The sequence below is a fragment of the Arachis ipaensis genome, chromosome B9 (genome assembly GCF_059453495.1).
Source record: "Arachis ipaensis isolate K30076 ecotype BB chromosome B9, ASM5945349v1, whole genome shotgun sequence".
NCBI lineage: Eukaryota > Viridiplantae > Streptophyta > Magnoliopsida > Fabales > Fabaceae > Arachis > Arachis ipaensis.
In genome coordinates, this window is record NC_142444.1 from 2,430,913 (window position 1) to 2,568,679 (window position 137,767).

General features: G+C 31.1%; 15 protein-coding genes and 1 pseudogene across 17 annotated transcripts; 8 read left to right on the plus strand and 8 right to left on the minus strand.

Annotated features, from left to right (window-relative positions):
* Window positions 1-6,718: 6,718 nt before the first annotated feature.
* On the minus strand, window positions 6,719-8,907 carry LOC107618860 (WD repeat protein). Its single transcript, XM_016321034.3, has 7 exons — window positions 8,606-8,907; window positions 8,399-8,473; window positions 8,070-8,311; window positions 7,882-7,964; window positions 7,611-7,722; window positions 7,210-7,284; window positions 6,719-7,131 (listed from the first exon to the last, which is right to left on the minus strand). Exons 1-7 carry the CDS (start codon window positions 8,640-8,642, stop codon window positions 6,913-6,915), a joined length of 843 nt encoding a protein of 280 aa, XP_016176520.1. The 5' UTR covers window positions 8,643-8,907; the 3' UTR covers window positions 6,719-6,912.
* A 1,301-nt stretch (window positions 8,908-10,208) lies between these two features.
* LOC107614658 (acyl-protein thioesterase 1) lies at window positions 10,209-15,631 on the minus strand. Its single transcript, XM_088499590.1, has 7 exons — window positions 15,517-15,631; window positions 14,231-14,351; window positions 13,649-13,685; window positions 13,192-13,261; window positions 12,837-12,959; window positions 11,557-11,902; window positions 10,209-10,527 (listed from the first exon to the last, which is right to left on the minus strand). The coding sequence occupies exons 1-7, from the start codon at window positions 15,551-15,553 to the stop codon at window positions 10,449-10,451; spliced, it is 813 nt and encodes a 270-aa protein (XP_088355716.1). The 5' UTR covers window positions 15,554-15,631; the 3' UTR covers window positions 10,209-10,448.
* Window positions 15,632-19,713: 4,082 nt separating this feature from the next.
* LOC148543526 (serine/threonine-protein phosphatase 7 long form homolog) lies at window positions 19,714-20,914 on the plus strand. The gene is made up of 3 exons (XM_088498142.1): window positions 19,714-20,258; window positions 20,344-20,431; window positions 20,516-20,914. The coding sequence occupies exons 1-3, from the start codon at window positions 19,714-19,716 to the stop codon at window positions 20,912-20,914; spliced, it is 1,032 nt and encodes a 343-aa protein (XP_088354268.1).
* An 8,382-nt stretch (window positions 20,915-29,296) lies between these two features.
* On the minus strand, window positions 29,297-33,675 carry LOC107618594 (putative cytochrome c oxidase subunit 5b-like). The gene is made up of 6 exons (XM_016320703.3): window positions 33,095-33,675; window positions 32,823-32,911; window positions 32,372-32,422; window positions 31,072-31,138; window positions 30,878-30,957; window positions 29,297-29,715 (listed from the first exon to the last, which is right to left on the minus strand). The coding sequence occupies exons 1-6, from the start codon at window positions 33,258-33,260 to the stop codon at window positions 29,653-29,655; spliced, it is 516 nt and encodes a 171-aa protein (XP_016176189.1). The 5' UTR covers window positions 33,261-33,675; the 3' UTR covers window positions 29,297-29,652.
* Window positions 33,676-33,788: 113 nt separating this feature from the next.
* On the minus strand, window positions 33,789-38,583 carry UVR3 (DNA photolyase family protein). Of its 2 annotated transcripts, none has more exons than XM_016321529.3 (14): window positions 38,176-38,583; window positions 37,583-37,654; window positions 37,417-37,497; window positions 37,098-37,268; window positions 36,959-37,030; window positions 36,688-36,774; window positions 36,466-36,564; window positions 36,286-36,369; window positions 35,894-35,980; window positions 35,427-35,498; window positions 35,231-35,344; window positions 34,763-34,850; window positions 34,585-34,680; window positions 33,789-34,281 (listed from the first exon to the last, which is right to left on the minus strand). In XM_016321529.3, the coding sequence occupies exons 1-14, from the start codon at window positions 38,479-38,481 to the stop codon at window positions 34,097-34,099; spliced, it is 1,614 nt and encodes a 537-aa protein (XP_016177015.1). In that variant the 5' UTR covers window positions 38,482-38,583; the 3' UTR covers window positions 33,789-34,096. The 2 variants fall into 2 exon arrangements, with proteins under 2 accessions (XP_016177015.1, XP_020968242.1); XM_021112583.2 differs by having other exon boundaries at window positions 37,583-37,657; window positions 38,176-38,571.
* Window positions 38,584-43,012: 4,429 nt separating this feature from the next.
* Window positions 43,013-45,058, minus strand: LOC107619235 (uncharacterized). Of its 2 annotated transcripts, XM_088499591.1 has the most exons (2): window positions 44,733-44,950; window positions 43,213-44,460 (listed from the first exon to the last, which is right to left on the minus strand). In XM_088499591.1, exons 1-2 carry the CDS (start codon window positions 44,843-44,845, stop codon window positions 43,323-43,325), a joined length of 1,251 nt encoding a protein of 416 aa, XP_088355717.1. In that variant the 5' UTR covers window positions 44,846-44,950; the 3' UTR covers window positions 43,213-43,322. The 2 variants fall into 2 exon arrangements, with proteins under 2 accessions (XP_016176974.1, XP_088355717.1); XM_016321488.3 differs by having other exon boundaries at window positions 43,013-45,058.
* Window positions 45,059-50,889: 5,831 nt separating this feature from the next.
* On the minus strand, window positions 50,890-54,396 carry LOC107619236 (BIIDXI-like protein At5g11420). Its single transcript, XM_021110925.2, has 3 exons — window positions 54,324-54,396; window positions 53,092-53,601; window positions 50,890-51,562 (listed from the first exon to the last, which is right to left on the minus strand). The coding sequence occupies exons 1-3, from the start codon at window positions 54,394-54,396 to the stop codon at window positions 51,021-51,023; spliced, it is 1,125 nt and encodes a 374-aa protein (XP_020966584.1). The 3' UTR covers window positions 50,890-51,020.
* A 12,841-nt stretch (window positions 54,397-67,237) lies between these two features.
* LOC107614656 (uncharacterized) lies at window positions 67,238-68,291 on the minus strand. The gene is made up of 3 exons (XM_016316798.1): window positions 68,135-68,291; window positions 67,902-67,984; window positions 67,238-67,801 (listed from the first exon to the last, which is right to left on the minus strand). Exons 1-3 carry the CDS (start codon window positions 68,289-68,291, stop codon window positions 67,238-67,240), a joined length of 804 nt encoding a protein of 267 aa, XP_016172284.1.
* Window positions 68,292-73,565: 5,274 nt separating this feature from the next.
* On the plus strand, window positions 73,566-74,276 carry LOC148543527 (uncharacterized; annotated as a pseudogene).
* A 7,524-nt stretch (window positions 74,277-81,800) lies between these two features.
* NTT1 (nucleotide transporter 1) lies at window positions 81,801-85,918 on the plus strand. The gene is made up of 5 exons (XM_016320243.3): window positions 81,801-82,860; window positions 83,796-84,050; window positions 84,331-84,474; window positions 84,575-84,922; window positions 85,182-85,918. Exons 1-5 carry the CDS (start codon window positions 82,087-82,089, stop codon window positions 85,560-85,562), a joined length of 1,902 nt encoding a protein of 633 aa, XP_016175729.1. The 5' UTR covers window positions 81,801-82,086; the 3' UTR covers window positions 85,563-85,918.
* A 1,204-nt stretch (window positions 85,919-87,122) lies between these two features.
* On the plus strand, window positions 87,123-90,180 carry ECB2 (Tetratricopeptide repeat (TPR)-like superfamily protein). The gene has a single exon (XM_016321815.3). It carries the CDS (start codon window positions 87,260-87,262, stop codon window positions 89,894-89,896), a length of 2,637 nt encoding a protein of 878 aa, XP_016177301.1. The 5' UTR covers window positions 87,123-87,259; the 3' UTR covers window positions 89,897-90,180.
* Window positions 90,181-92,279: 2,099 nt separating this feature from the next.
* Window positions 92,280-95,485, plus strand: LOC107619394 (Phototropic-responsive NPH3 family protein). The gene is made up of 3 exons (XM_016321677.3): window positions 92,280-93,413; window positions 94,281-94,601; window positions 94,974-95,485. The coding sequence occupies exons 1-3, from the start codon at window positions 92,592-92,594 to the stop codon at window positions 95,193-95,195; spliced, it is 1,365 nt and encodes a 454-aa protein (XP_016177163.1). The 5' UTR covers window positions 92,280-92,591; the 3' UTR covers window positions 95,196-95,485.
* Window positions 95,486-99,658: 4,173 nt separating this feature from the next.
* LOC107614655 (ABC transporter B family member 10-like) lies at window positions 99,659-110,923 on the plus strand. Its single transcript, XM_016316797.3, has 12 exons — window positions 99,659-99,949; window positions 100,158-100,212; window positions 100,590-100,765; window positions 101,328-101,528; window positions 102,934-103,193; window positions 104,095-104,635; window positions 105,450-105,838; window positions 107,036-107,442; window positions 108,826-109,067; window positions 109,188-109,435; window positions 109,587-109,999; window positions 110,225-110,923. Exons 1-12 carry the CDS (start codon window positions 99,659-99,661, stop codon window positions 110,779-110,781), a joined length of 3,780 nt encoding a protein of 1,259 aa, XP_016172283.2. The 3' UTR covers window positions 110,782-110,923.
* LOC107619420 (uncharacterized) lies at window positions 110,845-114,418 on the minus strand. Its single transcript, XM_016321705.3, has 7 exons — window positions 114,155-114,418; window positions 113,696-113,811; window positions 113,463-113,581; window positions 113,003-113,165; window positions 112,646-112,881; window positions 112,194-112,518; window positions 110,845-112,024 (listed from the first exon to the last, which is right to left on the minus strand). Exons 1-7 carry the CDS (start codon window positions 114,314-114,316, stop codon window positions 111,100-111,102), a joined length of 2,046 nt encoding a protein of 681 aa, XP_016177191.1. The 5' UTR covers window positions 114,317-114,418; the 3' UTR covers window positions 110,845-111,099.
* An 8,170-nt stretch (window positions 114,419-122,588) lies between these two features.
* MOT2 (sulfate transmembrane transporter) lies at window positions 122,589-124,416 on the plus strand. Its single transcript, XM_016320504.3, has one exon. It carries the CDS (start codon window positions 122,765-122,767, stop codon window positions 124,208-124,210), a length of 1,446 nt encoding a protein of 481 aa, XP_016175990.1. The 5' UTR covers window positions 122,589-122,764; the 3' UTR covers window positions 124,211-124,416.
* Window positions 124,417-130,499: 6,083 nt separating this feature from the next.
* On the plus strand, window positions 130,500-134,392 carry LOC107614653 (PII, uridylyltransferase (DUF2921)). Its single transcript, XM_021112708.2, has 2 exons — window positions 130,500-130,817; window positions 130,923-134,392. Exon 2 carries the CDS (start codon window positions 131,101-131,103, stop codon window positions 134,278-134,280), a length of 3,180 nt encoding a protein of 1,059 aa, XP_020968367.2. The 5' UTR covers window positions 130,500-130,817; window positions 130,923-131,100; the 3' UTR covers window positions 134,281-134,392.
* The last annotated feature ends 3,375 nt before the right edge of the window (window positions 134,393-137,767 follow it).

The following is a 137,767-nucleotide window of genomic DNA, read 5'->3' on the forward strand; positions in this document are numbered from 1 at the left end:
GCGCTTGGAGTCAAAACTATTAGAATGTTAGTGTGGAGATTTTATAGGATTAGAAATTTTATCAAATTTAATTGACACCTAGAGTTTAATATATGAAAGAAACAACTTCACGAAGTTAAGATTCTGTTACTTCTGAAGTTAGAAAAATTATGTCAATTAAAACAATGAAAGTGTGTGTCAAAAAACTCTTAATTGAAATATTAAAGGTCAAAACAAAGGTCAAATGATACACATTGAATGTGTCGAAATTAGAACAGATATCATTTGACACACTTAAAAATTTCATACAAAAGAATAGACCCCATTGACAGTTCAACTATTAATGTAAAAATTTTATAGACTTAGAAATTCTGTTTAGTCTATTACTAGTAGGCATTTAATCTGTCAAGCGGATGTGTCTAAAATGTTAATTGACTCTCAATATCAAAAATAAGAAAAATGTCAATAAACAACTAAGTTTTCTCACTTTCAATCATTGCATATCTTCAAGTGAGAAATCTTGGGGGCATTTTGTTAGGCAAAAAATTATTATCACCTAGAAAAAAAATAATTTGTTTTAAGTAAATAAATATAAGATAATATTATTATTAACTTATGAAGCCAGATTCAATATATTAGGGGAAGCTTCTAATTCACTAGCAAAGAAGCAGTTTTTATTAAAAATTTGAATTAAGCCTGAATTATAGGACGTGCTATATGCAGGAGCAGTTATCAACATGGAGCGTCAAAATAGGGTACAGGACAGTCGTCAAGGAAACAAGTGCGGGAACAGTTAAGAGTGCAATTCAAAATTTCCACAAGTGGTGTACAAAGAGTAACTGTCAGCTGACATTAGGCTAGTCTATAAATAGAGCTTTAGGAAAACATTGTAATCAATTCAGTTCTTCTTGGAAAACACTTAGAAACCCAAAAACGTTCTCAACCCCTTGGCATCACAGAGTAAAATTGGGAATCTTAAGTAATTCCTCTGAACTCAAACACTTGTACTTTGCTTTTTTCCTAGTTTTTATTAATAAAATTCCTCTACTTTTACGTCTTATTCTCTTTTACGTTTGTAACATAATACAGCTGCATACTTTGTATTGCCCAATAAAATTGAAATGCAGCAAAATAGCAATCTGTTAGAGTTTGTTTTGTATAGTTGGCAGGTTGGTTAGTTTGTTAGATTTAAATTCTACACCACTAGTTAGTTATTTAATTTTTCCTATTTGTACAGCTATATATACTGCATATAGCTTTGAATCTTCAATTCAATTGGATTATTCCAAAATTCCTTTCTTTCTCAATCACAATCTCGTTCTTCTCTCTTCTGTTTTCTCTACTCAAGGCTGCATCACAAGCCTTCTCCTCTTCAAGCTTGCTCTTGCAAGTTATTTAAATTACAAGCTCGATACCATTTTACATGGTATTAGAGCCTCCAAATTCAAAAATGGCAGATCAGTCATCAGATTCGAATGCGAGTCATTCATCGAATTTTGCTGCAGATTTTGAGAGATTCACTAGTTTCATGCGTCAATTCTCTCAGTTTCAAACACACATCGGCAGATCCAGCTCATCTTCTGCCATTTCTGATCTGATCAGTCCTTATTTTCTTCATCCAGGTGAAAGTCTTGGAACTTCTCTGATTCCGTCCAGCTAACGCCTCAAAATTATTACCAGTGGTCGCATGACATGTGGAGAGCACTGAGATCGAAGATTAAGGTGAAGTTCCTTGATGGATCGATTCCGAAACCGACCGAAGGCGATCCTACTTTCGAAGCATGGGATAGGTGCAATAATTTTCTTCTCTCTTGGATTAACCTCTCTCTCAGTCCTGAGATCGCTAAAAGCGTGATGTGGATTAGTTCAGCTCCAGATTTATGGAACGATTTGAAGCATCGTTATTCGCATGGAGATGTTTTTCGAGTAGGTGAGTTGAAAGAGGAATTCTATGCGCTCAAACAAGGTGATCTCTCTGTCACCTCTTATTTTACTAAGTTGAAGGCTATTTGGGAAGAATTAGAAAATTTACATGCCATCCCTAATTGTGTTGCTTGTGTGAGTGGTTGTTCTTCTGGATTAAAAATCGTTCGAGATCATGCATCTGAAGAATATGTTGTTAAATTTTTGAGAGGTTTGAATGAACAATATTCCACTGTTAAATCACAAATTATGCTTATGACGCCATTGCTTGAAATCAACACTGTCCTAGTTATGCTAACTCAACAGGAACGTCAGTTGAATTGTGAGTTGTCTGATAGCAAAATTGTGACTAATTCTTTGGAAGCGCAAGCCTCAGCTGGAGGTGGTTCATTCCCAGCAAGAGGCAGAGGCCGTGGGAGAAGTACAGGTAGAGGAGGCACTCAGAAATTCTATGGTCGAGGATACACTTCTAAGATTTGTAGCTACTGTAATCGAATTGGTCATTTAGCAGAAACTTGCTACAAGAAAAATGGTTTTCCTGCTCACTTAAAACAACGAGTAGCTAATCAAATCAGCACTGAAGGGACAGTTGAGAATTCTAGTGCTGAGATCACTGATTCTGGCTCAGATGAAAAGAGTAATGATACAGTACTTGTATTAACTCCAGATCAGAAAGAAACTTTACTGGCCCTCCTCCAACAACCATTCATGCCAGCTTCCCATAGTGTTAACCACATCACTTCTTCAGCCACCCTCACTCAGCCAAAAGGTAGGCATTTCTTGAGTATGTCATCAAATTTTAATAAAACCTCTTGGATACTTGACAGTGGAGCCACTGATCATGCATCTTACATTCAAGAGTCTTTTAAAACTTTCTTTTACATGAAGCCGGTCTTAGTAAATCTACCTGATGGCTCCACCACTACTACAAACATTTGTGGCACTGTACAACTTTCGAACCATTTGACCCTTACTAATGTCTTATTCATACCTCACTTTAAATACAATTTGATTTCAGTTTCTAAACTCACAAAGTCATTGCATTGTGAATTAAAATTCACTGATTCTTCTTGTGAGATATAGGTACTCCCATCATTGAAGATGATTGGGCAAGCTAAAGTCATTGGTGATCTCTATGTGATGAATGCTCAACCCTGGAAGCTAACTACACCAGCAGTTCATACACCCTTAATAAATTTGACAGTGCAACAGAATTTAGGAGCCTTATGGCATGCTAGACTAGGTCATCTACCATATAGCAGAATGTCCATAATGAAAAATACATTTCCATTCATCGAGTGCATCTCATCATCTCATGTTTGTGATTCTTGTCACTTTGCTAGACAAAAGAAATTGTCATTTTCTAATAGTAATACACACTCTGAAAATCCTTTTGACTTAATACACATAGATATTTGGGGGCCACTCTCAATTCTATCAACTTCTGGCCATAAATATTTTCTTACTATTGTAGAAAATAAAACAAGGTTCACTTGGATTTATTGCATGAAATTGAAATCAGAAACTGCGAGGTTGGTGCAAATTTTGTTCAACTGGTGCAAACCCAATTTCATAAAACTGTGAAACAAATTAGAACAGATAATGGAATGGAGTTTAAAATGAATTCTTTCTACAACTCAAAAGGAATATTGCATCAAACATCTTGTGTTGAGACTCCTCAACAAAATGGAATTGTTGAGAGGAAGCATCAACACATATTGAATGTTGCAAGAGCACTTTTGTTTCATTCTCATGTTCCAAAATGTTTTTGGCACTATGCAGTGCAACATTCGGTACATTTAATTAATAGACTGCCAAGCACTTACTTACAACATAAAACTCCTTATGAAGCTCTTTTCAACGCTAAACCAGATTTAACTTCTCTCAAGGTGTTTGGTTGTCTAGTTTTTGCCACTACTTTAAGTGCTGGTAGAAGAAAATTATATCCAAGAGCTCGAAAATATATTTTTCTCGGGTATCAATCAGGGACAAAAGGATCCATTCTGTTTGACTTGAAAACAAAAGAACTTTTCATATCAAGGAATACTGAATTTTATGAGCACCATTTTCCTTTTAAACAAGTGACAAGCGATCTCCCTTCCATGCATCAACATTCATTGGACTTGTCAAATTCTGACCCTTTTGTATTTTACTATGATAATTTCACATATAATACAGCTGCATCTCATCATGACACACCAGCACCTCCCACTATGAGCATTGCATCAGATTCATCTATAAGTTCTGCATCGCCAGTGGCATCTTCTCATGACATAATTACTTCTGCATCATCCTTAGCATTGGAACCAGCATCAGCACAAGCATCATTAGACCATACATCCACTAACATTGAACCTCCACTTGCTGTACCAATTTTTAGAAGGTCTGAACGAGAAAGAAAACAACCGTCTTATCTTAAAGATTTCCATTGTTTCCACATTTCATCACATAGAGATCCAATGAATACGCTCCAATTACCTTCAACTTGTAAGTATCCTCTTTCTCATCATTTGTCATATGCATTATTCTCTCCCAAGCACCAAGCCTTTACTTTCTCTCTCATAAATAACCCGGATCCCAAATACTATTCTGAGGCTGTCTTGCATGATTGTTGGCGGAAGGCTATTGAGGCAGAACTCACTGCTCTGGAGCAAAACAAGACCTGGATCATCACTCCTCTTCCTCCTGGGAAGAATGCAGTTGGTTGTAAATGGATCTTTCGTACCAAATTCAATCCGGATGGCACCATTGAGAGACACAAAGCGCGGCTTGTTGCCCAAGGCTTCACTCAAATTCCCGGAGTTGACTACATTGACACCTTTAGTCCCGTTGTGAAGATGAGCACTGTGAGGGTTCTCCTTGCAATTGCCACAGCGAAGAACTGGCACCTTCATCAGCTTGATGTGAATACGGCTTTTCTTCATGGCGACCTTCATGAAGATGTTTACATGAAGCTCCCAAAGGGACTGCAGTGTTCGAATCCCAAGTTAGTTTGCAAATTGACGAAGTCTTTGTACGGCTTGAAGCAGGCTAGTCGCCAGTGGAACATCAAACTCTCTACTACTCTTGCTGACTTGGGGTTCACTCAATCTGAAAATGATCATTCATTGTTTACTAAATCCACCGGTACAAGATTTACTGCCATCCTTGTTTATGTGGATGATCTAGTACTGGCAGGGAATGATCTGGATGAAATTCGGGCTGTTAAGATTTTCTTAGATGATAAATTCAAGATTAAGGATCTTGGCATCCTCAAGTTCTTTATTGGTATGGAGGTAGCGCGCAACAAAACCGGTATTGCTCTATATCAAAGGAAGTATGCATTAGACTTAATCACGGATTGTGGCTTACTTGGTGCCAAGCCAGCTTCTACGCCTATGGAGTACATTACCTTCCTGTCTAAGGATTCAGGTTCTCCTCTTCCTGATGCAACCATGTATCGCAGATTGGTGGGCAGACTTCTATATCTTACAAATACAAGACCTGACCTTAGCTATTTAGTTGGGTGCTTATCTCAGTTCATGGATTCACCCACTGATACTCACTTGACGGCAGCCTATCAAATCCTTCGATATCTTAAACAATCCCCTGCAACAGGCCTATTTTTCTCAAGCAACAATTCCTTTACACTGTCTGGTTACACAGATTCTGATTGGGGTGCTTGCAAAGACACTAGAAAATCTATTAGTGGCTATTGCTTCTTTCTTGGCAACACTCTCATTTCTTGGAAAAGTAAAAAGCAAGCCACAGTTTCAAGGTCCTCCTCAGAAGCTGAATATCGTGCCCTTGCTAATGGCACTTGTGAGCTTATTTGGTTACTCAAGCTTTTAAAGGAATTTGACATTCACCCTCCTCTTCCGGTTGATATTTTTTGTGACAATAATTCGGTTATCTACATTGCATCAAATCCTGTGTTCCATGAGAGAACCAAGCATGTTGAGGTAGATTGTCATGTGGTTCGAAACAAGTTTAAAGAAGGAATTTCTAATCTCAGGCACATTGTCTCTAGCGATCAATCTGCAGATCTTTTCACTAAACCCCTTGCTCCCAAACCATTTTCTCACTTGCTTTCCAAGTTGGGCTTACTTGATTTGCACAACCCAAGTAATACCAGCTTGCGGGGGGCTGTGACATAATACAGCTGCATACTTTGTATTGCCCAATAAAATTGAAATGCAGCAAAATAGCAATCTGTTAGAGTTTGTTTTGTATAGCTGTAGAATTTGTTTTGTATAGTTGACAGGTTGGTTAGTTTGTTAGATTTAAATTCTACACCACTAGTTAGTTATTTAATTTTTTCTATTTGTACAGCTATATATACTGCATATAGCTTTGACTCTTCAATTCAATTGGATTATTCCAAAATTCCTTTCTTTCTCAATCACAATCTCGTTCTTCTCTCTTCTGTTTTCTCTACTCAAGGCTGCATCACAAGCCTTCTCCTCTTCAAACTTGCTCTTGCAAGTTATTTAAATTACAAGCTCGATACCATTTTACAACGTTCATATTTCTTCCTTCATCTTCTTTTTAATTTCCTATTTGTTTCAATTTCTGCAGTTTACTTTGCCACCGGTACCTTACATTTATATGTTTATTTGTTACTTTTATTCCTTTTAATTTTATTTGACGTTACAATTGCGATATTGAGATACCCACATTTTTATTTTAAACATTAACAAAAATTTGAGTAAAACAACATGAAAATATGTAATTTTCCTGAGGCCTATTACAAACTACAGAGATCGAACTCCTTATTCCTCGTGAGTTGCCTCATGAAACGCGTGTTCCACAAAAGCGCAAAGGAAAACCAAAAATATGGTAAACAAAAACTCAAAATTGGTATTCATTCAATTAGTGAAAAGATCAAACATTTCAAATACTTGATTAACTGAGCCAATAAACAAGTCTCTTGAAATCTTCAAAATTGTGATGGTATGTTCCAAGATACAACAATGAAATACATCAATTTATGCTATATCTAAAATTATTATATGCACATCATGATCATGATCACTCTCCCATCATTGTATCATAAATATCTTCAAAGTCACTATCACCATCAAGTGCTTCTTCATCTGATTGGTCTCCTCCATGTTTGTTGTCTTGGTCAGTTTCCATTGCATCCCTTTCATCTGATTCTTCTTCTTCTTCTTCTTCTTCACTATCGTCATTGTCTTCAAAGATAACAGGCACTGCTGCTTCATCTTCTTCTTCCGCGGCATTGATAACCTGTTCAAAGCAAAAACCATGGATAAGGTCAATGCTGATCACCTGCTAATTACATGTCGAAAACAGAAAGCAGCTTACTCCCGAGTAAAGAATGTCCAAGCAACTCAAAAGCTGAATAGTCGATTTGAAAGTGGAGACTCTTGATTCAATCAGCTGCACAATCAACGTATCCAATCAAAAATAAAATATAATAATCACACAATGTTTTATTGACGAATTTATCGCTTAACCAAAGGGTAATTTTAGAAGCAGCTAACAAAAGGCGTTAAATTGCATGTTTTAAGAAGGTTTGGGTGTAAAATGCAAATGAAACAAAGTTCAAGAGGGTTGATTATATTTTTCACATTAAAACAAAATTCTTTTCTCAAGCACAGCAGGAAGACATGAAATACAAAAGAATAATTACTTAGAAGTCAAGGAAGCCGAAGTTCTTCACTAATATAATCATCAAATTGATTGTACATAAGTACAAAACAAACCTGATATAAAGAATTCAAAGCTCGTAATGAAGATTCTTGGGACATTATTCCACTGGCATGCTGCACAAGTAGACACTTTAGCCATGGAAGAGCACATACCAAAATTGCACCCCTAAAGAAAGAGGGAGAAACTTCATTATATAGTTAATCAGGAATTTGTGCAAAAAATATATCAGCTCTAAACTTATTTGAAGCTAAGTTGTATACTCAAAAGGAGCATTGCCATGCTTATCATAGACAATATAAACCATTTACTTTTAGGATGTGTTACCTAGTTTCAATAATGGAAATGAGAGAATGCAGAAGCTTTAGGACATTGGATGGGTTCAACTGTGCAATTGACTTTCTAATAACCTGCAAAAGGAGTTCAATCATCCATAAGAGATATATCATAGCATGAGCACAATTCAATGTTAAGATTAAAACTTAAAAGAGTAAGCAATAGAAGAAAATTTGAACCTTGTCATCTTGCGTATACAAGCAATCCAGCAGAAGGGTGCGATCGTCGGCATTTAATGCTTGCTTAAGCAAAACATGAACAGAGTCTGCACTTGGAGGTTTTGCAGGATCATAAGATTCTTGAACTTTATCTTCTTTGGATTTGTTCTCATCCACTAAGGTGAGAGTAGCAAGTTTCTCTCCCATTGTTGGCTCATTCAAGTCATCATCAACTAAGACTCCATCCGCTGCTTCGTTTTGATCTGTATTCGATTCGATTCAATATCAGTTAAGCAAAATATTTGCTTCAACAATTAAGCAAACCTTACAAAGGAATGAAGTAACCTTACCGCAATCGACCTTTCCTGTAGAAGACGGAAGATCTGGATCTGATTTTGCTCGTCTTTTCTTTCTCTTCTTGCTTTCTACTTGTAAATGACAAACAAATTAACACATAACAAATTGGAGCATTTTGCTTCGAAGTTGAAGTTCATAAGTGTGTTTAAGAAACTATATCTCTAACAGAAAGAAGTGAAAACAGAGAGATTATTACGAACCTTGTGTGTTAGAGCCATGAATCACGGTGGCACTCATCTGTTGAAATCTAGACGCAACAATCGACGAACAAATTCTCCAGAATGGATTATTGCGAGACTAAGAACGAACCTGCGAACTGCGAGATGGTGACGGCGACGGTGCGACGCCGAGAGGAAGGGTTAGAAGGGAGATTGAATTGTCGCCTGAGTGAGTAGCTTCTGCTCTCGTCACTTCTCGCTTCTGTCTCTCTCTTCTCTTTGGGGATTGGGAATTAGGGTTTTTGTTTTGGGAATCAGGGTTTTGTTATTTGTTTTGAGTTGGGCTGGGTTGGGCTGTGCTTTATGTTTATGTTTTTAAGGTTTTACACAAGACCAAACAAACTATAAATAAAAAAAAATAATCATGCTAGATGTATATAAAATTAGCACCAAAATCAGCTATTAAAATGAAGTTGATAGCTAAGTACAGTTAAATAATTTAACTAAATTTTATCAAACGGTTCTTACCTATCAATTTCACATAAAATTGACTACACCTGAGTTTTTACCAAATATAAAATATACATTAAAAATAAGTTAAACTACATATTTATTTATACACAAATACATGATAACTGATTTTAATATACAAATAATATTTTTAATTAAAAAAATAATATAAAACACTATACAAGTTCTTTTTCGCAAGTTTATGTACTAGTCATTCTATAAACATTTCATGATGAGTAAAAATCTTTAAAAGTAAAATTATAAAAAAATAAATTTATTTAGAATGAAAGTAATGTGATTAAGTGTAATTTACTTAGATGTGATTAAAAATATTTGAATAACTATGTACAGTAAAAAATTGATATTATTGAAAGATAAAATTAAAATTTATTTCTATGTATGTATCATTTTTGTACTTAATGTTTTCATCAAAATCGTCTCAATTTTGTCCCGCCGTCAATTCTGTTAACGGATCCTTAACGGCAGGATAACATTAAGCCAATTTTGAAACGTTAGGGCTTAAATAGGACGATTTAAATATTAGGAACAATTTTAGAACTTATCCCAAATATTGAAGACAAAACGATACTTTAATTTATTCTTATTTTTTGTGAATAAATGAGTTAGTTTGACGAATTCAATTCATTTTGAGGATCATAATGGGTTTGAAATTAAGTAAATTTTTTCTTACAGTGTATAAAATGACAAATAAACTGAGTTTATTTATGATTTATGACTTCAAAGTTTTACTATGTGACATCTTTGTTATATATTGGATATAATTATTTGTAAATTTAATTTGGTATTTACTTTAGATATTTCTCAAATTTAAAAGTGAAGAAGTGGATAAATGAAAAATAAGTAAGATTTACAGTTAATTTAAACGATTTTTTAGAGGTATATATATGGGAAAGTGTTTTGCTGCCAACGTTCAAACATAAGAAGAAAAAAAATTCAAAATTATTAAAATACAATAACATAAAAAATCAATTAAAAATATATAAAATTTAAACTCAACAAAAATTCATTTTTAGTGGATTTTATATATTATGCGCATGGTAAATCATGCAAATTGAAGTATACTTAAACATACAATTTTATAACCATAATTGTGCATAAAGATTTAAAAAAGAAAAGGGGAAAAAAAAGAAGAGGATTATATATATTACATATACATACTTGTTTGCAAATTAAAGCTAGTTTCCCTTGTAATGTTAAATAGTACAATACATAATAGAGTGCAACTATCACCAACCGTTAATTAATAATTAGTATTGTTAATAACATAGGCGAAAATCAGACAAGTGTCTAGTTCCCTCATTGTTTCAACGCAACAACCAACATCAGTATTTAATTTCTTGCAATTTTATTTAATTTATCCCTCAAGGCCAAGGTTTGATTTGAGCCAATTGGCGACATCATCCATCTCTGTAGGAATTGTGTAATGACCAATCCTGCATTGCATGCACGATAATTAATTAATTAATTAATAAGTAATGATATCATACAGGCAAAGTCTATAATAAAGTGAAAATTTACCTTCAGATGTTTTTGTGTAAAATTGATAATAAAAAAATATTAGATGTTAATTTAGTCAAAAATATTAAATTATCAACTTTATATGAATACAACTGTACATAAGTCTTTATTTTCTAATAATTATCATTATGTTGATTATAGTTATTATACAACTTCAATAATATTTAAAAAATATTATTAAAATTAGTATCATATTTTTTTATATTTATGTAATAATTTTTAATTTTATTAATATTTTTAAATAGAATAATTACCAGAAACAATCTTTAAAGTTTTTAATAGGAGTCTTCTCAAATTACAAAATACACAATAATTTTTAACGTTTTTTATATTAGACGATACAACTCCTCTTCAATTTAATTAATCTAAATAACTGTTTTAGAATTTTAAAAAATTTTCAGAGACTGTTTTGAGATTTTTTTTAACTCTTCGGATTAAATTAAAAAGGGACTGTATTATCTAACAGAGATAAACATTAAAAACTGTTTTGTATATTTTAAAATTTAAAAAACTAAAAATATTTAATTTTAAAATTTAAAAGACTAATTTAAATAATTAATATTCTTTTAAATATTGTTAAAGTTATATAACTATACACCATATATATGTTTGTGTGTAAATGCTACAATGACTATTATTAAAGTTAGAGTCCTGCTAGAGAGACAATAGACTATTATTAAAAGTTTAAACTGAGTTGATAGAAAAAGGTAACACTAATGGTTATATCTATAATACTCTCTAGACCTTCATTGTGCACATTGTACAGATATTCCATTAGCTTCTCATACTTTCCCTTATCCGTAACCTCTTAATTGAGTATGGAAAGATTATGCCATTTGAGCTATAACTCATTAATTTATAACTACTATAACAATTTTAATAATAAGCATCTTATTATTAGTATACAGAAAAAAGATGCATAGATAGTTAGATTAGATACATACCCATCATAAGATTTAAAAGTGATGCATCGAAAACCAGCAGAATATAAGGAGTGAGCAGATTGGTGTCCGTATTTATAGAGCACAACATCGTCAGCAATTCCATGTGCAAGGAAAATAGGTAATGAAGCAGCTCGAGTCTTAGCATGTATGGTGTTAACGTTGTTGTTGTTCCTTAAAAGGGTCCTACAAGTGGGTCCCCCAGGAAGCCATGAACTAAGAGCAAGAACAGAAGTGAGGTTGGAGAGAGGGTAAGGCATTCCATTTGAGAAGCTTCCCATTGCATAGCATGTTGCTGAATATGCTGCTACTGCTCCTCCCATGCTGAACCCTCCTATTCCAACTTTCACTGCCATACAATATATAACATCATTCAAAATAATGTTACAAAATTATTACTTTTTTTTAAAAATTTAAGTGGATAGACAGAGTATATATATATATATATTTTTTTTTGTTGCCAATGGTATCTCCTAATCCGATAGGTCAAAAATTAATCTGTTGCGGATCTGAACTCCATTTAAGAGTCTGCTATTGACCAATAAATTACTGCATGCACAAAATAGGATTCGAACCCCAACACTTACTTAAGCAGATGAGTGAGCTGACCACAATTGGTTAGAAACAAATTATCTAATATGTCTTGGTCTTTCACAAGAGCTTTGTTATAGATTTGACTAACAAATTCCGTCTCTTTTTGAGTTTACGTAAAATTTTGCATAAATATTTTTTTAATGTCAAAGTTTTTTGTTGTCAATAAGAATTAATCATCACATTCTATATCTTTTTATATTATAGAATTTCAGATACTATGTTATAAAATTTCACTATTTATCCTAGTAAAATTTAAATTGATAAAAAATATATATAAATAGTTATATTTTTAACAAATTAATTATACGTGCATAAGTCTATTTTGTATTATGTTAAACTTTTTTATTTATTTAGAAAATTGGTTTAATTAACAACATATCAGCATCGAACTCACTCTATATAAATTTTTGAGTTGTAAAATTTTGATATTATATTATACAATTATTTATTTTAACTATTAAATAAATAAAAAAATTTTGAGTAGTAGAGACAATAAATAACTAGCTTAAAACAGTTTAAAATGATCTTATTTTATACTTTTTAATCATCGCTTGAATAGTTTGATAATACTAAATATAATAAGTACTTAATTATAGATGTTAAATTAATAAAATAAGTTTAAATGATTATCTTTTTAAAATTATATCTAATTATTATATATGTATTAAAAAGAAGAAGTAGCAGCACACCATGAGTTGGCTCAGTAGACAACAAGTTGGCAATGTGAGAAGCTGAGGCATCTAAACCCTCCCAATCATCATTTCCACCATTTTCTGAAGAGGAGGAGGAGGATACTTCTCTCATGTCAAACCCTGCATCCCAATCACTCATTAATAATAATAATAATAATAATAATAATAATAATAATAATAATATTTTAATTATAATGAATTACTTTTTATATGTATATAAATATAATGAGAGATATAATAATGTCAATAAACTATAATTTAAATGGTATAATTTTTTTATTTTTATCTAAAAATTTTAAGTTCGAATATTAGTCATAATTTAAAAAAGAAAAATAGAGATATAATAACATACATGAAGTGCAAGTAAAACCGCCAAGTGTCTTTACTGGACGGATTGGAGCAGTTGGGCAAATCCATTTTATCTGCGAAACCAAGCACCATATTTTATTTAAGAGGAAGTATAAGGAGTCAATGGAATATTTGTACAATGTGTACAATGGAAGTTTAAGAATGTTCGATTTAGTATTAGAGATATAACCATTAGTGTTATCTTTTCCTATCAGCTTAAGTTTTTGGGATGAGTGGTTTCATGACATGGTATCAGAATTTTAGATGAGATGTTTATTATCCTCGGTACCTAAATGGTTATTCTGAATAATATGGGTGATGTTCATTTTATTCATATTGGAGTTAAAGATTTAGTCCATTGTACACATTGTACATTTAGACCATTGGCAACCTAGCAGTAATCTTTATTTAATAATTTATATACTTAACAAAGATTTATCAAAATGAGAAATTCTTCTTACATTTGGAAGACGGAGGGATTCCAGGAGCTGAGATGAGCTGCCACAAAAAAAAAAAAATTATGTTGTGTATGTTCTAATTAAGAATAATAACATAGAATAATGTTCAAGTTGTTATTAATTCATATGTAAATATCAAGCTGTTCATTTATTTTGGTAAAGAAATTAAAAAAATAAATAATTTAGTAGTAACATGGTCCCCCCCCCTTCCAAATGCAAGAATCTTGTATATACTCTTTTCAAATCAATCTTCCATCAATTAAAAATAAGAACCCTCAAAATTTTACCATCAAGTACATGAAAACACACTAATTTGTATATACCAAAGAAGCAAAAACAAATAAGAGTAACTTTATAAATTCTATAATTAAGAGAATACTAAATTTCTCAGAAAATTAATATTATTTAAACATCCAAAAGTTAATGTTAGTTTATAGAACAACTTTATCAAGATTAATAATAGAAAAAGACAGATATTATAATTAAAACTGAAATTTAAAAATAATAGAATAATAATTCTATATATCAACACCAAATAGGACATTTTAATGTTGAAAAAATGTATTTTCCCTAAGTTATTCATACCTCAACCCATTGTCACCAAGACCATGGAGCCAAACTATAGTAGCTTGGTGTTTCCCTTTTGGCCTCACTACATGTGTCTTTCCAAACTCAAAAGTTCTTCTGCTAGTAGGTGTTTTACTACCTGCCAAAAAAAAAAAAAAATCAAATACAAGTTCTACTATATATTATTAAACTACAAAGAAAAATTGCTAGAAACAATTTGTTTTGCCTTTAAAAGCAATAAAAAATCATTCCTAATATATTTATCGATAATTAAATATTAATCTTTTGTTTTTTTGTTGCTAAAAAATTTTAATCACAATTATAAAATTTGTCCATAATTTTTTTTAATGGCCACAAAAACCGTATAACCAATTGCTATAATAATAATGAGTTATACTACATGTACACTAAAATCAACCACCAAAATCAATCACCTGTATAAAATACATGTTAGAATACAAATACATATTGAAAATAAATTAAACCACTCATGTATTCTAAAAATAATTTTTGTTTTAGTAATACCTTGTAAATTTCAAATAAATCAGTAATAGCAACAATATTTCTAAATGGTCCAACAGCCAAGCTTTAAGGAGTAAATTGCATGAACTATATAATACTATAGTTCAAACCTAAGAGAAAGCAATTGTCAATTAAAAGGTTCTTTTAGTTGCTATTATATATAGAGACAGATATGCGCCACAAAAAGAAATGAAAAGAAGAATTACAATGTATGTATACTATCCTCTTTTTTTTTTAGTAAAGGACAAATAGGTCCTTAATCTTTTTTTCTTGTGAATATTTTCATCTTCAAGAAACAGAAAATACATTCATGTTCCTAACCCCTATAAAACGTGGACATATTAACCCTTCCATTGAATTCAGGCCGTTGGACCCGTCGGAAAACTCTGACCTGACAAACGTGGAACTAACCTGAGTTTGCGCTCCACGTTTGCCAAGTTAGAGTTTTTCGACGGGTCCAACAGCCTGAATTCAACGAAAGAATTAATATGTCCACGTTTTACAGGAGTCAAGGACATGAATGTATTTTCCGTTCTTTAAGGACGAAAATGTTCGCGAGAAAAAAGGTTAGGAACCTATTTATCCTTTACTTATTAAGTCGGCTCATTTTCTTTTATGAATATTGTGATATATGAGGAGGAGGAGAAAAGGTTATGGCAAAAGTGAAAACATTAATAATGAGTTTATCTAAACATACAACTAGGAAATCCAAAATTCAACCAAGAATAATAAATCAAACGCAATTAATTATTTAATTAAGGGTTGCAAATTAAAGAACTAACCAGACCCCAGAGGAGGAGAGTGTTGTGCATAGCTCATCTTTTTAGTGTTTTATTATTTCAAACTATTGAAGTGAGTGTATAGGGTTTAGGAAGAGTTTCTTGTGTTGCAATGAATGAAAAATTCATAAGGGGGTGGTGCCTAATTTATACAAGATGGAAAAAGTGTAGTATGGAATCAAATTTTGAAGTGAGTGATTTGAGTGAGTGAGCTTGCACCTATGTTATGTTACGTGTTGTGTGCACATTACACGACACGGTTATTAAGTGATGTGCCTAGAAGAGTCTATAAATGCTTTTTGTATATTATTATTATATAATTTTTTTGTATTATTACATTTGCACTTTTTATTTTTATTATTGAGATTGTGGTGGTGTTTTTAAATAATGTAGAGAGTTGGTTTTTTTTTTTTTTGTGGAAGGTCACAAATCTGAGGAACAGTTTTGTGGATTTTAATTTTTTTTTCTTTTGATACCACAAATCTGACCTTAAAATTTTTTTTAAAAAAAAATACAAATTTGAGGGTCAGATTTGAGTTTTTTTATTTTAATTTTTTTGAATACACAAATCTGATCCTCAGATTTGTAACACTATAAAATCTGACCCTCAGATTTTAATACTTCTCCAAATTTGAGGTCAGATTTGTTTACTTAAAATTAAAAAAAAAAATTAATTCATATTAAGAAAAAACACACCAATTATTCATAATGATGAATTACACAAAACCTTTTTCTATATCAAAAAAAAAATTAGCCTTAAATTTGATGTATTTCCATTTTAATTTCCTAATTATTAGTATTTATGTAAATATTTAAATTTGTAGATAGTATTCAAATATCACATAGAATCCATGAAAAGATGGGTAATGCATTGTGTGTAGAGAGACTATAAAAAGCAAGAGAGCTTTTATGGGCAGAAAGAATCAGAGGCACATACAGAGAGAGAATCTATGCTTTGTGGGCAATGGCCATAATAATAATAATAATATAGAACTATAGTGTGAGCAATATTTTAAATTAGTTCTAGTAATTTTTATTTGAAATTTGTTTCAATAGAAAATTTGATGTGTTAGTTTAAAATATTAGATAAATTAGTTCATAAGAAAATAAAAATATAAATTAATATATTTTAAAAAGCAACAAATTAATTCATAATTATTAAAAAATAAAAAAGTTAATAAATTACATTGTATGAATTAAAAAAATAATTTATTCTTATACTTTACTAAAAATAATATTTTTAATATCTAAAATATCATAAATCAATTTATTAAATTTTTTGTTAAAAGTTAATTTATTCAAAACAAAAATATAGTTATTATATAAATACCCAATTTCAAATATTGCACTAAGACTATATCTACTCACCAAAACCAAACCTACTCAAGAATATTATTGCTGAAAACAAGAAGAAAAAAAAATAACCATCTATCATGCATGTTTGTATGGTATCAAATCATGATTATTTTTGTCCTAATTGTTCCTTTCTTTTCCCCCTTATCATCAGTTCCTGCTTGATTGATGGATACCAATTATACTAATTTCTAAACTTTTATTTTCAATTCCTTGATATTAGAAAGAAATGAAAGAAGAAGTGTACTAATTAACTACTAAAATCAATGGAAGTAATATGCTATCATACTTTTTTATTGTTTGTTGTCGTCGTAGCTAGTTGATTTCGATTTGACATTAGAATTAACCCTATAAACTATTCTTACCGATTATGATACACTCTTTTAATAAATTAAATACTATATGTTTTATATTGTTGATCATTTTTTTCATATAATATTCTAGAGTAGGGGTATAAGTTACAGAACTGAACCGAAATTTATCGCAAAATCGAGCCAAAATTTACAACAACTGAATAGAAACTGAAAAATTGGTTTTTTGGTTTTTTTCGAATTAAACCGATCAGTTCGATTTGGTTTTCGGTTGGCTCAGCAGAAATCGAACCGAACCGAAGAAGTGGCTTACTAATGCATTAAAATAAAAATTTTAAACTTAACAAATGTATTTGTTTTATGTTTAGTTGTTGGAATGAGTTGAAATTGTGTTGAATTTGAATGTAATATAATATTATTTCAATTTATTGATTGTTTTGAACATCATTTTATTGAGATTAATTTTCTATTAATTAAGATTTAAAAACCAAAAAAACCGACTCAATCAAACTATTTTTGGTTCGTTTGTTGCACAGACAGCAAACCGATTGGTTGATACTCTGTGAAAACCGAACAGATCGATTCGGTTGATTTTTAGTCTAAAATCGAACCAAACCGAACCGATAACACCCAATTTCTAGAGTTTAAACTGTCGCTAAATATGATAAAAAAAACTGTCACAAACTAGTAAGCTAATAAATATAATAAAAAGAATCACCCCAAATCCCCAATAAATGTATAAATTAGCGACGATTTAATGCTTCAAAAATTATGACAAACTACGCTTTTTATCTACCGTTGTCCAAAATCGTTGCCAAGTCCACTAAATTGTCACCGACTAAATTGTTGCTAGGGTCTTAAATTTTAAAAGTTTTTAAAACGCCATGAAAAATTTTAATCTTTGCTTAAAAATATCATCTAGAGATGAAACTGCATTATAGCCGGTAGATAATTTTTAATATATTAATTAGAGTAACAAATTTTACATTAGACATTTTAGTTTTAACAAATTTTTATTATTCTAAAAATATCCGAAAAAGATTTCTGTAAAATATATTGATCTTTCCCTTATTTTTAATAAAGTTTTTAATAACGTACGTGTCACATAAATAGATTTCTAAAAAAAATTATTATAATATAGTTGGATTCTAAAAGCTATTATTATCAAATAAATTAGTTCTTATTTAAAATGATAGAAAGATCAATCCAATCCATTTAATAAAAATAATTCTCGAAAATTTTTAGATTGGTAAAAATTTGTTAAAAATCAAAGTGACTCATTTAAAATTTATTAAAATATAATTTGAGTTTTTTTCTCTATTAATAATTAGGGCAAATTACTTATTTAAATAAAATGGCAGAATCCCTTATCTAAATGTGCAAAACGGATTGTTGTTACCTGCATGTGCAAAAACCCTACTCTATGTGATCCGTGGCAACCCACCACGGTTTCCGAAACGTGCATAAACCGTGGCAGGTCCCAGCGGTTTAGGAGGAAACATTCTTGAGTGTAAACCGTGGTAGGTCACCACGGTTTACGAAGGAGACGTGGCAGGCATAAACCGTGGTAAGTCACCACGGTTTATGAGGAAGACGGATTACACATAAAACCCGGTAACCCACCGCGGTTTACGTGTGTGGTGCTATATAAGTAATCCGCTGAAGGCTGGGACGGATCATTTGCATCAGCACAAAAAAAAGGAAGGTCTTCTTGTGTTGAGAGAATTTGGGAACTCTTTGGAGGTGTGAAGGAGGAGTGGGTGGTGGAGCCAATGGAGGGTGAGGATCGCTTGTACCGACTAAATGGCGTTGCTCACGTGGCAGGATATATCGACGAAGAAGTTAGTTATTATTATTGTTATTATTATTGTTATTAAAATTCATACTAATATAACAAATGATATTATTAGGAATATTGTTAGTAAAAATATTTTCTGATGTTTATTTGTATTGTTATTCTGATTAATGTTATCTACATAAATATTGATATTATTATGGTTACTGTAAATCAAAATGTGAGGCGTTTATTAATATTGTCTACGTAAATGTTAATATTATTATCGGCATTGTTAGTAAAAATATTTTATTATGCTTATTTATTTTGTTAGTCTGGTTAATAGTATTTTTGTAAAATATTTTATTATAAATGTTAATATTTTATTGAAAAATAATTTTTTTTCTTTATTTATAATGTTATCATGAGTGCATAGTATTCGTAGCTTCATTGTTTATTACACAATAAGAGAATCAATGAATTTAATGTGACGATTCTAATAATTTTGACGAAAATTATGTTTGGTGTTGTTTGTAATGGTTGTATGTTAAGGGATTTTGTTACCCACGTTTTGCAGCCTAGTAGGGTTATTAGCGCCGTTAGGAGGCAGCAGAATATGCCTTACATGATCGGATTATACCGTATCTGGAGACTGCGGGCTTGTATCATCTGGCTAGGCTAAACAGTCGGTGGTTCTGGGTTGATGAGTCTCTCCTTAGCGCATTTATTGAGCGGTGGCGTCCGGAGACCCACACGTTCCACATGCCGTTTGGTGAGTGCACCATTACTTTGCAGGATGTCGCGTATCAGCTGGGTTTGCCGATTGATGGTGCGCCCGTTAGTGGGTGCCTGACTGAGTTTGAGAATCTGATGGAACACGGTAGACCAGCATGGGTGTGGTTCCGGGAGTTACCTCCACAGAGTAAAGTCAAGCAGATGACAGTGTGCTACACATGGTTCCACGAGAGGTTCCGGGTTCTCCCTGCAGATGCTACTGATGAGACCGTGCGTGTATACGCACGTGCTTATATCCTGATGCTGTTGTCTTCTCAGCTGTTTGCGGACAAGAACGCAAACCGGGTCCACCTTCGCTGGTTGCCTTATTTGGCATCATTGGACGACTTGGGCAGATATAGCTGGGGCTCGGCTGCACTGGCCTGGTTGTATAGGTGTCTTTGTCGTGGTACAAACAGGAACGTCGTTAACTTGGTTGGGCCGCTACAGCTACTACAGTCTTGGATTTTCTGGAGGTTTTCCACTCTGAGGCCCACTGGTTTTGACCGGTTCGGGTTTCCTCTTGCTTCCAGGTAAGGTTTAGTATTTTCCGTTGATAAATTGTAAAAACAGCATGTGTTATGGTTTGTTTTGACATCATTTCAATTAAAATTGTAGGTGGACTGAGTTTGTGCTGAGGAACGATGCAGGGGCACAGAGATTAGTTTCCGCACGCCTTGCACTGGATCGACTGCGTGTCTACAATGTGAGTCATTTATTTATTGCTGATACTTGAACTAGTTTTTCTTAAATGTCATTGTCTCATGAAACTCTTACTGTTTCGATACAGTTTGTGTGGGAGCCTTATTCTTCTGTTGATGTTGCTGCTGTTATTCATCCGGATATACTAGCTGACGAGCACCGACGGCTATGGACGGCCGTCACTAGCCTGATCTATTTTGCTGCGATCGAGTGGCACCAGGTCGATAGGGTTCTACCCCAGTTTGGCGGTGTTCAGCATCTCCCACAGCCAGCTCTGAACATAGATTGGCTACATGCGAAGGATGGTAGGGGTGGGGACCGGTGGTTTCCCACGTATTATCAGGAGTGGCACCAGCATTGGGAGAACAGGCTTCAGTCAGTCATATGGGTCGATCGAGTCCTCGACCCCGGTCCATCAATACTGACGAGGGGCTTGCAATGCCGGAATGCCTCGATACAGGGTGGAAATATCCAGAAAAGCCGGTGAAAGTACACCGTCGACTCATCAACCCCACCAACAATCCGAACAGGAGACGTCTTCAGCACCGTGATTGTTCCCGGCATTGTCGCCTGGATCCCTAGCATCCAACGTGGCAACTCCGCGTAAGACTCTTCCCAATCTCCATATATTTGTGCCACTGCCTTCTGCTTAGCCATCCAAACATTCCTGTAACTAGGCCTGAAACCGTAATCGGCTTCTGTCGCTTGTTGAAGTACCTTTACCGTTACCGCAGCATCTGCCCTAACCATAGGAAGAATCCTCGCACAGATAACGTGGTAATCCAGCTGACGGTGATCACTTGAAATAGAAGTTGCGAGGCATATGTGTGGCCCGTTGTACCTCCTAACCTCCCAAGTGCCCTTTCGTGCACGAAGCGCTACACGAATCAACCAACTACAACCCTTGCCGAATTCCTTGCATTTTCCATGATACTTCAAATGATCTGATTCGATGACTCTGTACTCAACACCTCGCCGGATGCTATAGTCCTTGACACTCAGCACAGCTTCATCTTTACTCTGGAATGATTGCCCAATCTGAAATTCTGTAGAAGATCCCCCCACTGTATTACCACCGTCTTCCTGTTGACCAAGAGCATCCAAGTTTAGTGTGGAGAAGTGTGGAGGGTACTGATGAGAACCAGAACTTGAAGGCCGATGCTGCGCATGTGGATCGTGACCTGTGTCATCGTCGCTGTCACTTACGATATCAACAGGCTCCTGGTCAGACTCATCATCACGCATAGCATTCTCTACTTGATCAGGTCCACCAAAGTCTTCGATATAAGGTACCAGGCCACCACCGGTGCCCACAATGTGGGGAGGCTCAATGACTGCTGCATTCTCCAAAGGTACAGAACCAACAACCTCCGTTCGGTCTAAATCAGCCGCAAACGACAGTGATTGAACCGGCGGAAGATATGGTCTGACCGCAGGCATCGAACTAGATGCACCACCCGCGGCAGTTGGGCTAGGAACTGGAGCGGATGCCCCAGAACTATCGACACCAACCTCCAACTTCGCGAACAACTCATGGATTCTGATCTCCGGAAAACTCCTTACGCAGTAGAACAAAACCCTAATATCTTCATCAGCCTTAACCGCAAAGGTTTCAAACTGAACACCGGTCGAGACAACCGCCATGGGAATCTTGTAGAATAGTTTCTTCACCCACTTGCTACCCAACACGCCAAGCTTCTCCAAGATGCTGTTCTTCAAATCTGACAAACTCATCGACGAACGGATAAAAATACTCAGTGGTTCTCTGTCGGTAAACTTCACACCATGGCTTTTGCTTTTTTTTTATTTTTCCAGAGCAATGCACTAAGGCAAGAAAACTCTCTTCCTCACTAGCCATTGTGAGAATGATCTCTCATGGATCTTGAATCACCCACATATATATAGAGTTCCCGTCATTGTAAACCGTGGGAACCTACAGAATTTTCTGGCCATTATTTACCCTACATAAACCGTTGTAACCCACAAAGGTTTATGACCAGTACATGTTCCTCATAAACCGTGGTGACTTACCACGGTTTATGCCTGCCACGCCTCCTTCGTAAACCGTGGTGACCTACCACGGTTTACACTCAAGAATGTTTTCCCCTAAACCGCTGGGACCTGCCACGGTTTATGCACGTTTCGGAAACCGTGGTGGGTTGCCACGGATTACATAGAGTAGGATTTTTGCACATGCAGGTAACAACAATCCGTTTTGCACATTTAGGTAAAGGATTCTGCCATTTTATTTAAATAGGTAAATTGCCCTAATAATTATAAGTTTATATATCCGCACGTCCAAAGTTTCCGATATATTGTTGAAAAAAAAATTATGAAAAAAAAAATGTAGCTTAACGTGGTTTTGCTAAACATGTTACAATGAATTAATTTAATAATTTACACTGAGCGCCAAAAGAAAAAAGGTGAAAACTTAGGTGCAGTTGACTTCACGTGAAGTTGATAGCTGAGAACTGTTAGATAGTTTAATTGATTTGATTAAATTTTTATCTAACGGTTCTTAACTATCAACTTTACGTGAAGTTGACTGCACCTGAGTTTCCACCAAGAAAAAATCTAGTTGTTGTTATTAGGATAGAAGCTATAATTAATAAAAAAAAAGGATACGATTTATCAAACACTATAGTCTGATTTAATTTTATTTCCACTCAACAAAATATTACCATTATCACTGTATGTTGGTGCTATAAGCAACAAAGTAAAGAGAAAAAGCCACACACACATTTTGTTAATAGTACTTATGATAAAGTATTGTAGACGCTAGAGATAGTTTAATTTGACTTTGACTTTATTGATTCTTTGCAATTTGCATTACCAGATGCTGGCTACTTAAGCAAACCTAGCTAGTACAAAAATCTAGTTCTAAATCACTAATAAATTGCTGAATCTCTTTACTATTGTCCGGTGGAAATTAATGGGTTAAGTTGCCTCCAACTTGGATGTGCATTCAGCTAACTTCAACTCTTTTATTTGTTTTTTTTATGGACAATTTATATATTTAAATTGTTTGGAGAATTATTTATCAGATTATAATTTTTAGAAAATATAGACGTAAATACAACTTTTATAATTTTATAGAAATTGCGACACCTTTCTGGAATTAAAATTGTACGTAAACTGTTATATTCTGTTGCAATTTACGTTAAACAGCGTACATGTCTGTAGTAATTTTTGAATAAATGACTACATGACTTGTTCCTATATATTATATTTAAAAATTGGTTAGGATTAACTAAAGTATTATATATAATTAAGGTTCTAATAAAATTTTGATTTGAGATGATCAGATAAAAATAAAATATTTTGAAAGGTGCAAAAAGAAAAGCAATTTGATATAAAAATATTTCGTAGATCCATAATGTCTAAAGCATGAAATGACTAATTATAAATTTAAGAAAAATTACAGGTTAATTAATCTATTTTAAAGTTTAATGTAATAATAAGTGATAGTTTTGTACATGTTAATAAATATATCAAAAATATTATTTATACACTAAAATTAGTTATTAATATATTTATGTATAAATATACGTGTAATTTAATTTATTTTTAATGTATATTTATATTTCAATATATATTTATACTAATAATTGACTTTAGTAATTAATTTTGGTATATACTTAGCATTACTCTTAATATATATTAGGTTTGGTTATTGCATATAAATAGGGGTACATAGGACAGGGTAGGGTAGGTTTAAGTTCTATTTTAACTTGTGCTGCGAGATCTATATATTCATATTGAAATTAAATGGTATCTTAACCAAAAGTTGAATAAAATAACTTGTCAATTCTAATTGGATGGCCAGGAATGGTTGAATACCTAATAATTAATAAGGTCATATACTAGTTAGTTTTAAAAAATAATTAAATCATGTTTTCCCTCATCTTAGGAGAGAACTCTGCTAAAGTAACATTTTCTGCCAACTAATGCAATACAATATACACTAAATTAATTAATAGCTTTAAATTAAAATAAGAGTTTAATTTTATTACATTAATAATGTAAAATATTTTATATAATCGTGCAATTACATCTGTTATTTTGTATGACCATTCATATGGTCAATATAAAAAATAATTATTTTTATTAATGTGACGTTATATAATTAAATATATATAAAATTATTTTACACTAACAGCATATGAAAATTAAATTCTTAAAATAATACACTAAAAAAATTAGTGCACATAGGAGTATTTATTTATAGCAGACAATATATGCTGTTGCCACTTAGCTTATATCGTTGAAGATTAAAAGAAATTATTATATGGTAGTATAGGTGTAATCTTGCAATATTAGGTGACTTAAGTAGACAAAAGTTGACTATAATCAAACTTAAAAATTCCAAAATATATAATAAGTGCATGCAACACTAATATATATGACTATTTTCATTTTATTTATTTATCTATTTCTTTGGGTTTTGATTTTATTTTTTTTATTTAGATATATTATTTTAGAGATGTGAGAGGCTCATTTTTTTAGATATGCAAATTTAGTGTGTGTTGTGTATGGGTATGGAGGTGGGTGGTGCTAGACATGAATGTGGGATAATTTTTTTTGAACCATAAAGTGGAGAAATCGGACTATCCGATTTCTTTGTTAAAAAAATTATGAACACAAATCGGATGGTCTAATTTGTGTGGGAAGAAAAATCAGAGGGTCCGATTTGTACTTTTAAAATTTTTTTATTTCGAAAACAAAAATCGGATGGTTTGATTTCATTATTAAATTTTTTTAATTGTTTAAAATACAAATCGGACAGTCCAATTTATGTAATACAAATTTTTTTTTTAATTTTTTAAACACAAATCGAAGGGTCCGATTTACTCTTGACGCCATAATTGCGTAAAACACCTATATACTCTAACTGTGTCTTATACCATTCTTCCTTCCATATCTAAATTAAAAAGTGTTTGCAATAAGCTAGCATGCACACCGGGAAAATATTCCATTTTTGAAGAAAATGACAGGAGAACAATCGGTGAACTATTATTAAGCTGAAAATTTCAATCTAACTACTTCAATAATAAAAAGGATTAGAGTAAAGTGACAATTATGCCTTTTAAGATTTTGATTTTAGATTAATTAATCTAAAAAAAAAGTATTAATTTAGTTTTTCGGAATAACAAACGGACATATTATGTTCTTTTATCAATTTATTAACTAAAACTTAACTGTAATATTTATATATATTGTATCTATCTATGAAAGATAGTTATGTAGATAACAATTTTTTTAGTGAAATTTCACTTATTTTAATAAAATTTGTGATAAATAAAGAGTAGATGATAAACGATATATAAAAAATTAAAAGATAAAAAATGAATAATTATAAAAAACTAAATCATTTTCCTACTCATGTGATAATAACGAGACATGCATGCACCAGTGTAAATAACAAAATACATAAATAATTTCGTTTCGCACTATTTATTGACAGAAGGACATACATATCCACTATTTACTATCTTAAAAGATTTAATTAGTACTTTTTTTTCCTTCAAAAACTAATTAATTCAAAATCAATTTCTTCAAAAATCTAATTATCATTTTACTCAAATAATTATTCTCTTCTAGCTAGATCAGAGGCAGAGAATTAAGCTAGTATTCATCTATTGACTAGACATTTGTGAACTACAACTAATAAGTCTCTTTATTTCTAATTTTACTTTTTAACACGAAATATCAATTATGATACGTGTATAAAAAATTAGTCATAAATTAAATTAGCTATTCTATTAAAATTTAAAATATATAGACGTTAAAAATAAGTTAAATAATACATACACAAATATATAATAATAAAGACTGATTTAATAACTGATTTTTAGTATGCACATAATATCTTAATTTGGATGAATTACTTAGATTAATCATAAAATAATAAGAATAAAATAAATTAACTTATATACTTATAATAAGACAAATTAAATGAAAAACATAATGTAAAATGCACTAGAAAAATGGGATAATTGTCTCTTTGAGGATCAGATACTTCCAATAAGTTTCTGAACTGTGTGCCTCGTTTGTGCGTTTATATAAAGGGGACTCATTGATGAAGAATTTTTCAGGATTTGATCGATGATTTATAGGGAAAAAAGCATTTTGATTTTCTTCAAGTTTTGTGCTATATAATAATATAATTGATTAGGTGAAGATTCATTTAAAAATTAGGGAGAGAGCTTCAATCCAAGAATATTTTGGGACTAATAAATATTATCTCTTTCTCCAAAAAGACTGTTCTTGAATGCAAGTTTATATATATCAAAGACATATATTTCTTCAAAATAATTTTCATGTAAGATTATATACATACATAAGAATAACTTTTTTTTTTTCCATGAAAATTCAACTCCTATTCTACATATACTAATTAACTTCTTTGAAAACAATTATATTTAAGCATTAGATCTTGCATATAGCTAAATTCCACAAATATATATAAATGCATAATAAAGAGTTACTATTTTATCATATTTATCATCAAATATGTAAATAATTAATAATATGTACATCATAAAGTATTAATTAATTTAAAAAAATAACTGAAAATATTAAAAACACTACAAAAAACACCATTAAAATCGACGACAAAATCAACGGCAAAATTGTGATAATATTAAAAATCGACGGCAAAATCGACGGTCATAATTGTCGCTTTTTAACGTGTCGATTTTTTAAAAAGCTAATAAAATCAAGGACTTACTGAACTGTCGATAATATTATCTAAAATCAATATTTATCCATCGATAATTTGATTTTTAAAATTGTCAAAGTTGCTGGCATAGTATTCTCCTTAATTTTTAGGTTTAATTACTCTATTGGTCTCTATAGTTTCATGAAATTTTTAATTAGGTCCCTATACTTTTTTCTTTTTAATTAGGTCCCTGCATTAATTTTTTTTCAATTAAGTCCCTCTTAGTAGTAATTGACTTAATTTTATAGGGACCCAACTAAAAAAAAAGAATTGGTATAGAGACCTAAATAAAAGGAAAAAAAAAGTGTAGGGACCCAATTAAAGAAAATATTTGGTGCAAGAACTCAATTAAAAGGAAAAAAAATATAGAGACCTAATTAAAAATTTTGCGAAACTATAAGGATCAACAGAGTAATTAAACCTATTTTTTATTGGGTCATATATATACTCATATTACATTATACAAGAATTGTCTAAGATTATATGTATATATACCCTTCAAATTTTAAAGAAATACAATGAATTCCAAAACATGCTTTAAATTGAATTGAATATCCTCATAATGTGACTTTGCTTCCATTAACTAAGCTGTAAAGTTTGGTTGATTCTGACAGGAATATTGGAAGCTGGCACCGTTAATAGTCGTCCAAGTTTTTGTGAAATATATGCTAGCTAAAGCATAACATCTTCAATGAGAAAATATGATTCATCTATAGGGAATAATAATATTAGATATAAAGCTATGTACGAAATATTTTTTCCCATAATTCAATGTACATTTGTCACTTCTTATAGTTTCAATTTCAAAGATAATGTAACTATTTCCTAACTACTCATGATTAATAAGATGCTAGAAACGAGCCTTAATTAGAATCTATTCTGTCCCAAATCCAATTACTTGATTGTGTTTCACTAATAATGTTACATACGTATAAAAAGTTAATTCAAAATAAGTTATTATATAAATATACGTAGTTAATATTTTATAAAATATTTTGTTATTTTACTGTAAAAAATTTGATTTTTTTTTTTATCAACGATAGGAGACTCGAACCCGCAACCTCTTAATTGAGTATGGAGAGACTATGTCATTTGAACTATAACTCATTGACTAAAAAGTTGATTATTCGACTATAATAAATTTGATTATTTAATTAAAAATATATAAATTAATATATATAAATATATAATAACTGATTTAACGGTTAATTTTTAGTGGGCACGTAATATGCTTCACTTATATTTCATTTCTAAGGGAGCTAAAAACGAGAATAGGAATTTTGGGATAAATCTTACTAAGAATTTAGAATATTTAGTTGTCATTTCGGTATTTCAGTACTTACTCTATCTTTCAATGGTTTTGTTTGATTTGGCAAAAGAGGGAGAAAATGGTAGCCTTTCACTCAAATTTCTCTTTTGATTTTTATTGAATGAAGAAAAGGAAATGTGTTGTGTGCAACAGTGCATATTCTGATTTCTATGCTTTGTATGAAGCAAATTCATTTTTGATATCCACCACTAAGCATCATTTTCTTTACTCCAATTTAAATGGTCACTAGTCTTACTTGGGATATGTTTAGTTGAAAACGAAATTTATCACATGTAAATTTTATATATGGTTTACGCATTAATTCCTTCATAAAAAAAACATGCAATTTATTTTTATCCATCAACCAAGTGAAATATCACAGGATGGGATAAAATTATACTCTTATCAAGTCTTAATGAAGTTTGTTAAAATTATAATTTCAATAACTTTTGTACATCATATTGTTAAACAAAATAATTTGTTGTAATAAATATTTTTATCAAAATAAAGTTAAAACATTCTATTATTAACACATGAATTATTTAGACAAATATCTTATGCCAATATTAAGATTAGATTCAACAAATTTTTTTATTCATCTAATATTAATTTCACATCCAAATAGTCTAAGACACTGAAAATCTTTTAGTTGAGTGTAAACAAAATAGACAATGATCACTGACATTGACATTGAAATTATATTCTAACTTAGAATGTGGTTTTCAATGCTAACAAACATTCATATTTTAAGTCTTACTATTTGAAATGTCACTTAAAAACCCATCATATTCTTGTAACATCACCAGTGAGAAAACAACTATAAAAAGCACACACAAGTCTTTAATATGGAAAAATTCCTTATAAAAATGATGCCTTAATTCATTTTCATGGTTTAGGACTTTGGATGCTTAAATCTCTTTCTATAAATCCAACCTGAGTTAAAGAATCATCAAAGTTGCCATCAATTATTTCACAAAGGCACCACAAGATCTAAAGGGAATTGACAGCTCAAGCATCTGAATAATCACCGAAACTTTCTATCTCAGCAGGAAAGTTGCAACAACACAACAAAGGTATAGACAAATCAAAACCAAACATAGGCTCCAGGATTTTGGAAAGCCCTCTCAGTGTATGCTAAACAATGTCTCTCCATCTTTCTCGAATTTATTCCAGAAGGAAATTTGAAGGATGCAAATTAATGGTGGTGTTCGTCGTCCCCGTGTCCGTAAGGATCTCCGCCAGGTCCCACCACTTCAAGCTGTAATGGCAAAAGAGCATACAATAATTAGTGTCATTCTCCACTGATAATTACAACTACTAATGTTCTTAATTGGTTTCTGGCTGTCAACAGTTCATTCATGCAAAAGATGCACACATGACAACAGTTTAGATAAAACCTATGCAATGCGATACTTCAGGTCTGATTGTCCATAAGAACAAAAAGTGGCATGCCGATAACAACGATTTATGTGCCGCTATACGTGTTTATGGACAAACCATCAGTTTTCAGATACATCAAAGCGTTTATGAAACTAGTGGATGAGAACAAAAATCAGATTCCTGCAGCTTTTCAAACTACTTTTGTGGATGTTAACCAATGCTTCAAGAAATTGTTGAGCTGTTAATACTTTTATTAGATTTAAGATGATCTTCAGCCACTAAAATCTTTGATCTAACCCAAAATAAAAATCCTTGCTGGACTAATAATTTGTTTTTGCAAGGAAAAGGACAGGTAAAGCCGAACTTAAAGCTTTAAATGGTAATGAATAACAATACCGAAGAATGTTCAAAATAGACACCGAAGATTGAAGGCCCACACTTTCAAACGAACTAATTTAGAATGTTCTTGCAATAGGCTTAAAACACCAAAAACATGCAACAATACCAGATAATCTCACATATCACTAGTCCATGCATTCAGATTGCAGAAATGTTAGTTGAAGTTAAATTGTTAAAGGAACTATAAGCCCTAGAACATAATATGCAGAAGCAGCTTCAGTCTGTATAGTCAATAACAAGCAACGGTTGTTGAGAATTCAATGTATACAAGTCCAGGAAAACAAAAATATATTTAGGTTAACAGTAAAAGATATATTTTGTGATTCTCAACTTGCCACAGAAGATTGTGACAGCAAAATATTAAGAGAAAATGACAAATATTACCTTAATCTTTTATCCCGAAGGCAAATAAATGCCTCACCAAATTTAATTACAAATAGGTCCTAACCTTTGTAAACGAGGGACACATAGGTCCTTCTGTACCATATTCAAACCATTGCTAGAATGATCCATGTGTCTCCCATTTACAAAGGTCAGGGACTTATTTATAATTTAATTTGGCGAGGGATTTATTTGTCTTCGTGATAAAAGATCAGGGACTTATTTGTCCTTTTCTCGGTAAAGTGTGATTCTCAGCTTACCACAAAGTACTGAGAGCAAACTGGGCATTCATGAGGCTTGCCTTTCTCCAGCCAAAACCAGACAACATCATGCTCATCCTCTGCAATCATGTTATTCACCTTCTCAATGTCGTAATTAAAATGCAACATATTTTTATGAATTTGTAAAGAAGCTAACAATCAAGGACACATTAAGAAAGACTAGGAGCACTCACCACCTTCACCTCCTGGGCATCCAACTATCCTTCTATCATAGTAAGATTTAACAACAGCTGGTGTTTCCTGACAAAACCAATGACAAAAAGTAGATATTGATGTAACATTCTTCAAAACCATTATAGTGAATATTATCGCTATGCCAAAAATATATTATGGCCATAAGAATCATTATTAACCTTTGGGGAAGAAAGTAGGAAACATGAATATTAGATGCATAGCAGACATGTCCTTGCATCAACAATAAATGTAGACAGGAATTTATTTTTATTAAAAAAAGAAAAAAACCAACCGTAGAAAATCTCGTAAATGATTCAACACAAAAAGACATAAACACATCAAATCGCACAATAGATGAGGTCCCTTGATTGATTTTCTGCCTTATGCTTACTCTTACTTAGTCTACCATCTTTACATCCTCATGCCTTGTTGGATTGCAATTGCTTATAAAGAGGATCATAACATCAACAACAAAATTCAAAACAAGCAACACTTTCCTTGTCCCACTAGGTGGGTCATTACACGTCAAGCAATGCCATAGCGTTCTATCATAAATTATATTTACATTTAAGGAATTAAGGCATTACCATCTAAATCTCTTTCGTTAATTTCACCTATTGTATTTATTTTCTATGTCTCCGTCTCCCCCTACATCTAGCTATTCGACTGTGATCTATTTAATCCACTATCCTTATTGGGACCTCCATAGGTTTTCTCCATACATTACCAAATAACCAAAGGTGAGATTGCATCATTTTCTTTCCAGTAAGCACTATATCAACTTTCTAGTGTGTCCACTAAGGCACTAACTAATCTAACAGCATCACATCTCTGAAACTTAGGAATTACTTTCTTGTTGACTCACCATTCAATATTCGGTCCGATAACATTACCAATTTTATAGTTTTGCGCAAAAATTTATGCTTGATCCTTATTACTACATATTTTAATCAGAAAAAATAGCTTAAGCACTTCTCCCCGTTAACCACCCATCTAGAACCTCATTGTTTATGTCTCCCTCTATTTCCCATCATATTGGATAATTGATCCAAGACACTATAATCTTGTAACCTATGTATGGTACCATTTCTAATTTTCTTCCTAAATTGGAATTTATATAAACTAACATTCCATATGCTCCATTTTTCTTTGACATATACAAAAACCATTATTTATCCATCTGCATTCCTAAGAATTTCCCAAGAAATTTTCAACAATTACAAGAAATGTCACTCTAGTTATTGAGAAAGCGAAACCCATGTAGAAGACCAGGGGAAAATAGCATGCAATAACACCAACCTTTGTACCGAAAGGACCTTCAGGATGATCTATTTCAAGGATATCCCTCCCCTGACAAAACAGAGAAGAAATTAGATATGCTCTTAAGGTGCCGAAAACACATACTTAGCAGCAAATCACTCTGTTACATTTACAAATCGGTTTCGCACACATAGACAAAAGCTCTTTTGTTAATAGTTCTTTCGTCAACACTTAAACTATATGCTTATCTGATCACAAAACCGGCTAATTATAAAACCATAAATTCTCCAATTCTTAGCCCCAAAATTAGGGCATATAAAAGAGTAGATTTTTTAAAACACTTTAAACAATATATTTTTTTTTCCTAATCACAAAATTCAGAACAAAAATTACAAAGGTATCCCCATTACCACCAGATAAGTTACTGAACACTTCATTCAGAACAAAATTCAAAATTAAATGAAGGAAAAGAAAAAGGAAGAATAGTTACCTCAAGATCAGCCTGAATCTCCTCAGCTTCGTGCCCAGTAGCAATTGGCATTACATCCTGAACAGTCTTCTTCACTGCTTTACCATCATCTGCCACAAGCCCACAACACCATTAATCCTCACCAAAACTAAATAAATAAACACACTTTTTCTTTTCTTTTTCTATTCCTTTTTTAAGCAACATTTTTGGGGTCATAATAAAGATTGTTGAAAATAAACTATTCCTAACACAGTTCTAAGAAAATCATGAGCAAAGAGTGGAGGACGGAGTACCAGATTGGGTGGAGAAGTGGCGGGAGAGGAGGGTGGAGGAGTGGGAAGCGGTGGCGGCAGTGGCGAATCTGGCGGCGGCGGAAGCAGATCGGGGAGTGGTAGATGAAAGAGGGGCAGAATGGGAAATTAGGGATTTGAGGTTAGAAGAGAGTAGCCTCCGCCACATGGTTGATGGTTGATCTCAGGTCACGCCCCTTTTATTGATGGAAACGGCGTCGTTTTGAAGAGCAATGGATGCAGATTGCTGAAGCTGGAGTTGTTGCCGTTCTGTGTTGAGTTGTTCGCAGACCGAGAGAGAGGGTTGAGTCTTGGACTAGAGTAGTTTACTAGGGGATTGACTTGGCACGTGAGAAGGGTTATGTGGCACGTGCCACAGGATGGAAAGTGCAAATCAAATGCAATTTGCCAATTTCCAATGTGCTATTGGCTGGGACATAAAACTAACCACTGTTTTTGTTGTTGCTAATTGGAGTTTCTTATGGAAATGGAGGATTCCATTCCATCTTTGGAATTTTACTGGTTATTTGGTTGTTTGCTCTCCCAAGTTACTCATTTAGTAATTAATTAGGCTTTTTCCTTTTATTTCTTTGGTGCCTTCAAAGATTAGCCTTTTGTTAATTAAGAATTGAAATAATCTAATGGAGATCTTTACCATTTTTTAGAGGTCAAATCAATCCAAGAAAGATACTCCACATTAAAGCAAGTTAATTCAGTTGAATACAGTACACACAACTATAAAATTACAAAGATGGTGTCCCCCTGTTTAATGTTCATACAATATTATAACATTCTCTAAATACTAACTAGTTTGTAAAGTTAGAATACAACCTCTCATGGTATTACCAACGTTCCCCTGACTACTACAATTAGCATATATGCGGCTATTCACTACAACACAACGATGTGATTAAAAGGCAAAACAACATTCTAAACATGCATAATCTTGAAATCCACAACAAGCTATCAGAAAGAGACGGGGGGAAATTAGGTTGTGAAATTTCACTAGGCTAAACCAGATGTGTTTCTAGATCTCTTGGCTTTTGTCTCTTGTTCTTTACCCTCATCTAGTTTCCTTCTCAAGATTTTCAGATCATCTTCATTAACAACACCATCCAGTTCTTTGCTCAGTGCATACGCCTCGCCCATTTTCCTTTTGCACTCTTTACTCGCGGAATCATGCAAAACAACTGAAACAAAACCCTTGGAGAATAAGAAAGGGATAATATGGAACCTCGTACAGTTCTGTCCAACAACAGAGATGTTAAATTTGAATAGGAAAAGTATTCAAGTTATCCTTTCTGGCCATTAACATCCATACATTTGTAGAATATAATCACACCCAGATAGTGATCTTTTGAGAAACTTCAAACTACCTAGAGGAAGTAACATCGATGATAAATCAGAAAACATACAAAGCAGGATACGCATGACTTGCAGTGTAAACTATAAAGCCTTATCGAACATTCACTAACCGAAGCAGCAGAACTGACCTGGCTTTGGGTAGTCTTTGCCAATAATACAATTTGCTTTGGTCTGAATGCTTAGAGGAGCACTCCATGGTTCATATATGTACTGCCTCGGCATATCTGCTTAAATAATTTCTTATTAACACGTCACCTTATTTGGCGAAAACTGACATGATAGAACACAAAGCAATGCTAATCATACCTTTTAAGACAGGCAGAAAGTGCCTAATGTAGTCACCATTAGGGTCATACTTCTTACCAAAGGATGTCGGGGAGTAAATACGATTATACTGGTCATATGATGCAATACACAAGAAAAGACGTGAGTGCAAAATACAAGATTCAAGCTCTGAAATTTCAATAACTAATAACAAAATACAGATAGGAAGGATCACCAACGAGCATCATTGTCAGAAAAACAAAAAGGAAACTAGACGAAAACTAATTCAAGAAGGAGCGCCAGTGAGCATTAACAGGGGAAAAAAAGAAAGCTGACATAAATCCAAGACATCTACAATATTATACTATATTCACTTTAGAAACCTAAGATGAAGATTAACACTCAGAATTATAGATAAGACAAAAAAATAGAGAAAGAAATGGATGCACTAAAGATTCTATTTACAAGTTTGAAAGTTGAAACTAACAACTAGCAATGTATAATTCATACCTGATAAAAGAAGGAAGAACATGAGAGCCACAACCAGTTTCCATTATTAATAGCCCAATCTGCATCGATCAGAAGCCTCTCAAAGACATCACGTCCTCTCTCCCAGTGAACAAACTGTCAGCAAATACAAACAACATTGGTACAGAATAAGGGAGCATAGAAAGTTCAGCATGTCTAAAGGATTGAAATCGTATACCAGATCACCTCGAGTTAGAAAACACGCAACGCAATGACGTGCCAGATGATGCATCCAACCCCATTGACGTAGCTACAACAGAAGAAAAGATGGATTCATATGTATCCCCGAGTGAGAATAGAGATGGCCAATATTATCCATTAGAGCACTGCATTCCTAAGATGGGTTCTCAAGGAGATTTCATATATTAAGCCAAGACTGTGAAATTGAGCTTAGTCTTCATACTCTTCACACATATGCGTACGCGCACATGTCCCACTTTATCTCTTCCAAACCGAATTTAACTTTCGCCTAAAAGCTACAATCCTTTATATATTGGTTCTTACCAACTGAAAATAACAAATTGTTGACTCTTTTGAGAATATCATGCTTTGTTTTTTTCATTCACACTAGTAATTTGAATAGTTTGCAATAATAGAACTAGTGCTTCTCAATGCATCATTTAAAATGGATGTCAAAGCTCAAACCTGGACCATGATAGCATCAATCCATGGAAATCCTGTGCGACCATCCCTCCAAGCCTCTAACAGTTTATCATCATCCTTCCAAGGAATCTACAACAATATTTTTCAAACAATATTCGTATCTATTAAGAAATTGTGTCACGTTGGCTTTTGACAAAGAAGTAGTGATCTGAGGACAAACTCATAGTTGTTGACAAAAATATTCAACATATCAACAATAACAAGTACAACACAAAATAATAAAATCTTGAAGAATAAACATAAGGGCCAGATAACCAGTTAGCCAAATCTATCTTTAGATGTGGAAGTGTTTTTATATCCAAATAAACAATCCTTATCATTGAATCAAAGTTAAATATTCGTATGCAATATACATTAGCAAACATTTATTCTACCTGTTTGCATATCTTGTTGTCTTTCATCCTATCAAAGTTTGGAGTTCCAAAAGCTACTGTGTAAAAGAAGTCTCTCCACAATAACTGGAAATGTTGACAACAGGTAACAGCTTCAGTTTCTTCAAGATATATAGATCTTGGAAAACAATGCAAGACTTAAATTGGGGAAATACCATTTACCTGTCCTAGAAGAGACACAGGTGGTGATGTATGCTTCGGCATGGTTTCATAGACATCTTGAATCTGCCGGTAGAAATATCTGGAGGAAAGACAACCAAACTGCCCAGGAAATTAATAAAAAGCAAGAAATACAGAAAGAATCTCGAGATTATGTCATGATTTGCAATTGAAAAGAACAGAAAAGGTCAAGTTGAAAATTCAATATTACATAATTTGACTTACTTTTAAGTAAGGTGATAAAACAGTTGTTGCGGGCTTAAGAAATGCAGATGGATTACCCTTTGGTTTCTCAAACGTTGCGACCCATGCCTAAAATCATATTTAACCAAAAAAAAAGGGTTCAGATAAAACAAGCTATAGAAGTACGTTATTACAAATTACATGCATTTGATCTTTCAGCAACAAACAGCAACTTTATATGTTAATGATGAAGTGACATCACAGCATGGAGCTTGCAACTTTTCATTCTCTAATGCTAGAATGCTGAAATTACCTTGTCTTTCATGCATTCTGCCAGCCTCTTCAACGCTTCCGATTCACCGCCTTTGAAAGGAGAGAATTCATCCTGAATTTAACATATCTCATTTGGTGCTCGTGAAGAGAGCTAATCTAATCTAAAAAATGATATGTACCTGTTTAGCATCTCCATATCCAAGGTCTTCAATTGTAGGAACCTCAGAAATATCACAGCTCCCAAGAATACCAATGGGAGGAAGAGAAGAGTGTGTGATTGTGAGAGGTGGCGGTGGTTGCCCCGCAATTTTGGTGAATGATTGATAAGTAAGTGGTGGCTTCCCTCCGTTCTAATTTTGGCAGTAACAGAAGAAGATGGACAAATGAATCATCAGTTAAGAGAACCATAATGCGAACATTGTTGAGGGACTATTCACTAATTCAAATAAAATTCATCAATTGTTAAATTGCAGAGTATTGTTCAAGTATTAAATTTACCCTCTCTATAATTTCTGTGGGATTGAAGAGTGTGTGACTCACAGGAGAGAAAACCTCAATCCCAGCTCCAAGTGCAAAGTTCTGACAAAAGAAAAATTAAAAATGAAAAATGAATAAACAATAAGGAGTTGGTTGATCAAGAGGCCAAAATCCAAGCAAACATTACCTTTACTTTAGTATCTAGAGCCTGATAATATGGCTCAGTGTCATACTCAAAACATAGCTTTCTGACGTTCCACTGCTTCAAGCAAAAGAACAAACAGAAATAAATACCTTAAAGTTTGTCTCTATCCTCAGAATGATTCCAAAAGGGAGAAATAAAAAATAAAGAAAGTGAAAAAGCTAAATACCCTTATAAAACAAAGATAAGGAAAGAAACCTATTTTTGTTATTCAAACTAATTTGTGTTTGAAAATAATTATATAATATTATTTTGAGTTTAATTTTCGTGAACTGTAAATGTAAAACTCATCCAATAAGCTTTCATGCTCATTATCTAAGAAACAACCAATTTCTTTTATCTACTTAACAACAACGATTTAAATGTCTTCGTGAAAATTATTTGCATTGAGTAATTAAACCCTAAATCAGTTTAATTTTGATACACTGAACAATTCTATACCATCAAATTATCATACATTCAAGCAGTGATTATGAAATTCAGTTCCTCTTGCGATATGACAATTTATAATCAGATGCAGCATAAACATGAACAATTGAATGACATAAGAATGTCGAAGGAGAAAATGCAGTAGCCACCTCCTTCAAGCAGCGAATGAGAACTTCGGCAGGGTCACCCTTAAGAACCAATAAACGCGAGCCAAGGTTCTTGAGGCTGAGATCCAAGTCCACAAGACTCTCCAGCAAGAACTTGATGCGGTTAAGACCCGCGCGCGACGAACCGGGCGAGAATGAGGTCGGGTCAGGCTCCATATAATGCGGGTCCACCACGAATAGCGGGTAGAGATGAGACGCGCCTTGTGAAGCAAGTTGTAGCGCCGGGTTGTCGTGGATCCGAAGACCTTTCCGAAACCACATCACCGATGAACCCGACCCGGATAACATCGTAACGAAGGAGATGATAGAAGAGAAAGGAAACTATGTTTGAATCTATTTTGAGTGTTACGGGTTATTGTTACGTTCGCGCCTTTTTACGTGAACAAGGGTGGTTGGTTTCTAACGTGCGCTGCAAGTTGTAATAACTAACCAAGTTCGATGCTATTGCTAGTGTGAGATGTGGGTTTTGCCACGTAATACTGTGGAGGAAATTGTTAAGGGTCCATGGGCTGCCACGTAGCTTCTTTCTCAGCCACATAGGATTGGTAAACATTCGTCTTCTAACTAATTTTTTTTTTTTGGTGAGTGTCTTCTAACTAATTAATTATTAGATAATAATTTAATTAAATATATTAATTATTTAACAATTTTCAATTAATAAGTAGATGTGAATCTTTATCATCAATTTTTTCTTTGAATAAATTCATTTAGGAAAACCCATGTAGTTAAATAGCAGTTGATCATCTTTAAACTAATAAGAAATTGAGTCACCAAAAAAAACTAATAAGAAGTTATAGATTCTCTAAAGTTTAAATTTTATTTTAGAGAATAAAATGTGATCTTTTATTATTGATTTTATAGGTGGGACAAAAAATAAATATAAAAAAAAATTATTCAAGTGTATAAGATCACACTTTATTCTCTAGAGTAAAATTCAAACTTTAGAGGATCCAAATCTATAAATTAATGGTCTCATATGCAAACATTTCTTTAACGTCATGGTTAATTCATTAACAGCATTATTAGTCGGTTGTTATTCACGTAAAAATATTTTTTAATAATAATTATAATATTAATATATATTATATTAAATAATTTAATAAAAAATATAAAATCATTGAATAATTTTAACTATTTTTATAAATAAAAAAAATTTATTCTTCTCTTTTAAAAGATATTAAAATAATATTTTTTTATTTGTAAAATATATATTTTCTTTTCTTATAACTTTTAAAAAATCTCCTCTTTAATTTATTTTAAATTTTTTATATTATATTAATATTAACTTTATCTAAAAAATTATTTTTACAAAAATATCATTTAGCAAAAATTTTATTTTTTTCCATTAAATTGTACTTACCAAAATATCCTTTAACAAATTATTTTTTTATTGATTAAATTATATTTTTACCAAAATATTTTTTAAAAAAATTGATAATTAATTTTTTTAAAATATCCTTCAATAATTTTTTAAATATTAAATTATAATTTTATCAAAATTTTTATTAACAATTATTTTTATATTTTATTATTAATTTTATGATATCAATATATATTATTTTAACATTAAATAAAAAAATATTATCACTGTTAATATGTATAACAATTAATATATATTGATATCTGAAAATAATTTTACCAGATTTTTTATTTAATATTAAAATAATATATATTGATATCGAAAAATTAATAATAAAATATAACTATAATTGTTAACGAAAATTTTGATAAAATCATAATTTAATAATTAAAAAATTGTTGAAGGATATTTAAAAAAAATTAAATTTTTAAAAAATATTTTAGTAAAAATACAATTTAATTAATAAAAGATAATTTATTAAAGCATATTTTGGTAAGCAAAATTTAATGACAAAAAAATAAAATTTTTGCTAAAAGATATTTTTGTAAAAAATAATTTATTTTTTATTTAAAAATAGATAAAGTTAACATTAGTTAACACAAAAAATTTAAAATGGATTAAAGAGTAGGTTTTTTAAAAGTTATAACTTATAAGAAAAGGAAAATATATATTTTATAAATAGAAGGGAAAAGAGTGTCTTTTTAGCATCTTTCAGGAGAATGGGAGTGAATTTTTCTTTTTTTTTAAATATTGTAATAAAAAGTTGAATAAAGAACAATTTTTAAAGGATATCTAATTGAACTGAATAGGAATATTAATTATTTTTATAATTTTTTTTCTTTTATTCATAGTAACATTTTCATTATTATATCTTTTTTCTTGGTTTAGAAATTTAACAACCGAGAAATTGCATTTTTCATTGAAAGATCCATAATCAAATTAAGAGAACAAAACCATTATAGCTACAACCTACTAATTAAACAAATTAAAACAAATAGATGAACATTTTATAGTTTGTGGAATCGTTCCCTATTATATTATCCCCGTTTTCACCCAATCAATATATGCATTATATAATGTTCACTGAGTTGTGTACTTGTGTTGAGCTTTCGCACAATGTAGTTGAAATTTTGAATTAATAACATAATGTCTATAATTTGTATTCTTCAAATTTTGTTCATTTGATGGATGACTTGATTTTAACATTCAACTTGTGTTATTTTGTTTTTATTACAGTACAAAGCCCACCAGTATCAGATAAATGATCAACCAGTACTATTGTGTTTGAAGCATTGAAATTTTCATATCTAAAAAAAGCATTGAATTTTGAAATTTTTGTGAACAAGGTTAATAAAATTTAAGCAGTTTTAAAGTAATTTATATATGAAAAATATATTTATCTAAAGTTAATTTTTAAAATTATTTCTTAAAAAATAGAAAAAACACATCTTTTGGATTTGAAAATAACTAAATTCTCTCAAAGTAGATGAGAAAAAATTACTAGAATCCTTTCATGGATAATTTATGCAAGGCAAAAGTATTATTTTAGACTTTAAAATTTCAGTTAAATTTTATTTTAGTTCATAACGCTTAAAACATTTTTTTTTCCACAAATATTTTATTTCATTCTATTTTAAATTTTTGGTCGAAACTAATATTTTTTCAAAAATATTATTTTTTCACTATTATTGCTTTCTTATTTCTTTTATTCTTCTGTTATTTTCACTTTCAAAATATTAAAACCACCACCACTATAATCACTCTAATTACGATATTTGTTGCTACCTAAAAAAAATCATAATAGAAAAAGTGTATTTTAAAAAAAATAATTTTGACTAGAAAATTAAAATAGGACAAAATAAATATGTTTAGAGATAAAACATGTTGTTTCAAACATTGGAAATAGAACTAGGAGTTAACCTAGACGTTAGAACTTGCGTTTAGTGGAGAGACAGAGAGACGGAAAGACTGAGACTAAGAGACAGAAACTAAGAGACAGAGATTGAAATAAATCTCAGTATTCTGTTTGGTGCAAAATGAGAGACAGAAATTAAAACAAGAATGAAACTCTAACTTAATTTGTACAAAGGGTAAAATTGGAATTAATTAATTGAAATGAGGGTATTTTAGGTATAAAATGTTATTAAAGTTTCAGTATCGATCTCTAAAAATTTTAGTCCCCTGTGTCCCTACTTTTTGGAAGTACTGAAATACTGAAATTTTGGAGACAGAGACAGAAATTTTAGTACTAGTCTCTGAACCAACAAACATGATACTGAGTCTGAGTCTCAGTACGTCAAAACAAACGTTACTAATACTTTACCGATACAAATACAAAGCAATAAATATATCTATATTTTTTAATAATGCATAGTAATGAATAAATTTATCCAATAATAAATTAATTTATTACTAATTTCAAATCAATTAGTTTGTTAATTTTACATTTATTGGAGACTCATTGATACATGTGTAATAACAAAAATTCAAACTACATTTGCTGGTTTCAGATATAAAGCTAGACCCTAAAATGTTTGGTTCCCTGCTGAAGCATCAAGTGCAACAGGACTCATTCGTTTTGGTGTTCCAAGCTTTTTTGTTTTGTTGGCTGCTGCTCTATTTTAGATTAATAGTTCAACAAAATTCATGTATATGAATTTTTGTTTATTTGATGCTGAAATTTTTTTTATTATTGTTTTTGGGAAGGGGGCTTGCTTGCTTCGATGAGATTATATTATGAGATTTCATGTCATCAATTGCAACTAAAATGCATGTACTTAGAGTTATCATAGAGCAATTCAATGATTCTTTAATTCTTTGATCATTTTGCCATATTACAGTATCTTCATCAATGTATTAACATTTTTTTGCAACAAAGAAAGCAGAATAGATTCTGCAGAATTGGAAGAAGATAGTATTCTTGAATATAAATTCTATAACAATATGAATAGTTGAATTATTTGGAGAGAAAAATTATGATTGAATGATGATGATCGAAAATTAGGAATTGGAAGGATATGTGCAGGGAAAATTAGTATTTGGAGGCAAAATTAGCAAACACTCAGAATTCTGTATTGTTTCACTTTTAACACCCCCATCACAAACACCATATAACAAAACTCCAAGCCAGTAACTTTTTTTAAAATGCTAATGAACAGAGACTTAGAGACAATGGAATAATGTCTACACAAGAAATAATGAAGTAATTTATCTAAGAATTAACAGAAAAACATTCTCCGAAAAAGTATTTCATAATGTACATATTTTCAGCAGAAGCAATTTCTAAGCAATGCAACTGAGTAGCATTAATTAAGAAAATGGCCAAAAATCTTGAGATAACTAAACCATATTAACCTTGACTCGATGTTGCTTAGGTTGATGAAAAGAGGGGACATGCATTTTAGAATAGCAGAGAACAAACAACAAACAACAAAACAAAATTTCCAATCTTCTTAGTTTTGCTTAGTTTGTAGCATGATAAATACATGATCTCATAGAATAACAGTAAAGAACACTCTATTGCTATAAAGAGATCTTAAACGCTAAATCTGTAAGCTATAACTAGGAATATCATCTAAAGAATCAATAAAGTAGTGGAATTAAAAAGGATGATAGCAACTGCAAAACTCGAAAGTGCAAAATTAATTAATGTTATGGCATTGCCAAAGTCCTCTTATCCAACAGACACAGAATTTACAAAACTATGATACATATTCAGCAACAATGAGATGTAATTTCAATTTGAGTTGATGTATCTTACCTTCTTTTATCAATTCAATAAGCCTCTAGCAACCATTTCCCGAAGAAGTTTCTCCGCCATGTCATTCTCACCTTTTTCAAACAAAGCACGAATAACAATTTCAAAAGTCACAGCATCTGGTAAGCAACCATTGCCTTCCATTTGTGACAAGAGTGCCAATGCGTCTTCAAACAAGCCCTCTTTGCAGAGCCCATTGATAATAATACTGTATGTCCTCACATTTGGACGATAGCCTTTAACGGAAAGATCTTCAAAAATCTCTATTGCATCTATAAGTCTTCCACCTTTGCATAGGCCATCTATAAGTATGTTGTAAGTGTATATATTTGGATCAATGCCACTCTCTTTCATTTGCTTGAATAACATAAGTGCCCTGTGAACTTGTTTGATATTGAACATCCCATCCAACAAGGAATTGTAAGTGATTACATCAGCGGGTGGACCTCTTTCGTCCATCTTGACAAGAAGCTCCAAAGCACAAGAGAGTCTATTTGATTTGCTCAAGCCATCAATAAGAGTGTTGTAAGTTACCGTGTTTGGAACCAAGTACTTACGACGCATTTCTTCAAAGAGATTCAAGGCTTCATCAACCATTATACTTTTGCAGAAGCCATTAATCATGATATTGTAACTTCGAACATTGGGTGACACTCTACTTTGGGCCATTGTGTTGAATATATATTTTGCCTTATTTACCTGATTAACCAAACAATATCCATCCATTAAGCTGTTATAAGTAACCACATTTGGTTTCACACCATGTTTTGCCATTACAGGCAATACACTCTTAGCATCTTTGATCTTTCCTTCCTTGCATAGCCCATCAATCAAAGTATTATAGGTACATACATTAGGAGTAATGTTTTTAAGCACCATATCACTTAGCAAATCAATGACTTCCTTAAATTGACCCACAAGACACAATCCAAAAATGAGAGAATTGTATGTGATAACATTAGGTGAAACTCCCTTAGCAAGCATTTCAGAAAATAAATGAAAAGCCTGACTTACAAGTGTATCCTTGCAGAGGCTATCTATAATTGCGCTGTACATGAAGACATCAGGAGCAATGCCATACCGTGGGATCTTTCTCAACACTTGAATAGCAGCTGATGTGTGTCCGGTCTTACAGAGTCCATTGATCAAGGTCCCATATGTGACTTGATTAAGCTGAAATCCATGAGCCAGCACTCTGTCATGAAAGTGCAGTGCTTTTTCAACACTACCACAGAGATAGAGACCTTTCAGGATTGTTGTCAATGTTACCGTATTAGGTTGATAATCCATTCTGAAAATCTTGGCCAATACAGAGAAAGCAAGCGTCATACGACCCATTTCGCAGCAACAATTGATTAGGATATTCAAAGTAAATAAATTGGGAGCGATTCCCCTGGCTTGCAATTGCTGAAAAAGGGAAATGGCGGTGGGGAAATGGTTGGTCTTGGCAAGAGATCCCAAAATCTTGGTGAATTGGATGATGGATGGAGGGCGACGCATAGAGAGCATGCGAGTGAAGGAATCAACAGCTTCATCAACTTGGCGAGTAGAATGAGAGTGAAGGGATGAGAATGAAGATGAAGAGGAAGGGAAGCAAACAAAATTAGGGATTTGGAGAAGAGAATACCTAAAAATGAAAGTGATCCTTGAGGTTGAGGATGACAACATTTTAGTGATTCGCACTTTGGCTGTTGTCTAAGTTTGAGGGAGTTTGTTAACTCTGCGGAAATAGTCCTCTCAATTTTGTCAGCTTTGGTTCTGTTTCCGACCCGCATACTAATGAAAGCTCTCCAGACTCCACGCCCGTTTTTACTTGGGTTCAATTGATTTCTTTAAAATAGTTATTACACAAATAAACCAATGGAGAATAGTTATTACATGAATAAGCCAAATTAAAGATTGATTCATAAATGAGCCAAAGTATACTTAAATGTAATTCGAATCTATTTGCTTCGAATTCCAATTGCATATAAATCGAACCTATTTGGTTCGAACTAGACACACATAATTTGAACCTAATTTATTCGAATTACACACAAATTGAGCTATCACATAATTCGAACCACTGAAGAATAAGTGTGAATGTTACGTGCATGGGATTGTAATTGAAATGAAACAAATTTAAAATGTTGTAACATATACAGAAAAATTATTTATTATATAAAGTTTATAAAAAATATCTTTAAAATTAATTCTAAACTTTTTTAAATTATAATTAATGTACTTTTTTAATTTCTAAGATTACTTATATTTTATTTATTATTTATTGTAAAAAAATAAGTTTTTTTTTAATATATTAGTATCTGCTTGGGTTTAATTATATGCCTCGTTAAAAAATGCTTCTAAAATCAAATTTTTTTTATTTTTTTTAATAATTTGATTACAAATTTTTTAAGAAAAAAATATACTTTATATCTTTAATTGTCTTAGATTTTTAATCTTAAATTTCATTCGTTTCAATTTACTTTTACATTTTATTTTGTGTTAATTTTATCCTTACTTCAATTTAATTAAAGAACATTAAATCCTAATAAAATAAAATTAAAATTAAATAAAGTTAAATAAAATAAAATTTAAGAATAAAATTAAAATAATCTTCAAATTGCATATATAAAGTGTATTTTTAATTTAATTCCAATATTTAACTATATAATCTCTAGAAACAGCGATGAGCTAAAGAAATATACACGTAAAAGATAAAAATCAAATTTTTTATTGACATTAAAAAATATTTGTAATAAATTATATATTCATTGAAATGGAACAAATTTAAAATGGTGTAATATATACGAAAAAATTATTTATTATATAAAATTTATAAAAAATATCTTTAAAATTAATTCTAAACTTTTTTAAATTATAATTAATGTACTCTTTTAATTTCTAATATAACTTGTACTTTACTTATCACTTATTGTAATAAAAAATTAGGCTTTTTTTTTAAATATATTAGTCTCTGTTTAGTTTTAATTTTATGCGTTGTTAAAAAATATTTTTAAAATCAAATCCTTTTTAACTTTTTTTTAATAATTGGTTTACAAATTTTGTAAGAGAAAAATATACTTTATATCTTTAATTGTCTTAATTTTTTAATGTTAAATTTCATTTCGTTTAGATTTATTTTCAACATTTTATTTTGTGTTAATTTTATCCTTATTTCAATTTAATTAAAGAAAATTAAATCCTAATAAAATAAAATTAAAATTAAATAAAGTTAAATAAAATAAAATTTAAGAATAAAATTAAATAATCCTCAAGTTGCATATATAAAGTATATTTTTAATTTAATTCTAATTTTCAGTTATACAACATTTTAAATTACAACATTTTAAATTTGTTTCATTTCAATTACAATCTCATGCACGTAACATATTCACATTTATTCCTTAGTAATTCGAACCAATTAGGTTCGAATTATGTGATAGCCCAATTCGTATGTAATTCGAACCAATTAGGTTCGAATTATGTGTGTCTAGTTCGAACCAAATAGATTCGATTTATATGCAATTGGAATTCGAATCAAATAGGTTCAAATTACATATAAGTATGTTTTGGTTCATTCGTGAATCAATCTTCAATTTGGCTTATTCATGTAATAACTATCCTCCATTGGTTTATTTGTATTTTTTACCCTTCTTTTTATGAATTGGACCTATATACCAAATAAATTACAAGGCTTAATGGTTTAATAATAATAATAATAATAATAATAATAATAATAATAATAAGAGAAAAATCCACTCTCTTAGACATGTTAAAACTTAAAATAATACTTTCTCCTCTTTTATTTGTAAAATATATATTTTTTAATAACTTTTAAAAAACTTATTCTTTAATCCATTTTAAATTTTTTGTATTAACTAATGTTAACTTTATCCATTTTTTAAGAAAAAAGAAATTATTTTTTATAAAAATACATTTTAGCAAAACTTTTATTTTTTGGTCACTAAATTTTGCTTACCAAAATACACTTTAATAAATTTTTTTTATTGATTAAATTGTATTTTTATTAAAATATTTTTAAAAAATTTAATTTTTTTCTAAAATGTCCTTCAATAATTTTTTAATTATTAAATTATGATTTTACCAAAATTTTCGTTAATAATTAAAGTTATATTTTACTATTAATTTTTTGATATCAATATATATTATTTTAATATTAAATAAAAAAATCTCGTAAGATTATTTTCAGATATTAATATATATTAATTATTATACATATTAACGGTGGTAAGATTTTTTTATTTAATGTTAAAATAATATATATTGATATCAGAAAATTAATAGTAAAATATAAAAATAATTGTTGATAAAAATTTTGGTAAAATTACAATTTAATAATTAAAAAATTATTAAAGATTATTTTAGAAAAAAATAATTTAATTATCAATTTAAAAAAAATAATTTAGTAAAAATATAATTTAATCAATAAAAAAAATATTTTATTAAAGGGTATTTTGGTAAGCAAAATCTAATGACAAAAAAAATAAATTTTTTGTTAAATAATATTTTTGTAAAAATAATTTATTTTTTCTTAAAAAATGGATAAAGTTAACATTAGTTAATACAAAAAATTTAAAATAAATTAAAGAGGAGGTTTTTTAAAAATTACAAGGAAAAAAAATGTACATTTTACAAATAGATGGGAGGAAAACGTCATTTTAGCATCTCTTAGAAAAAATGTTGCAAACACTAATCCAGATCTAGACCCAATTCAATAACCCAATCCAAGTAAAGGTTGTCTCAAATGAAAGAGCAATAGAGAGAGGCCCAATCAAGAGTGGAAGAGAGAGGAAGGCCCCTATTTGGGCTAAAGACTACCATATGGGGAAGTGAGGGTGAGAGTATAATAAGAAGGTAAGAGGAGAATTAGTTACGACTGAATGGGATATAGGAGAAGTGGGGTGAATAGAGTGGGGGTAAGAAGAGAATCAGTTTGTTAGAGGTGGAGTTCGAAGGAAAGGAGTGTTACTGCTGTAATTTGCATTCATAACAATCAATTCTCTATCTCATACCTTCTTCTATTTCTCTAAGCCTTTGCTGCACTAATTTTGATTTTTATGCTGTGAATTTCATTCTTAACAATTTGGTGCTTTCATTGAGAGACGAACTCAATGGAATCAGGAACTCCCATTTCACGGTTCAAGGATGTTTGCAAACAAACTCACTCCGAAAACGCTGCATTGCAACGCAGCCAGATTGAGACAATCACTCAAATAAGGGGTACCAAGAGCGGCTCGGTTCCGTTGAGACCTCTGTCAAGAACATTGAGAAGATGTTGCGTGATTCGCCGAAGCTGAAACAATTCATTCCGTAGCATGGAACACCCAGCGACCTCTCCGCAGTTATGGAAGATTTGCAGCAGCTTCACTGGCCAAAAGGGGTGAAAACAGAGCTACCAATGTTTGATGGAGAGGGGGTGGAAGAGTGAACATTTCGGGCTTGGGAATATTTCGAAGTATATGCCGTGCCGAAGGCGTGGAGGGTACGAATGCTTTCATTCCACATGACTGGTCCCGCTTATACATGGAATCGTTGGTGCGTGAACAATTCCATTAATCACACTTGGGAAAGTTTCTTGGATGCGCTCTGCGTTCGGTTTGGCCGCAACATCTTTCATGACCCTAAGGCAGCCTTGAAGGAGCTCAAACAAGTCACAACCGTGGCAACTTACCAGCACCAGTTTGACGAGCTCTCAAATTAAGTATCAGGGTTGAGTGAAGAATGGCTTGCCTCGTTATTTGTTGCTGGGCTACCTGAGACATTGAAGTGTGAACTCATGCTGGATAAACCCCGCACGTATGTCGAGGCTGTGGCGCCAAGCTTCATGAACAAAAATTTCAAGGCAGCAACCTGAATTTGAGGCCACGGAAAGCTCCCAGCCCACCCAACTCGGTGCAAATCGCACTCCACCTCTATGCTCTCCCAATTGCATCCCACCAGCCACGGGGATGAATACTGCATCGGAGAAGTATTCCAACACGCTGCCATCAGTTAACCAAACCCACAAACACCTTTCCACTGCTGAAATTGAACAAAGGAGGGATAATGGGTTGTGTTATTACTGTGATGAGAAGTACTCCAAGGGCCATAAATGCAAATCAACGTACTTGTTGTTAGTAGGGGGAGAGGAGTTGGAGGAGTTAACTCGGGAAAGACCAAATGAGGATAAGAGCTTCGAATTGGACACTAATTTGCCACAGTCCGGTCCGGAGGAAAGAGTAACGGAGATCAGCTTCAATGCCACGGTGGGTGCATATCATCCAGAGACTATCCGAATTGCCGAAACTTGTGATGGTCATCCAGTTATGGTGCTAGTTGATGGCGGCAGCATTCACAATTTCATGAAAGTAGCTACCGCCCAAAAATTGTGCTTACCCCTGACCCCAGTGCACCAGCTGAATGTCTATGTGGGTAATGGGGAGTGTATCAGTTGTGCGTCCAAGTGCAGCACGGTGCCATTGCATATGCAAGGGTATGGTTTTCGATTGGAGACCTTCATACTGGACATTAAGGGTGCAGATGTTGTTCTAGGAGCGCAATGGCTTATGCAACTCGATGATGTTACAATGAACTACATGCACTTGACCATGGAATTCAAAGTGGGTGAAATTACTGTCAAGTTGCAGAGGGAGAGGTTGTTCTAGCTGGGGACAGTAGGAAACCGAGTCCTCAACAAAATGGAGTCAGCAGATGCGATTGCCTCATTTTTTCACCTGCGTGTGATTGAATTGATGCCTACAACAGAACCGAGTGCACAAGATGAAGAGGTACAACTGTTACTAGATGAGTATCAAGAAGTATTCAAAGAGTCAGAGCAATTACCTCCACAAAAGGAAATTGAGCATCAAATTCACTTGCTGCCCGAAACCAATCCAGTGAATATCCAAAGGAGGAGATTGAGAAGTTGGTAGAGGAGATGATGCAGGCAGGGGTGATTAGGGAAAGTCACCGTGCTTTTTTTAGTTCGGTGTTACTAGTGCGGTTTAATTGGTTTGGTAATATAGGGATCAAAAATGCTATTTGTAAATTAAAATTAGTAACTAACACCAGCTATTAATGTATTTGTGTATAAATACATGCGTGATTTAATTTATTTTTAATATGTATTTATATTCAAACATATATTTTATATTAGTAGCTAATTTTGGTGATTGATTTTAGTGAATAGATACTCCTATAAAGATTAATCTTTTGAAGTCATGGTAATGAATGGATAGATAGTAGTTTTTTTTTTTTATGTTTTTTAAAATTTTTTATACTTTGATTAATTAAAACTTTATAACATGAAAATGAATTCTCTAAAGACGCATATACAAGTTCTTTTCTTTTTTCTTTTCTTTTTTTTTTTACTAAAGATAGGAGACTCGAACCCGCAACTTATTAATTGAATATGGGGAGACTATGCCATGTGAGCTATTACTCATTATTATACAAGTCCTTTTCTTATTATATGACAGGAAAAAAATTGTACCTATATGAAATATTGGCAGAATTGTTTTAGTGGATAAAAAAAAACAAATAAAGAGAAGAGTGAAGAGAGTGTAAAAATAAGAACATTAGACAAAAGAATAATAAAGACTCATGATCAAACATACAAGATTAGATTGTTGAATGTTGATCATCTCTCTTATTACTAGAAATTTAATCTGTATTATACTATAATATGCTCACCTAATATATAGATCAACCACACTCAAGCAAATAACCTTAATTACCAATACGTCTAGGATAACGAACACTTAGCAATCTAACATCATCAATGACAGGACCACAAAGTGAACCAGAATGGTCATTTTTCATGGTATAAAAAGTGCTCAAGAACCTAATTGTTGTGCGTGTTGTCACAGCCTTGAACCTTAGCTTCCCCCTAACAAACCCTCCTTTACCCTTAGAATTGTAAGGAACTTTGACAGTGTCTTTGCCAGCAAATGCCTCAACCATCATTGAGCCTTCACAAGCATTGTTAGCGTCCCCGACGGCAAAAGTGAGATCGTAGACTCGGCCGACGAAGGTGACGACCGTTTGCGTTAGGGCGCTCTCTTTGCCGGCCACGAGCTCGATCGCCCTTTTGCCCTCGGGAACGGTAAAGTGCTTGGAATCAATGTATTTGACGGCTTTGAGAGACTCTACCGTCCAGCCTGGCAGGGGACTGTGGGTATCATCAATTTGGGGTGGGATTAGGACTCCGGATGGTGTGTTAGGGAACATGTATGGTCCTACTTCGAAGTTTCCATTTTTCAGCAAATTGTCTGCATTTATCGAAAAGGGTTAGATATCACATTTTATTTTGTCAATTTTTTTTAACAATTGAGTATTCCCGCATTTATCAATAATATAACATCGTTAAAACTAAATAAACACGAGTTATGTTAAAAAAAATCAATATTTTTTTACGCTTTTAAATACAGTAAAAATTTAAATGTAGTTAACTTAATATAAAGTTTAGTTATTAATAATAATTTAGTTAAATATATTAAATTATTTAATAATTCTCAACTATTAATTTTATATGAAGTTAATTGTGGATAAATTTTTACCGTTAAAAATTACATTATTTGTACTACGTCCAAATTCATGTTGGTTGGTTATTGATTGCCTGATTTTTGTTATTTTTCTAAATTATTTTTAATCTAAATGGAGAATAGATTCTTCTTACAACCCAATATATCTATAGTTCAATAGATTCATGTCTAACTTTACAAAATTAAATAATATAAAAATTTAATTTATTAACTACAAATCATATTGTATGGATTTGATTACAAACATTTTTTTAAATGTATGGACTTGATTAAAAATTTAAAAGCTTAAATAATATAGTTTTAATTTTTACGAATATATGTCTTCGTACCTAAATATGAACATATATTATGTTTTATAATTTAGTTAGATATATTAAATTATTTAAAATTTATTAATTATTATCTTAAAAAAAATTAATTATATTATATGTACACTAAAATCAGTCACTAATATAAAAAATAAATTAAATTATATATACATATATAAATATATTAGTGATTGATTTTAATGACTTTTTTGAGCTATGATGCACAGACACTGATACGGACACAGAATACGCCGACACGCAAATTTTAAAATTTTATAAGATACGGGGACACAGATACATATAAAATATAAAGTATTTTTTAAATAAATCGTAGTGATATTTTGATATTTTATTGATATTAAAATATAAATTATTTTTTAATTATTTTTAATGTCTTATTTTAATTATATCAAGTATTTAAAATATTTTTTGTTTTAATAAATAATAATATATACTATATCTAAATTTATTTCAAAAATATATATTAAGAATAAGACTGAACATGTATGTTGACACGTGAGGGTATTTAGATATGTCCGTCTAAAATTTTATTTTTATTTTTTATTAAGACACTGTTAGACACAGCAGACATGCATGTCGAACGAGTGTTGGTGAATGTTGCGTTCAAAATGAAATGTGTCCGACACACGGACACATGACAATCCGGCGAAGTATCCGTGCTTCATAGGATTTTAATAAATAAATAACATTTTTAAAAACCTTTTTATATAAATAGTCAGATTTTAATTATAATTCCATTAAAATTTCAAATTGATTTTGAATTGCTCTGCTTTTCTTCTCTCTCTTATTACTATAAACTTTGATTCTCATGTTCACTTAATAATAATAACATTATGCATTAGTTATTTAGTCATTATTGCATAGAAAGTTAGAATCTTTGATTAGATTATCATAATTTCTTACTAAATTAGATTAATTAGTAATTACCTCTAGTCCTTGTTGAGGTCAAAAGCTTCAAAGCAACAGAATCAATGAGAGGACCACAAGCAGGATCTTCCTCGACACCAGGGTTGTGTATGACAATATCTAACACAGGATAATCCGCTCTGAAACCACATGAAAGCGCTTCCCAACCGTTGCTACCATACATTGTTTGGATCGGAAACACGCCCCAATCTCTTCTCTCATTCGTAGGAGTCACAGAAAGGTTGAGCTTCTCGTCCTGTGCGCACGTGCGCGCAGCGCTAAACGTGATGGAGTAGAACATCCCCTTTGAAAGTTGAACTCTCTGTTTGATTGACGCTTCGTTTCCTAAGCGAACGGCGTAGGAACCTTGGGGGACGACAAGCACCATGTCGCCTTGTTTCTGGCCGGATTTGATGTACTCGACCAAGCCTGAGGTTGTCCAATGTGGAATGCCGTTTGGAGCAGTTACTACTGATCCTTTTAGTTGTGATGGTTTTGGTCCTTGTTCGAAGTCTCCATTTGGTAACAAACCTAATCAACTTTTGTTTAGTGTAAATTCGCGTGAAAATTGGTGTAAACTCAGGTGCAGTCGAATTCACATGAAAGTTGATAGTTAAGAGCTGTTAGATGATTTGACTGATTTGACTAATTTTTCATCTAACGACTCTCAACTATTAACTTCACGTGAAATCAACTGCACTTGAAGATTTTTAACGTGAAGTTAATAGTTAAAAATTATTGAATTTTAATTTAATTAAATATATTAAATCATTTAAAGATTTTTAACTATCAACTTTACATAAACATAAATGTTCGTGAATCTCTCTATTTTATGTAAAATATAATCTTTTTAAAATATTTAACTAAATTAATTAACATAATACATATTTATATTTTAGTTATTATCTTTAGGCGAACACTTAAGTAAATATTTAATTGAAAGTTAATGATAATTTGAAAAAAAATGTTTCAACATACATACATTTGTCTAATGAAGTAGTAAACTAAATACACACATAATAAGAGATGTAATAATTAATCTCAAAAAAAAATCTCATTAGAAAAATCTAATAGAGTAATAATAATTCACAAAGTCAAAACTATATACATGTATATTAGAAAATAAATTAAACAACATTTTTTCTTCTCGGAAAATTTAAATTTCTCATTAAGAAAACTTTTAGTTATGATTGATATATTCAAATAAAAATAACCTCTCCCATTATATATATGCATAATAATGTATAGCTTACCATCTGTGATAGCCAAAGAAGTGTGGCAAATTGCTAAGAATATCAACACTGAGAGCAATTTGAGCTTCTCCATGAATAAGTGTATGTGTTGAGACTTGAGAACACACAATGGCTTTTTATTTGAATGATTTCATGAAACCGACACTGAATTTGAAGTGAAATTACATGATTGCCACTGGAACTATCCTATAATGTAAATTAATTGATTTAGAATTTATAAATCAATTTTTCACAAGATTCCATCAATTTCCAGCAGCAGGATATGGAAGAGAGATAGCTTTGTCCTGAAGATATGTCAACCGTAGTACTAAGCAAATCTGACAATGTAAAATCAATAATGTAAGAAAATTTTTTTAAGTATATTAATATATTGGTATTTTAATAAATTTTAATAGTTAATTTTAATTATATATTTTTTATATATTTTTTTTATAATTAAAATTAACGATTAAAAATTATTAAATTATTGAAGTATTAATATACTAATACACTTAAAAAATTTTCTTAATGTATATTATTATTATATAATTGGTTTTCTATCTTATAATGCAATAATGAGATTGATACCAAATTTTGTCTTTCTGAATTATGAAAGCGGCTACTTCATTTTCAGAATTATCCACTATCATAATTTTTATATGTTTAATTTTGCAGACTCTCCTTCTTTTCACAAGGTATCTTTCATTATTCATTGATGCATTTTCTTATATATTCAGTTTCGTATTTAAACGACTTTTTTTTTTTAATAACAAATGAACATGTTATTATGATATATATTGTTACGGTGTAAAGTTGTCAACTTCAAAAATTATTATTTTTGAAAATATATATTAGTTTATAAATAACGTATTTTAAATTATATTTACGTAGTATTCTACGTATATTTTGTATGAATTAATTTTAGATTTTCTTTAAATTATCTCTTTCCAAATATTATAATTAAATAAATAAACACATATCTAAAATATATTATTTATCCTTAATTCTTATATTTTATAAATTATTATGGACTTAATAAATATGGAAATCTTTTATTGTCATAGAGATGCCAATCTAAAACAAAAAAACTATTACAAACTCTTATCATAATTTCATTCTCCGAATAAGTATATTTTTTTGTTATTGCAAGTGTCATGGTATTACTATTTTAAAAAGTTTAAGCTGATAATAAAATATAATAAGAATAGTTATATTTTGAATATGTTTTTTAAATAAATTTTTTTAAATTTTATTTAATTTTTTATATAATTTTTTTATTTACCTTATTTTAATTTTTTTGGATTTATTACTGATTAAATTCTACATTTTTTAATATAAAATTTTAATATATATCATAATATTATTTTTTTAAGAAAAAGTCTAGAAGACCAGTAACTTTGTTAAATTCTGACCAGTATATAACCAGCAAAGAAAAGTGAGCTATTGGATGAAATTTTACACCATTAAAACCATCATTGATGATTATTTGATGGTTACAAATCACAAAAATTACTGCTCTTAGCATTCTTTTTTTTTTTAATTTAAACCGATAAAAAAATAACATAGATATAGTTATATTTCTAAAGATGAGTATTTAACCTTTTTTTTTTCCTAAAATTTTTCACATTCGAGTATATTATAATAAATAAAAAATTACAAATTGTGTAACATACTATTCTATGAAATGGACACGTGTGTTTATTTCTTAATTGTTGTAATTGGAGGGCACATGCTTTTCCGGTTTCTAATATTATTTTCCAATAAAATACATTGTCGGTTCCAGAGAAGGTAAAAGAGATTCATAAATGATAATCAGATCTTAATCCTATGAAGTAGGCAAAGACCATGTGAGATATGACACTTAAGACCTTTTGATATCAATGTGTCCTCATCAACCTGTACCCCGTATAATAATATTAGTAATATTATATATCTAAGTATTTTTATGAATTAAATTTAATTAAATTAAAAAATAAAATTTTGAATAATATTAATTATAATTAATTTTTATTATATTAAATTAATTTAATTAGATTTAGTTAATAAAAAAATTTGGATGTGTAATATTATTTTTAATAATATAATATGAATCATGATTTATTAATTAAATATTTGGAATGGATAAGTTGGGTGATAATTAAGCAACTTAGCAACTAGTAAATTTGACGGCAGGCTTTATTAGGGGCAGGCTTATTGAGAATAATTGCATTTTGTAGAAATATTAGGCAACAATTAATGAACATGTTTGCATGTGTTTTTGTAATTTTTTTTTCAAGTCAGGACTGTTTTTGTGAATTAATTTAGTTCGTGTTGTGGTCACTTTTATGTATAGGGGTAAGAATTGAATCGGTGATTAAATCGATTAAGTTATTTGTTCAGTAGTTTATTGATTCAATCGATAATTTATTGGTTGAACCGATAAAATTAATTCTACGTAAATAAAAAATATAAAATACTAAAAATAGTCATAAATTTAAAAAATTTAAAATACATATTTTTAGTTCTTCACCAACATTTTAAAAACAATTAAATTTCAAAGTCTAAAAATAACTAATACAAAGATATATATGAAATTAGTTAGTACTACTATTATTATTTTTTTGGGTTTCAATTGATGCATCAAGAGTTGATCTTTGTTCTTGCGATGGTATTTTTCTGATGGTGTATTCACGGAAGCCATTCTAAAACAATATGGAATAGCAAAAGTATAAAACAGCAACAACCCTAAATTTTCTATTTCCTATTCCCTATTTAGCAATACAGCAACCTTAAATTCATAGTTTCATACAAAACAATTACTTCAACATCACCTATTCTAACAAGCAGCTATTTCAACAACAGAAATTTCACCTATTCATCCCAGAAATTTTAAATTTTTATAACAGAACAGAACAACATAACAACATTATTCATAACAACTTCATAATTTCAAGTTTTCAACAAGCATATTCAACAATCAGCTATTTCAACAACAGAAATTTCACATATTCATCCCAAAAATTTCAAGTTGTTATAACAGAACAGAACAACTAAACAACATAACAACATTATTCATAACAGCTTCATAATTTCAATTTTCAAGTTTTCAACAAGCATTAGAAGAACAGAGCAGAACAGAAGAGAACAACATATTCAACTAACCTGTTTGATAGAGCAGAGGACGAAGACGACGACGACGACGACAAATATGAGAGACAGGGACGAAAGTGAGACGAAGCGGAGCCGCGGTTCTAAGGTGAGACGAAGAAGACGACGGCGAACGACGGGCGGCAGTGGCGCGGTGAGTGACAGAGTAAGGTGAGGTTGCGAGGTGAGGAGGTGAGGGCCTGAGAGGGAGGGCTAGCCGTTGTGGTTACTGGTTAGAGGATTAGGGTTGGGGAAACAGGGATTGGGGGGGGGGGTTATTCGAGTCTCTCTTTTTTTTCTAAACCAAAACGACGTCGTTTTGACAAGTAAATTAAAAAAAAAAACTTTTGAACCGAGCAATTGAACAAAAATCGTCGATTCTTCGATTTTTATCAGAATTGATCAGTTCAAACCGATTCTCAACGATTTTGTTTTTTGTTCGGTCATATTAATCAATTGGATCGATCAAAAATCTAATTTACCAATTTTTCGATCAAACCGACAGGTTCGATTCAATTTTTACAACTATACTTCTATGCGGTTCATATTGAAGCTATTGAAAAAAAAACATATTTTATATACCATTTATATTGATTTGGTTCATATTACAGTATTGAACCACCGAAAGAGTTTTTTGCTTCATTCTTTATCTCTTATCATTTTTTAAAAAATTTAAATTGATAGAAAAAAACACGTGTTAATAATTAATTATATTCTCTATGATCTCATCACATTACAACCACTTTCGTTACAACTAATTTGTACACCATAACTGTTTCTAACTGATCTTTATTAACAGACTCTAACTTTCTCTTCCACCTCAGCATATCACTATTGTACAATCTTTTGGTTTTCTTTTATAAAGCTATTTGTTCTATTTTATTCTCGAAAATATTTAGTAACAAAAAAAAATTAGTCAAAAATAGTCGTAACTTATCTTATTTAACATTTATTAATTGTTGTGATAATTAATTAATATTAAATAAGATAAATTTTGGCTGTTTTTTTTGTTTACCTAGCATTACCCTTTATTCTTGTTATTTGGTTTTTTTAATATTTTTATTAGCTACTAACTGTTAATTAATCTCTTCTATTATTGCATACCGTATGAGTACAAATGAGGTACTTATAAAAGTAAGTACAAAATATATGATAATCATAAAATATTTACTTAATAATATTATTAGAATGTGAGTTTAAAATCGATGAATTTTACCAAAATGGACATATAAAATGTATTACACCAATATATATCATACCTTTTTATAATAAGTTACGAAAAACAACCTTATCTAATTTAAAATAAATTAGTTATACATATCTTGGTACATCACTAGTCACTTGTTTTATTGAATTACACCAACTAACAAATTATTTAAAAATTAATTTCTGATACTAAGAATATATATATATATATATAATGGCGGAGCCAAAAATTTTATTAGAGGGAACCAAATTAAATACAAAATAAATTAAAATATAACATAATAAAAAATTAATAAAATATAATTTATAGTATATAAGTCAAAATTAATAATTATATTATATAATAATTAACATTCAATTACTTACTTTAAGATTTTGGTATTTTTAAATTTGTTCTGCGATATAACTAAAATTATCAATTTACCATTTGAAATAAATTTTGAAGCATTCTCTTTTTCAATATATACAATTATATAATCTGTTAAAAGTTCGTCTTTCATCTTGTTTTAAAGTATTGTTTTTATAATTTTTATTGTTTAAAAAATCTATTCAGCTATTACTGTTGTTAAAGAAAGAGTTAAAATAAAAAAAAAATTTATAATTGTTACTTTTTACATTAATCCAAATTTATATTTTTCAATAACTTTTCAATTATTTATATATTTATATGCTTTTATTATTTTGTAAACTTATTTGTTAATTATTACTGATATATTATAATACACATTATAATTTATACATATTAAATTACTAACATATAAATTTTTTTAGTGTGTAATATATAAAAATATATTTAATCTATAATAATAAATTAATAATAAATTAATAATAATATTTTTAAAAAAAAAATTGGAGGAACCATGAGCAGCTTAAGCCTTGTAAATCCGCTACTGTATATAAGAATAGTAATACTAATATCATCATAAAAATATATAAGAATAATAGTAAGTTGTAAACTTGTAATGTTCTATTTTGTAAAAAAAAAAAAAAAAAAAAGTAGAATATGACATCTTACAATAATAAGTTTTGATGAAAATCGAATTTCACTGTATTATATATATATATATAAGTAGAAGTAGATAAATAGATGAACAAGTAAACAAATAAAATAGAATATTAATAGATAGATTTATCTATAACCGTCAAAATTTCTCTTTTCTTATTCATTGTGGTACAAAAAATTGTAGAATATATATTGATGGAAGAGAGAAAAAGAGTTTGATTGGAAAGTAGCAGAAATTATATATATATATATATATATATATATATATATATATATATATATTTACTTTTAAATTATAAAAAGTCAGAATATGCGTGTTTGACATCATTTAAAAAAAAATCTTTTAATTTTTTAAAAAATTAATTCACAATTCTTTGAAAAAATAGAAATATATGACTTTCCTCTTCCGTAAAAATTGTTTTTTGTTTCTATTAGAAATACTAGCCTTCCACCACTATTTTTACGTAAGGTTCCATCTGTTAGAAATATTTGTCTTTCACTACCATTTTCAGACCATATTTCATCCGAACCATTTGAAAGTATTTTTTTTATCATTTTACTACTCTATTTTTATTATTAAATTTGTATTTAATATTGTGTGTGGTATAAAATTTTAATTTTAATTTTATTTTTTCACATGTGATTTTATTTTTATATAACTTGCTATTATTTTTATAATTATTTATAGCAAGTTCTTGATTCCAATAAAAGAGGATGGAGTTCTAACAAGAGTAAAAAATAAATAAAAAACAACAACAAAATATACATTGACACACATTTCACATTTATTTTTTATTTTAACCTACTATATCATACACAATAAAACGCAAATACTAATTTCGTTGACATTGCCAATAAAACTATTGTGAACAAGTAATTCTGTCCTAATTTTTCACTGGCTTACCAAAAAATAAGGGTTCCAGTACCAAAAAAAAAGAGAAAATGTAGGTATTGACAATCTTCGAAGAGTGTTACCATAATGAAGTAACGGGGAAGTGGGGAACACATGCACGTCCTCCTCTGGAAGATGATATTTCCGCTACTGTATACAAGAAGTGGAAGACGTTGAGAAAATGATGTAACATACTATGACAAATGAAAGAAAATCAAAATAAAGCTAAACAATAATCAATTTAAAGAACTATAGTATTATTGTAATCAATTTATATTTTGTATGTAATAAATCTAATTAATGTGCAAATAGCATTGTTTTAATTTATTTTAATTTATTTTTATTTTTTTTGTAAAAATTAGTTAAATCAAATAGATGATATTTAACCTTTGCAATTAAAGGGAGGATCGGAGGAGGAATTCATCTTTTGCATATATACTATTATATTTGAATAAGAATAAATTTCTATTTGTACCTATAAAAGTTGAAAATGTTGATATATCTATCCATAAAAAAAGAAATTATCATTTATATTCATAAAATATGATTTTTACAAGCAAAATTATTCAAATCCTAAAAAATTAAATAAAATCCTTAAATTACCTTTTTTAAAGATAACTTACTTAAACTAATAATATAATTAAACTTACTTAAACTATTGTATTTTTTAAGATAATTTTAATCCTTTTTAATATTCCAAAGTATTTAAAGAGATTGAAAAAAAAAATATAGAAGTTTTGAAACGAAAGAATAAATTTTTTAAGGAAAAGTCAGCAACTTTTGTGTTTTTTGGCCACCACTTAATCATCAAAATAAAAGTGAGTCATCTCCCACCATTAGATGCCATCTCACACCATTAAAAATACTATTATTGGCCAATTGATGGTTACAAAACACCAAAATTGCTGACCTCCTAACATTCCTCATTTTTTTAACATCTTTACACAATAATTTGACTGTTTCTAAAAACATACATAATTATCAATTCAACTAGGTATCCTTTAAAAGTTGTACAATATTCAGCCTTTTATTACAATAATTTAAAAAAAATTAAAACAAACATATCTATAAATTATAAATAGATTTAATGTCTTTTTAAAATTAAATACACATTCAAAATACAAACTAAATAAAACTGAAATTTAAAATTTCAATTTCAATTTTAAATTTCTATTTTAGATTTAATATATTTAATTATTAATATATTACAATTTAAATATACATCCAAAAATCAAATTAGTTAGAATTTAAAATTTTGAATTTAAAATTCTAAAATAAATCTTAAACATCTTAAATCACTAGTAAAATATTCGCTCCGTAAAGATCCAGAGCTGCAGCGCCTCCCCCTCCTCATCTGTGACCGCTTTTGTCTTCTCTCGCGTTGGGCACTCCTGCGACGATCACCTCCTTCGGCGACGCGCTCCTCCCCACGATGCACACTTCCCCTGCACACACCCCGCGCCTCCTCCATCGATGGGGCTCCTCCCGTCCCTGGTCTCCTCCCTGCGCCACGCACAACCGCCTTCTTCTCTAGCGCCTTCCTTGTCTCCTCCACTACGTCGCACTCCTTCTGTCTCTGGTAGTTCTGCTTGCAAAATTTTAAAAGAATTTGGTTGAGTTCATTCATGAAGATATGTTATCCTTTTTTTCGCTTAATAAAAAGTTCTATTTTTTAAAATTTATGTATAATATTGGAAGTGTATGTGTTTTTTTTTCTTTTTTTTAAATGTATTTGTGATTATATTTTTTTTTTCACTCATATGTTTGATTTGGGAGTTGTAATGTTAACCTAATTTGGATGTGTCAACACTTAATTTTGAATGTGTTTATGTTGTTCATTATGTTCTTATATACATATATAAGTTTTTTTACATGAATTTTGGATGTGTTGATAAAATATTTAAAATGCATTCTTATAATTTTGGATGTGTATTTGAGTTTAATTTTTTCTGTGTTCAATATATAATTTAGAACTACAATGACAATAATTTAGATGTGTTAATACATAATTTTAAATGTGTTTATGTTGATTATTTAATTTTAGATGTGTTTTTTACATGAGTTTTGAATGTTTTTGAATAAAAAAAATAATTGAAGTGAGTTTAATTTATTTTGAAAACTTCACTGATTTTTTAAAAATTAGTACACGAAAAGTTGTTACGAGTTTTATGGTTTGGTTTGCAAAAAATTAATGTATTGTAAGTAGTTACAAATTTTACAGTGATAAGTATTCAAAATAAAAGTAGTTCCTTAAAAATAGGAAATATGATTAATTAAAAGTTAAAATAATAAAATATTAAATTTAAAGGCTGAATAAAAGCTGAATTTTGTTGTACAAATAGCATTTTCCCATAATTATTTACATATTATCTTTAACTACTATTACACATAGTTGTCAGAACCGGACCGAACCAGCCGGTTCGACCAAAAAACTGGTAAATCAAACCCAATACCGGTCCGGTCTAAGCTTCTAACCGTTTAAGATAGAGAATCGCTACGAACCGGTCAAACCCAGTAAAAACCAGACCGGTCCGAACCGCTCGGTTTGAAGGTGAATCTACAATGGACTATCGATCTGCAACTCCACCGTGCTCTAAACCCTCCAGCGCTGCCAAGTGTCAAGGCGTCATTCGAACCCCTTCCTCCAGCATAAAGCATGCGTGCTTCTACCACCAAGCTAAAGTGATTCTCATCAATTAATATACAAATTATAATACATATAGCATTCTTTCTTTTCACTTATATTCAATTTATTTTAATTTCAAAGTCACTCATTTTTAAATCAATTACATTTTATTTAACTATAAATTTTATTAAATATATACAAATTAAAAAGATAAACAAAAAATTTAATTAATCACAATTTATTTTTTTTCATGATTATATGATAATTGATATCTATTAATATTATTTTTTTAATATATTATTTTGTTTTTTGTCTTCATATGAAGTTGATAGTTGAAAATCGCTAGATGATATTTAGTTAAACTAGTCAACGGTTCTTAAATATCAACTTCACAAAAAAACAATTGTATGTGACTTTTCACCTATAATAATATAATAATAAAATAAATATAAACTAATTAATAAAGTATTAAAATTTAAAAATAATAATTATTTTTTTAAAAATACTAATAATAAAAAAAATTAAATTTTATATAATTATTTAATTATACCGAGTTAACCGGTTCGACCAGTGATCCACCGGTTGAACCAGTAACCCAGTGACCCAATAACTTCACCGGTTCGATCACCGATTCGGTTCTGACAACTATGCTATTACACATTGTTAATTGTTTTTTACTAAATTAAATTATAATTATTATCTTTCATATACTTTAAACTTTTTTAAACATGATACGGTCAATAAAAGTTAGATATTAAGCACTACATTTATTTATATGCTCATCCGAAATACTATTCAAATATTTCTTAAAAGCAAACTGTAGCTCCCATCTAGTTGTCAATGGGCTAATATGTTGTGCAACTAAATAATATCCTACATAACATGAAAAGAAAAATTATGTATTCAATACAATGAAACTAACATCCATACAACGGATTTAAGTAAGATTCTAAATATAAATTAATATAATATCTTTTATTGATTACACAATTTTATATGGATTACGTTGAACTCTGAATCTTTCATATATGTAGTATGAATTCTTAAACTACTAATAGAATTCTGTATTTTTAAAAAAAAAAAATTAAATAACATTAATATAGTTACACAACATAAATAATACACATAAAAGATTTCAAAATATCAAACCATACAAACAACAAATATATTAAGATTTTTATATAAAAAAGCAAAATATGAAAGCTTTGTTTTAATTAGTATACCCAATTATTTAATCTAAAAATAGACTGAGAAACATTCAACTTGTTAAAATTCACATAAAATAATTAGAAGTAAAACAAACTCACTTGCATTAATGAAAGTCTTTTAAATAACAGCAGATTCACCAATAATCATGCCAGTCCCATGATCTAACAAAATTCTCCCTCCAATTTTTGCAGCAAAAAAATGTGTAAATGTAAGTTCAAGAACCAAAGAGCTTACACTATCCTAAATGGAAGGCAAACATCTTTCAAGATAAAAACTCAAGAATTTTCTTGCTAAAAGCAAAAAGTGAGGATATCAATTTTTCATATGGTTCCAAGAGTTAAAGAATAATAGCCATCTGCCTAAAAGCCTCTCCACTTATGGACCAAACAGATCTCTTCACTTTAAGGAATTCAAGATAAAGTTAACCCCATTCTTTCAACATTCTTGTTCAACATACTCATTTTTCTCGTAAGATAGTAACTTGGAAACAAAACAACAAAATTGATGGAATATAAAATTATAGGAATATAATTACACACACAAATAGAACACCGAAACATCCCTCATGTCATATCTCATAAATTATGTCTCTTTTTTCATTGCACCAATACTAGATGCACTTTTTGTGTTTACACTGTACAAAATCAAATAACAGATAATTTTTTTTTACAGGATGAGCTACAATTTTCTTTTGCACTATGATAGTTATGTTTCGATTCAAAATAGCTTATAAGTAAAATTGAGTATTAAAAGGGATGAAAAATGTATCATACATATGTTTTTATTTTTTTTCATTTTATTTTTCATCTATTTTCCTTATTTGAGGCACTTAATATTTGGACAAACTAACTTGATAATGTCAAGGGATTTGAACGAATGTTTAATGGTTTATAATGAAATTATTGGGAATTTCTCATTGTAATTTGCATGGAAAAATTAAAATAAGACGTGAAGCATTGGCCAAACTCAAGAGTGATGCTTTTTCATTTTACAACATAATGACAATATGATTATATCATACTACTCTATAGCAATCTAATATATGATGTAATGAATACATAATTTAGAAATTCATTTGTTACAACATCAAGGCTTCAAAGTTAGAGACTTAGGGCTTGTTTGGGCGCCATTATGAAAAAAGATCTTTTTTTAAATGATCTTTTTTTAAAAGATCTTTTACAAAAGTAAAAGTGATTTTATGTTTGGATACTTTAGTTAAAAGTACTTATTTAAAAGATGTTATTGTTTGGATACAAAAATACAAAAGTACTTTTATAATAATAAAATTACTTAAAAGGACATTCAATCATAAAAGAGTTTATTAATAATAATAAAAGAAAACTAATTATTTATACTAATTTATTTGATCCGATAATTGATCTCTTATATTGTCTCTTATTTCTTCCATTGCCTGAACATCTTCTTGTCTTGGTTCTTCCCATTCATTAATTTCAGAATTTGTTGATCCATTTCTTACAGTAGTACCGTCATCTTCATTGGCTTGTAACGAAACAATATCTTCAAACTTTTGCAAAATACTTATGTCATCAGAATCCATCATTCTTATAAAATTATGAAGAGTGAAACATGCAACAATGATATCACGCTGGGTTTCAAATTTGGCTCTTAATGGCATGTTTTGTAGTATCTTCCATCTTGCTTTGCATACTCCAAAAGTCCTTTCAATTACTGTCCTTAAACTTGAATGACAATAGTTGAACTTTTCATTGTTTGATCTAAAATTTGGTGCTAGTCTAAATTGTGGAATATGATACCTTGTATGACGATAAGGTCCTAAGAATCCCTTAAAAGTTGGATAACCAGCATCAACTAAGTAATATTTACCTGAAATACATTAAAAAATATACAAAAATCAAGCCACATATTATCATGATAAAAAATGTAACCTCGAAATAAACTTAAATGGCATAACTAACCTTCTGGTGGATGTGGAAAATTTAGCTTTTTTGTTCGAAGAGCCTCCATAAAAATTCTTGTATCATGTGCAGAACCTTCCCAACCAGCCCATATAAATGTAAAACACATATTAAAATCACACACGGCCATTACATTTGTTGTAGTATTTCCTTTTCTACCAATAAATCGCACTTGCTCATCTTGGTGAACATGAATGGCTATATGCGTACCATCTATAGCTCCAATACAATCTTTGAAATATGGCCAATATCTATCATTATCCATAATATATTTAGGTGTGTCTCCAAAACTAGGATCAATAGGTCTAATAATATTTTTTGCCAATTTCTTCACACATGATAGAACATGATGAAATTGACGAAATATAGTTTCACCTGAATGCTGAAATCGCTCCTCTAACATTCTATAAGAAGCTCCTTGCCCAAGCATGTATAAAAATGTTGCTACCATCTCTTCTCCACTAACACCTCGTGTAGATTTCAAGCCATAATTGAGAACCAAATCATTGCATAAACGGTTAAACACTGATTTTCTCATTCTAAATTGTTCAAAAAATCGCATTTCATTCCCTTCCTTTAATTCTAATAACCATTGATATCCTGATAGTTTTGAAGTCCTTTTCTCTTGTTTGAGGACATATCGCAAGTAATAATTGGCAACTCCACAAATAGCTAATATAGCAGCTGATTCGTAATCTTTTTCATATTCTTCATATTCAGTATCATTATCTGTTTCATAATCACTCATCCTGTATAATTTAAATTAACATAAAAAATAAGATAACAAAGCAAAAAAATACTATTCACAATGTCATTATTAAATAAAATTCCAAAATATAAAATCAAAACACAAATTATAACATTGTCACTAGATTAAAGTTCAACAATAACGATAATAAGAATTCATGCAGAAAAAAATAAAACTAAAAATAAAATTTAGAGACGGTTCATATCATCCAATTTAAAAGATTCTAGCCATCCAAGTTGTTGATTGGGATCATCACTCAATGCAATGAAAGTTTCTCTATATTGTGGCTTAGCCATTAATCTAATTCCCAAATAGAACTGTGGACTATATGGTTCTAGGCCAGGTAATTTGCGTAGCAACTTGATGCAATTTTCGATGGAGTAAGGATCATCTCCCTTAGTTGCAGCTTTTGACTCCACACCAACCAAAATACGATCAAGTGAGTCCTGTAATCTAGATGCTATTCCAGCTCGTTTCTCAACTTTTTTGTTAGAAGTTTTCCTTCTTTTCTCTCTAGTAGGGCTTTGAACAACTGTATAATTTGCAATGTCTTCTTCAATAAATTCATTTGTATAATTCATGTCACCTCCACTCTCGAAACCCTCATTGTTCTGATTAAATTCTTCAGGATTTGGATCTTCCGATGGCGCCCAAGCACTATAACCAGTAGCTACGATGTCCTTAAAACATTGTTCAAGCCTATCTAAAGATTTAGGACCTTCATTCTTAAACTTAGCGAATTCTGGATTAATCTGTTTAAAATATGTAAAAGAATAAATATAAAAGATATTTAATAAATTTTAAAGATAAAATTAACTTATTGTATTATTTTATAATGCAAAATTAACATACATTAATCTTATCAGTCCACCAAGATTCAGAAGCTAACACTGTTTTTTTCTCATGATCCCAACCAAGACCAGTCTCTTGTCCAACTAATTTAGCCCATAATTGAAAATAAGATTTAAGAGCATCCCATCTATTTCTTAGTTGTCTATGCACATATAGGAGCCCTGTTCTCTCTCTAAATTTTTTTTGTAGATTTTTCCAACCAATTTTGCTGAAATGTTTATTAGGTCTATTACCATCTCGTATCTCTTCCACACAGATAGTCAAAAATATTTCAGTATTCCAATCATCCCATTTTGCTTTTACAGTTTCTACTTCTCCTTCATTTGTTGCATCTTCGTTTTCAATATTCACTTGACTAGAACCTCTTCTTGGATTTAGTTTTGGAGCCATACTATATAAATTATAAATTATATCAAATTTTATAATCTATAACGTTAATAAAATAAATTGTAATATAAATAATAATTGTGAATATAATAACACACTAAATAAAATAAAATACTATGATAAAAAACCAAATAAAAATCACAAATAAATTAATAATAATGACAAAATGATAGAAAAAATAAAAAAACAAATAATAATAACGTAAAAAATAACGTAAATAAACAAATAATAATAATAATAACAATATGAAAAAAATGGTAAAAGAAATAAAAGAAAGAAAGCAAATAACAATAAGGTACAATAATACGAAGCTTGTAATAATAACAATATGAAGAACAAAGGGTAAAAGAAAAGAACCTGATGATTTATTGCTGATGATTTATTGTTGAATGTGTAGAAAAACAATAATATTTTAATTTTCTAGTGCTTGAGATATATATATTTCACAAAAGCTAAACGAATATGTTATGTTTTTATTTGTGAATCATTTCAGATTTTTTATTTTTTTATATTTTGATACTAGTATATTTTTTTTATATTTATATATGATTATATTTTATATCAAATCATTAAAAATTTTGTCTCAAAATATTATATGATTCTTGCAATAGTGAATCCGGCAAAATATTACACAATAATACTCCCAAAATATTAGATACAGAATCCTAAAAAATCTCAAACACAAGCCAAGATTAACACTGTATAAAATATAATTCCATCTATGAAAATAAAAACAAAAATAAAAGATATCACGTATGATTATAGCAAAAAAAAATAAATAAATAAAAGTTGCGTTGATTTTGTATGAATTAGTTAATTGACTTTTCATATATTTGAGTTTGTACGTGTTGCACAATATATGGTTTGGCAGGGGACTTTTGCAGCTAAAAGTTTCAATCTATCGTAAAAATTAATGCTTTAATATCAAATATATATGTCTTGAAAATCATAAACCAAAGCATAGCAATGCAACATGAGAGTTGAAAAACTATGATGAAAGGTTCTCCAAACAATGTAATGCGAACCAGAGGAATTGTGGTTTGAGTTGGAATTTGGTTACGGGGTTCAAGGCATGAAGGAGATATTGAATGTATAGTACATTCATTCAGGAAAGAAAGAGGGTAAAAGGTGTCTATTTAAAATTTTAGTAAGGATATTTTTGTCTATCAATGATTACAAAACATCTTTTTTTTAAAGAAAAAAGATCTTTTAAAAAAAGATGTAAATTGTAGCTTCTCAAAAAAGATGTTTTTTTGATTTTTCTAGTGCTTTTACTTTTACTACTAGAAATTTGCCAAACACACTACAAAATAAAAAAAGATCTTTTTTCATTGAAAAAAGATCTTTTTTTATCAAAATAATGGCACCCAAACATGCACTTAATCTTTCAGGAATCATCTTCTCTCATGGGATCTCCCAACTTCCAAGGCAAATTTAATGGATTCTAATGTATTTCAACCCTTAGTATTTGTGTGTTTTTCTTTTTGGGATGACTTTTTTTTATATAATTAAATTCATCAAGTTCTCAAACAGTATACAAATCCCATGTTCTGCATCACAGTATAATCTCTAATCACTTTTTAAAACAAAACTATCTAAATCAAAACAAACAAAAACAACAACATAAGTAACAATAAAATCAATAACAAATCAGTTATATTATAGGATTCCACCTATCTCTTCCACCCCATTTGCTCAGATTTCTCTTTCCTTTTCCCATGTATCTCGCCAATATAATGCCTCATTCTTCATCTCATCAAAGTTTAAAATCTTATTTTAAAAAATAATGCTATTTTTTGTTCTTGATATAGTCCATATTGTTACAAAAATAGAGACTCTCATACATTTTTCTCTCTTTGCTATACCCGCCACTGGCCAAGCTTCAAAGCATTGTTTAGTTGTTCCTGGTCATATCCAAATTCGTCTCTAAGCTCCAATAATGCAGTCCATAAACTCCACGCTAACCTGCAAGAAAGGAAAAAGCGGTGCATGTTCTCCATCTCTCCCCTTGGATCATTCGAATCCCTCTCTACTCTATATCATGTTATTGTTGTTGTTAGGAGACAATCTCCCATAAAATAATTGAAATTACCTGCAAGCAATAAAAGTATAGAACCTTTCAAATTCCAACCATCAAGTATTAGAGAAGAGTCCATACATCCTCTAGGGGTGAGCTATGTATGGATTCAAGATCTTTGTGCACATAGATCTAGATAATTTTTCTCTCCATTTTAACCACATACCAAACTCATCCTAAAGATAGCAATAAGATTAATGGTACCGCATATAGAATGAAAGTTATACCAAAAAGTCTTTGATTGTCTCCATAAGTAAAGCTTGAAAAGAAGTGATTGCCTCCTTTCTTCAAATTTTCACCTGCACCCTTTCCATTTTCAGCTCCTCTCTTTCCTTCCTTTTCTGAAGCTCCTGTTCTCTCTCCCTCAACGTATCCTGTAAATATTTTGAATATAATTAACATGTCAAAAAAGCTATTCAAAATAAACTGCTGAGTGAACGCCAGGATACGACTAAAGCAATAAATCAACACAAATAATAGATGTAGAGAATCAGCTACATTATAAAAAAAAAAAGTCATCTCTGAGATGTATCACAAAAGTGCTAGAGAAACACATTTATACCGGCCGCTCCTCCTTTTTGGCTTTGTTCTCTCATTTTGCAGCATGTTCAGTAGCTTTTAATTCAGATATATATTTATTGAACAAAATCTCCCTATCCTTGTGTCTCACATATTTATATCTTGGGTCATCCCTTAAACAACAGATTTTTCTTTCTGAATAAAAATGTTGTAATCACCGCTGCACTGCAACAAAACCTATGGTTCCTATTTCCTAATCCTAAAAACGGGTTATGATTTCGTTTTCAGTTAGGTTCTGGCTTAAACTGCTTCCTTGGAGGTGAACTTGCGATTCCAGTGATTTTGCATCTTTGCTGAGTAATTTTACACAAACGAACAACACTCCTTAAAAGGAAGGCAAAAGTGGATGAACGTAATGTGCGCATTCAATAGTTCAAAAAGTTTACACTTGATACACTGAGACCCAATATTCTTATTCTTCAGCTTGATATATTGATTAAAAAGATCAAAAGTAGAAGAAAATTTTTCTAATTTAATAGGGACATATAACCTATTATAGCTCCATCACTATCAATATCACCATGGTTCTTCTACCATTGCTATAATCACCATTCACCAATTTCACTATGATATCTTTTACTGTCACCTTTTTTTAATTATGTAATCTCAATGTTAAAATTTAAAACTATATTATAATAGCAATGATATTTATCACTATTAGATTAACAAAGATAAATTTCAATATATTAAGGACATAAGGCTCTATATTCTAAATCGATTATGAAAATAAGAATGAACTCTATAAAATAAGCCATATGAACAACTAATCTGAATCACTATAATCATTAATTTGAGTATAGAACCATGCAAATAAGAGCAGATTTATTACTGCTATCATGCAAATTTAAATATTCATCAAACAGGGATAGAAATATCAAAGTGTGTAAAAGTGAAAAAGTTTATAAACAAACATGAGCATAGAACTATAATAGGAAGGTATAAGTGAAAAATGTAGAGTGTATATTCTTTTGCTATATAAAATGATTCTCACAATAAATGAAATGAAGCAAGAGATGACGACATCACCAACAACATAAGCATAAAAGAACAAAATTTGCATTACACGTTTTACATAAAGTGTAGTCTTTTTTCCTTTTTTCTTTTTAGTTCATGTCATAGTTATCGACTTGGTCACTATTTAAAACATGGTATTTTGAGTTTTGACATGAATTTATGGTTTTGAATGTATAGAAGTAAGAAATTACTAATTTTACATCTATCTATTGATAATTGATTTTTATGTATCTTGTCTAAATCTAACTTCATTTTCTTATACTTGTTTATTAAGGTTGCCAATAACTTAGTAACTATTGATAACTATTTTTTGGTATAGAGAAGAGTGAAAAAGAAAGTGAAAGAGAATGTGAAGTAAGCCACACATAAAATAAGTGCATCACCTACTTCGTTGACTCATATACACTCATTGACTCACTTACTCTCCTTGACTAAAACTTCTTGATATTTTCTCACATCAATGACGTAAACAACAATAAAATTCAGCAAACAATGTACCTAACTAATGACATCAAGTTAACAATTTTTAAGTTTAACTTCTATTAGAATCAATGTCGCATCTATAAGAAATAACTAACTATGTCATCTTTAGGCAGAATAACAATGATGCACAATATCCAACACAAGTTAAGCATAAGATGGTGATGAAAATCTTACAAAATTAAAGTAACATCAATAATTGGGTGAGGCAAAAAAGGTTGATCCATTAGAAGATGACATTGTTTCCCACTAATCTATAAATATACTTAGCTGCTGACCTGCCAAAGTCATCTTCCAAAGCCATATTGCATAAAAAAATGCCTGAGTAAAATACATTTACACTCACCTACTTTAGAATTGTCCCACCAAATGGGGATGATTTTGTAAATCAAACAGCACAGAATTTTTTAAATCATACTGATATATATACATATTTTTTGAGTAAATTACCAATTATTCCCCCGATTTTGTAAAACGCTGACAATAATAACTCTAATATTTGTTAACGACAATTATACCCTCGAAAATTTTAAAAACGCAACAAATCTGCCCAACCGTGAAGAGAGCCCTTCTCCTAAATGGAGTTTGGTGATGTAGCAGACGGAATTCCAATGTGGCATCTGTTAAGGGCTTCAGTCCCGTTTCTCTTTTATCCCTAATTCATGAAACCCTAATTGCCCAATTCGAAGTAAATGACCAGGCTAACCTTAAATGAAACACTCCATTTAACTATGACCATTTAGGACGCGAGAAACTGAAGAGTTTCTTAGTGTTGGTCTCTGTTTCTTTTCGTCTTGTATGTCTCTGCATTCGCCTCTTGGAATTGTTAACATCACATGCAATCTCACGTTTGGCATTGATACTCAGTGAAGAAATCTCCATTGAACAACGAAGGTTTTGGTAAGCATCATATGTTTCCGTTCTTCTTATTATCAGTTCGTTAGGGTTTGCATATTGTTGGTGATGAAGTGAAATTTTTTTTTGAAATGGCAGTTCGATGATGGGTGTCTTGATGTGTTGATTTATCTGATTGTGACTTATTTGATGATTTTTGTTAGATGGAAACTCATATCACGTTTATATATCACCATCGGGGTTGGCTAGAGAAGGATGCGGATGGTGTGGTGAGGTATAACGGTGGTTTAGTGAGTATGATCGACAGGGTGCATGTTGATACATGTAATCTGTTCCTTGTTGAGGGTTTGTTTCTGGATTTAGGTTATACTAGGTATAATGAAGTGTATTGGTTGGAGCCAGGGATGGATTTAGCTAACGGGTTACGGGTGCTGAGAAGGGATGCCGATGTGGTTAAGTTGTGTGATGTTGCACTGAAGAATGAAAACAGGGTCCACTTGTATTTTGAGCATCCTGTTGATGCCGATCCAGAGTTAGTTGATGAAGTTGAGGGACCTCCTTCAGAAAATCAGCAAAATCATGACGAGGATCTCCCACAGCATGAGAAATATGGAAGACCAGATGATATAGAAGTAGATGGAGCTTCTTCAAAAAATCAGGAAAATCATCAAGATGATCCCCCATAGTATGAGGAGCAACAGCAAAAGGAGGGTGAATCAATGTTGACTAAAGGGGGGAATGATCAATCGGAGAAAGATGACGTATCTATTGATAACGTACCCATTCAAACTCAAGCTGCAACAGTTGAAAATGAGGAATCCAATTTAGGAGACAACCATGAGACACATGTTGAAGGCAGAGAGGGGCAATCTCATCCTGAAGAAGCTGATGGCTGGGGAAAAAAACGCAGGAAGAAACATGGAAGGCCCCAACCATCTGGTAGAGTGCAACCTGCCCCACAGAACAATGGTGACAAAAAATAGCTACAATTGAGTGTAAGACATAGATCCACTTTATTAATAAGCAAGAAAAATAGCTACAACAATGTCAACATAACTTCCACAAAACAATAACACATAACATCCATTAATAAAAACTATCCTGCATGCATCCCTTCTCCTATCTAACCAAACAAATCACACTCATAATCAAACTCAGTACAATTTTACACAGAATGATGCATAGAAACAATTCAACTCTCTTCATGTGCTCCATCATCATCTTTCCATCTCTGTGTATGGTCTCAGTCTCAACACTGGTAAATCTCCCTTTCAAGACTCCACATTCATTGCATACTAGTGTTCCATTCTTGGATAATTCCTCCAGCCCAACAGATTCCTCGTTGGTTTTGTCCATCCACTGAAAATAACGGCACCCAGTGTTCTTCGTCTGCCCAACACAAAAGCCATTCATCAAGCTCAATTCTCAATAGGGAAGGGGGACAGATTTACCAGAAAATTCATACATACCTTCCACAGAGGACACATGAAAAACCATCTCCCTGGGTTTCTTCTCGTCTTCGACTTCAACGCCACCACCTGAAGACGGCAGAAGCATGTCCCGTCATAGGGCTTGCTCCCGTGTTCTTCGAGCCCTTCAGAGCTACTATTTTCGATTGACTGTGTCCTTCGATTGTTATTGGACATGCTTCTGCTTCTGGTAAATTGCTTTCTGGTGAATTGGGAAAAACGTTCTCTCTCATCTCCATATAAAGGAGAAACGGGACTGAAACCCTAAATAGATGCCACGTTGGAATTTCGTCTGCCACATCACCAAGCTCCGTTTAACGGAGAAAGACTCTTTTCACGGTTCGACAGATTTGTTGCGTTTTTAAAATTTTCGAGAGTATAATTGTCGTTAACAAATATTAGCGTTATTATTGTCAGCGTTTTACAAAATCGGGGGCATAATTGGTAATTTACTCTATTTTTTTCTTGTAATATTTTAAGTTCTTGATAAAGCATATTCATTTTCAATAACAAACAATGCCCAAATATAAAGCACAATCACAAAAACTATAAAAATTCAAATGTTATCTTCTTCTACTTACAAATTACAATGGTTTAACAAAAACTCTTAGTAGCTATAAATTTTGCCATGACTTCCATTCTTCTTGTCCAAAAAGAATGAAAAAATATATAAAAATGCCACAAATCTGAACTAACTCAAAAAAAAAAAACATAAAAGAGATTGTTGCAATAAATAAATTTCTATTTTACAGCCCTCTAAAACTGCAAAGATATTTTATATCATTTTCATGGACTAGCATCAATGTCCACACTCCAACTATAACAAAATTTACCACTACTTTCTTAAAATTCACCCTTAATGAATTTTATTGATTTAGGACATACAACTAATCTAGTCAAGTGAACCTAAGAGCACAAAAGTTCTTTGAAAGTGCACATTATGAAGATTAAAAGTTTTCACCACAGAAACAATGATATAGTGAAGAAGAAACATAAAAACATAAAAGGAAAAAGAGTACCACATATGTTAATTCTTAGCTCAGTATCTAACCAAAACTAACTAAAAAAGAGATTAAATTCCATCAAACTCAGGCAATCTAAATCACTTTGTCTTGTAAATTGTAATTGTACTTTTTGTATTATGCTCCCTTTTTCAGCCAGTAAAATTATGCAAGCAACACATTTTTTCCACAAAAAACACACCGAAAATCACGAATTAGCAAAAATATCATACCTTTTAACAATAAGTTGAAACTCTTGATTCTGACCCAGTTATTGAAACCCCTCTCAAGTATCACCAACACTTTTAACAAATATTAATCATTGGAAAATCTAATCACTGAAGTTAACATTTGCCATAGTTGGAGGGGCACAATGAAAAAAATAAATAAAATAACAAAATTTTGAAGAAAATCAAGGATCATAGAAGTAAGAAATCAAATCAAAATTGAATAACGTACGAAATTGGCGGTATCATAAGCAAGCCAAGATGGGTTCAATTCCTCTACCTTCGCGCCGCACCAAGGTGAGTTCGATTCCTCACTGCAATCGCGTCCCGTCCAAGATGGTTCGACTCCTCTCTCCGATCGCACTGTCCAGATGGGTTCCTTTCTCTTTTGTTTAGCGCTACCAAAGTTAGAGAAGTGAATTGGAGTTGGTTGGGATGGAGTTTGATGGAGGCAGAAGAGAATGTTAAAGAAGCAGGAGATGTTGTTGTAGCTGACTTGTGCAGATTCTTCAGCTGATAAACATATTCATCATTTGAATGGATTGATTCCTCTTGCAGAGACTCAAAATCCGAAGAAGGGTATTTGAATTTTTCAATAAAAATAGAAGAAGAAAGAAAGGGTAAGAAAGTAACGAAAATAGAAAAAGGAGAAAAGTAGAGAGCAAGCTTTTACCAACTCCTTTTTACTATTCTCACCAAATTACTTACCTTTTGGTGAGGTGAAGTAGAAGAATCAGTTTCTAATGATATTCAGTGAGAAGTGCTAGAAAAATGAAACTAATAAGAGAATAAATAAAAAATTAATTGACTAATGGATTGTAATCTTAGTGATTAAGTTATGTAAAATCAATATTTAATATTGAAAAGTATTTGTTATTATTGTTATTTTAATATCTATTTTTTGTGTAAAAAAAATTATATTTTTTGAGTTATTTATCTAAAATACTACAACTTTAAAATAAATATTTTTATAATTAAATTTAAACACAAAATAACTTATTTATAAGTTGTTATTAATAAAAAATTTTATATTTTAAATTTTTCTTCTAAAAAAAATATTATTTAAATTGGACCTAAGTGAATAACCTCAAACGTTTTGTCACTCGTAATTTGGACTTAAGGAGAGAAACAGTTTTTCACAAACTTTCTTATTATTTTTTTTTTTAAAAAGAAAAAAAAGAAAAGGATGTGTCAATTTGCAAAGAATGTGAGAAAACGTGGACATAAAAGCTTCCATTTATAATTGGGGGGGGGGGGGGGGTCATAGATTATGCTTCTATTATTATGCATTAGTGTTGGGCCATACAGAAGGAATATATCATCTTTTTTGCTTCTATGCATAAAATTCCCAGTGGGCCATCATTTAGACAGTGGGCCGGCATATTAACACATCATCTCAACCAAAAAAAAAGGGGAAAAGACTCATATAAAATAACAATCAATTTGTGTTGATCAAATAGTCAATTCACTTGTGCTTAAATAAATATGGAGTTGCTTAAACAAGTATTGAAGATTCAAATCTTATCTTATGCATACAGCAATTCGTTGATTATCAAAAAAAAATATTTAAATAGAATTCAAACCCATAATAAATTAATCTTTGACTTGCTTCCAGTAAAACATAAAACAAAAATTTGTAAGTTGTAAACTGTAATCTATTTTTTATTTTTCATGTGAAAACTTAAAAAAGTTGATCAGATACTGTTATCAATAATTCAATTAATTCTCTACCAATAGAGGTGGCTATAAGTTGGATATGATAGTGAATGGGTCTTTGCAATTTTTTCTTTTAATTAATGTTGTAAATTGTGAATTTTTTATCTTATATTTTTAATTCTAACTAAGAAAAAAATGTGAGAAAAAAGTGACATATGATAAATATCACAATTTATAACATCAGTAAAAAAGAACATTGAGAGGAACCTTATTCATGGATGTTAAATTTCTCCAACCAGATATTATTTGCAAGTTAATTTTCACCCAACTCTACTAATAATTTTTTTTTCATTAACAAGGCAATATCTAGTTTCTCAATATTTGACAAATATAACAGAAATAAAAATTATTAAATTAAGTCTATCCAAGATTAAAAATGACACGATCATAACAAGAAAAGTAAAAAAAAAAAAGATCAAATTCATGCTAAAATTAAAAATAACAAAAAAAATCAGGAAATTATTTTTTATAAGATTAAGGGCACGTTTGGCTAGGTTCATAAATGACTTTTTTTTAACTTTTAACTTATGAAAATGTGTAGTATTAATGTCGGATACAATTTTCAAAACAAAATTCTAACTTTTTAAAAAACTATTTTAGTGCTTAAGGAGAAGTTAAAAAAATGACTTATCTCATAATAAAAAGCCTTTTATCATTTTTCTCTTAAAATAAGCACTTTTAAAACTAAAAAACCAAACACAAAATAACTTATTTATAAGTTACTTTTAATATAAGCATTTATTGTTTAAATTATTTATTCAAGAGTAACTTAATTAAGTTGTTTACTCAAACTGGTCTAAATCTAGTTTTATTGATTGCATAATAATGTACACTTATAATTCACGTTCCATGGTTTTCTAAATCGCACACGGCACACGTAACTTTCTAAATTAACATATTATTGCTAACCACAAAAAAAAAAAAAGATAAATAAATAAATAAATAATAATAAAAGAGAGACGAAGAAAAAAGGGCATGTTGCATGGTGAGAATCCACAAAATATCTTCAAAGCAATATCGTCCATTCGTCCCTATATAAGTGTTTTAAAAACATTTTGACATTTATTATGAATTACTACTGAATTCAAATGTTAGGTTTTCGTGAAAAATTATTATTTTTGGTTTCCAATATTTTTCATTATAATAAATTTTTGTTGGTTTAATATACTTATTAAGTATTTTGATAAAATTTATGTCGTCATTTAATTATATTTATTTTTTAGATGATTATTATTCACATAATAATTATAAAAAATAGTTAATTGTACTAATATACGGATATATAATTAGATATATTAAAATTTTCTTTACACTAATAACTCCTACTTAATGAAATAATATAAAAGTAAACGATATAGTGAAAAAGAAAAATTAAATTAACATGAAAAAAACAGTGGAATTGTTGTTAACAAAGGAACAAAATATTTTAAGTTAAGGACAATTCTTTATTGTTAAAAGTGACAATAGATGGTATAGAGTACGGTTTAAATTAAATTTTAATTTTATACGTTAATTTTTTATTAAAATTTAATTTAATTTTATTAGCGAATTTATAATATGTCAACTCTAATCATATTTGTTTTTCATATTCGCGAATTATGAAAAAATATTGTATTCAATAATTTGATGAGATATTAAAATTGTGTTTTGCTATTTATATCTAGATTAGATGAGGTAAAATACCTACGACTAAAATTACTATTATCACCTCTATATATTATAGCAAAAAGTGTCTTACAATATCGTAATTCTATATTTTTTTTTCTAAAGATAGTAGGTTATATTTAATTAATTATTAAAAAATAAAATATAAAGATGTCCAAAAGTAGGACAACATAATGAAAGGTAAAGATTTCTCAAAAATACTACATTGAAGGTATTCATCCAACATTGCGTGGTCGAAAAACGAAGAAAAATCTTAAAGAAGAAAGAATGATAAATCAAATTGAATGCAACTAAGAGCTTGTCTCATGGAGATGATGACCTAAACTGCGAATTATTTGAATTTCACGGAGCAACTTGACAGAGCTTGCTAGAATGGCAGGCGGCATTGAAGTAGAACCTTCAAAAATCAACTGGTTGCGAGCTTTCCAACTGTTCCAGCAAATGATGGCAAGAGCAAGCAATTGAAGATTACGGTCAGTATTTTTCAATGGGTTAAGCATCTCTGTTGATGCAGTCTACCATGTCCAAAAGTCGTTAAGACTTTGAGGGGAAATATATTAAAGTAATTTTTATTTTTAATTATCAGCCCATAATGTTTCAAATATAAATTTTGTTTAATGAAAATAATGTAGGTGTATACATCATTTGCTTGACCATTTTCCATTGCGCTTTTCCTCTCAATCTCGCCCATCATTTTCACTCCCATTTATAGCACTCTTTTATGCCACAACAAGACGAGAAAATAAACCTACTTCTTATCGTTATACATAATTTTTTTTAAAATAATTCATCCAACTTATTATTCTTTTAATACTTAATTAAAAGAGTAAAAAATTTAAATACATATATTATTTTTTAAAAGAAAAATGAGTTAGAACTTCTAATAATTTTTCAATTCGTATTATAATGATGAAAATTGTCTTACTATTCAAGTATTAATTATTTTAGAGAAATAATTTTGATAAGTCATTGACACGAACTTTTATTATTGTTATGATTTTTTGTTAACCTCATATTTAATTGTATTGAAAAAGACCGATCATCATTTAATCATTGACTAGAGATATGCAACTTTTAAAATAAAACTAATTTAAAACCATGAATATGATGTGGTGTATGTGAATGTAAATTATATTTAAATATTTTTTATTGATATTAAGAGTATTTTATAAATTATATTTATAATATTAAAAAACAAATATTTATTATAATCAAATATAATATTGTTAAAAAATAAATTATTTAGAATATAATTTTTAACATTGAAATAAATGCACACGTGAAGACAGGCTAGGGAAGGAGTTCGAAAAATCACATGCAAACCGATATAATCAAAAGCATAGGACTAAGGAAGCAACAACATAATTATATTGTTAATGTAATACATTTATTTATTTGTTTATTTTATTTCTCATGCTATCTCTCTATTTGACAATCAAAGATTAATTCATTGTAAATTTGACTTTTATTTAAGTATTTATAATTGACTAATGGCAGCATATATAAAACATATTTGAATCCAAATATATAATACGAATAAGATAATCAACGACTAATTTAAATCGGCTTAATGTAGTAAAATACTAAAATGTTTATATAAGTACATTTTTTTAAAAAAAATTATATAAATTTTTAATTATATAATATCGATAATATTAAAAAAATAAAAAATCAGTTAAAATTTATTTTATTTATTATTTATTAATTATTATAATAATTAATAAATATTAAATAAAATAAATTTAAATTATTTTTAATTAATTTATTTTAGTTACCAAATATTTACAATATAGTATATGCTATCACATAATTATGAATAATTAATTTTTTATCTACTTAAATATTTTTGAAAAAAATTATGGGATAAAAAGACATATTAAAATCACATACTGTGAATTAATTTAAATAAAAGTAAAATAATATTTAGATTCTTGAAGATTTCGATTTTAGATAAATTAGTTTTTAAAGAAAAAAAAGTATCAATTTAGTCATCCACAATATTAAATAGTGAATACATGATATTTTTTTATTAATTCATTAATTAAAATTTATCAATATACTGTTAATTATTTAAACATGTCTATTTATAAAAGATAGTAAGATAAATAACAACTTTTAAAATGAAACTTCACTTATTTTAATAAGATTTGTGATAAATAAAAAATAGTTCATAAAAATTATATGAAAACTCAAAAAATAATAAATATTTTAATGTCCAAAAACTATGTTATTTTTTTACTCAAATAATAATAACGAAACATGTACTATCGTAAATAACAAAATATATAGATAATTTAGTTTCGTTTTACACTATTTATTAAAAAAAAAATATACATATCCATAATTTACTATTTTAAAGAACCGATTTTTTTTTCTTCAAAAACAAATTAATCTAAGTTCAACATCTTTAAAGATCTAATGGTCATTTTACTCTTTAAACCATTGACTAATAATCCCAAAAACTGAGATCACTGGTTCAGTTCTACGATTATTGAAATCATTGATCCTACTGGTGTGTTGTTCTCTCTTTTTGTCTATTAGGCTTTTGTTTTCTTCTCTCAGATCATATTCAGAGACCATCATCAAACAGATATTTGTCTCTGTTCTTTCCCTTTTTCAGAAGAATAAGATTCTCTCTCTCTCTCTCTCAATGTTCTTCTCTTGAGGTAATCGATTTTGTTTGTTGGTTGTGTGATTCAGAGAGAGAGAGACACAATGGAAGCTGTTCTTCAATCAAGGGGGCTTCTCTCTCTCCCAACTAATCCCAGAAACAGGTTTCTCCACTCATCACAAGGCTTAAAGCACAGATTTTTCACACCAAAACCAAAAACCCTTGATGGGTCTTCTCTAACAATTAACAATGGATTATTATTCCCCAAACCGATTAATGGGTTTCCCTCAAAATCTAACATTTATCATGGGTTTTCCAAAAATGAAAAAACTTTGTTCCTTTGCAAAGCTGAGGCGGCTGCTGCTGCTGATGGGTCTGGTGGAGAAGCTGAAAAACAAAAGTTTGTGGGAATTGAGTTAGCCACACTCAAGAAAATTGTTCCATTGGGGTTGATGTTCTTTTGCATCTTGTTCAATTACACAATCCTTAGGGACACAAAGGATGTTCTTGTTGTTACTGCAAGAGGGAGCAGTGCTGAGATCATACCATTCTTGAAGACATGGGTGAATCTTCCCATGGCTATTGGGTTCATGTTGTTGTACACAAAATTGGCCAATGTTTTGTCAAAACAAGCACTTTTCTACACTGTGATTGTTCCATTCATTGCTTTCTTTGGTGCTTTTGGGTTTGTTTTGTACCCTCTCAGCAACTATATCCACCCTGAGGCTCTTGCTGACAAGCTTCTCAACATCCTTGGACCAAGGTTCCTTGGTCCTCTTGCAATCATGAGGATTTGGAGCTTCTGTTTGTTCTATGTCATGGCTGAATTGTGGGGGAGTGTGGTCATTTCAGTGTTGTTTTGGGGGTTTGCTAATCAGGTAATTAATTTTGGTTCATGAAGAGAACCTTCTATATGTTTGATTTTGATTTCATTCTGTTGATGTTATGTGTTAGTTTTAGGTTATATTTTTAACTATGGTATCTTCAAACATGGCATCTTAATTAAAGCCATTTGGTTCCTAGATACGCATATTCCATATGGTGCTTGAACATGGTTGGAAGGGATTTAGATATGGTTACTCAGAATGATTAGCCATTGGATTGTTTTACTTCTCATTATTCCTTGTTTGTCATCTTAATGCTTCTTTTCATTAATATTTCTTCAATTTGCATGTTTGTGTTAATTATTGCTGCTCCAATTTTGATGAGCTGCTTGCATGTGTAAATTTTAGGTTTAATCAGTTTGTGAGGACCTTTAATTTGATAGAAATGGTATATAGAAATACTGGCCTTACTTGATGTAGATTCCTAAACAGGTAGAGTATACCAATTCCATTTGTTCCTCTAAAATGATGTAATTATCATATTTCTGTCATCACTTATACTAAATAGTTGGATTAATCTCAGCTGATGATGCTGGTGGTTTACTAAATAGTAAATAGAATGATGGAATTGAACTCCATGATATAATTTGAAGTCTATGTCTTTTTGTGTTACATCTATGGGCATGATCAAATTTTTTTCGGTAGTGTATTTTACTGGCATCACTTTATTCATGCATTCTCTTTTCTTTTTGGTCAATGGGATTCCCAAGTCATATTCAATATAATAAGTTATTAACCCTTGTTTAAAATTTTTCCGAGTTAGCAAGCACTAATGGTGGTTGCTAGGTGCTTGTTTAATTGCAGTATTGTGTGTCAAATTTTGCATCATCTTTTATGTTATCGGATTCTCAACTGAATTATTCAGTCAATATTGTAGAAATGTATTGATAGGAAAAACTGTCATATAATACCCCCTGTTTTCCCCACAGATAACTACAGTTGATGAAGCAAAACGGTTCTACCCATTGTTTGGACTTGGGGCCAATGTTGCCCTCGTGTTCTCTGGCCGGACAGTGAAATACTTTTCTAATTTGAGGAAGAATTTAGGTCCCGGAGTCGATGGTTGGGCCATCTCACTAAAAGCAATGATGAGCATAGTCGTGCTTATGGGACTTGTGATCTGTTTTCTGTACTGGTGGGTGAATAATTTCGTTCCTCTTCCTACACGTAGCAAGAAGAAGAAGGTAACTTGAATGCCATTATTGTTGTGCCACTAGTCTTTGTACCGGATGCAGACAAAGCCATGTTTATTTCAAGTTTATTCAAATATTAAACATTCTTTGAGGCGGCATCATTTGATTCATGTAGCTGAGTCCACTTATTGGAAAAAGACTTTGTTGTTGTGATGTTTTTTTTGTTTACTACTAATGATCTAAATGGTACTAACATTTTTTTTATTTAAAAAAGAAAAAAACATTTTTGAATAAGTTAGCTTACATCTTACCTTACCATTCAATTTTATAGGAGAAGCCGAAAATGGGAACAATGGAGAGCTTGAAATTCTTGGTGTCCTCAAATTACATCAGGGATCTTGCCACTTTAGTGGTTGCATATGGAATTAGCATTAATCTTGTTGAGGTGACATGGAAATCTAAGCTCAAAGCTCAGGTAAATGTTCAATTACTTTTGTCATAGTTTTGGTTGGATAACTAGCTATTTCACCGCGCTTTTATTGTTCTCTTCTTCACAAACCTCTACAAATTTGCAGTTTCCTAGCCCTAATGAATACTCTTCTTTTATGGGCGACTTCTCGACCGCAACTGGTATTGCCACATTCACAATGATGCTTCTAAGCCAATTTATATTTGAGAAATATGGATGGGGAGTTGCTGCCAAGATCACACCGACGGTCCTTCTATTGACCGGAGTTGGCTTCTTTTCTCTTATATTGTTCGGAGACCCTCTTGGCCCTGCTCTCGCAAAGTTTGGAATGACGCCACTATTAGCAGCTGTGTATGTTGGTGCCATGCAGAACATATTCAGCAAGAGTGCTAAATACAGCTTATTTGATCCCTGCAAAGAAATGGCCTACATACCCTTGGATGAAGATACCAAGGTTCGGATTCTTTCTTGCTAATCCATCATATCTAATACCAAAATCGATCCAAAACTTTTGAATATGATTGTGTCATTGTGCAAAGTTGTGTCTACACTAAGTCTATTATTTCAACATGTTCTAGAAGAAATATTTGCATGCTCCTAGAGCACAAGCAATGCTACTCTAGAACATCTGCACAACTACACATTTTCATTCATTATGTTTAGAAAGTTATATAAAAAAGAAATATTCATTGGTTTCGAATTCCTTGATGTAGGTTAAAGGGAAAGCAGCAATTGATGTTGTGTGCAACCCATTGGGAAAATCCGGAGGTGCTCTTATTCAGCAATTCATGATCTTAACTTTTGGATCACTAGCCAATTCGACTCCATACCTTGGAGGGGTGCTTCTGGCAATTGTTCTTGCGTGGTTAGGCGCAGCCAAGTCCTTGGACACTCAGTTTACCGCATTGCGCCGGGAAGAAGAACTCGAGAAAGAGATGGAAAGAGCATCTGCTGTTAAGATACCGGTAGTGTCCGAGGACAAGGATGGAAACGGTTCTCTTTCGAGCAGCTCACCGTTAAATCCGGCATCTGATGACTCATCAAGTAGTCCATCCGAATCCTCATCAGAATCCTCGTATCCTCGCAATAATTAGAAGAAAAAAGAAAAAGAAAAAGAAGGAAATGCTTCTTTCTATGAAATTTCCTGACAGGGAGAATAATTTTAACTGTTGAGTGCAGTGATAGGTTAAAAAAAAGAAGAAAAGTAATGACATTGTTGTAGGGTTATGACTAAGCTTATAGAATAATGAGTTTGAAGTTTACTCATCAGGATCACATTAGTTTTTTGTTTCCCACAGATAAAAGATGAGTTTGTTTTACTCCTCACTAATTACTATCATCAAGGTTTACCAATTTGGTTAACCACTTTGATTTTACTTATGAAATATAGAACTTTTGTAATAATAGTAGTGTATGTATGGTATGTATTTATTTCTGAAATTTCTTCAAAGTGTTCAAATGCTTGTGTATATATCATGGTAATTTTTTTCTTCCAATGTTTCATAGATGTACAAATGCATGGTTAAACTTTTAAGGGTTGAATTTTGAGGTTTTTGTATTGTTACATGATTTTGTAATGTTAGCTTTTCTAGTTATATATGTTATATTTGTTATTCTGTTTATTTTAGAATGAAGAGAACATCCTCCTAATGTTAACTTTGTTGTTAAAATGGATTTGGAGGATAGTTTGAGGGGAAAAAAAGGACAATGCATATTGAAAAAAATTGTCTTAGCAAAAAGATAATTTGACAAAGTGAAGCTATACTAGCTTCTGAAAATTAGATAAAATTACGTACTTCTAATTTTTTTTTTGGTGTCGTTATATATTTTTAATTTGTGAATGCATATATTAATATTTTCTAAAATTTAAATTATACAACACTTAATAACTTTAATTTTATAAAACGTGAGAGTAACTTTTCCAAATATAATATTAATAGGTATTTATGACAGATTAATAGATATTGTGTAGAATATCACTCAAAATTAGGTGTAAATAAAATTTACTGTAATAAAAATAAGTAATACTATTTTGATATTTTCAAATTTTCATTTGGCTATTAATAATAGTTTAAACAATTGTGCAGTTATGATAGATGATTTAACTGCACTTTTTATTTTTATTATTGAGATTGTGGTGGTATTTTTAAATAATGTGGAGAGTTGGTGTGTTTTTTTTTGTTGTGTGGATTGTCATAAATTTGAGGGACAGTTTTGTGAATTTTAATTTTTTTTTTTTGATGCCACAAATCACAAATCTAACCCTCAGATTTATAACACTATGAAATTTGACCCTCAAATTTTTATATTTCTCCAAATTTGATGGTCAGATTTGTTACTTAAAATTTAATTCATATTAAAAAAAAACACACCAATTATCTATAATGATGAATTACACACAATCTTATTTCATATAAAAAAAATTAGCCACTAAACTAGTCTTTCAAATTTTCATTCAATTAAATTAGTCTTCTAAAATATTCTAAAGTCAATCATGTTCATTCTTATAAGATTTTTCATTTAATCATTTATACCATGTTACTTCCTTATTTATTTATTTTTTTATTGTGACAGATTTAGACTTTCACTAAACATTTTTCTATATAATAAGTTTTGAACTTTTTTTAAGACATTTCTGTTTTATGGTTATGGATAAGGTTAACCAGAACTACATGCTGATTCTGGTTGAATCTTCAGTTCACTTGAATCTTTGTCCTTTGACCGTTAAACCTCACACCATAAACCCCTCTTATCATCTTCACATGTTATCTCTTTCTCTTAAACTCCAACAATGGCATCGTTTCCCAACTCCTCAAAATTCCATCCTCAAAGGGACCCTCCAACTCTTCCCACTTCAAATTCCACAAAGCTCAAAACTTTCACTTTTTCCCATCACAATTTCCATACCCGTAAGTTCAAAAGAGCTAAAAAACCAATCTTGGTCTCAAACTCAAACTCCATTACCACCACCACAAGAAGCACCATTAACAACAACAACAACCCAAGCTACGAAATTTGCCAGCTTTGCCTTGTTGGGAACTTGGAAAATGCTATGAGCTACGTAGACCTTCAAGTTCCCATTGATGAAGAAGCCTATGTTGCTTTGTTGCGGTTATGTGAGTCTAAGCGTGCAAGGAAAGAAGGGTCAAAGGTTTATGCTCATGTTTCAAATTCTTCATTGATGATGACCCTTTTGAGCCTTAAGCTTGGTAATGCACTATTGAGTATGTTTGTGAGGTTTGGGAACTTAGTTGATGCATGGCATGTGTTTGGGAAAATGGATGAGAGAAATGTGTTCTCTTGGAATGTTCTTGTTGGAGGATATGCCAAAGCTGGATTCTTTGATGAAGCACTTGATCTTTACCATAGGATGTTGTGGGGTGGTATGAGGCCTGATATTTACACTTTCCCTTGTGTTTTGAGGACTTGCGGCGGCATCCCTGATTTGGTGAGGGGAAAAGAGGTTCATGGACATGTTATGAGATTTGGCTTTGAATCAGATGTGGATGTGGTTAATGCATTGATAACAATGTATGTGAAATGTGGGGATATCAAGACTGCCCGGTTGGTGTTTGATAAAATGCCCAATAGGGACAGGATTTCGTGGAATGCGATGATTGCTGGATATTTCGAGAATGGAGAGTGTTTGGAAGGACTGAGATTGTTCTGTATGATGCTTGCACTTCCTGTTGATCCGGATTTGATGACCATGACCAGTGTGATTACTGCGTGCGAGATTCTTGGTGATGAGAGGTTGGGGAGGGAGATCCATGGTTATGTCATGAGGACAGAGTTTTGGAGAGACCCTTCAGTTTATAACTCGTTAATTCAGATGTACTCATCTGTTGGGCTTATTATGGAAGCTGAAAAGGTTTTCTCAAGAACAGAACACAGAGATGTCGTGACGTGGACTGCAATGATATCAGGGTATGAGAATAGTTTTCTTCCCCATAAAGCACTTGAAACATATAAAATGATGGAATCGGAAGGCATCATGCCAGATGAAATCACCATAGCAAGTGCACTATGCGCTTGTACTTGTTTAAGCCGTTTAGATTCAGGAATATACCTTCATGAGGTGGCCAAGAAGACAGGGCTCATCTCTTACATTATAGTTGCAAACACACTCATTGACATGTATGCTAAGTGTAAATGCATTGACAAAGCTCTAGAAGTTTTCCACTCTACTCACAACAAGAATATTATATCTTGGACATCTATCATCCTTGGTCTACGGATAAACAACCGGTGTTTTGAAGCTTTATGTTTTTTCAAGGAGATGATGCTTAGACTAAAGCCGAACTCTGTAACATTAATTTCTGTCCTATCAACATGTGCTAGAATAGGAGCTTTAATGTGTGGGAAAGAGATCCATGCCCATGCATTTAGAACTGGAGTTAGCACTGATGGTTTTCTGCCGAATGCGATTTTGGACATGTATGTAAGGTGTGGAAGAATGGAATATGCTTGGAAACAATTCTTCTCAGGTGATCAGGATGTTGCAGCATGGAACATTTTCCTTACAGGATATGCTGAGCGTGGGAAAGGATCACTTGCTCTCGAACTGTTCCATCGAATGGTAGAGTCAAACATCAAGCCGGATGAAATCACATTTATCTCCATACTATGTGCTTGCAGCAGATCTGGTTTGGTGACAGAAGGCTTGGAAATTTTTGACAGCATGAAGTATAAATATTATATTACCCCTAATCTGAAACACTATGCATGCATGGTTGATTTACTGGGCCGTGCAGGTTTGTTGGAGGATGCTTATGGATTCATACAAAAAATGCCAATAAAACCAGATCCTGCAGTTTGGGGAGCTTTATTAAATGCTTGCAGGATCCATCATGATGTCAAGCTTGGGGAACTCGCTGCTGCGAATATCTTCCGAGATGACAGTAGAAGTGTTGGATATTACATTCTTCTATCTAATATGTATGCTGACAGCGAAAAATGGGAGAATGTTGCAAGAGTAAGAAAAATGATGAGAGAAAATGGGCTAGTAGTAGATCCTGGATGCAGCTGGGTGGAAGTCAAGGGAAAAGTGCATGCTTTTCTCAGTGATGATAACTACCATCCCCAAATGAAGGAGTTAAATGGAGCTTTGGACCGGTTTTACAAGAAAATGAAGGAAGCTGGTGTTGAAGGGCCAGAGAGCAATCAATTAGACATAACCAAAGCTTCGAAGGCCGATATATTTTGTGGACACAGTGAGAGACTGGCCATTGCCTTTGGACTAGTTAATTCAGCCCCCGGGACGCCTATTTGGGTGACGAAGAATCTGTATATGTGCCAAAGTTGTCATAACACTGTCAAATTCATCTCCAAGGAAGTTCGCAGAGAGATTTCGGTAAGGGATGCCGATCAGTTTCACCATTTCAAGGGAGGTATCTGCTCTTGCATGGATGAAGGTTATAGGAATTAGCCCTGATTAGCAGGAAAACTGTAATATATGTAGCACAGTATTACAAAGTTAGAATTGCATGAAATTTCAACTTTGTGATCCTGCACCAAAGTGATTAATGTGCCCTATACATAGCAATAGCAACACTATACCAAAAAAAACTAAAGGGCTGTGTTATGTTTGTTGCACATATATTATCTGCATAATATTATGCCCCATATAAAAAACAAAATTAAATTGTAGCCTACTGTCCAATGAGTAATACAAATACAATCATGGTATTTTAGTTACCATTTTTCAATAATCTGCTATTTGATTCCTACATAAGCAATTGTTCTGCTTTTAAACCTGTTTAATTTGATTTTGGTATTGTTGCTTAGCATGATTAACTGTTGGATTGTTTAGCTTCTGTCTATTCCATATTTTCTTTCTGTGCTGATTTTGATTCATTATCTTCATATTTGGATGAGTTTCATGAGAATGGTAATGGCATAATAAATCAGATAATTAGCTTCATATAGATGTGCAAAGCAACAATAGTATCCAAAATTTCATCTCTTCCTCTGTATATGCATTCCTTATATTTGGTCATTTCTTCTACTTTTCTCTTCAATTACTTCTTGTTGAAACTTCAGAGAAGAGTAAAGTAAAAAATTGGAGATATGATTTCACTGGATTTGATGAATTATGTTCATGCCCCATAGTCTCTTACTCTCTTCCTTAAACTGACATTAAGTTCATCTAATTATTATCATATACCTTCAATATTTTGTTGTGACTGTTTTGTTAATATATAATCTCATAATAGCAATAACATTAATACTCGGAGTGAGGGTAATTATTTTGTTTCGAATCATGAATTTTCTTTTTAGTTACTCGTCTAATTGAAATAAAAGGTAAATTAACTGGTATCATTATTAATTAAGCAAACAGAATGATGGATTTTTTCCTTGCTTGTATTTTCTCTTTTTGGACAATAAATTCTTTCTAGTAATTCTAGAAAAACAGTTTATGAAATGGTGGTCAAGAACAAGGGCGGTAACAAATTTCTTGCAGGCAGTTCGCTGTTAAATCCGGCAGCCGGTGACTCCTTGGAACCTCATCACCTCACAACATTTTACAACCTATGCTGCTTTCTTTGAAATATATATAAAACAAAGGTTTGCTTACTTATTGTTTTCAAGTCACCATCATTGTTCTATTAGGCTTTTGTTTTGCTTCAGAGTTTTTACTTACTCCTTTCTAGTTGTAACGTGTAGGTGAAGCCACTTTTGTTTTTCCTATGAAATACAGAACTTTATAATATGTACTTATTTCTAGAATCATTCAGAAGAGTCCCACCATTTTCACCTTTCTTTTTTCACCTTTTACCCTCTTTTTGTTGTCTATAGCTGTGACCTTTTGTGCTGGAGTGGATGAAACAAAATTATAAATGCAGTGGACCAATATCTCTTTGAGCTTCATTTGTCTGCTTCAAATTTGACAAATGAGTATGTTCACGTGCTTGGCTCTCATTTTTCCAACAAAACTATGGGATTTCTTTCTTTTGGGATCTAATTTAAAGTACATGTGTGGTCTTAGGTGATTTGTAATGTCATTATCTCTTTTATATATTGTGATTGTTTTAAATTTTAATCTTAGAATGTGTTGCTAATTTTTTCTGATACATACCCTTATTGATATTTTATTTATAGTAAGCTTCCAAATTACTAGACTATATGATAGTATTTGACAGATTTTTCTCAGAGAAATAAAGTTCTCAGTATTTTTTTTCCAGGACAAATTTGTTCCATGAAACTGGTTTATAAATATGTCATATACTCATATATATGTCACAGTATCCCTTAACTCGATAGACCAATGATTAATCTGCCATGGATTTGAGTTGCATACACAATACGGGATTTAAACACTGACACTTGTTTAAGCGGACGAGTAAGCTAACCACTCGACGAACCCAAGTTAGTTTATACTATATATGTATCCCTACTAGATATTTTTTCTTTTTCAAAAAGAAAATAAAAGAAAAGATCCAAGTACCAAAATCATTGATGAGTGACATAAAAAAAAAAATCATGGATGAGTGCACTTATTATAGATTGCATCATGGTGTTCATTTTTCTTGGAACCTGACCACTTCCCCATGATTTTATTATGGAATGTAACAGGCAATTCCTTCTAAAGAAAAAAAAAAGGTTCCCCAAGTTTCTTTGCTTATCTCAATTGGATTCCTTGTAATGGCAATCAGCATAAGTGTACAATGGACAAAGTCAAAATCCCTTGTGTAATACATGAGATAGAGCGTGAACAAAGGTGTCTATTTCATGTTCCTTTCATGCTATAATTGCTTTTGTTCTCCATATCATATGAAGAGAATAAACAGTTGTATGAGGGGCCAAAATGTAGGATTGGTTAAGATGATATATACAACTCTAGTCCCTTAACTAGAGGTCTCAGGTTCAATCGGGTCGAGTTGAGTCGAATTAGCCAGTTTCCTGGTAAACAGTTGATATGATTTGTTGTTTGTTATAGGGAGAAAAATTAACAGTTGTATGAGTGGTCCTACTCATATATATCAACAAACAAGGCCTTATCCATCATCCTCTCTTCATTCCTTAGCTTCAACTGATTCAAGAAAATCTCACATCCAAATCAAGAGGGCCAACATAGAAAAAAAAAATCAACTTGATATTTTTTATGATATATACTTTTTGTAATGCAGCATAACATGCTTATGACAGCTACAAAAGCAAAAGATTGTACTACTTCTACATTACTTGAGCTTTTCACTGAGATGAAGAATCAAACCAACACAGATTCCATCAATTTTCCACCACCAAGATCTCCATCATCCCAATTCTCCTCTGAATGCTGGTTTGATGATGCATGCATCCTTGACATGGACTACTTTGTCAAGACCCTTTCCGGAATCAAAGCGAAAGGCGTCCGGGCCGACTTGATTGGTTCCATAATCACACATTACGCCTCCAAATGGCTACCTGACCTCTCTGCAGGTGACTTGGCCGAAAAAGGCCTTACGCAATTCGAGGAATCACCAGAGAGCGTCACAGCTTCTTGGATGAAGAAGAGGTTCTTTGTGGAAACATTGGTGGGAGTTCTGCCTCCTGAGAAGGATGCAATCCCCTGCAACTTCCTCCTTCGCCTTCTCCGAACGGCGAACATGGTTGGTGTTGAGGCTAGTTATAGACACGAGCTTGAGAGGCGGATTTCATGGCAGCTTGACCAAGCTTCATTGAGAGAGCTTGTGATTCCATCATTCAGCCACACTTGTGGAACTCTTTTGGATGTTGAGCTTGTTATTAGGCTTGTTAAGAGGTTTGTGGGTTTGGATAGTGAGGGAGCCAAGAGTGGTGCTGCTCTTGTTAAGGTGGCCAAGTTGGTTGACTGCTACCTCGCCGAGGCTGCTGTCGATGCGAATTTGAGCTTGTCCGAGTTTGTCACTCTTGCAGGAGCTCTTCCAAGCCATGCTAGAGCAACAGATGATGGATTGTACAGAGCCATTGACACTTATCTAAAAGTATGCCTTCTATTCTCCTTCATCTGTTCCACAGAATCCATCGCTTTTGGAATTGCATTACATTAATGCAATTCCAAAAGCAACTGATATTGTGGAACGAAGCGATTAATGGTTTAAAATTGGTTGATTACTAGAGTAGTAGAGTAGTTTCATTCAAAAAGAACTCACATTACTATTATTATAACACATTCTCTGTACTCTTTAAGTTATTTACCTAAACATGAAAAGGTGACAAATAGGTGTAGTTTTTGTGTATGGAAATAACAAATTCCTAGTTCCTCTGTAATGCAGGATTCTTTGCACATTATTGATTTGACTTTTCTTTTTTTCAAAAAACAGAAAAGAAAAAGAAGAGGATAGTGTGAGAAACAAACAAAAGGATGATGAATTTGTAGTCTTATTCTGAATATCTCTACACAAACAGTTTCTTATGTTGTTACATGCATGAGAATATTCTTCTAAGTGGAGACACTGAACTTAATTCCACACTTCTCTACACTTGGCTTTTCTGTTGTCTTCACAATCATGCAAGTCAAAAAGAGTAGGGTAAATATTTGAGTTCATCAAAATTTACTGTGAACACTAGATTACTTCCTATCTTAACATGCAAATCAATGTTTCTTAATGTATATAGATATATAGTTTAATTTTGATGCACTGACAGTATAAAGCGTTTTACACAGTCCTGCAATCACATCCGTTCTTTTGGATGACCATTCACGCCATCAATATAAAAAGTAGTTATTTTTACTTTACACGACATTGCATCAAAATTAAATTCTATAGTTATTTGAGGTCAAGTTAAAAGTCCATCTTTTTCTTTTATCACCAACTTCACATAAGTTTGATATGTCAACTCTGTTGTAGGCACATCCAAGTGTGTCCAAGGAAGATAGGAAGGGTTTGTGTAGGCTTATTGATAGCCGGAAACTCACGCCGGAGGCGTCGCTTCACGCAGCTCAAAATGAAAGGTTCCCTGTGAGAGCTGTGATTCAGGTGCTCCTGTCCGAGCAAACTAAATTGAACCGGAATCTAGATTGGAGTGGCTCCTTGATCAGCAGCACTAGGAGCCCGAATGGCGTGCTAGACGCATGTCTTTCGAAGCGCGAGATGAATGCTCAACACATGGAGATAAGGAAGCTCAAGGAAGAGCTGTATAGGGTGCAAAGCCAGTGCAATGCAATGCAGGTTATTAGAGATATTATAGTGTGGTAGAAACTCACGTGCAGTTAACTTTATGTGAAGTTGATAGGTGAGAGACGTGAGATGACAGTTTAGTCAAATCTATCAAATCATTTTACAACTCTCAGCTATCAACTTCGCATGAAATTAACTGTACCTAAATTACATATTTTGGTATTAGTTACAAGTTGGTTGCATTTACCACTTTCGTATAAGGCTGTTAAATTTTCGATTTAGTTCTTAAGATCTTTTAATATTACAATATTTGAATAAATAAATCAATTTTTTTAAAATTTATATTAGATCAGACGATTTTTTTTTTAGGCAGGTTTTTTTCTTTATACAACAATTTTTTTTATGGTCACAATTTTAACGTAGGTACAAATGGAGAGGATGGTTGAAAAGAAGAAAGGGTTCTTCAAGTGGATGAGATTTGGAGTGATGCCTAATGCATTTGGAAGCAAAGGGTTTGGAGGAGTGGAGAAAATTGATGAAGTTGTTGAAGGAGAAGTTGGATTTGGAAGACAAACACCAATGGACATGAAAACCAAGTTGGTCAAAGGTAGGACTCCTCACAAGTGGAGGAAATCCTTGTCTTGAGACAACACTTTCCATGGTTTGTGGAAGAAATTCTTAGATGGTTATGGATTAAGAATTTTTTTTAGAAAAAATATATAATATAGAATGAATGATTTAGAATAAAGGATATTATGTTCTAATATAGTATGTAAGAATTTCTTTTGTTTAGTTGTATTATTAAGCAAGTTATAATGTTGTGTAAGTTAATAATGCAATGGCAAATGTGTAATTAGGTTTATTGTTATTAGGGTTGTGAGACATAAATGTAACATAAGATATTGTTGTATTTTGAATAAACTCGATAAATTTGTGTGAATACTATGATTCATCCATTTTTGGCATATATATATATATATATATATATATATATATATATATGTTTTTTCAAGACAATTTTGTTAGACTTGATATGTACTGTATAAAAGAGGGGGAAAATCATATTTGGTTAGTTGGTTTTTTTTTTTTTCTCGTTAGGTTAAAATATTATTTCTCTTAAAACAATTAATTCTTTTAACTTAATTTTTTTTAAAAATGTAATTATCCCAAAATTAAAAATAAATGAGCCGCTACAGGTAAATGAGCTGTTAGAGATCATAAAAAGTGAAAAAATTATATTATAATAAAATTATTATATGAATATTAAAAATTAATTATTAAATAAATTATTATGTATATATTATTTAATTTATTTTTTTCAAAGATAAAAATATATTTCATTAAATTTGGTAAATGAAATACAGAATTCATGTCAGGATAAAAATAAGACTTGTGAACTAACTCATGAGAAGCTACTAGAAGTATCGAGAATAAAAATTGAGGCTAGTTGGTTCCTTAAAGACAAAGAGATTCGAATAGAAATCGAGGCTAGTTGGTTCCTTAAAGACAAAGAGATTCCTAGTTTTCCAACAGTTTCAACATAGAATAGCAAGCAGTTGTGTTCTGATTGTCACCACCCATTAAGGCTATGTACGTTTGGTTGGAAGGAAAGAAATAAAGAGGAAAGAAAGAAGATGAAAGAAATTAAGTGGATTTTTATTTTTCTTAAATGTGTTTAGATGGAAGGAAAATAAAAAAGAAAGAAATGTTATAAAAAGACAATTTTATCTTTATATTATAAAATATATTAAAAAAGTAAATAGATAATATTAGAAGTAAAGAGAGAGAATTAGTTCTCTCTATTTTCTTTCCAATGGTGGATCCACCAATTTTTTTACATCCCTTTTCCTTTTTCTCTTATTTCTCTCCTCAACCAAACCATGAAAAATAATCATTTTTTCCCTCCTTTTTCTTTTCTTTTATTTTTCTTTCAAATAAACATAGCCTGAACGAATATACTCCGTCATGGTGTTCCACCAAGACCAAAATTTAGTAGTTAGATGGGTGGAGAGACATAAATTCAGAGAACTATTGGACCAAATATCTCTTATAACTGGACATTACATAAGACAGTGAAAGATTATTTTGTCCTCTTCTTGGCAACAGAGACACAGTGTCAGTGTTATAGGAAATCTTCAATGAATCTGGACTAGAATCGGGAGTCAACTATGGAGGCACTTTTAAAGGAACAGATTGATTTTGTGAGGGAGCTTTGTCTTCTAAAGGTTGATCCAAAAAACTTTTTGCTGCATATGGGTTGAACAGAATTTAAGCGAAAGATGTAAGAATAGATACACTATTCTATAGCTTCATATTGGATCATATTTTTTTTATTTAATTTATTTTTAATATATATTTTATATATATAATTGATCCTGTGACTAATTTTTTTTTTTATATTTGTGGTTTATGTTATAATTATTGTAGTAATGGCTCCAATAATTTAGAATGCTGAGCTGTTAGTAAAATACTAATAATAAAAAAAGAAAAAGCAGCTACAACAATGACTTTGATTGCAACCTTAATTATTGTTTTCTTCCGCACCAAAACAATTTAAATAAGAACGATTTATCTGACACAAAACGCATGGTCTTTTGAATCCAATTATCTGGATGTTTGTTTTGTTATCTATTATTAATATTCCTATCACTGGAACAATTTAAGCTTAAGTTAAATATTAAAAGGAGCTTTTGACAAATGATGCATTGAGACATGGCCCGATCCGGCTCAAAAATTCGGCCTGGCTCCGAACACTTTAGGGACTAATTTGATGTGATTTTATTGGGTTTAGGGTTAGGTAAGGGTCTCAAAAATAGACCCGGTTATTATTTCGGGTCGGGTCTGGGCCATAACTCGGGTCACCCGAACTCGGCCCGGTAGCCCGATCATCATACACAATTAATATTTTGTGTTATTAGTGATGGATCATGGCTATTCTTATGTGGAATTTAAGTATTGTAAACCTTAATATTTTGTATTATTAGTCATTATAAGACTATAAGTTAATGTTTTATGTTTAGAATTTATAAGACTTTAGACTAATACATAATATTGTGTTATTTGTATTGATTTAAATATTTGGTGTTATTAGACAATATTAGTATTGATTGTGATTATGCTTTAATTTTGAAGAAAGGTTGGTTCTTTGTTACATTTTTCTAAATGAATTTTACCATGTCAAATAATAGTTGGAGTCTTGGAAATTTGGATATTTTTACACTTTAGCTTACAAGAAGGTATCAACGTAATGTAATGTTAACGGCCCGGTTTTCACCCGGTATAATTGTGACCCGAAAGTGTGTTGATTTTATCGGGTTTAGAGTCAGGTTCGAGTTTAATAAATAAATCTAGTGTATATTTTGAGCTGAATCTGGGTTACATCAAATCCGGTTTCACCCGACCCATATGCACCCTAATTAAGACATTGTTGCCACTTTCATTATTATTATTTAAAAAAAAAAAACACATGTTTATCTTCACTTTTTTGTGGTTATTAAAATTAAAATATAAAATGTAGGTTGACATCTTTGACTGCATCTCCTTATATTGGAATCCGACAATTATTCCTTTGTTCCATTATTATCAAATAAAAATGTAATTCGACATATTTATTTAGTGTATTATTGTATAGAATTGGAATCCTATTTAAATTAAGTATATACAGTTTATACTTATCTAATAATTTATTGAAGTATCAGTTGATGCAACTTATCACCAAATGTCAATTAATTTTTCTTTGCGCTAATTAAAGGGGTGTTTGGTGGAAGGAATATATGATCCATAAAAATATTGTATCAAAGAATGTTTTCTCTACTTGTCTTACAAAAATATTGTTTCTTTATGATTAAAAATTCTTAGGAATATCTTTTGAGATTTTCAAGAATAAATTTAAATTAAAACTTGTTTGGTCTATATATCTAATGATTTGTGTATACAAAATATCAACTACTATCTATATATATATATATATAATATTTTTAATGTATATTTTTATATTTTAATATACACAAAACATGATTAATTTATGAAAATAACACATGTGATAATATAAAACTATCCCTAATGTATTTAATTATTAATTTATTATAACTTATTGATGTGTACTTTAGTACCTGAAATAAAGATTCCATATCAATATATGAAAAAGGACCATTATAATTTTGTCAATATAAATTGCAGCACATGGCATTTTAATCATGATACATGAGTCCAAAAATACAAGCCGTTTTCTCTGGACGACTAATGTTTTTTTAATTTGTATAAACTTTTTAAGAATAGAGAATCCTTGACACAAGTTAAAATGTTTTCCAAATATTGGTTAGAATGATAAGTATTTTGATTTTTGTCAATGAAGACTCTAAAAATTTAAAGAAAAAGTTTTTTATGAAAAAAAAAAGTTTTATCCTTTTTATAAGACTTTAGTTATGAATTTAATTTTGATGTACTGTGAATATTTTTTTTTACGATATTCTCCACCCGACAAATTAAGAATTAATTTATTGCGGATCGAAACTCCATTTAAAAGTTTATTACTGGTCAAAACGGAATTCAAACCCCGACACTAGTGAGCTAACTAGTAGACAAACCTAACTTGCTTCATGCAGGATCAATGTAAAGTAACTTTACACGTACATTCAATTACATAATGTCACATCATAAAAAATAATTACTATTTTTATTCACCGCGTGAACGATCGTTCAAAAGAATGGATGTGATTTTTTTTTTCTAAAATTAGGAATGAAACTCAAATCCATAACCTGTAGGTGAGGATAGGGAGATTACTATGCCATTTGAGCTGTAACTAGTTGGCAAAGAACAGATATGATTGCAAGACTGTGTAAAATTACACTGCATCAAAATTAAGATCAAACCAAATTAATTGAATTTCTAATAATAAAATTCGAATGTGAATAGTTGAATAATCGACATTAAGAAAAGATTATTGTAAAACATACTATCTATCTGAAGTGTCAACATATATAACGAGTATGTGTGTGTCTAGTGTGTGAACATAACCTTAAAGAATGCTTCAAGAACAACTAATAGTGACATTTGTTTTTTGAAGCCCTTGAATTTCATTATTCCCTATTTTCTAAGTCGAATATATATGTCCGCGCCAAAGCAAGGTCCGTTCTCCAGCGGCCGAGAAATCTCGGCCGCTGAAGAGGGAAAGAATAAGGAAGGTGGTGGACATAGTAGAAAGGAGAAGAAGGTTCCTTGGATGAAGCTATTCTCATTTGCTGATTTTTATGATTGTGTTTTAATGAGTGTTGGATCCATTGGGGCATGTGTTCATGGTGCTTCTGTTCCTGTTTTCTTTATTTTCTTTGGAAACATGATCAATGTTACTGGCTTGGCTTTCCTTCATCCCAAACAAGCTTCTCATCAAGTTGCCAAGGTTTGTTTAATTAATTTTTGTGCTTTTATACATCTTATTATATCAACATACTCCATACAAAACATTATAGTAAACACATATAATGGTAGCTATGTTAACTATATAATTTTGACGGTGAAAATTCGAGTACACTCAATTTTAACTACACGTAAATTTTCACCTTATATATTATATGCCAGAAAATATTAATATTTTTTCTATTTTGCAGTATTCGTTGGATTTTGTGTATCTAAGCATAGTAATATTGTTTGCGTCTTGGACAGGTATGAACAATTTTAGGGTTAAATAAGTTTTTTATTTTCATGTATATCATTTTAGTTTATTAAAATTTAAAACTTCATTTATTTTAAATTTGAGTTTAATTTTGATGCACACAGTCGTGCAATTACATCCGTTTTCTTAGATAACCATTGACACGGTCAATGTAAAAAGTAATTATTTTTACTGGTGTGGATTGGATGCACATGTAAAACTACTTTACATTTGACAGTGCATCGATCAAAATTAAATTCTGTAAATTTTGTGGTTAATTTGCTATGTTGAATGTTGATATAACAAACATAAATGTTACTTAATAAGAATTTCTGTTAGTGTTATTTAATTGCCTAATTTTGATTCATTATTGAGTATGAAAATACAGAGGTTGCTTGTTGGATGCACAGTGGGGAACGTCAAGCAGCAAAGATGAGAATGGCTTATTTAAGATCAATATTGAATCAAGATATTACTTTATTTGATACAAATGCATCAAGTGCTGAACTTATTTCTGCTATTACAACTGACATTATTCTTGTTCAAGATGCACTATCTGAAAAGGTATACTCTAATAATTTTTTCTTAAAAAAAATAAGTTTAATTTTAATGTATTCACGACATAAAATATTTTATACGGTTGTGTAATCACATTGTATTTTTGGATAACTATTCACGCGGTCAATAAAAATACTAGTTACTTTTGATAATATGGTGTTACGTGATTGGATACACGTGTAAAATTGTTTTACACTGACATCAAAATTAAATTCTAAAAAAATTAGATAATAAACAAGTTTCACTTTTACTCTCCAATTTTCCACCCTTAAAATGTTGATTAATATTTCTGTCTCTATATCCATTGTGATTGATAATAAATAAATAAGTTATTCTAATATGATTACATTACGGTAATTATAATATTTTAAAAAATATTGCTAAAATTAAAATAACATTTTTTTTATTGTTAAATAACACTTTTTAAAAAGTGTTGCTTAAAAAAATACTATCAAGATATAAAAAAAAAAAATATGACTATAATTATAACAGTGTTTGCATAGTCACCATAAATACCGTAACATAGTATTAAAATCAACCTAAACATATAAGTGGATTTAATTTGCAGGCAGGAAATTTCTTGCACTATATAAGCAGATTTGTAGCAGGGTTTGCCATTGGGTTCGCTAGAGTGTGGCAGATAAGTTTGGTAACACTTGCAATTGTACCCTTAATAGCCCTTGCTGGAGGTGCTTATGCATATGTCTCATTTGGCCTACTTTCCAAACTTAAAAAATCCTATCTTAGGGCTGGTGAGATTGCTCAAGAGGTATACTTATAGTTACATATATTATTTTTAGAAAAAGAGTGAATACTCCATCCGGTTCTTCACAATTATCTCGAAAGGACGAGACTCCTAAGAAAAAAAAAACACACAATTCGGTCATTAATTTTTTTTTGGGACAGATTAGCTCCTGTGCCAAAAAAATAACATTGACTTTTTTTTGCACAGGAGTCTCGTTGTCCTTTTGAGGTAATTGTCAGAGGTCAAATTGAATTTTTTTTTGTCAAAGACTTCGTTGTCTTTTTTAAGGTAATTGTCAGGGGCTGTTTTAGATTTTTCTTTTAGAAAGGATATCTTCTAAAGTAGAAATGTTTGGTAAAATAAGAATGTAAATAATTAATTTTTATTGAATTTATAGTTTTTATTATATATAAATTTTATTATCTTGATTTAAATGTGAATAGATTTTTTATTTTTAAAGAGAAAAAGAGTTTGTTGAATAAATAAATACTCAACTTTGGTTTTTGAAATTTACTTTGAATTTTAAATTGACCCTTAAATTTTTAATTGTCTTATTTTAAACTCCAAATTTTTACTGTATGGTTCATGCTAGTTCTTTGAGTGATTTTTGTTAATGTTGTATTGGAGTTGAAATCCATTTTGGCCCCCTGAAATTTTTGATCGGCCTCAATTTTGACCTCCAAATTTATAGTTACTCAATTAACACCTCCAAATATTGGATTGTGCCCCACGCTTACCCCTGTAGCTATCTTCGTTAATGGAGATTTGATGTGACACGTTAAGCTGACAGAGTGTGTATCCATGTGCACCAAACTTGCTAGAATGGATGTTTAATGGGAGTGAATGACGTGACAAAAGTTGAATGAACTCAATTTGCAGCCCTCTTTTTTCAATATGTTCGAGACTTTACTGGAGAAATTTAGTTTATTCAACTTTTGTCACATCATTCACTCATCACACATCCATTCTAGCAAGTTGGGTGCCACGTAGATACACATTCTATCAACTTAATGTGCCATATCAGATCTCCGTTAATGGAGATAGCTACAGGAGCAAACGTGGGTCACAATCTAATATTTACGGGTGTTAATTGGGTAACTATAAATTTGGGGATCGAAATTGAGGCCGATCAAAAATTTCAGGGACCAAAATAGATTTCAACTCTGTTGTATTGATATAAAGACCAATGCTACATGCCAGAATCGTATGATTTCGACCACATGTAACGAAATGTCAATAAGTAACATGTAACATTTTAATATAGATAATTATGTTACATGTCATAACACGATTTATTCACGTATTAGTTTAATAATATCCATGATTTATTTACATGTCCTTGAAATATTATCATTACAAATAATTCACTTAAATATGTCTAATATGCATGAAAAAGTTTTTATACACGTCCCATTTACAATTGATTCAGGTGATAGGAAATGTGAGAACAGTGCAAGCATTCTCAGGAGAAGAAAGAGCAGTGAAATCATACAAAGCAGCATTGATGGACACATATAAAAATGGCAGAAAAGCAGGTTTAGCAAAAGGTCTAGGACTAGGGTCTATGCACTGTGTCCTTTTCCTATCATGGGCTTTGCTTGTTTGGTTCACTAGCATTGTTGTTCATAAGAAAATTGCCAATGGTGCTGTCTCTTTCACTACCATGCTCAACGTTGTCATCTCTGGCCTGTAAGCTTAATTATTCTCTCTGCTATCCACTAATTATCCACTTTCATAATGTAGTAACTAAATCAGAATTTAATTTTGATATACAGACAATGTAAAATAGTTTTACATGTGCATTAAGTAAAAATAACTACCTTTCATATTAACCACGTAAATAATTATCCAAAAAAACGGATGTGATTGCACGAGTGTGTAAAATACTTTACATTGTTAGTGCATCAAAATTAAACTCGTTAAAAGAACCATGCTTTTACTTAATTTGGCCTAGAATCCTCTCACTTAATTTATATTCAAATAGATTAACTTTAGAATACTTATTATTTAGTAGTTCATATTTATTAAGAAAATTAAATTTTTCTTTATTTTAATATATTTCAGTTATAATCATAGATATTTATCATGTGATTGCAACAATCACAAAGTGATGTACTATAGTTTAGGATTATTCTGTCTTATTGTTCGACAAAAATTTCGACAGTAATTACCGTAAAAAAAAATCTAACAGTAATTTCGACAGTAATATTAAACGGTTTTTTATAGTGTACGTGAACATTTTTATTGATATCGTTAACTTAAAAATGTATAATTGAAACATATTTTAATATTAGACTAGATAAAATTGACACAAATTTTCATCATAAATAATTTTAAACTCTTCAAAAATGTTTCACATTTAACAAAAAAAACATAGTTACCTTTATTTAATCAATCTTAAAATAATTCATCTAATCTAATTCTAAGCTATTTGTTAGAAATTTCTTCTAAGGAGTAAGTTGCAATGTTGCATAATACACAAAAGGAGTCCAAATTATTACTCATTTAGTAATAGAATATTACTTTAAAACTTGAATTATTATGAACTATATCAATTGTCTTTAACCACATTTGTTTTTGTTTTCATAAGGTCACTTGGACAAGCAGCACCAGATATATCTGCATTTATCATAGCAAGAGTAGCTGCATATCCTATTTTTGAGATGATAGAAAGAGACAAAGTAAATAAAACATCCTCAAAAACTGGTCAAACCTTAACCAAATTGGAGGGAAACATCAAATTCAATAATGTCTGTTTCAATTACCCTTCTCGTCCGGATGTAACCGTCTTCAACAACCTTTGCCTTGAGATTCCGCCGGCGAAAATCGTAGCCCTTGTGGGAGGAAGTGGATCCGGAAAAAGCACTGTAATATCATTGATTGAGAGATTCTATGAACCATGTTGTGGTCAAATACTACTAGATGGATACAATATAAAGGACCTTGATCTCAAATGGCTAAGAATGCAAATTGGACTAGTTAATCAAGAACCTGCACTTTTTGCTACAAGCATTAAGGAGAATATATTGTATGGAAAAGATGATGCAACACTTGATGAAATAAATCATGCTCTGAAGCTTTCAGATGCTCAATCTTTCATTAACAATCTCCCAGATGGATTAGAGACTAAGGTAATTAAGGTAGCGTTTGTTTTTAGAGACGAAACTTAGTATTGTTTTTGGTAGTCAGCGAGTTTTAGTCTTTTCAATATTTTCAGAAAATAAGAGCACAGGAGAATAAAATTTTTGGGATAAAAACTGAAGCTTTAATAACATTTCTTCTCAAAAATATTCTCATTTAACTTTTTAAACTCCAAATCTACCCCTCAATCTTCATATTTATCTTAAATTAAATATAATACCGAAACATAATTTAGTCTCCGTCTTCCAATTTCAGTCTTTTAGGTAGCGTTTGTTTTGAGGTACCGGGACAAAGACTGAGAGACTGAGACTCAGTATCATGTTTGTTAGCTCAGAGACTGGTACTAAAATTTCTGTCTCTGTTCCTAAAATTTTAGTATTTCATTACCTCCAAAAAGTGAGGACACATGGGACTGAAATTTTTAGAGACAGAGACTAAAACTTTAATAACATTTTATACCTAAAATACGCTCATTTCAATTAATTAATTCCAATTTTACCTTTTGTACAAATTAAATTAGAGTTTTATTCTTGTTTTAGTTTTGGTCTCCCACTTTGCACCAAACAGAATACTGAAATTTATTTCTGTCTCTGTATCTTAATCTCTGTCTCTCAGTTTCAGTCTTTCAGTCTCTGTCTCTCCACCAAAAGTTACCTTAGTCTCCGTCTCTCTTCGAAACGTAGCCTAACTAACTGTACATTAATATATGTATGCATTTTCTGTATCAATATTAATATAAATCTACATGCCAAAAATGATTAATTAAAGGTCTCTAACTAGAATGATGGATGCTTTGTGTTGAAGGTTGGTGAGAGAGGAATACAACTATCTGGAGGACAGAAGCAAAGGATTGCAATATCTCGTGCCATTGTTAAGAATCCATCGATTCTTTTATTGGATGAAGCAACCTCTGCTCTTGATGCAGAGTCAGAGAAGAGTGTACAAGAGGCTCTTGATGGAATCATGGTTGGTAGAACAACTTTGATTGTGGCACATAGGCTTTCTACCATTAAGAATGCAGATATTATTGTTGTTCTGAATGAAGGCAAGATTGTTGAAATTGGAAACCATGACCACCTTATTTCTAACAAAAATAGTGTTTATGCATCTCTAGTTGAAATCCAGCAGGACTCTTCTACCTCTTTGCAGCAGCACCAAACTTGTGTGGATTCTAGCATGGCACCAACTTCGAGGTAATTCGTTACAACAGAATTCTGTTATGTGCTTAACCGCTTATGAAATATGGACATACCAACTAAGTGAGCTGTCACATGTGTTATTGTTTGACATTTAGACGGTGTTTGATGAGAAAGTCTAGGGAGCCAGCACTCTTATTAAAATCTGGCCAACACTTAACTAGCAAAAGAAAAGTGAATAATTCCACACAATTGAATAAAATCTCACACCATTAAAAATATCAATGATGGCTAATTGATGGCTACAAATCATAAAACTTGCTAGCCCCTATCCTAACACTCCTCGTATTTGATTTTGAGGATAGGATAAGATAAGACATGACATTAAGAATATTATACAAATAATAGAGATATAAAAATTAACATTTTTATATTTTATTTTGTGATAAACCGAATATAAGATAGAATAAACAACAAAAAAGTTTTTTTTTTCTTCAAATAAAATTTAAAATAAAAAATATAATTATAAAAATTTGATATGATAATAAAAAATGAAAAAATAAGTTGTATTTTTGTCTCAGTATCTCTGTATCTTTTCTGACAAGAAGAATATAAAATATACTAATTCAGTGTCCAAGATATAGATATACGGTTCTGTGTCTCTATGTCCATATATCAGTGTCCTTATAAACAAACACAATCTTAAAAATATTCTTACAATATATGTCATAGAGTAATATCCAAATCGATTCATAAAAATTTTTAGTTAGACAATTTAGTTTTCAACAAATTGTAATTACTAAATTGGTTTCCAATTTTTTTTTTCATTAGATAAATCAATCTTTACATCAGATTATATTGATTTAAAAATTTTAAAAATTCTTAGAGGCAGTTATATTTTTATTCAATAATGCAGTAATTAATTTATCTAATTTTTTACTAAAATTTGACCTGAAGATTAATTTATCTAATAAAATAAAAAATAAAAAAATTAATTTTTTAATTAAATTCATAATTGAATTATCCGACTAAAAATTTCACAGAGATATTAATATTATTCTATGTCACATATACTACAGGGACATATACTACAGGGATAAGTAAAATCTACTAAAGTCAATGAGTTATAGCTCAAATGACATAGTTTCTCCATACTTAATTAAGAGGTTCCGAGTTCGACTCTCCTATCTTTGGTAAAAAAAAAAAAAAAAGTAAAACCTACTAAAGTTTGAATGCTTATGTTGATTATTGTAGCATATCTGGTGCAACAAGCTTGGGTGCTAGTTTTCATTCAGATAAAGAATCTGTTGGGCGTTGTGGTTATAAAGAAGCAGCAGAAAGTGTTGGAAACAAGTCAAAGCGTGTCTCAACAACAAGACTTTATTCAATGGTTGGTCGTGACTGGTATTATGGAGTTTTTGGAACCTTAGGTGCATTTATTGTTGGAGCCATGATGCCACTTTTTGCCCTTGGAATCACTCATTCTCTTGTAGTGGAATACTACATGGATTGGAACACCACAAGTCGTGAGATTACAAAAATTGCTTTTCTCTTTTGTGGAGCAGCAATTTTAGATATCACTGCTTATACCATTGAATATTTCTCTTTCGGAATCATGGGCGAGCGCCTAACTCTTCGTGTCAGAGAGAATATGTTTTCTGGTAATTGTTTTCAACTTCTTCTATCTCATATTGTGTTGGAAAATGCATCTTAGACAAATTTATGGACATTAGAAATAGAAATTTGTTTGGTTTGAGTTAATAATTAGATTGGTCTCTCAAGTTATATTTGCACTTCAATTTAATTCTTAAAGTTTCAATTTATTTAATTTAGTCTCCATTCTCCAACTTGGCATCTGTAACTCATGTTAATTTCTGACTCTATTTTTGTTATTGAATAGTTAACGACGTATTGAGATAGACTGACAGTTGTCGGACTGAACTTCTTAATGGCTAAGTGACGTGTTAATTGAAACTTTTTACCTCAATTACTTCATAAGAAGTCTTTAAAACCCTTAAGTGAAATTAGGATTAGGGCTGCACATGGATCGGATAATATCCGCATATCCGCAGTAATTATCCGCATTCGATTCGAATTTTGCGGATATTATCCGATCCGCACTATAGTAGGATCGGATTGCGGATTTAGCAGTGATATCCGCGGATCTGATCCGCAAATCCGCATATCCGCACGTCTCATATAAATAACATAGTTTAAGAAAGTAAACCCTATATAAATTTTAGTGTGTTGTTTTATGAATTTTATGATATATTGTTTTTAATTTTTTATGTTGTACTTCAATTTAGAATAATTAAACTTAAATATTGTGTTATTATTTTTTTTTGTTATTCAAGAGAACTTTTATTGATAATATTTTAGGAGTAAATAGGCTCAAACAGGTGAAAAATGAATTTTATGGATTTTTTTTTTGTAAAAATAGCCAAATAGAATCTTAAAATAGTTTTTTTTTTAAATTATGCGGATATACCCGATATCCGATCCGATCCGTATGCAGCCCTAATTAGGATTAGAAAATTGAGGTGAAAAAGTTTCAATTGTCATATCAAATAGCCGTTAAGAAGTCCAGCGTGACAGTCGTCGCACATTGTTAACAATTCTGTGATGAAAATAAGGTCAGGGACCAACATGAATCATGAATACTAAGATGGAGAACCAAATTGAATAAATTGAAATTTTGAAAACTAAATTAAGACACAAATATAACTTTAGGGACTAATTTAAATATTAACTCTGATTCTATTTTTATATCTCTGTATTTCTGTGTTTACGTGCCAGGAAAGTTTTAGTGCAACTTCCACCTCTTCCATGCCAGTTAAATGTTTGAATTGTTATTACATACTATAAGGCTCACTGTACATGATCATGTATATTGTTGATGAACTCAGCCTACTTCCCCTGATAATTTTTGTTAGAAGGATGAATGATTATATGTTCATTAGGAAAGGCTTAAACATATTATTAGTAATATCAATTAAAACTTCACTATCTTCCTTTTACTTAACTTATTCATTTTTCTTATGCAGCTATTTTGAGGAACGAAATTGGTTGGTTTGATGATACTAGCAACTCAAGTTCTATACTTTCATCTCGTTTAGAAGCTGATGCAACATTATTGAAAACTATTGTTGTGGATCGATCTACAATTCTCTTACAGAATATTGCTCTGATTGTTACTTCATTTATAATTGCCTTCACTTTGAGCTGGAGGATTACCCTTGTTGTCTTGGCTACATACCCTTTGATCATCAGTGGTCACATTAGCGAGGTCAGGAACTGACTGTTAGAGATATAACCATTTATGTGTTTCTTCTTATCAGCTTAAGCTTTTAGGAGGAGTGGTTATTCGTCTTCTTGATTCTTACTATTGCTTCTTTCTTTGTTTTAGAAACTCTTTATGAAAGGCTTTGGTGGCAACTTGAGCAAAGCATATCTCAAAGCAAACATGTTGGCCGGCGAAGCTCTGAGCAATATGCGAACCGTTAAAGCATTCTGTTCCGAAGAAAAACTCCTTCGACTATATGCTAAATCACTTGTTGAACCATCGAAGCGCTCGTTCAAACGAGGCCAAATCGCTGGAATATTCTATGGCATATCTCAGTTCTTTATCTTCTCTTCCTATGGCCTTGCCTTATGGTACATTCTTTAACTTCATTTTTTTCCTTCAATATGTTATAAGATGAAAATTAGCTAGATTAGGCTTGTAATTTGTAACTATTAGAGATATAACCTTCTCCTCAGTTTAAGCTTTTGGGATGAACGGTTTCATGACAGTACCTTTTTGTAGGTATGGATCTGTATTGATGGAGAAGGAGCTTTCTAGCTTTAAATCAGTTATTAAGTCATTCATGGTTTTAATCATAACCGCGCTGGCCATGGGGGAGACATTGGCAATGGCGCCGGATATGCTGAAAGGAAATCAAATGGCTGCATCAGTTTTTGAAGTGATGGATAGAAGAACAAGTATAAGAAGTGATGTTGGAGAAGAGTTGCTTGCAGTTGAAGGAACAATTGAGCTAAAAAATATCCATTTTCGCTACCCTTCAAGGCCTGATGTGGTTATTTTTAATGATTTCAATCTTAGAGTTCCTTCAGGGAAGACTGTGGCCTTGGTAGGACACAGTGGTTCTGGAAAAAGCTCTGTCATCTCGCTTATACTTAGATTTTATGATCCAACATCTGGAAGAGTAATGATTGATGGTAAGATTTTGAACAAACCTTAAACCCTGAATCTTCAATGTGCATGGAGTATCAGTGTAGTAGTCTTGGACTAAATTCTTAAAGTGAGATAGTGAATTCTTTAAATTGGTACATATCATGAATCTCAGGACCTCTATATGGATTCAGTCAATAGTCCTGGTTATCATAAATGTGAAAACATTCTTCTAAGTTCTAACAATGATATCATTCATTAAATTCTTGCAGGAAAAGACATCAAGAATCTAAACCTAAAATCTGTTAGGAAACACATTGGTTTTGTGCAACAAGAACCGGTTCTTTTCGCAACATCAATTTATGATAATATTCTTTATGGGAAGGAAGGAGCATCTGATTCAGAAATAGTTGAAGCAGCTAAGCTTGCAAATGCTCATAGCTTTATCAATGGTTTTCCTGAGGGCTACTCCACCAAAGTAGGGGAAAGAGGAGTTCAACTTTCTGGTGGTCAGAAACAAAGGATAGCTATTGCCAGGGCAATCTTGAAAAACCCTGCAATCTTGTTGCTGGATGAAGCCACTAGCGCGCTTGACGCAGAGTCAGAGCGCGTGGTACAACAAGCACTAGAAAAATTGATGCAGAATAGAACAACAGTTATGGTTGCTCATAGGCTATCCACAATAAGAAATGCATATCAAATCTCTGTTGTAAATGATGGAAAGATTGTTGAGCAAGGAACTCATTCAAGTCTAATAGAGAACAAGAGTGGAGCATATTATAAATTAGTTAGTCTTCAGCAGCAGAATGTACATGAACATAGTGGATGATCTATATCAAAATGGAGAATGAATTTTGTATACTATAAGCTACCTATCACTATGTTATTTCTATGTTAATTTGATACACTTTGGATTTATAGAAAACTGTATTTCTGGTAGTAATAAAAGTTGTTATTACAATCACATTCAAGAGACCTACTAGTATTACACAAATGAAACAGTAAAATGGCAAATCAATTTTTTTTTCTTTCTTCTGCCTTTTCTTTCCCATCTATCTATAAAACAAATATTTTCCATCACTTATTCATCAAGAATCACTCATAAAGTATAGGGGGTTTGGTTAACACCAAAGAAAACTCAATCTATTCAAAGTTTCACTGCTTTCTTGAGTGTCTTGAAGGGTGAACTAAAGAATTTGTTTCCAACAACACTGTGTCTGCCATCCTCAATATCATTTCCTGTTGCAGGCTTCTTCCTAAAGCTTTCTAGACCTTTTCTCATCCCCAGAAACAAAGATGGTGATGATGGTGTTCGCCTCAAGATCCGTGCACTCTCTGATCTAACGAGCGTTGCTTGCTTCTCCTTCTTTTCCACCCCTTTAAACCTTGTACTACCATTTATCTTTTCCTTGCTTGCTTCATTTTCTATTCTATCTTCTTCAGCCAGTTGCATCTGCTTCTCTTTAGCATCATTGTCTGAAACTTTCAAGGTCATATGCTCATTCTCATTTGTTTCTTGTGGATCCATTCCTTCTAGAAGCATTTCAAGCCACTTTTCCACATTCCCTTTGCCGCGTCTCTTTCTATTTTCTTCACTTTCACTTATTTCTAGCCTCTCAAGTTTCCTTTCAATGGAGTTGTCTTCCTCCAATGCAACAAGTGATCTTTCTTGCTCCTCAAGTTTCTCTTCTGTCATGTTCTCTGCTGATGTTTTTTGCTCTTTCTCATGTTCTTCTTTTGCAAGCAAACCATCTTCGCATCCTCTTTGTTCTTCATCCAAAAGAATCCTTAGCTCCTTGTGCAAATGGTTTCTTGGCTTGCTTCCATGCAAATACAGAACAGGTTTTCCATCATCTTCCTTATCCTCGAAAGCGGAAGCATCTATTCTTGTTCTCTTTCTTCCTTGCTCCCATTCATGCCTAATCTCATTATCTAGTTCATCTCTTTGTTTGAACTTCTTGTGAAGCTCTTTCTCTGCAGCATCACAAATTTCCTTCTGCGCTTCAAGTCTAGCCATCAATGCAGTACTTGCAGCCTGGTTCAATCTAATCTGTTCCTTATACATGACAGTCCTACAGGACAAAAACAAGTGCAAACATTTCTCTCAGTTTACATATGTGCCTATAGTTTAAAAAGTTTTCAATTAAGGTCCTATACTGGATGAAAAATCGCTATTTTTTTCTAAAAAGTTTAAAAACTAATGAAAATTATTGATTTTCTCCCTAGTTTTGGTAGTCTTACTGGTGCATTGTGTCTCTAATCATCTTCTCCAGCATGGTCCTGTAAGAGCACTGAGCCTCTGCTAACCTCCGGCACTTCTCTGCCTTTCGCCGACATTTTATCAGCTCTATTTCTAGGTCCTGAACTATGAGCTTTTCTTCTTCATTCATGAGCTTCATTTCTTTCACTTCATTATCTAGCTTCTGTATCTCTGCTTGAGATCCTGCACTTTCTTCTCTTTGCTTTAGGGAATCTCTAGCCATGACAATGGCATGATAGGGATTTTCACCCAACTGTGGATCTTCATTTTCCTTCAAAATATTTCCCTTGCTTTTTCTTGAAGCTACTGCAAAAGATCATTGGTTTTGCAAATATAAGCTGGTCAGATTTAACTTCAATCTGCACAAAACTCAAATCAAGATACTCCCTCCATCCAATATTAACTGTCACATTAAGATTGATGTCACATTTACCAATAGCAGCAGACATTGGCTTTGGATTCCTATTGTAATCCACTAGGCTTGAAGATAACGCGTTGTAAGATTCTCTTCGTGATTCCCTTCGAGATTCTACAATTGCAGCCGGAGCTAGGCCAATTTCCTCTTTCAATGCAAAGAAATGTTGTGGAAAAGAATGAGAATCCACAATTTGTGAACCATTCAACTCATGATCTTCTCCTTCACAGAATAGAAATGAAAAGCCTCTATGCCTGTTTTGTTTTCAATTTGCACTACAAAAATCAGCAACCATTCCAATCCACTTTGATCTTTGATGGAAAATGAGAATTTAATTTCAAAAAAAAAAAAGGAAAAGAAAAAAGAATCAACAACCTGAAGTCTGAATTTGAAGAAGTGAAAATAGACAAGAACTGGTTTACAGATACACCTAGTTGGAATTCCCACCATGGGATTAAGAACTCCAGCTTGTTTTTCTTCTTCTTACAAGCTTGCTTCTGCATGATCCTCAGATTGCTTACAACAGTTAATCCCCCTCCTAAGTGTTTCAATCCAGAAAAGAGAAATTAAATTGCTCTTGTGATAAACCTAGAATATTCAAATTAGGTGCATCTACACAAAATTATAAACTTCTGAAACTAGTACTTTGTAAAGATCCCCAAAGCAGAAATTCTCAGAAGTAAAAGTAGAACCAGTTAATCTAGAAAAACTAAATAACCTTAAAATAGTAGAGGGAAAAACATAAACACATATTTAGAATAATAAATTATGATAATTCAAAACTTAAACACCCTTAGAAGGGTTTTATTGGTACTTGTTTTGAGAGATATATTACTTGAACAAGGAAACCAGTGATCAATGTCCCAAGCCAGTGGAGAGGTTGAATCTGCATGATAATACACGACATTGCCATAGGCATCGACTCGAATCACAGCAGGGTCGAAACCAGCATTCCTAGAATTTAATTAATTCACAAGAACACCAGAACCAGATTTATTTTCTTCCTTTGCTTATAAAAATTTCTAAAGCAAAATTGTTCATACTATAAATTGAAGTTCCTAATCCTACCCAAGATGGCTGAGCTGCTTCCACAAGAGACTGGCAAAGATCTTAGGCTTCGTAGTTGGCTTCGCCTTTGGATCGATAACCGCAAACATCTTATCCAAATCTCTTGCTCTCTCAACCTAAAAATAACCTCAGAAAACAAGATTATTAGAAATATCATTGAATCAATTAGGCAATTAGATATTACTTACCAATTGGTTATCTCATATGCTTATATAAGGCTCGCAATCACTTCTAATTGTTAATTGGTTTTCTCTGATTACCATGGATCTCAAGTTTCCTCAACAAAAAACAAAGAGTTTCAAGATACATAACATAGCTGAACTCAACTAACAACACCCTCAAAAAAACAAAAAAAAGTTAACTACATAAGCATGACCCAGAATTCAAATTCCCATGAAGTTATAGATCTTTACAATAAATCCAATCAAAATGATGAAGGGTATGGATCCATTCGCTTACCTCATGTTCCTTCAAAGCATAAGGTAAGAAAGTGAAGGGAGGGCCATGGCTGAAAGGACTTAAATCCTTATTGCGGCAGAGCTTTGCATAGGATTTTGGGTACCCTAGATTCTCACTAACAACCATTTCTTCTTTGGTGAATCCATAATCTTCTTCTGCCATTTGGGGTTTCTTATGATGATGAAGTTATGGTGTAAGATGCAGGGGAATGAAACAGAGGAGACTCTGTTTTTGTTTATTCATAGGAGCTTTCTAACGGTCGAATTGATTTCATTTGCACTTATTGGTTTGGTTGGAGTAAAGCTAAATTGGTTTTAATTTTTGGAGATTTCAAATTTTAAACCAATATAATATAGTATAATAAGAGTAATTAATAAGTTTAATTACACTTTTGAATCATAACCATACAATCAAATTTATCTTTTAATTTTTTTTTCTTATTTACGAAAATAATATTCTAAATCGTTTTTCACGACTTAAATTCGTTTATTTTGAATAATTATTTAAATAATAAATATTAAAAATAATTATTTTTTATTGACGATTTTGAGAAAAGTGATCTAATATGATAGTAAATAAAATCAATAGTTTTATAATTGAGATTCAAAATTATCAAAGGTGATTAATTAATTAAAAGACCACATGATTTTTTCTTTTTTAATTTGAGTTATTCATGTAAATTATAATGGCTTAGGTTTGTTTATCTTAACCTTAAATAAACTCTCTTCTCTTAATGAATGTCTCCTATTTTTTATTTCAATATTTTTTTTATAATTAAAATATTAAAAATACTAGATAAAAAAACAGTCCAAACTTATCTTATTTAATCTTTATTAATTATCGATATAATTAATAAATATTAAATAAGACAAATTTTAGCTGTTTTAACTAATTTTTTTTTCTTCCAAACATTATTATTAAATCATAACTATGATACATAAGTATGTTTGATTTAAAATCCAGAATAAAAACCTTATTCAACTTCAAAATATTGGTAGCGTTTGTTTTGAGATACTGAGAGAGAGACTGAGAGACTGTGATTCAGTATCGTGTTTGTTAGTTCAGAGACTGGTACTAAAATTTCTGTCTCTATCTCTAAAATTTCAGTATTTCAGTACCTCCAAAAAGTAGGGACACATGGGATTGAAATTTTTAGAGATAGAGACTGAAACTTTAATAACATTTTATACCTAAAATACTTTCATTTCAATTTATTAATTTTAATTTTATCCTTTGTGCAAATTAAATTAGAGTTTCATTCTTGTTTCAATTCCGGTCTCCCATTTTGCACCAAACAGAATACTGAGATTTATTTCAATCCCTGTTTCTTAGTTTCTATCTCTCAATCTCAGTATGTCTCTCCACCAAACACTATCAATATGACACAGCTTAAGTGTAACAACTACATGTGGTAGTTGTTGTCATGTGAGTGTAACGAGCAAATGGGATGAAAGGTTGGTGACCCACATCAATGACTAATTTGTAACAATAATGCTACTATAGTTTTAAATATGTTCAATTTGTTAGGAGTTAGGATCAAGATTAACTTTAAGAAGCTAATCAAATTCGGAAAAAAAAAATTAACCTTGAGGAAAAAAATGTTTTTTTTTTTTTTTTTCTGGCGCCCTAAAGTTGGGACAAAAGATTGTAGTGGCCGTTTAATTCAAAGGGAATTATAAAATAGGTTTAATTATTCTGTTGGTTTTTATAATTTTATTAAATTGTTAATTAAGTTTTTATATATATATTTTTTAATTAGGTTTTTATACTACTTTTAATTTTGTAATTAGGTCATTTTTATGTTAAAAATATTAAAATTAACATAATATTTTTATCAAAATACATGCGGTTAAAGATTTAATTAAAATTTTAATTATAAATACTTTCAATTTGTGAATAAATATTCAGTTAACTCTAATATTTTTTACACTAGAAAATACTTAATTATAAAATTAAAGCAATGTAAGGATCTAATTGAAAAAGAAAATATAGAGACCTAATTAAAAATTTAGTGAAATTATAAGGACCAACCGAATAATTAAACGTATAAAATATAATTAAAAAAAAAAGAAAGAAGGGTGATTCCGTGACTGTAATTGTAGTTGTTAAATCATAAAACAAAACAAAAAATATAAAGATTCACGTATAATTATTTTTATTATTTTATTAGAAATTGATAATTAAAAATTATTAGATAATAAATTGATAATTTAGTTAAACTTATTGAATTATCTAATGGTTCTTAAATATTAATTTTATACGAAGACTTGTGTGTAAATTTTTACCAAAAAAGATAAAGAATAATGAGACAAAATTTATAAACACTAAAAATAATGCCAAATTATTTTAACAACAAAACTCTCATAATAATTTTGATTGTCTAGAATTTTTATTTAAAAAACAAAATAAAATTGATTCTCCCTTTCTTTTTTCTTTTTTTTGTATTTAATTGATTCTTGTTGAAAGATATTTTGAAGTTTGAACATGTCAGTGAAAAAAAAATGCCTTTATTTATATACATGAGACACTAAAACAATGATAAAACAATGATATAGAAACACAAAATTATATTTAACATATGAAACAAAAATAAAAATATTGTGTCAAGAAATATTAAATTAATTATTTTGTATTATTATTTATTTTTGATAAAAAACACAAAAATACTAACAATAATATAACCTATTTTTATTTATTTTTTTATTATTTCCATAAATTTTTTATAATGATTTTTTTTATTATATTTGTCTTCTCAAATTTTTTATATAAAAAAATTAAATTAAATTTTTATAATTTATTTTAATTTATTTTAATTTATTTTTAAATAAAATATAAAAATATTAAATTTTTTTTATTCTCAATATTTTTTTTTTTAAAATCAAATGGCAACCTAAAAGATCCCTTTAGCAAAAAATACACCCCAAAACATAACCCAAATTGCAAGTGTTATTCCTCCAAGAAAATGAATGTAATTGTCAATCTTTCTTTTTTTGGAGATTCATAATTTCATATAATCTTATCTATCTATAACTATATACGTGTATGCTTGAAAAACCAAACTCAGAAACTGCTTAGACTATTACAGTATATAACAAATTTGGATGAAGTACTACGTATCAATATTAGTGTATATATAGTTATAGTTATTATAATATTATGGTTATATTTTGAGCCTTTGAGAGCTTGCGTTTCAAAAAGAAGCTACCAAAAGGAGAAATAGAAAACCCCAATCATATATAGTGAGAATATTTGCACAAAGTCATGGTAAGTAGTAGGATGTAAGAGTGTTTATGGATCGAATTATATTGGATTTAATTAGATTTAGATTTGATTTTAAAAGATATTAGATTTATTTTGATTTGATCTGAAAGTGATTTTAAATAGCTCGGATTAAATCGAGTCAATTCGATGTAAAATTATTATATACAAAATTGTAAATTTTATATATTAAATTAATAAAATTTTATTTTTAAAAATTAAATTTAACAAATGTTACATCATATCATATTTATACAAAAATAAATTATTTAAAAAAATAATATCATATAATATAAAAAATATTAATTAAAAAATAAAAATGTAATATAACATTATTAATTTAATTTTAAAATATTTTTTATTATAAAAAAAGAAAACAAACTATTTTAAATTGAGTCGAGTGACTCGAAGTATAATCCAAACTCAACTTGGAAATAGTGCCGGCCATAAATAATAAACTCGAATCCTACAAAAATATGTTTTGAGTCGGACCATAGTTCGAACCGGGTCGACTCTTAAACATTTTTAGAGAGCAGTGATATTATTATTGATTTTTTTTTCTTTAGACTAAAGATTGAGGCTAATTTTTTGTTATATTGAGTTGTTATTGGTGTTTTTCATTAATATTATGATGTTTTAGTGTAATACACTAATATGGGATAAAAAGAAATCGTGAGTAACGATTTTAAATAAGACAAAAAATTAAAAAAGATTAATAGAAATCGTGAATTATGATTTTAGATAAGATAAAAAGAAATAAAACATCGTGAGTCACAATTTTTATTTTTTAATTTAAAAAAATGTGATTTATGAAATAGTGAATAACGATTTTTTTTTGTTATACAAATAAATACATTCATATCAACTCATATCAACGAATTACACTATTTCATCCATCATATAAAAAATAATTATTAATTTTGGCTTTCTGGTTTTCTTTTTTAGAAGAAAGATATTATATGTTTTTAAAAGTCTTATTGTTGTCATCATATTCTGTTTTACTTGTCACCACAAAAAAATATTCTGTTTTAGTTGATGTGAAATATTTCTGCCTAAGAAAAATTCCAAATCATTATTCGACCTTTCACTCAATCAGAAAATTTTTTTTTTCTGAAATACACTTTCAACATACCCAAAGGACATATAAAATATCAACAACAAAAAAGGAACCTATAAAAATTATTCTTTATATTTGTTACGTACTATAATTATGTTGCCATAACATAAATGCGAAATAGTTGAGCACATCTCAAAATAAAATAACACCATAAAAAACTATAGATAAAAATTAAACTCAATTATTATCAATGGGGCCACTTCATATATTCCTCCATTTGCAAGAAAGATTCATGTGGGATCATGATATAATGGGTTCAATATGATTATGCAAAGATTTTTTTTGATAAAATATATTTTTTATCTTTAATATTTTTAAATTTTTTAAAATTAATTTTAAGGGTAAATCATCCAAATAAAACATTTGAGTTTTAAATTTACCGAAATATAACTTTTGTATATTGCATACGAAAATATAATTTTTCACAAAACTATATAAACTGCGAGAGGGATCCCATAGATTCTAAATAAAAATAAACCGCTACACTCCTCTAGTGGTTCATGTTGAAACACAAAATGATCAGAAATCGTAGTAGGGGTCTCATGGTTTCTGTGTAAATAGCAAATATGCATAAATCGCGACAGGAGTCCAGCGGTTTATGCTTGCACCAAATTCGCCTATATATACCAACCAATAGGAAGTGGTGTGACGATAGAGAATCATTTTCACACCTTCACAAATGGATAGTGGGGAGAGTTTTTTTATTCTAGTCCACTGCTCTAGTAAATTAAAAAAAAAAAAAAGCAAAAGGCACGGTGTTAAGTTCACTGATGAAGAACGGTGAGTGTTTTTATCCATTCTAACAAATACTTTATCAAAGCTAAAGACGAGCATATTGCAAAAGACAGGGTTGTGTGGGCCAAGTGGGTGAAGAAGGTGTTCTACAAGATTCTGATTGCATTGTGTCAACTGGTGTGTAGTATGAAACATTTGTGATAGGGTCGGACGAAGACATGTAGGTTTTGTTTCATTGTCGGCGCAATTTTTCGGAAGTGAGAATACACGAGCTGTATGCCAAGTTGGAATATGGTGTCGACAGTTCCGAGGCATCAACGCCGAATCCTCAGTCGATGACGATGGGGGGTGCTTCTACTTCGATGCCTGTCGTTGCACCTGGTTGTCTGTTGGCTGAACCTCCATCTGTTTCAGCAAGGTTAGCTAGGTCACTTGGTTTGATTCCTGATCTTTTAGGTGATGGTGAGCCGGATCATGTTAAAAATGCGATGCGAGAGGATGATCCAGATGATGAGCCAAATCACATATTGGGGGATAGTGAGGAGGATACTCCTAGGAACCCACCAACACGTCAGGGGCCATCCAGTTCTGGGTCCCACCAACAACTGCCACATTTCTCGACGTTGAACTTGGAAGCAGTCAGCCAGCAACCGGACATAGTAAAACACAAACCGTTGGACCCTTGTCGCAATTTATACATATTTGCTATTTATACAGAAATTGCAAGACTCCTACCATCGTTTCTGGCCATTTCGCATCTCAACGTAAACCGCTGGAAGGGTATAGCGGTTTATGTTCATTCAGAATCCGTGGAACCCTTCTCGTGGTTTACATACTTTAGTGAAAAACTGCATTTCCATATGCAATATGCAAAAGTTGTATTTCGGTAAATTTAAAGTTCAAATATTTTATTTTGATGATTTGTCCTAAATTTAATTTAATTTAATTTTATCTTTAATTTTTAAATTTAGTTTCAATTTATTTGTAATATTAATTTTTGATAGTCAACTTAACTATTAAATTTATGTCATAATATTTTTTTTTTAAATTTAAATTGATATAAAGAGATATCACAAATAATTATATTTTTAATATCTTATTAATATAACAGTCTTTATGTGAAATTATGAATATAAAATAATTTATACTCTAATAGTAGTAAGATAATAAATCTTTTATAAAATCACCTATATTTAAACATAATTATTTCAAAAACACTAGCACTTCTCATAAAAATAAAAAGTAAATTTTTTTTTTTTTTGGTGACTAAGTAAATATTTAATTTGATCCTTAAATATTATTTTTAATAGACAATTTAATCATAACAAAATAATATAAGAAAAAAAAATCCTAAAATAATAAAGTGATATTTTAACTATTTTTAAATTTATAATATTTATTATTTGTGAGATGTGATTAATACTAGAAATTAACTCATTTTTTTTTGTAAAATAACTAAATAACTTTTGAAGAGCCTGATTCATCCTAATCCTCACCCATAAAAATAAAGTTTGGCACCAATAATTAGTGTTCAAACTAAGATACCAGACACAATAATAGTGTGCCTCAATTTTTTACTTACAAACAAAACTGTACGTTTGAAAAAAATGATCATAGAGTAGATTGGCTGTTTACTGAAAACAAATAATAAAAAAATAAATTGCTTTGTTTTTTCAACATTTTTGTCTTGAAGGGTGAGTCATGTTGAGCCAATTGCTGCAATTTATGTGGTGGGCAATAATATTTTATCCATCCCGTTATATTACCAATAGTATTTCTGTCAACTTCTTCTGAATTCTTATTTATAATTGTGTTTAATAGAAGTATCTTTGTGAATGTGTCTAATAAAATATATTTTTTATAGTTATGTTTAATAGAAATATTTTTATAAATATATTTTTTAAATGTGTTTCTTTATATATATTTAAAATATAATAATTAATTATTATTAATAATAAATCCATAATTATCCAAATGCTTTGGTGCTCAAAACAGAGTGTTTTTTACGCAACAAAATCCGGAATGCTTCCGTGGAACTAAAGAGAACTAGGCAGAATCTTTTATAAAACCTTCAATTATTAAAATGGAATCAGAACATACAAAGTCTTCGATTCATTTGTTTCGGTAACCATCATTTATGTGCCACGTATAAATCCAAGACACACAGAAAATCTATTAGGAAACCACCAGTAAGCTAATCAAGGTAACAGTTGGGCAAATTAATAAATAAATAAAAGTAATAGAATTGTGAAAATTACAGGATTTTTTTCAGTATCTATTTAAGCGGAAAAAAAAATGGATCTCATATTGTGAATTTTTTTTTACCATATTTAATATATTGAAAACTTGAATTAAAAAACAATGAAAGATCGAGTTTGAAATAATAAAATCTCAAATAATAATAATAATAATAATAATAAACACCACGATTAGAATCTAATTATGTAGCCTTAGATGTTTATATCGTGCACGCATTGAAAGTTGAAATGAAAAAAAAAAAACTATTTTAATAAAGAAATCTTGAAGTGCATGAGCATCATCACATTATAACATCGTCATCGTCAACATTCTTAGTAATGGACTTATAGAGATTTGCGCATTTAATCTTACATTAGTTTTCAATTTTAAATTACAAATAATATAATTATATAATTTGAACTTGCTTGTTGCTTCCCTCAGAAAGCACCCGTAAGTTGCAATAAAATTATACATTTTATATTAGTTTTTTATTTTTTTTAGTTTTTCATGGTATTCCCAAATGCAACAGGTTAAGGACTAATTCATCGCGAATCTGAGCTCCATTTAAAGGTCTACTGCTGGCCAATGAGTTGCTGATACATTTTATATTAGTTAATTCACATGTAAGCACTTGTAGTTGTTAATTCATGGGTTGTAATAAAAGTTATTTATTTCTAATAAAAGTTATAACTACATAAAAAAAATCAACGCAAAGCTATTTATTTCTAATAAAAGTTATAACTACTCTTCCATTCTTATTCACACAAAAGTCTTTATTAAAAGAATTGTTTTCACAATGTAATCAATGTAATACTATATAAAGAATTCTAGATAATTAATATTTGGAGAATTTTTTTTTAATTTATCAAAAATTTTAAAAATATTTTTAGATTTTATTTTATTTTAATTTTGTTTTAAAAATTTTTTATTTATAACAAATATATTCTTAAAAGCTAAATATATTTTTCAAAGACAAAATTAAAACAAGATAAAATTTAAAAATATTTTAAAAGTTTTTAACAAAATAAAAAAAATGCTCTATCCTTAATAATTATAAAAAAACGGAGAGAAATATATATAAAAGTCTCTTTTTAGTTTCTATTTTAGAGATAAAATAAGTGTACGGAGAAATTCAATACAGTTGGCAATATGATAACCTGATATTCATAGTTCCATACACAGTCAACATTAAACTCCATACAAAAATATCATCATAAATTAAATTCATGTAACTAACCACACCTCACACACACCCACACACAATGGCACACTCCATCCATGAAGAAACTGAAACCACCGCCGCCACCCCACTCCTCCGCCGCAATTGGCGGTGGTTCCAAGTCCCCTCCACCATCAAGCTCAAAACAAGCCTCTCCTCAGAGCTCTCCGGCGCCGTCGGAGATCTCGGAACCTACATCCCCATCGTACTAGCACTCTCACTAGTCAACAGTCTTGACCTCACCACCACCCTCGTCTTCACCGCTCTCTACAACATCGCCACTGGCCTCCTCTTCGGCCTCCCTATGCCCGTCCAGCCTATGAAGTCCATCGCCGCCGTCGCCATCTCCGAATCCCCTCCTCTCTCCATCCCTCAGATCTCCGCCGCCGGACTCTCCGTCGCCGCCGTCCTCCTCTTCCTCGGCGCCACCGGCCTCATGTCCTTCCTCTACCGCTACCTCCCTCTACCCGTCGTTCGCGGCGTCCAGCTCTCCCAAGGACTCTCCTTCGCCATGTCCGCCATCAAGTACATCCGCTACCAGCAGGACCTCGCCACGCAAACTTCGGGCGCAGCGAGGTCCTGGCTTGCCCTCGACGGCCTTCTGATCGCCCTCGCCGCCACCTTGTTTTTAATTCTAACAACAGGTGCCGGCGTGGACGACCATCGCGCCGCCGAGAACACGCAAAGAGAAGAGTCGGACGAAACCGACTCTCTCAATAAAACATCGGAATCAAGAATCCATAGGAGAATCAGATTCCTATCAAACATTCCCTCCGCTTTGTTAGTATTCTTGTTTGGCCTTGTTATTTGTTTCATTTCTGACCCTTCAATCTTCGGCGATCTGAAATTCGGACCGTCGAAGATCGCCTTGATCAAGATCACGTGGGATGATCTCAAGATTGGATTCTTTCGGGCAGCAATCCCGCAAATTCCGTTATCCGTTTTGAATTCCGTTATTGCGGTTTGTAAGCTGTCTGGGGATTTGTTCCCTGGAAAGGGAGAAGCTTCGGTTATGAAAGTTTCGGTTAGTGTTGGTTTGATGAACTTTGTTGGGTGTTGGTTCGGAGCCATGCCATGTTGCCACGGAGCTGGTGGTTTGGCTGGGCAATACAGGTTCGGAGGTAGGAGTGGAGCTTCGGTGGTTTTTCTGGGGTTGGCAAAATTGATTCTTGCTTTGGTTTTTGGGAACTCGTTTGGGAGAATCTTGGGACAGTTTCCCATTGGGATTCTTGGGGTTTTGTTGCTTTTTGCTGGGATTGAATTGGCTATGGCTTCTAGAGATATGAACAGTAAAGAAGAGTCTTTTGTTATGTTTGTTTGTGCTGCGGTTTCTCTTACTGGGAATAGTGCTGCTTTAGGGTTCATTGTTGGGATTGTGCTTTATTTGTTACTTAAATTCAGGGAACTTGATTGTGGTGCTTGTTTTGGGTTTAGTACTAGTACTACTAGGAAGGTTAAGGATGAGGAAGCTAGTTTAATTGGTAATTAACAACATGATTAAGATTAAGAGAAGGTGATGGTGATGTGAAGATGTGATCAATAAATTTGTGATCTTGTGGGAAATTCTCACTTGGGTATGTGAGAATCTATGTGCCTTTTTTTCTCATCACCTTCTCATAGAAAGTGTGAATTTATGTTGTTGGAATGTTTGTGTTGTAATATAAATTGTATTTATAAGTAATGGCGTTATCTGCATTTAAGTGTGTTTTTGGGAAATTAATTAGTAACATGTTAAGGTCTAAGTTTGGAGAAAATAATGTTGTTCTTGTAAAAGAATAAGTTAAAACAAGAAAAATAATAAAATTTGGGTGCCTGTGCAGTGGGGAACATAATTCATACTTTCATAGTATTATTATGGGATCTAAGAAAATAAGGGTATGAATAGAAAACATGAAACATGATTGCTCATTTTTAAGGAACCAGACATTTTTCCTCTGTTTGAGACGAACCACAATCATTTGTTACTTTTGTGCCTTTTTCTAATGAAGAAATATTAATTTATTGAATGCTCAAATCAAGTTAAATAAAAGAAGGTGGGTAATGGACATTGGACAATGGGGTCAGAGGGTTCTTCTTCTTCTGTTCTGCCCAAGTTGTCATTTGGCATTTGCCATTGCCAATAGATTCATTCTACTTTATACCATCATATGACAATTTCTATTTGACAAAATCACAATGACATAACAATGAAGCAAACATGAAAAATGTCCCATAAAAATATAAAAAGAAAACCCTGCATTTGCCGCTACTGATTTTGTTATTTAGAGAAACAAGGCAGATAATTTTCTGAAAAGTTTTTACCATGGACTTGTATATAAAAAAAAAAATACTAAATAAAGTCTTTAAAAAAAATTTCATAAGTTTCTAATAGAACGATGAATTGTGTTTTATATTTCAATATTTGAAGTACCTATAAGATTTCAATTCTTTATAACTTGCTTTGATCTTCTTTTCTAAAAAGACTCATAAAATTCATCGTATATTGTATACATAAATTCTATTTAAAAATAACTTTTAATCTTTTACGGGTGAATACCTCACCCGACCTTTGACAATTATCTCGAAAGAACAACGAGGTCCTTAAAAAAAAAACATCCAATCCGGTCCTTGATTTTTTTTTTTTGACTGATTAGCCCTTGTGCCAAAAAAAAATAATATCGACTTTTTTGACACAGGAGCCTCGTTGTCCTTTCGAGGTAATTGTCATGGGCCGGGTTTTTTTTTTTTTGCCAAGAGCCTCGTCTTTCGAAGTAATTGTCAGGGGCTGTTTTGGATTTTTCTCATCTTTTATTGATTGAAATGTAAAAAAAAAAAGTTTCTCAAAACCCTAGCGCAGCTCCTCTCTCTCTCTCTCTCCCGTTGAGATAAACCGCAAAACTCTTTTGAGGGCCGCTGCCGCCACCTCAATCTAGGCTGGCTGTGGTGGCCCTCCTATGCTCCAGTTTCCTTTAATCTTTTTTCTCTTCCACCTCTTTATCGTCTTCTCTCTTATCTCTTTGCTTCATGTTTCTTGGTTTGTTTATATTTTTCTACTTTTCTTTTAGAGATTTAGATTTGAGATCCAGATCTAGATCTAAAATAACCTTCCTTCGGACCTGAACTTAGCTTGTGTTCCTGATTTTATAATCCATTTGTGGTTTTTTCTCCTTGTTTGTGGTGGCGATTTGGTTGCCTTTATGGTTGCTAATGGTGTTCTGATGATACATATCTTTTCAGATCTTGAAGAAAAACTCTATGAAGAAATAGTTTTGTTTATAGGAAAACTTTCAGAATAAAAAAATATTCAGATTCGAGAAGAAGATGTATCTTATTAACTTGCAGCACATGTGTGTAGATTTAGAAACAAAAGAGATTCTATTTGGTATCTGTTTCTTCTTATTAAGATTTTTAGTAATCGAATGTTGGGCTTGTTATAAGATTTTAGTTCAATACATGGGATATCTATCTTCTTGTTATCTATGTAGAACTGATATTTCTTTGATATTTGTAGGTGTCGATTGGCTTTTTTATGATTGAAAAACGTTTTTTCCTATAAAAAAAATTCTATTTAAAAATATATCGTTAATTAATAGATTTCTACATAAATAAGACAGAATTAGAAATTTAACACTTATTTAAATAAACGAATAAGTTGACACATTATTATTTAAGCATCTATTCCAATAAAAATGTCAAAAATATTTTTCCATAAAAATATTTATGTAGCTACACTTTTAAAGTATGATTTATAGGAGAAAGTAATGGTTTAAAGAGAATAGCAATATTTTTAGATAAAAATAACACTTTTATAACATAGTAAAATCAAATCTTACAATTTATCATCTAATGATAAAAAAGAAGTATCTTCATAAGAAGACAATTATAAAATTTTCATTCGAATATTCACTATACTTTTTTTTTTGTATTTTATTGTATCACTTTACAAGTCAAAGACTAATACATCTTAAATTAAAACTCAGTATAAGAATTGAGCTAACAAATAGACGAATTCAAATTAGTTTTTATTATTTAATACTTTGTTCACAAATACTTATTATTATTTTTTTTTGGACTTGACCTACCTGATCCACACAACCAGAACCTAACCCGACCCGCATAACCCACCTAGATCCCAAATCTCCGCCTACCCGCATCCTGAGGACCAGAAAAAAAGAATTACAATTGTCCCCACCATATGTGATTTGTTTGATTTTTCTTGGACAGATGTACCCATATGTGTTTTTTATTTTTTTGTTCTATTTTGTTTGGGTCCTGTGTTGTAATTATATTATAGATAGGTTCTATCTGCAACTAAAAAACAAAAATATCTATCGTTATTAAAAAAATAAAGTAGATTGGGCCTTTCGGGTTGTATTACTTTACTTTTCCAACATCGACACAAGGTTGTGTCACTGTGTTCTCTACTTCTCTTCAATTTTTCTTTTTTTTTCTTTTTTTTTTAACAAGAGAGCTCAACACAATAAAGTGGAGCGACAACCAAATCGAAACTACAATATGAACAAGTAGAAAACGACTTTTTTAATGTCATCTCCAGCATAGCCATCAACAACAAAAATGATCTAAACTACTCCATTCTCTAACACTGTTTAAAGATTTCTGGAATACCTCATCTGCACTCCCTTTCTTATTATTAAAAATTCGACTGTTCCTTTCTAGCCAGGTATTCCAAATCACCGAAAAGAAGTAAATAAGCCACTTGTTGCGCTCTATCTTTCTGTTAGCCACACCTGTCCAACTCTCAAAGTGTTCTTTTAGAGAGCCCGGAATAATCCACGATCTCCTAAATTCAAGTAGCCATGACACCACACCTGCCAAGTAAACTTGCAACCTAGAAACAAATGATGAATATGTTCAATCTTTATTACACAAAACTCACATGTTACCACCTTGACTAATAATTCCCAGTCTAAGCAGCCTTTATTTAGTATTCACTCTTCCTATCAGTGTAAACCAAATAAATAGCTCAACTCGTGGCTGCACTAAACCTTTTCATAGGGTTCTTGTGAAACTGTAGCTGGTTATGTCCTCCGGGAGCGATTCTGACTGTACCTGCACAAAGGAGTTAGTTGAAAATATACCTTCTTTGTCAAACTTCCAAAAAATTCTGTCTTGCTTATCATATGCCAGCTTAACAGGTCTTAGCATCTTATGCAATTGAGCCAGTAAATCGAGCTCTCATTAGTATAAATCTTGCCTCCACTAGAAATTTCATATCCATCCTAACCTATCCCAAAACCCACAATTCCCTGTAACTGATTCTTTTTTGTTTGAAATGGAGAAGAGCCCCGAAAAACTCATATTTAACGGACCACCTTGTAGCCAGATATCCTCCCAGAATCGAATTCGTCTTCCGTCTCCCATCTCCATAGACAACCCCACAATCATCTTATCCTTTATTGCACTATCCTTAAACTGCAGCTGACAAATATCTTTCCACAGATGCTTTTTAGTAGGTAATATTTGAGTAGATAATATTACACTGGGGTTTAAATCATAGTAAGAGCATACCACCTTCTTTTTTCTTGTTTTGATTATTTTTATTAGGGTTTAAGCTAACCATATTAATAAGTATATTCTGTTGGATTATTTTGAGGTAGCCATCAAATTTAACCCATATTAAACCAACCGAAGATCATATGAAATTACGAATGAAGATGACATAAAATTGCACCCCCAGAAGCTAAATAATATTACATTATTGCGGTTACCAAAAAAATGAAAAATATAATGCACTTGCAACATTTTCATGAAATAAAGAGTTTTGCTAATGATGTTTTAGAATTACATGATACGATTTTTTTTAATAATATTTTTCCAATGTATTGAATTTATTAAATCATAAGTTTATATATGTTATAAAATTTTTTCATAATTTTTTAAACTTTAACAAATATTCTAACTTCCTGAAATATTCATTAACAAAATCTAAAATAAATAAAGGAAAATGTTCGCATCAAGCCTAATGTAAACCATATAAGAGTAAAAAAAAAAAAAAAATCATATAACAAGATTTAAATTTAAATGTAATAATAATAATAATAATAATAATAATAATAATAATAATAATAATAATAATAATAATAATAATCCTCTATGAATAAAGCAAAACGAGTGATAAGATGTACATCCTTCATTCTCGAAGCTATAAGTAGTGACATACAAACAACCCTCCAAGCAATCAAGCATCAACAATTATTAATTATATTAGTGTTGACATCAACAATGATATGTGTTGTAGTTTGTATATTTTCTAGGGACTATATATCTAAAAATTAAAATACATGAATGGAAAAAAAAAGTAGACTCGTTAATTAAGTTTTGTTATTTTGCATTCTGTAATTACTGCAACAATAATTGAATAGCTCTATATAAAATAGGTATGTAATTATAAATATTATATAACTTAAATTATGGATGCTAAGTTAAATAAAAGAATTTTAAGTTATTATCTATTTAGCATTACTATATTTTAAAGATCAACAAACTCTTCTTTACTTAAATAATGTATAATTAAACTTTAATGAAAACAATAATATAAGATGGTGCAATGCTTTGATTAAAGTCCGAAGAGAGCTTTTATGATATAAAATGGAGTTCTCACCTAACTTGCTTGTGAAGTTAAGATGATTGTGTGTTTCATCACCCATAACAACCATTTTCACAAAAATAAGCAAAGCTCCTTCCATCCCATTGCAAAGGACCACTTCAACATTAATAATATATTAGCAAAGGAAATTAAAAGACTTTTGTAGTATTCACTTATGTTGTGGTTTTTCATGGTATTTCCAACCCAGAAGGTCAATGATTAATCCGTCAGGTCAATGACTAATCCGTTGCAAATTAGAGTTTTATTTAAAGATTTGTTGTTCGCTAATGTATTGTTGTTGACCAATGAATTGCTGCATGCATAAACAGAATTCAAACCCTGATATTTACTTAAGCGGACTAATAAGTTAACTACTACACCAATCCAAATTAGTTAGTAGTATTCACTTATGTTGAACATTGCAAAGGACCACTTCAACATTGTTGTATGTGAATGAATATTTATTTTATTTTATGTTAAATATTTATTTCATCATTTTTAACGCAACCTAAACACAATTTATGTGTGAGCAAATTAAATATCCCTATTCTTAATAGAAAATTAATTAGTTGGTTTAGAAGGTGATTCCAAAGATCTAAAATTTTAAACTATCACATTAGAAAGACTCTAGGAAACCACTTACCCCTTCTACTATGTAAGTAGTTAATTATAAATACAAAAAGGAATATCCTAATTTATAGAGTAAGAAAATGAGAATTATTTTCTACGAAAAAAATAATAAAAATTCATTTATATCAATATATTGCATATTTACTATATATGTGAACAATAACGGTAATAATTAAATAAACTTTTTTAGTATAATAATGTATAAATAAATTTCCAAAGCAAGTATAATAATAATAATAATAATAATAATAATAATAATAATAATAATAATAATGTATAGCTTTTATCCCACATTAATTATCATGGTTTTCTCATAATGAATTTAATATATGGTGAATGCTATGGTATCTATCACTTTGTACCTAAGTTACTAAAAAAGATAAATAAATAATATTTAATAAATTTTACATGAATTGTTTTTTATTTTAAATATTTTATTTTTTACTTTAAAAAAGATGTTAAGCAATTTAGACACTATAAAAAGCACCGTAGAACTCACCTTAATATATTCACATTCATAAATAAAATCAATATTTATACCCACTTGATGCTTTATTTATTTATTTTATTTTTTTGTTTAATTAATTTTGAGTCCTTTGGATCTTGAAAGACCAACCAGACCAGACACTAAGACAGCTACTTCAAAGTCTTCGGACACACTTCAGAAGCGTTTGTTCAACTCCTTTCCCAAACTCTTCAACCCTTTCTTCTAACTCCAATTCCAAAAACCGAATCTTTCTCCATTTCTACAACACCCCTCATTTTCATAATACTATCAACTAAAACTGGATTATCATTGCCCTTATCATTCATATCAAACAGCAATTACAGCAGATACAAAATATATAAAAAATGGAACTTTGATCTGTGTCTGATTCAGGTTAGTTCACTCACTTGTGTTCTTTATTTGCTTCTGCTTTTGCTTTTGTGATTTACCTGAGTTTAGAATTTTTACTATTTTTTGTTTATTTTCCTTTGTCTTTAGCGAGATCTTATTTGAGAGTGTGAGCTGTGGTTGATTTATGCACCCTGGATTGGTAATGAAGCCCGGTTTCTTATTGAGATTTTACAAGAATAAGCAATTGGGTATGCTAGTTGTTCGCTGAAATTACCAAGAGAAGGTGAGGGGATTTTGTTTTGGTTTTAGGTTGGAAATTGGAATAATGGGGTTTCCATTTTCAGCTATTGTTGTTGCTTTTTGGTGTGTTTGTTGTCACCTGTTCTTCATTGGTGTTGCAAACTCATACTTCCCTGAGGATGCTTATAATTTTGAGAGGAATTCGCATCCAACATATAGTTATGATCGGATCGGTGAAGTTCAGAAACAATGTGCTTCTGTGTTATCTGCATCATCTGAATTGAGATCTGATTATAGTGCTGTGACTGGTATGAAAGGAGAGCTTTCATTTGTCAATGGGGATTGGATGCAGAATGAGGGTAAGTTTCCAATAATGCCTTTTGATGCCGGGAAATCTCCGGGGACCTTGGCCGAAGACCGTAGTCCTTTGAGGTTGGTATCTTTCTGGGTGACTGATGTTGATCATGCCCACCGGTTGAAGAAATCAGTTCCTATTAATGGATTTATGATGATGGGAATTACTCGAGATGGTAGCTTTCTGGATAGTAATTATGGTGGGAATCCTGAATTCCTATTATGGCCAAACCATTCTCAGCTCTCGGTTTCCTTTCAAGGTGTTTACACCGAATCAAGGAGGAATGGTGGGGAAAGAGTGTTGTGTTTGTTAGGGAGTACAATGCTTCCGACTCGAGAGGCCGATCCTTCTAATCCTTGGTCATGGATGAAGAATCATGGTGATATTCCTCTGTCAGAAGATGATCAAATTCTTCTAGTTCTTCGATATCCCATGACATTCACATTAACAAACAGGATCATCAATGGAGAGTTAAGAAGTGTGAACCCCCTATCAAATCCTAAATACTTTGATCCGGTTCGCATATCATCACAATTGGGAAAGTCAGCGAAATACAAATTTGCCACCCCACATGTCTTGTCCAAGGCATGCAGTCCATACCCTTATAAAGATAACACAACAACCGATGGCATTGGTGTTTATCAAGGGGAAAGATTCTGTGAAATCCTTGAAGAAATTACCACAGAGCAGCCTCTAAATGTCGTGCCGAACTGGAGATGCAACGGCACTGATGATTTCTGCAGTAAGTTAGGTCCCTTTTTGTCTGATAAGGCGATCAAAACAACAGATGGAGGGTTTCAAGATGTTAAACTTTATATGCAGCTTGTTATCTGTGAGCAACCAACTACTAATCGAAATGCCGGCTCTGCTAGAGTATCTGCAGTTTTAAGAGCAGTTTCTCCATCAGAAAATTTATATACTGCTGCAAAGAGATCTGGTCCGAACAACATGTCTCTTGCGGCCGAAGGGATCTGGAAGTCCTCTAGTGGACAGCTTTGCATGGTTGGTTGCCTCGGATTAATCAATGCCAAAGAGAGTAGCTGTAACACTCGGATCTGTATCTATCTCCCTACCACTTTTTCGATAAAGCAGCGCAGTATTATCTTGGGGACTTTGTCTCCCATTAACAATGCGAATGCCTTCTTTCCTCTGTCTTTTGAGAAGTTTGTGCTACCTTCGGAGCTCTGGAATTATTTCAAATTCACTCATCCAAATTACAGTTACTCTAAGATTAACTTGGCTGGCACTGTCTTGGAAAGAAACGAGCCCTTCAGTTTTACAACTTCAGTCAAGAAATCGCTGCTGACATTCCCCAAACTGGAAGATAGTGAGGCATTCCAAGATAGTCTGTCACTTCTTTCAGAAGATCTCAGTTTTCATGTCTCCGGTTATCCTGATCCTATGCCTAATATCCAGGCCCCAAGGGTTGACATTCAGATAGAAATTCTATCTGTTGGTCCTTTGTTTGGCCGGTATTGGTACGCCCGAAATGGTTCAACTTGGGAACAAGAAACACCTTATCATGTCAAGGATGTATATACAGAAAAGCAGCTTCTTATAAATGTATCTGCACAACTCATTCTTACTGGAAAAGCTTATAATAATTTTTCAGTGGTATCTTTGGAGGGTCTTTATGATCCACATGTCGGAAAGATGTATCTAATCGGCTGTAGAGATGTGCGAGCATCGTGGAAGGTCTTATATCAGAGTTATGACCTTGAGTCTGGGCTGGACTGTTTGATCGAGGTGGTCATATCTTATCCTCCGATAAAAGCTCGGTGGCTGGCCAATCCCACAGCTAAAATTTCTATAGAAAGTCAAAGAACCGACGATGATGCCCTTCGCTTTGATTCAATAAAACTTCAAACATTTCCAATCATATACAGGAAGCAGCGTGAGGATGTCCTCTCACGCAGAGGTGTCGAAGGGATTCTTCGCATCTTGACGCTTACACTAGCTGTTACTTGCATTTTAAGCCAACTGTTTTATATAAAAGATAATGTGGATTCGCTTCCGTATGTATCTCTTGTTGTGCTAGGTATTCAAGCTCTTGGATATAGCATTCCATTGATAACAGGTGCTGAAGCTCTTTTCAAGAGAATGGCTTCGGAATCCTATGATGTGTCAGCATCAGGTGAACTTGAGAGCAGTGAATGGCTTCATGTCATTGACTACACTGTGAAACTGCTCTTGATTGTATCCTTGCTACTAACTCTTCGGCTTTGTCAGAAGGTGTGGAAGTCTCGCATCAGATTGCAAACTCGCGCCTCTCACGAACCACTTGGTCTCCCAAGTGATAAATTTGTATTACTCTGTACCTTTGTCATGCATCTGATTGGATATGTCATTGTTCTAGTAGTTCATGGCACGAAGGCCGGCCAGAAGCCTCTTAGAGCAAAGACATATTCGGTGGATGGCGAAAGTTCTCATTTGCTTCCAGATTGGTTAAGAGAATTGGAAGAATACTGTGGTCTTGTTGAAGATTTTTTCTTGTTTCCACAAATTACTGGGAACTTGATCTGGCAGATTCATTGTAAACCACTCAGAAAACTGTACTATATTGGAATAACTTTGGTCAGAATTCTTCCTCATGTGTATGATTACATTCGAGCACCGGCTCCAACTCCTTACCTTTCCGAGGACTCGGAATTTGTCAATCCAAGCTTGGAATTCTACTCAAAGTTTGGTGACATTGCCATTCCAGTGACTGCTATGATTCTTGCAATTGTACTCTACATTCAACAAAGGTGGGGCTACGAGAAGCTGAGCCGGACTCTGACAATCGGCCGGCATAGACTTCTCCCGAGTTTCAGATACGAGAGGTTGTCTTCTAGGTCTCCTGAAACCGAACTGGTTCCGGGTACCAACGGTTGTGCTGCAAATGAGAAAGAACAATCTGATGTAGAATGATGTTAGACACTTGATCACTGACAGAAGCTGTTGTAAACAAACATACATACATGAAAATGTAGGTATCTTGGGGATGTTTTGTTATATATGATGAGAAGTTCATTTTACAAAATCAAACTGATTCTGAATTTTGATTTTGTTCTGCAAATTTTAATCTTCTCCAATCATTGCTGCTTTTCTCTTCTGGTTAATGTTCCTTTTACTACTCTAAGCTTGCTTTTATTCTACAGGATTGAGATAAAGAGGTTTAATCAAGGATTAAGAATTATATAAACAAGCAGAAAATAATATCAACATAGAATTTGATGAAGACAAAGTTTTGTTGGTTTTTTGAATGCGGTGTGTACTTTTATGTTAGGCTCACTGTTAATTTTTTTTTTTGGTTGCATACGATAACTTTCAACCCGACAAGTTAAGGACTAATCGTTCGTGGATTGAATTCCATTTAAGAGTCTGCTGTTGGCTAATGAGTTGCTGCGTATACAAGACAACGCAAGATTCAAAGTCTCGATACTTGCTTAAGCGGATGAGGGAGCTAATCACTCGTCCAACTTAAGTTGGTTGGCTCAGTGTTATTATTGGCAACATAGTGCATATACTTTCGTCATTTAATAAAGGTTTAATTACTCTGTTGGTCGCCAATAAGTTATAACTCAAATGGCATAGATTCCTCCTACTCAATTAAGAGGTTGCGGGTTCGAGTCTCCTTATCTTCCAAGTTTTTAGCCAATGAGTAATAGCTCAACTGGCATAGTCTCCTATCTTTGATAAAAAAAAAAAAATTACTCTGTTGGTCCCTATAGTTTCGCAAAATTTTCAATTAGGTCCCTATACTTTTTTTCCTTTTAATTGGGTCATTGCACCAAATTTTTTTTCAATTAGTTCCCTCTTAACAGTAATTGGTTTAATTATATAGAGACCCAATTAAGAAAAAAAAATAGGTGCAGGGACCTAAATAAAAGGAAAAAAAAGTATAGGGATCTAATTAAAAATAAAATTTGGTGCAAGGACTTAATTAAAAGAAAAAAAAGTATAGGGACCTAATTGAAAATTTCGCAAAACTATAGAGACTAACAGAGTAATTAAAGTATTAAACCTTTAATAAATAACAAGGATCAAACAATATACCATTGGAACACGAGTGTTAGGAATGTGCCCAAAAAATTTAATGAAATCTCCTCTAACGGACACACACATAATTATGTTTTGGATCAAAATATGGACCATCTCATGACTAACTTGTTGGGCCATCCCTCTCTCTTTTCCTTGCTTGAACTTTGCAATAATATCCATCCAAAAAGAAAGAAAAGGGCAAAAAAAGAAACAGAAGAACTTTGACATAATATTATATTATAATTTTCTTTAGTTGTAGAATTAAATTTTGACATTTATTACTACAAAATAATTTTTTTATATAGATATCTAATCATATATTAGTACATAAGTTTTGTAACTACTAACTGAATAATTATCAAAATAATGATTTTTATTGAATGACAATGTAAAATATTTTATACGTCAATTAGTCAACTATTTGTTAGTGTAGGTGATTGTATATAATTCGATAACAACATAAAAAGGTTTAAAATAAGTGAATCCAAATGACATATTTAAACTAAAAGTTTAATTATGTACTTTGTCGATTCTTATATCTATAAAATTTTAATTAGATACGTATAATTTTAAAATTTGTAATTAAGTTTTTATACAAGATAAAAATTTTCAGTTAAGTTTTTTCTTGGATGTTCATAATTTATAAGAGAATATTCTAAAATTATTACATTTTTTTATAGATAATTACTAGTCAAGACCTAATTAATTTTTTTATCTAATATAAAGATTAAATTATAAAATTTTAAACTATAGTGATTTAATTAAACCTTTTATAAAAATATAAAGACTAATATAGTAATTAAACATAAATTAAACTCTAAAAGTATTTGACTTAGTTTAATCCAAAAATAATAAAATATATTTTATCTAATTATTTATTATCTTAAAAAATTTATAAATAAAGATATGTGATTAACTCAAAATACTTATACACGGAGATAGTAGTCTTCAAGAACAGAGATAGATGCTAGCAGAAATGGTGCCAAATAAGACAAACTTGCATTAATTTAACGGTTTGAAAAAACTATATGAATCGCATATATTTGTTGCCTTTTAGGTTGGGGATTATGGTCTCATATTAATTTCAAAACCTAGGCATACCAAACTAATTTTTTGACTTTTAAGCACTCTTATCTTTTTGTGTAACCATTATTGAATTTGAATAAGAAAAATAAATAAGTGGTGCCAACCTAATTGACTTTCACATATCACTCATATCATAGTGTGTATCACCTGACTAATGTTGTAAGCTGTATTACATAAAAAGGGGAATGATTTTAATTGGCTTAAATTAAATAACTGTACAAACGTTTTTATAACGTAAATATATCAAAATTAAATTCTATTTATTATATTTAATTTTTTTTTTGTTATATTCACCTTTATATATAAAAATAAAGGCGTACTAAAACAAACAACAGAATTCTATGATGATATAAACTTGACTTAAAGTTATATAGACACAAATCCAAAATTATATATATATATATATATAACTATCTTTTATATTTATTGCATGAATAATCATTTAAAAATACAGTTATAATTATATGACTATATATTGTCAATACATGAAATTAAATTCAATAGTTAAATAAGTTAACTTATGATTGATAGAAGAACATAAATTTAAATGTTTATATAGGTTTTTTTTTATCATCAATATATTAGGGCCGTCAAAATGGACTAAATCCATCGGGCCAATTCATTTACCCGTTTAAATGGGTGGATTTTGTCTCTAAAATTAAGTCTGTTTAAATTTTGGGCTAAACGGGTTGAGCCCGATTAACCCGAAAAAAATGACGGGTTAAACGGGTTGGTCTGTTTAATTTTTTTTTTACATATTTTTTAAAGAGTAACACTTTTAGCTAATATTTCTCCCGATCTGACCCGAAAACCCGACCCATCAAAAAATAAAATAAAATGATAAATGAGTTGGCCCGTTTAACCCATCGGACTGACCATAAACAGTCCGGACTAGAAGATTCTAGCCCGCAAATAAAACCGGCTTAAACGGGCCAGCCTGTTTAACCCACAGGCTTAACGAGTCGGGTCTAAATGGGCCGGGTTAGCCGTTTGACAGCCCTACAATATATATACAAAAGTTGAACCTTATCTTGTAAATACATACACATAAAAGATTCGTGAATCACGTGGACAATGGATTAAGTAATTGTTCATGCAACCGATTCTTTTAATGATGCAGTTGAATTTTGAATTAGAGAAGTGCAGCACAGCCCAATATTTAATCTGTGTATACTATAATTAGTATTTAGTTCCTTAGATTTAATGTGTGCTAAGTTGATAGGTTATGTCTTGTCAAGAACGCAAGTTCTTATTGAAGTGAAAGCGAAACAAGAAAGCTAATGTGTCA

What these genes read in the sequence shown, in the direction of transcription:
- NTT1 (XM_016320243.3), top strand. Translation starts at nt 82,087, where the DNA reads ATGGAAGCTGTTCTTCAATCAAGGGGGCTTCTCTCTCTCCCAACTAAT. An exon ending in TTTGGGGGTTTGCTAATCAG is followed by an intron (nt 82,861 to 83,795) that starts GTAATTAATTTT and finishes TTTTCCCCACAG; the next exon opens with ATAACTACAGTTGATGAAGC. An exon ending in CACGTAGCAAGAAGAAGAAG is followed by an intron (nt 84,051 to 84,330) that starts GTAACTTGAATG and finishes TCAATTTTATAG; the next exon opens with GAGAAGCCGAAAATGGGAAC.
- LOC148543526 (XM_088498142.1), top strand. Translation starts at nt 19,714, where the DNA reads ATGCCGTTTGGTGAGTGCACCATTACTTTGCAGGATGTCGCGTATCAG. An exon ending in GGGTTTCCTCTTGCTTCCAG is followed by an intron (nt 20,259 to 20,343) that starts GTAAGGTTTAGT and finishes TTAAAATTGTAG; the next exon opens with GTGGACTGAGTTTGTGCTGA. An exon ending in ATCGACTGCGTGTCTACAAT is followed by an intron (nt 20,432 to 20,515) that starts GTGAGTCATTTA and finishes GTTTCGATACAG; the next exon opens with TTTGTGTGGGAGCCTTATTC.
- LOC107614658 (XM_088499590.1), bottom strand. Translation starts at nt 15,553, where the DNA reads ATGAGCTATGCACAACACTCTCCTCCTCTGGGGTCTG. An exon ending in CTTGGTGACAATGGGTTGAG is followed by an intron (nt 13,686 to 14,230) that starts GTATGAATAACT and finishes TTTTTGTGGCAG; the next exon opens with CTCATCTCAGCTCCTGGAAT. An exon ending in GTCTACTGAGCCAACTCATG is followed by an intron (nt 11,903 to 12,836) that starts GTGTGCTGCTAC and finishes ATTGTATGGCAG; the next exon opens with TGAAAGTTGGAATAGGAGGG.
- LOC107619420 (XM_016321705.3), bottom strand. Translation starts at nt 114,316, where the DNA reads ATGGCAGAAGAAGATTATGGATTCACCAAAGAAGAAATGGTTGTTAGT. An exon ending in ATGCTTTGAAGGAACATGAG is followed by an intron (nt 113,812 to 114,154) that starts GTAAGCGAATGG and finishes GGTTATTTTTAG; the next exon opens with GTTGAGAGAGCAAGAGATTT. An exon ending in TCTTCAAATTCAGACTTCAG is followed by an intron (nt 112,882 to 113,002) that starts GTTGTTGATTCT and finishes AAAACAAAACAG; the next exon opens with GCATAGAGGCTTTTCATTTC.
- ECB2 (XM_016321815.3), top strand. Translation starts at nt 87,260, where the DNA reads ATGGCATCGTTTCCCAACTCCTCAAAATTCCATCCTCAAAGGGACCCT.
- LOC107618860 (XM_016321034.3), bottom strand. Translation starts at nt 8,642, where the DNA reads ATGAGTGCCACCGTGATTCATGGCTCTAACACACAAG. An exon ending in TACAGGAAAGGTCGATTGCG is followed by an intron (nt 8,312 to 8,398) that starts GTAAGGTTACTT and finishes AATCGAATACAG; the next exon opens with ATCAAAACGAAGCAGCGGAT. An exon ending in TGGACATTCTTTACTCGGGA is followed by an intron (nt 7,132 to 7,209) that starts GTAAGCTGCTTT and finishes TGCTTTGAACAG; the next exon opens with GTTATCAATGCCGCGGAAGA.
- UVR3 (XM_021112583.2), bottom strand. Translation starts at nt 38,481, where the DNA reads ATGTTATCCGGGTCGGGTTCATCGGTGATGTGGTTTCGGAAAGGTCTT. An exon ending in CCACAGAAATTATAGAGAGG is followed by an intron (nt 37,269 to 37,416) that starts GTAAATTTAATA and finishes TGCCAAAATTAG; the next exon opens with AACGGAGGGAAGCCACCACT. An exon ending in CAAAGACTACCCAAAGCCAG is followed by an intron (nt 34,282 to 34,584) that starts GTCAGTTCTGCT and finishes GTTTTGTTTCAG; the next exon opens with TTGTTTTGCATGATTCCGCG.
- MOT2 (XM_016320504.3), top strand. Translation starts at nt 122,765, where the DNA reads ATGGCACACTCCATCCATGAAGAAACTGAAACCACCGCCGCCACCCCA.
- LOC107614656 (XM_016316798.1), bottom strand. Translation starts at nt 68,291, where the DNA reads ATGGCTCCAAAACTAAATCCAAGAAGAGGTTCTAGTCAAGTGAATATT. An exon ending in TGTGGAAGAGATACGAGATG is followed by an intron (nt 67,985 to 68,134) that starts GTAATAGACCTA and finishes GGGCTAAATTAG; the next exon opens with TTGGACAAGAGACTGGTCTT. An exon ending in GGTGGACTGATAAGATTAAT is followed by an intron (nt 67,802 to 67,901) that starts GTATGTTAATTT and finishes TATTTTAAACAG; the next exon opens with ATTAATCCAGAATTCGCTAA.
- LOC107614655 (XM_016316797.3), top strand. Translation starts at nt 99,659, where the DNA reads ATGTCCGCGCCAAAGCAAGGTCCGTTCTCCAGCGGCCGAGAAATCTCG. An exon ending in ATTGTTTGCGTCTTGGACAG is followed by an intron (nt 100,213 to 100,589) that starts GTATGAACAATT and finishes ATGAAAATACAG; the next exon opens with AGGTTGCTTGTTGGATGCAC. An exon ending in TCAGTGGTCACATTAGCGAG is followed by an intron (nt 109,068 to 109,187) that starts GTCAGGAACTGA and finishes TCTTTGTTTTAG; the next exon opens with AAACTCTTTATGAAAGGCTT.
- LOC107619236 (XM_021110925.2), bottom strand. Translation starts at nt 54,396, where the DNA reads ATGGAGAAGCTCAAATTGCTCTCAGTGTTGATATTCTTAGCAATTTGC. An exon ending in TTCTTTGGCTATCACAGATG is followed by an intron (nt 53,602 to 54,323) that starts GTAAGCTATACA and finishes AAAGTTGATTAG; the next exon opens with GTTTGTTACCAAATGGAGAC. An exon ending in GACCTCAACAAGGACTAGAG is followed by an intron (nt 51,563 to 53,091) that starts GTAATTACTAAT and finishes CGATAAATGCAG; the next exon opens with ACAATTTGCTGAAAAATGGA.
- LOC107618594 (XM_016320703.3), bottom strand. Translation starts at nt 33,260, where the DNA reads ATGTGGCGGAGGCTACTCTCTTCTAACCTCAAATCCCTAATTTCCCAT. An exon ending in CCACTTCTCCACCCAATCTG is followed by an intron (nt 32,912 to 33,094) that starts GTACTCCGTCCT and finishes GGCTTGTGGCAG; the next exon opens with ATGATGGTAAAGCAGTGAAG. An exon ending in AAGGTCCTTTCGGTACAAAG is followed by an intron (nt 31,139 to 32,371) that starts GTTGGTGTTATT and finishes TGGTTTTGTCAG; the next exon opens with GAAACACCAGCTGTTGTTAA.
- LOC107614653 (XM_021112708.2), top strand. Translation starts at nt 131,101, where the DNA reads ATGGGGTTTCCATTTTCAGCTATTGTTGTTGCTTTTTGGTGTGTTTGT.
- LOC107619394 (XM_016321677.3), top strand. Translation starts at nt 92,592, where the DNA reads ATGCAGCATAACATGCTTATGACAGCTACAAAAGCAAAAGATTGTACT. An exon ending in CCATTGACACTTATCTAAAA is followed by an intron (nt 93,414 to 94,280) that starts GTATGCCTTCTA and finishes ACTCTGTTGTAG; the next exon opens with GCACATCCAAGTGTGTCCAA. An exon ending in GCCAGTGCAATGCAATGCAG is followed by an intron (nt 94,602 to 94,973) that starts GTTATTAGAGAT and finishes ATTTTAACGTAG; the next exon opens with GTACAAATGGAGAGGATGGT.
- LOC107619235 (XM_016321488.3), bottom strand. Translation starts at nt 44,978, where the DNA reads ATGTTGTCATCCTCAACCTCAAGGATCACTTTCATTTTTAGGTATTCT.